General features: G+C 30.9%; 2 protein-coding genes across 2 annotated transcripts; both read left to right on the top strand.

The window, feature by feature from the left end:
- Positions 1-13,744: 13,744 nt before the first annotated feature.
- LOC125076123 (Krueppel-like factor luna) lies at positions 13,745-82,728 on the top strand. Its single transcript, XM_047688097.1, has 4 exons — positions 13,745-13,906; positions 77,758-77,947; positions 80,109-80,273; positions 81,328-82,728. Exons 1-4 carry the CDS (start codon positions 13,805-13,807, stop codon positions 81,501-81,503), a joined length of 633 nt encoding a protein of 210 aa, XP_047544053.1. The 5' UTR covers positions 13,745-13,804; the 3' UTR covers positions 81,504-82,728.
- LOC125076122 lies at positions 43,532-44,875 on the top strand. The gene is made up of 2 exons (XM_047688096.1): positions 43,532-43,586; positions 43,657-44,875. Exons 1-2 carry the CDS (start codon positions 43,559-43,561, stop codon positions 44,733-44,735), a joined length of 1,107 nt encoding a protein of 368 aa, XP_047544052.1. The 5' UTR covers positions 43,532-43,558; the 3' UTR covers positions 44,736-44,875.
- Positions 82,729-144,179: the final 61,451 nt, after the last annotated feature.

Raw genomic sequence — 144,179 nt, forward strand, 5'->3', positions numbered from 1 at the left:
CTAAATATAGATGGTTTTTGTTTGCGACGGTCATTAGTGAAACCAGAGTTAGGTTTATCTACGTGGCTCAGGCAGGAAAACCTATTGTGACCTGATTCTGCACCTCTTCATAAAATAGAGGTATGGGATTGTTTGCTTTACATATGACATGCTATTGACTGGAGTTTGAGATGCGTATTTAATATTGAAAGTTTTAAAGACACACTCATGTACAATCACAAATTAATAGAATCCATGTTAATATAGCAATAATGCACTCTTTGCTGAATGGTTAAATTATTATTTTAGCTTAAGAAAAAATAACAGCAAAAAAAACACATTAATTATCTAAAGATAAAGACAAAGACAACAATAAAAGTACAAACTAAACAGGAATAATACAATAATTATATTTAAAATCAGATCAAACTTCTTCAGATTTTTTTACAAAGTTGTGACTGTCTAGCCGATCTATTATAATTTATATACTTCCTTCGAGGTCCTTAGAGCAATTGTGTATTATTAAAACTGCTCCTTCGCGTTTGATGTCAACGTAACGAGGTTTTCATTGTGGAATCGTGAGATCGATAGCACCATTTCTCTAAAAATGCAAGTTAAAAGAAACTAATGCCAAACGTACGTAGATCTAAATACTCCCACAGAAATCTCTCTAAAACGACAAAACTGAATGTTGAGCACTTGTTAACCCAAACAAAGATTGTTTATAAGTGCAATTAAATTGTTGTAATTTATTTTTATTTTATATTAAATATAATGCTAATTCGGACTTATAATTTCACATATATTAAAGTAATTAAATACAGTAAATATTTTTAGACTCAAGCTAATGCAATATATTATTATTATTATAATGCAATAAATTAATATATTCAATTTTTTTATGCAATTCAAGTCATATTGTTTATCGCGCACATTTCTAGGTCTAGCTCAATTATATAATTTCAAATAGATAGTCTGTAAATTTGTCTAAGTTATATGTTTATCGCTTTAATTAATCAAATAGTTTTTATACTATTAACTTCTAATATACATAAATGCCTACAAATTACCACTGTGCAAATCAGTCTTCCGTATAAATATTTCTACTCAAATGAATACTTAGATCCGTTTACCACTAGAGCCATGTTTTTTAAAGAAACTGCATTAAAAAAAGGAATTGAATTTTCTCATAATGCCTACACAAAATAGCAGTTTTTTTTTTAGTGTCACGTAAAATCGTATCATAGTTTAAAACTGGCTGACCCTGCGGCTTTATCCGCGCGATTTTTTTAGAACTTTACCTATCGCACACAAACCATTTTATTATTTATTTTACACCTTGAGGGGTCGATTAAAATAAGTCGTAGCCTATGTCCTTCCTAGGGAATCAAACTATCTCTACTCCAAATTTCCTCGGTTCAGTGGTTTCTGAGGGAAGTGGAAGCAAAAGACTAGGAATGCAGACCCCACCATCAGATGGGCATAATAAATGCACAGGAGAAAGAGAAAGAGTAAACACATTATGAGTATAGATAGTATACATAATTATGTTCACCCAAAGGCTTTATACAATTTATTTACTCATCGCAAGCTCACAGAACTACAAAATTGAAATTTACGAGGAACGAGTCTTATGTTACATTCACTAAGAACGTATTTTGTGTCAATCAACTCCCGAGGGGTTGATTGAGGGGAGGGAAAGACGACCCCTCAGTGAATTGTGTGGGTGCCATTCTCTCTCAAACTTAAAATCAATGCTTTAAAATTGTAACATTGTAAGTATGATATTAAAATCATGGAAAGAATTATTATGTTTATAAGAATTATAATTAAATGTTATTTGGTATCGAATAAAGCTTATAGTCCAATTTTATTAACACTGAATCGTATTGATTTGAAAATTGGGACTGATCTATACGATCGAACTACGTATACTAATACAAAAGAAACATAAAAAGATATAAGTACAAGTAAAGATATAAGTATTCCAAGAACATGAGAATCGACATCAAATGAATCGCATTTTTACATTCTACTCGTAGACGCTGAGTATGATAACGTTAAGTGATGATATTATTAAAAACTTACCATATAAGTGATTGACTATTAATAATATCACACAGTTAACTTTTTTGAAAAAGCATTATTTTTTCAATTAACGTTTTTATTGTGGTACTTCTATTAGGACGGCTTTCGGGCGATGCCAACTTTCAACGGCCAAAAATCTTATTATAAAGCCGAATTCATTTAACGCAAGAATTCAGCAAAAATTTGAAAATATTTATTCATTGGAAATCCAAATTTATAAGACAAGGCCCTCATTGGGCGTCCGACTAATCGGCGGAGAACTGCCTTATCATCAAAGGAATCTCTACGGATAGGCAAAGCGATAATACAGTGCTGCTTGTCATTAGATTCACACAATCGTAGTAATGCATTTCAAGCTTCGATAACACAATATTGACATGACTTTTACTAAACACTAATAATTAAATAATACGCCATAACCAAATGTTTAGAGTGTAGTGTGAAATAGGAATCTGTGTTCATAGCTATAATCACAATAAACTTATATAAAATGTTGTTGTTATAAACCATTAATATTATATGTGGGTATGAATTATTTAGTTACTTTATCTTGCTCAGTGTACTGCAAAAAATCGAACTGTTCGTTTCATTTAATTTCTTCATCCTTACGTTTTAAGAAGTTTGGTTGGAGTCAAGACTTAGTGCTGCAAATTGTATTCCTCTATTTTCTGTTTACACGTCTGATTTAGTGTATATAATATCTCTCAACGTCGTATTTATTGGTTTATATATTACTCAAACAAGTACGTAACCTAATTTTTAAAAAAAAATCGTCAATAATTAATTTTATTATTCATATTAATAAAAAAATTTTGTTGTGTAATTTAATGTCATTCATTTACGTGAAAAAGTGTTCACGTAAAAATAGTCCAATGATGAAGCGGAGAATAGAGACAAATCATTTTCTAAGTTACCTTTCAATAATATTATTTTGATTTAATGCTATCCTATCATATACGTACCCTTATATATATTATTAAATAATATTCTATTGTAATAACGTATTAATGACAAGTTCTATCTCACTACATTATTTGTTTTATTTATTAAACATCTAGTTTTATGCCTTAAAAAATAATTCGTTGTAAATACTACTTAAGCAAAAGAAGTGCATTCCGGCATCAATTGCCGAGAGACACTGAGAGACAATAAACCGAATTGCAGATTATGAAAAAAGTATTCATCTCGAGTGATCGATAAGTTGAATTATGTTTTAATATTCTTTGTCTTCAGTCTAAGCTGGAAACGAAATCGAGCCCAATAATTTTAATATTACTGTGTACAGTTTTAAAAACTATCTAACTTAACTTGGTTGCGTTTTGTCAAATACTAGCGACCCATCCCGGCTTCGCACGGGTGCAATGCTAATACTAAATATACTACAGAATGTCTTACAACGTTCACAGTTTTTTAGTCATTAGACAATACAAACTGCTATGTTTTGTACCCTGCATTTTAAATCTGTAATATCTTCGAAATTATTAATTTAAATTACATGCCATATTGATGTATATTAAATGCACAATGTATTTAAGGTACTTAATTGGATAAGGATTAATGGTGTATTGCTTAAAATAGCTTCGAAAAGAAAATATTTTTTTTCATAAAAAGTAAAAGATAAAAATGCTTGTTCTGTGCGATCTAAGAGATATACATATACCAGCGCGGACTTTTTTGATAACCTCTTTAAGGTATACAATACTGTAGTATGTACATTATTTTGTTTTATACAACAATACCGTATATATTTTAAATACATCAACAGTCGCTAAATTTATAATAATACTTTTAAAACTCTTCCCTGTTCAAATATAAATCGGATAAAAAATTTTATGTAAGTGAAATAGACAAAAATATCCACATATTTTTAATTTCGCTAACGGAATCAGATTTTAGCGTAAATTGCATAGGACTTCACTGAATTTTCTTCTGTAACGTTATTTACGGTTGAATGTTTTCATATTTTAGTTGACTACAACAGTGTTTTTAATAGAACTTGGAAGGTAGACCAGCAAATGAGCAACCTGATGGTAAATGATCATTACCGTCCATAGACAATAGCACTGTAATAAATTCTAACTTTCCCCGCAACGCTAACCATGAGAACTAAGATGTTAAGACGCTTGGGCCTGTAATTACAATGGCTCACTCAACGTTCTAACCGAAACACACAATTACAGACACATGTATATTATATACGAGTAGGTAAAGGTTTTTATAATTGAACTAGAACTAAATTAATTAGTTTTACCTGAAATATTTTTATTTCCGAAAATACTTAATTGCTTTCAGGATTGGTGTTATTAAGAAATAAATTACTGTTGCTGAAATTGATGAGATGGAGAGGGTCAAATATGGTGCAGCGAAAATGAAATAATATTGCTTGTTAAACAGAGTTGACCTGAATCGGTATACGCGGCTCGGTGCTATTTTAATTAGGTTATTATATGTGCTTTAGCCTGATACTAGTTCAACGTTCGACGATAAGAGAAGTCAGGACTTAATCTCATCATAAATCGAACGTTGCATTGAACATTGTTATTATTACATATATGATGAAATTTCGTTAAAATACGTACGTGAAATTTTGGGTCTAAGCCGAAATTTCAATCTAATTCCCCTAATTGACTGGGAGTGCGTGAGTATTATTTGTAGATGTAGGCGCGGTGTATTTGTATGTGTTAAATGATAATATCACACTTGCTCATACATAAATATTAAGATTCATAATAGTTCCGTGACAGTTATCGGTTTGAAAAAAAAAAAAAAAACTTTTCACCCCATATCATGTCCGTTTTCATTGCGTTGTAAAATAATAAATTCATAACACTACTGAGAAGATTTATAAAAATAATAAAGACACTGTATTTTTTAATGATATTTCGTACGACTTTTGGCGTTTTATTTAATTGCGATATTACTAGTAAATATTTTCATAACATAAATGCTCGCTTTCGAATTTCAAATATGTATGATTGAATGTTCTGTTATGTCATTGTTCTATATATTTAATATGAAATCGCTCTTGTATTATGAAATATTCACTTTACCTAAAACCAAATATTTGAATGCATTTGCAATCCTTAACCACGATTTATCTAAAATTCACAGCTGGTTTAGATAATTCGGTACACAGAGTATACCCAATAAACGTCAGGTCATAATTATTGAATTATAAGTTAAATTATTAAATATCAATAATTACTTGTTGCTGCAAATAACGTTTAATGAACCTTGATATATTTTACCGAACTAGTAGTTAAAAGTTTAAAACTATGTAAAGATTATGCGAGGATAAAATCAAATCATATTAAAATTTTCTTAAAGATTCAGACAGACTGTTAATGTCTCGGAGTGCTGGGGAAATGCATTTCTCTGCTAAAGAGAAGGATTTAAAGATTAGTCGATCACATTGCATCACTTCGAGCTAGTTAATATCTATAATTCAAGGAATTTCTTCCGACGCAAGCTGTCTCCTCACTATATTTTCATACACCTCTAATACTGATATTTTTTTACCAAAATATAATCCGCAATCTATATTTAAGCAACGTGTTCTACTACAGCTATATTGATTGCTCTTTCTATAAGAACGAAAATTTTTAACATAACGACTGGTCTTCAAAATGCTGTACAATAAAAGAGCGCGAATATTCAGTAAAAGTGGCACAGGCAAAACTAAGTGTCAGAAACGTTTTATTTCAAAAAGTTCTACTTTATAATTTTATATATTAATAGTGTAAGCCGATTTTTGTCCCAGTGATTATGAGTCGATAGTTGCTCATAAACATGTTATGGTCTCATTTTGAGGAGCTCCATCCATAGATGTGCAGAAGAATAAAGAGGATTCTTTATTGCAATTTACTACATTGATTTGACGAATAATTAATTTTAGAGAGCGGGAATAAGTTACTGGTCGATAACACAGAGGGAGTACGGCTGTATAAGAAAAAAAAAAATTAACAACGTAAACAAAATTAAAGCAAATTTGTATCGACAAACTCCAATTCTAACTGAACTAATGTACTATTAGATATTAAAATTTTAATTTAATAAAGTTTTTATCATTTTGCGTCAAATTTAGATAAGTGACTTGCCGTTTACAATAAAATTAAATCAAAACAAAACCTGTCATAGGTTTCAAAATTTCTAAAAAATATATTGAATAAACGCGAAGTTTCGCGGGAGACACACTAATATTACTTTTATTACACCAAAGACGTCACGATTAGAATTATAGTTACCTAGTTATAACAGATGATAGATAATTATTTATTTATTTATTAAATAAAAAAAAACATGAAAAAAATACATGAGTCGGTTTGACTAGTCGGCTGGTAGGAGTAATACTCCTTAACTACTTATCTACTAATGTAGATAGTAGTCGGTAGGTCGAGCTGAATATACTATCTGAGCCGTACATGAGACATTCCAACATGTCTTTGTTAAAACAATAAATAAAACATAGATCAAATTTTATCTAAATATTTCTCGACAATTTTACTTTTTTATTTTTAATATTAAAGCTTTGATCAGAGATTATAAGTTAATTAAAACGTTCAATAATATTTCCAGTTAACAATCACAGTGTTCACTAATATGAGGGATTTATTATTTTTTAGTGTTATGAATTATTAGTAAAATATAATTGATTAAAATTTTCGAATATGACAAAGAGGTGTGAAAGAGGAGAGGTTATTAAAAAAAAAACCATAAAATTGTATAAATACTTTAACCAGCAATCCACAAAAATTTTCACGAGAGCGATAAAATAAAATGTAAATATATTTATTTACAAATTCTTCGAATGCAACGCCTTTTAAATATACGCGCAAATTTAAAATGTTTACTACCTGCCTGAAATTATGTTTAAACACAAAAATAAAACGACATTCAACTAAGTTTTTATTATTAAGAAGATTTTAATATAAATAACAGATATAATTAATTGTAGTATAATTAATAGTAACAATAAATAAAATTAGAAATTTGAAAAAATCACGAAACCACTGGTTATTTGATTTTTGTTTTAAAAAAAATTAGTTAGTGTCAGTCGGGAATGATTCTAAAGACACTTGATACATCTATCTAAATCTGTTACTGATATTGATATATCTAAATCTGTTCAGGCATTTAAAGTTATGATGGAAGAGGCAAGGACTTGGTGGTAGGACTTTGTGCAAGTCCGTCTGGGTAGGTACCATCCACTCAATATGTATTCTAAAACCAAACAGCAATAAGTATTATTGTGTTCTAGTTTGAAGGGTGGGTAAGTCAGTGTAACTAAAGGCATAATAACTTATCTCCCAAGGTCGATGGCGCATTGGAGGAGCAAGGAATTAAAACGTCTAACGGCGTTTCTATCTATGGTGGTAACCATTTACCATCCTGGCCAATTTGCCCGTGCTCCTACCTATTTCATTAAAAAAAAAACGAATGTACAACACATGAACCTTGAAAACAATAGTCTTCTTTTTTGGGCAATCGTGTAAAAATATCTTATCTTCTCTCAGAATATATTCATTGGCTCCTTTATATGCACGAAAAACGGTTCGTTGTGTATTTAGAGTCTAGACTTACAAGGTGGGTACGAAGAATAATGAATCGTTTCTTGCAATAAGTCGATGTCATCTATTAGCAAACTCTACTTTAATTCTATTTCCAAAAGATTAAGTATACACATAAAATTAATGAACATGAAACTGACCTCCAGTTACTTAAACTCTAACCAAATTAAATAATTTGGCTTTAAGCTGAATGGTCAGTGGTAGCCGGCGACTATATATGCGACCAATGAAAGTTCACATAAAAGTGATACTATTTAATCTGACTTTGATCAGTGTTTCAAAAACATGATCACGATGGGAGGCAGGTTAGAGCATAAAATACCAATTTGCCAACTTGGGTTATGTATTGGGTCTCAAATTAAATTAAAAAAAATATATATTTATTAATTCCAAGCCAAGCTATGATTTGACATATCATTTTGCTAGTATTGCCAGTAAGAATATGTTATATGAATAATTTCTGTTATTATTGTATTAAAATTGTTCTCATTTTGTATCCACTACTTCAAGTTACTTTAATAAAATTAAAGTAATTATAAAATAATGAGTTATAATTTGCGTCATGTCACACTGAACTTCTATACAAGTATAATATTCTGCGGTCTTCGAAACTTTGCTGACACAAGATTATTGAAAACCACGTCGTTCGTAGTAATGAAGCCACAGAAAAATTGTGGGTGATAGGAAGTTTTTTACAGACAAGTGGTTTTATTTTTGACAACAGAATGTAAAAATCACCTATATACAGTTATTTTATTAGTGAGTAGTAATAGTTATTTTTTCATTTGAATACGCTTAAGGTTATGTTCTCAATTAGTCTTGTCTTTATAATATTGAGAAATGATGGAAGCGTCTTAATTTAATGTATCATACGCTGGTATGGGAACGCTTGTAAGCTGGTTAAATGTGAATTAAGCAGTCTTCATTAATTAAGCAAGCGTAATTAAACGATGCTATTTCTAGTGAGTAGTTTGTCGAGCCATATAATAAGCATATTAAATTGCTCTTTTATATAAAGAAAATCAAACATTTTCTTTAACGAAGAGTACTTATGTATTTAATAAATCGAAGTGCTAATTAAGAAAGTATTGGCAATTATCGTCGATGCACTTTTCCCCTTTTTATTAGAAGTTCATTGATGCCTCTCTTTTAGACAACTTGGGAACGAAAATAAATGAACTTTTCAAAGGCGTTTTTTATAGCCTCATCGGATCTGAAATTTTTCCGTTCCTGATATGTATAGGTAACGAACTATAGTAATATAAAATAGTAAACACGTACGTAATACTTTACACTAAATTTAAATTGATTTTTAATTATAAAATATTACTTACCACTGAAACAAGATGAAATTATAAGCAATATTATTCTTTCCATATCTCGGTTATTTGTTCGATGAATATGTTTTAATTACTAGAAATCTAATGGGTGTAGATGTTTCACGTTATGATTGTCCATAGTAGATGGATGAAAATAAAATACGTATAATATAATTACGAGTGTGACAAATATTTGTACCAATAAAATAACTTTAACATCGTTAAAGAGAAAATTCTCGGTATTTTTTCCGGATAAAGCTATATTTTTTAGAAAAGCTTCGATTTCAGCGAAGCAATGGCAAAGGCTTAGTTAGTTTGTATGCTACAATTTCGCTATATTTTGAGTTGTTAAAACTGTCCAAAAAGTCTTAACTTACAATAAAAAACACGAAATAAGGCGTTCACCATTCAAATGTTTAAGAAGTTTTACGTTGGGCACAGGTTGAATCGCGGGCCTTTTTTTTACATAATTATTTAAAATGCCTAAAATATAAAAATCTATTAATTTTATATAAAATTATAACCATCAAAATATAGCCATTTAAACCGGCGAAGAATTAACTTTAATCAGTGTTGCCACGAGCAAAAAAGTTCTATTTTTTTTTTATTTGACGTTGAAACTGTGATAAACGTTATCCAAATCTTACATCGCGAAGCGACATCAACTTTGGGTACTAAAATATGATGTCGCTTGTGCCTGTAGCTAAACTAGCTCACACATCTTGCACAAGGCCTTACCGAGTGACTTGATGAAATTTACTTTTCGTCTATTTCAAAGTGGCGGATCCGCTATTTTGGCGATCACGTCTTATCGATGCCAACTACGTCCCATCGCAAGCCATTCGTAACTGACCAATTAAAAACCTACACAAAATTATTTTCGTTAGTGGATGTACATTGTACATACGTTACCGACGCGCAGCAAGCTAAACGAATTCAATTACAGTCTATCCGTGTCAATGTTTTTAAGCTACGTCAGCTTAAAATAGGACAAACTTCCATTTTTTATATTTTATATTTTTTATAGGTGCCCACTGAAAAGATTATTCGGTGCTGTATATACTAGATTCAAGCAATAATGCTTCATATGAAACTTTTATACTCGGAGTAATTTTGTAATTCCGTGTATTTGTTACCTCTTCACGACAAAACCACTGATCTGATGAAATTTGACATTAATAGCCTAGACCCTGGATAAGGTTACAGGTATATAAATAACGACATTAAAGGTAATATTCGCGATCAACGGGAAAAATATTTTTTACGTAGAAGGTGTTGTGAATAAGCTAATATGAAAATGTATTGAGGTTTTATAATGCATTATTTTTAAACAATCAGAGGGAAAATGCTAAATTCCGGCGCTTTTCAATCGAACGGTAACTATAACAGAAGCAAGAAAACTTTTTATGTAAGATTTGCACTTCGGAAGATATTTTGGAAGTCTGCAAATCTTTTCCTTGCGCACTTTATATATCTATTTATTAAAGATAAGTTTCAGTAAAGCAAAACTGTTAATATCGTTATCAAAGTGATTAATAAACTGTCTTGAAGCGTTTCTGTATATATTGAACCATATATTGAGTTTTCTTTAATATGATACTTTATTGAATGATTTACAGATGTACAGATCGATTGGGTTACTACTGATTGATTTAAAAGATTTGTTTAGATTATATTATATAAAAAACGTTATAAAACCTTAATTTAATGTCGAGGGATTCATTATGACGAGTAATGTGCATTCCTCTTCCACACGTGTGACGAGATATCTTTTTGTCCCGTGTACGTCCATATACCCCACTCATTCGGATGAATTAAAACCTTTAATTTGACTCGACAAGGCATACGACTCGCACTGTGGGCCAATTCTACTAATTCATACCGCTTATGGGTCGTACCCACTTTGACACTTCGATGAATTAACAATTTGGTAGCAGAATTGGTCCTCTTGTTCATAAAAGAAATGTTAAAGCATCACAACAGAGTATTTAGCAAGTCATTAATAAGTACAAAGTATATTCGATTCTTGATAAGATAATTTATCAAACTTTTGATCGTAAGTTATTTTATTAATCACATCATCGATTAATAACCGTATTACTAAGGGAAATATAACACAAGTTGACATTTAAATTATCTATAACAGTAAATGTATGCATTGTAAAAATGTCATTCGCTACATTAATTAAACCATTATTATAGTTTTTGGTGATATTTTTGGGTCATTCATATTGCACTTAACTTAATACAACTTTTATTTTTGTCCTCGGACTTCGCATCAGAATTCCAAGTTCCATTCATATCACTAAGATGTCGGAAAATCCACAACAATGCGATTTTAAGGCAATTTCTGATTCGCACAACCACTCTGTGGAACCAGCTTTCACCGGCGTTTTTTTCGAACCGATACGACGTGGGAACCTTAAAAAAATAGCCTACACATTCCTTAACGGCCGGCAAAGCACTTGCAAGTCCCCTGGTGTTGCAGCAGTCCATGGGTGGTGGTAGTCACTTTACATCATTTGAGCCTAATGTTCGTTGCCACATATGGCATAAAAAAACTAAATTTGTTAATACGTCGCGAAAAATTAAATTAATTTATTCTTAAAGTGGGCTATTAAATTTATTAAAAGGAACGCACAAATTTAAAAAGGTCAAGAAATTAAGACAACTTAGAAAAAGTGTCCTAAATGTGTCTCCTACGCCTTATTTTTGAGCCTTTCATTCTTTTAATTTTACAAATCAACGAAAATAGTTCAGAACTAAGAACTAAGAATTAAGAATAGTTTAACAAAAAATAAGAATTTTGATTAGTCACTTCAATTCTAAAGGTGCGATGTGTAACAATGCATACAGAGGGCCAAGTAGCTGTAACAGATAATTGCGACGCCGCTAAGTATGGTGATGTGATAATCCTCGCATTCAGAATGATTATCGCCCGTCAATCAAATGTGAGTAATTATGAAGTACCCTTCATTCATTCGGGGAAGCTAGCTGGCGATACGAGCCAATCGAATCAGTCCACAAAATGGATCGTGTAGACAGTTACCGCACTAATATCATCATTTCTTATAATCTCAGTCTAACGATCACCGCTTCTAATTTAATATAAATCTACTTACTAAGATTAAAAATGATATGAACCCTTATTAGGCGAAAATTTATAAGGTTTCAATGGAGGATGACATCCGCCTTTAAATCAGTAGGAGTACATTCTTATATTAATAAATATATACCTATACCATACTTGAGAATAGTCCCAAAAATTGTTTTAAAATTTAATAAATCATATGAAAATATATTTTGGAATTGGAATCTGTTTTTTAATGGAGTCCAACATCAATGAGTTGTAAGAAATGCGCACACATCATGTTCTGAATTTATAGTTCATTTAAAAAAACATTAAAAATTTCTGCTCTAGTGATCCTGGTAAAATGTTATTGTGTTTGTATAGTATATAGCGTGATGATACGCGAGTATGAATGGAGTTATCATGGGTGGTTGCGCACGCGCGTAACGGTCGGACCGTCCGTGTCTGCATACCAGCGTTGCGCGGGATTTGTAGTTTGCAGATTAATTTAAGTATAGAGGTGTCGATATATTATATTTTAAGCATATTGCTACAATATATTATTTTATATATAAAAAAATACTAAGTCACTGAAGTCGTTACTTCGACATAAGTGTATTAAGTATTTTTTTTATTGTTTAATTTTTATTATACATAATAATGCGACGGTCTCAAGTGTTATGTCAATTTCAATGTTTTACTTAGGTTTTACTTTGACAAAGTATCGTGAAATTCAAAAACAACATTATTTATGTGACGTAAAAAGTTTATCTGTTTGATTATTGTCGTACCATAATATGCTACTTATCTATCTACATTTTGGTACTTTAAACGTCATCAACAGTTTAATACCAAGGTTATTTATTCTACCACAATCCATATTTTTCGCGGCAATTCCTACAGAGAAATAAAAAAATATTTAAATCTATTAACAAAACTATATTGAGTAAATCTGCACTTCGCAGGTTATATCCATAACTATTTGTCGATATTTTTTTGTAAAAAATATTCACTCGCAATATAATGTATCCGAACATTTTTGTAAAAAGTACCTTATTAAAAATTGTATGGAGTTCTCTAATAAAAGTGATAAATGCCAAGATTAATATAGCTTTAGTAAAACTTTTTGTTTATAATGCACAAAACCAAGACCCATTCTCAATATATCAAAATTAATGATTACAGGTGCTATTTAAAATTTTAGATAGGTTATTTTTTAGTTACACATTTTATTTTGTTCAAATTTTTACTGACTATAATTTAAATAAATTTATGTAAACTTCTAAATATAATGTACATTTGATTAATATTATATATTTATTAAAATTATTAGTACAATCACATGTGTTTTTGAGCAGAAATTTAGGTACAAAAATTAAAATTGTAAAAATAATATTATATATATATATATGTATTTGCAATATAAAACGTGAAAATAATTAAGTCGGTATATCGGGTATATAAATAGAAAAAAAATTTAGTTTTAAGCGCTTACTTGTTTAATTAACCTTTAAATTATTTTCTAAATTTACATTGAAGTTTATACGACAATATTATCCTCCAAGAATCTTTGCTAAGACAAACTCCTTTAAGGATTAAAAAGAGAAAGCTATACTTCGTTTTCTCTATTCGTTACTAGTCTACGCTGGAGGATACTCGCGGGGAATGTGGTGGGAGGGGAACACGGCGCGGGACGCGGACAAATCAGTCGTGCGCGTTCTGCCGCGATTGGATTACGTGTGTTGTGTTAAAAAATTCGATCGCCGTCACATGTAAGCGCGATGGATGTTCTTCCTAGCGGTAACCTATTCCGCGAGCTGCAGGATGTCACCGACACCGGTTATTTCGAATGGAAGCTGTCACTCGAAGATTATTGGCAACAGGTAAGTGGTGCTGCGCGATCAGTATAACCCCTATGGCATGCTATGCAAGCGAGCGAGCTGGCGCATTATTGTTTAACAATTTCGAGTCTTCAATGTAGGGTGGCGTCGCGCTTGCGTGAGCCCTCGCGGTCGATTTTCAACGGATCTTCAACCTAAACCGACGAATTTCTTTTGGAAACGTAATGGAGTTAGGAGAGGAGAAGTTATTTTTTAAATTTCTAATTCAATTGCGCCGAAGGTTGTCGCTGTGCGCTGTACATCAACGCGCGTTTCACTAGTTCTGATCGTGCTTACGCCATAACTAAAAATATCCTAGCGATGTTTTAGGAGTTTTGGATTTAGATTTTTATAGTCGTAACAAATTAAAAAATGTACATTTTGAATGTTTACATACGTTAGACAACTATTTTGAAAAGTTTTAAAACTTTTATCACAGATTAACACGAGTTTGATAATAAGACTTTCAAGTTTACGAGATTATGAAAAAGTTTAAAGAACTTTAGTGACACTTATAATTGACTCCTTCAGTATTCCTAAGGTATATTTTGAACTAAAACCGATTATTTATGAAGTTTGAAAATCAATTGATCAATTTATAATCCGTGAAATTACGTCTCGTCGTCGACCTTATGTTACTAAACCATTATTATTTAAAATACCTTACTTTTCAATCTCAATATAAACTTTAAATATTTTAGTGTCAATGAACTCCTGTATTATTTTAATATTTCAGATAACATGAAAAAATATAATTTTAAAAATAATACAATAATTTAGAAAAATATATATCGTATTGCTTAGCTGATACAGTGATTTAAAATTAGATGATAATATTTTTCTTTTGTCGTTGGTGATGCCTGTAATAATAACGGATTGAATGGGCTTGCTCTCATAAAGGAGTAATTCTAGACCTACGTAATAATATTCGTGATATTTTCTCGTTTAATTACAATACTAAATAAATAATGGCTACTGAAATATTTACGATAACAGGATTAAAATACCATAATATTTAACCATTAATTGATGAAAATTTGTTTCCTTGACCTAGTGAAGAGACAGCATTAAAGATCAGCGTTAAGATGGAAATACTCTACGTATTTAGTGATTGAAGATATATAGGATTGTTATGGGAATCTTATAAGATATAATTTGAATATAATATTATATCTATATGCAAAATTTACAAATAATGTCAATTTAAATCAGTTATTATGAAATCGAAATCATATGCTTTAAATTGTTTCAAAGTCATGTATCTGTTAACGTAAATAAAGACCGGTATTTTTTTTTTAATTTGTAAAGATCAGGTACAGATAATTCTGCCTAGATATCACTATCAATTATTATGAAGATAACGTAACGGTGAACCTGTTTACTTGTGATTAAATACGGTCACGTTTATTTTACTAATTGTTGATGATTAAAACTGCAATAAACGTTAGGTAAGTTGCTATTTATTTAAATAACTTTTTAGAGAAGCGAAATTATCAAACTGATATAAAAATATTTACTTTAAAATGTAATGTTCTACCATTAAGATTATTGCTTTTATCTTATTAGCTACCTAGAGCTAAAAACAACATATTCTTGATAACATAAAAATGATTGTTTGTTGTACAGTATAATGATACATATTTTTTCATAATAAATATATTTTTTACTCCATCTTGTGGCAATAATAATAAAATATACATCCAATAAATCTTCTTAATGAAGGAAATATATGTATATTTAATTGCAGGGTAAGCTTTAAATAACGTATAAATTCTATAATCAAATTCGCTTTTCACTTGAACCGAGAGTTTCGTGAATTGAAAATGTTATGAATTCCGTCTTCACAACTATAACGAAGCTTGACCTAGGTACAGAAAACTAAAATTGAATGGATGAATGAAGTCTTTCATTCTGCAGAAGAATGAGTAAATTTAATAACCAAACATTTTTAACGAACGGTTGTACAACCTAGTATTGTTCTGATAATTAAGTGTATACGTTCGACATGTTAGGAATCTATTAGTAGCTTATAAAATTTTATTTTGTATCCCGTATAAAACACTGACTGCTTCGTGTATTTGTAAGAAAGTCTTAAATAAAATGAAAAGAAGAATACGAGTATGCATCAGGAGCATCCGCTCTATCCCAGTGGATTAGTGACATGCATTTTTACTTCTAGCAACATAGTAATGATAACATGTACACAATGCTCTGACAAATTAACAATCAACGTCCAATTTAAACTCGAATTAACTTAGTACAATCATTATTTTAGCAAATACATTGAATGCAAATATTTATAATTTCTCTGCTTGTGAACGAAGCCATAATACGTAAAGTCCATTATGAAAACATCGAAATCCGAAGTAAAAAGACGACTTATGAAAATATTGTTTAAGGTGGAACTTAAGGACCAACGAATCAAGGAGACCAGAAGAATTTTAACAGAAATTGCTACGAAGGTGATTTATGTTTTTCTTTGATTTTCCAAATATATGGTAATTAGGTTTGGGTTTCACATCAAAATACTTTTGTAGTTTTACATATCAATGTGAATGATTTTTTTTTAGTTTCACGCATGTAATTATAATTCGATTGACTTCGGATTTTCATGCTATGATACTTAATAATTTAATACGTATAAAAAGTAGCAGCTAAAAAGTTGTTATGTTTATTTTTTGTTTTATGGGAAGGTAATGAGAATGTTATCAGCGAAATCTCAGAATATATTCTGTGCTTTAAAAGTTTTTAACTAAGTCACACTTTGAGGGTTTCTTGAATTTAAAATTGCCGATAGAATTACAAAAATACATATTTATTATATGCAATTATTAATCCTAAAATGCAAACTTGTACTGTAATCTCTTATAAAATTAATTAAATACATAATACACTTCTTCTAAGCAATGGCTCAACGTGATTTTCATGTATCTTTTATATTTGTTTAGAACATTAAAAAAAAATAGAATAATGCTTTATCTGTAACTAAAATAGTTGCAAATAGTTAATAGAATATAAAAAAAAAAAAACAAATACAATAACTGAGATGATATTTCACGTAAATATACTAGACATAAAGCATTTTGAACCGTCTCTGTGACTAAGAAAAAATATTTCATAAGAAGACAACTCGTACAACTCGTGTATCGTATAATACAATAATTAACATTAATTCGAAACAATTAGCGACTTGATGCATGAGTCAAATCCAAGAAGGAAGGGTGATCCTTAACTATGTTCAAAAAGTAATATCTTAAGCAGGTCTTAAGGACGAATAATATTCAGAGCGAAAAGAGCCAATTATAAGAACCCAATGTTGTATAATGATTGAACCCAATGAAATAATGTTATAGATATGATGGCCAATATCAATGTACCCACTTCTTAATTATAATGAAATAAATTGTAATCTTTGATGAAGTATTAGATAAACGTAAAAAATTGTGTAGTTACTAATGAGGCAACCGGACAGACGATAGTTTCGTCATGTAATTTGATGACATTCGTTTCGTTTCTAAGGAACGCTTAAAACATGAAGATTGCCTCCGCGTCTTCGGGTTGTGACAGAAAGTGGGAGTACGTTTATTTATCTGACAGACTTTACTCGAGGCTAGCTGCGGAACGGAATAAAATTATCTCTGGGTTTTTCTGTAATGTTTTTCAGGTGATTTAAAAAATAACCGATGTCAGTTGAACTAGAAGGACTTCGACTGTATTTGTTCTAATTTTTTATAAACCTATTATTTTTGAAACGTAAAAATAAATTCATTTTCATATATATTTTCTATATAAGGTTTATGTAGCTGTTTCACTGTGTCCCAAAAAACTATTTGTGAGTAAATAGCAGGATAATATCGAGGCGAATTCATAAACCTTTGAGGTACCGGAGGCATCTGCTTATTACTTTGATTGGATCCTAGACCCAGAGTACGTAGTAAATTCACAAAATCATGCTTGTTAACTTTGGTCAAGATTGTCCAATTTGCTTATAGCCGGTGCACTGACTTTGAATCAGATTGTGGTCACAAAGTGTACACTTCTAACCGCTATTAAAAATATTCTAAATTCTAGAATATTAAAGATTATAATTAATTAATACTAAGTTGCAATACATAGCACACACACACACACTTATATACAATACATATTGTGCTCCGCCAGTTTTAACTGTGTATATTAGTCCGTAACGACTTCATATGATTTTTGTTTAAATAAAAGCCTGGAACCACAAGCGACGAGTTTAATCTAACCTATCAAGGGAATTACGTAATCTTACACAAAAAAAAACATCAGAATCGTTCCAGCCGTATATTAGGACTTCAGTGATATATATAAACGTACACAATAGTATGTCATATAAATATTGTGTAACATAAACTTCTCTTTGTATTTATAAGACTTACATTGAATAATATGGGTAGCAAGTTTTTAAACAGCGTAGGCGTTCTTAACTTTTAAGAAACTCGTGTATAGTTTCAACTTTATCATTATACACTAGGATAACAATATAATACCAGTGTTACTTACTGATTATTATGATTAATTTGAACAATTTTTGAGGTTGTTATGTAAGAGTCGACTCATTATCGTAAGTCTTAAACAAAAATCACAAGTTTAAATCAGGTCAAACACTCACTGAAGTTGAGTTTGTGTTGCAAAAATAATAATAATCCGAGGACTCTGTCACGTATATATCGGAGAGGAGAGGGAGATTATTTTCCCAACTGTGGAATATTTCCAGATTATTATTCAATATCAAGTAATTATTATTCCATATGATATAATGTTTTAAAACAGCATAAAATCAGCTGATTGTTGGACAATTCACACATGTAAGTATTCGGCTTATCGATGTGTAGAATGTTTGATAAAATGATAAGAATGTGTATTCATTTTTTGTTCGATGTAAAGTTGATAAACGATTGCATTATTCATTATTTTTATCATATAAGTACTTAATTGTAATGTTTCTTCTTCCTGCATATACAACACTATTATACTCGAATCCCTTTTTGAATATGTGGAAATTTATGAATATATATAATATACTAGGTATATATAACGTTCGATGACTCTGAAACGGGTTTTAAATTTTTTGTTTAAATTTTTCAATAAGTTATTTAATCTATTTACATAAAACTGTCTTGTTCAAATTATCATATTTGAAATATTATAATAAACGCATAAAATATTTGTATTTCAGTTGTTATTATTTTAAAATGTCGCAAAGCAAGTTTGTTTTATTTTATATTTTATACATTGGTTTTATAAAATTGAACGTTAACATAGAAGCATTTTTATTCTAACTTTTACTTTTTTAAATATTCGATGAAGTTGACTTCTAAAACAAAAAATTAACACGTTGTCTGCGTCTAATTACTTGTTCCGTTTGATTACTATTGATTTTTAATATTTATTTCGCGGAAACCAGCACGAGTCACATGTGTATTATATTAATTTACAAATTACGAGGAAAATATATATAATTCTAATGCTCATCGATTCACAACGATGGGTTCAATAATCTGTTAAATAATAATAACTACGTAATAACTATTATGATAAATAAACAGGATATTTATAGGGTATTGTAAAAACCAAATCGTAAATAATATTGATTAGTGTTAAAATCAACACTCGAGTCGGTCAAATATATTCCGAATTCATGTTAACAAAGACCTACGAGGAACTATATACACACGGTAATTAAGTTGAATCAAAATATTGACACACATGTTAAACGAAAATACTTAAAACGGTGAGCTGCAAAGCGACTACCGTATCGCAAAAAGAATACATTCTTGCTATTTTGAATAATCCTAACGGATAAATAACCTTATATATTAACATTTCGAAATAGTCATCTTCAGTTTTATCTTCTGAGTTTCCCGTTTAGCCTATTTCTTCTTTTATATATTTTACTTTTGATATTTAAGAGTTTTTTAATTGATATCCGAATACTAATTAACGAATAAATATAATGTAGAAATATAATTTCATAATTAAGAGCGATGGTTTTCCCTGTTGTATTTAAAGTTGTTTTGTTTGACAATTAAAATGTGACCGATATTTCGTTTTGTTCGCTATAAAATATGAATACATTTGTGTAATATTACTTTTCTGTACACACGTAATATGTAGAATACATGACACTCCTGAAACTGTATTTTAAAATTCTATGGATTAAACCAACGATAGAAAAATAAAATATGAATGTTCTTTAACTTTCCGTCAATAGTCACTTTCTTTGCAATATTACTGATTACAAATATAATTTATTGAATATATTAACATTAATATATTATAATAGTAATAACGTCAAATGTCCGGTCTGATCCTATTAAATCATTCGCTGAATGAATCACTGGCTTAGATTATGAAGCGTCAATGATTCGCTTTAAATTCTAATATTTCTTTTACAAAACGCGAATGTTACGAATGTCTGTCACGTAAAGTAACAAGTTGCTTCCTAATTGCAATTTTACTGAACGAAAATCGAAGACGAGCTGTCTATGTTCTCATTTATAATTTCTCGATCTCGATATAAAGTGTATGTTAAGATATATTATTTCTTAGAACATATTTTTAATTACTTTTCTTTCATAGATTCATATACGAATAGGAAGTCGAGTACTTGTGTAGATGTTTGCAAGAAAAGACAGTTTGTTAAATTTAAAAATTACTGATATATTTTTTCGTAAGGAAGCGAATATTTTGTCATATCAATTGGTTTTATTATATCTGCAAACAATATAGTTTAAACTTCTGTTGTATTGATACTTAAGTTTTAAATTGATCAATTATAACTTAAAAAATTTAGTCATTTATAATTATTTTGGACCTTTCATTTTTAATTTATTATTAAAATTATTTTGGCCTGTCTGTATCTCCGCTTACTTATAAAACATACGGCGGATTTTGGGAAGGTTTTTCATGAATTGAAGAAGATGATTTGTAAATCTTTTCAATACTTCGTGTATTTTATATAGATTTAAATCTATATTTTAATCTATTACTGGAGGATGAATACTTCTATAAATATCACAATTTCTAAATTATGTGCAACGAAAAGTATTTAGCTGCAAAATAGTCTTATAATAACAAGTTGACCTTGGCTGTAACAATTATCCAAATTTGAATCGATGTACCAGTTAAGCCACATACTTCGATCCATTTTTCATGACTAAACTATGATTCATGTATCTCATTTACGACATACTTATATTTAAACCGATGAATAAATTAATACTATACAATAAATACACCTGCGTAATGTTATCTTGCTAGGGGCATTTCTCTTTTTTTTCTATATTAATATATTTCACCCGTACGAAGACTGGGCGGGTCCAGATCCAAATATTTTTGGAAGCAACTTAATATCTACGAATGTTCTTATAAAATCAATTCTAATCATTGTGCTTTGACAGTTTTAATTCATGAAATTGACATAAATTTGTTTTGAAACAAAATTGTCATCATTTGTAAGTTATATTGTATATTAAATTCAATTTTTCGTTTGAAATCAAACAAACCGTCGTCTTTGATACATTAGTATAACTAAATGATGCTCGAGATTTCGTATTTGAGCGCAATTTTCATCCTCGTATGTTCAAAGTGCTTACTTTTGTATTTTTCTTCGCATTTCAACTGCAGTCATCGTTTCCGTATAAAATATTTCTAGTTTTATTTTAAGAGGGCTCTATGTTTTAGCATTGGAAAGCTCTTCATAGCAGTTTAGTTTTTAAATTATTTTTTAAACTTCAATTAAATTAATAAGTAAGTATTTATTTCTACGTTTTAAATGTCGCTAAATAAAGGCAGAGAAATTAGTAATTTCGTTGCAACTTAAAAGATACAAGGTCTAATCAATGTTTGCGTTTTGCAAGAATATGACTAATCGCAATATTGCTGCTTAAGAAATCATTATTTGTTGAATAAGAAAACCTACCTTCTGATTTTTTTTTGCATTATTATATTTTGGGTTCTACTAATTAATTATGCCGTGATGGTCCAGTGGCTAGAACGCGTGCATCTTAACCGATGATTTCGAGATCAAACCCAGGTAGGCACCACTGAAATTTCATGTGCTTAATTTGTGTTTATAATTCATCTCGTGCTCGGCGGTGAAGGAAAACATCGTGAGGAAACCTACATGTGTCTAATTTCAACGAAATTCTGCCACATGTGTATTCCGCCAACCCGCATTGGAGCAGCGTGGTGGAATATGCTCCAACCCTTCTCCTCAAAGGGAGAGGAGGCCTTTATCCCAGCAGTGGGACATTTACGGGCTGCTAATACTAATTAATTATGGGTTCTCAGATTATAAAAATAAAACGGATGGAACAGAACATTATAGTATAAAAAAAAAACAAAAGCGGTTGCGAATTCCCAGTTAACAATTTGTTAATAATTAATCATTAAAGTGACAAAACTTTTTATGTATTTACAAAAACACGCGTCGTTTCGCAGTACAGGGAATTCGCATTCACTTTTGACTTTGTATTCGCTTTTATCGCTTTACTTTAATGTTGATAGTAATTGTTGATGTTAAGACAAAATATGAAATACATTTTGATAATAATAATTATCAATCGAAATTATGCGACCAGAATTCTGTTTGAGTATATGTTTAAAGTTTGAAATAGATGCTGAACTCAATTACTATGCAGGACGTGTTAACTTAGCCCATACGAAATACATACGAAATGACCACACGACTGACAATGTTTCGTGTAATTTTGTATGATTAACCGCCTGATTTGAAACTATTCGTGTAGAGTTATGAAATGATGGTGTAACATCAACTTATTTTCTATTTGTTTGGTTCATTTGTATGTTTATTTTAATGATTTCAGCCTGTCAATGGATCTGGATCATTTTTGTTTAAGTTCTAATATTTCGGTAATTTCTCATACAAGAAAGTTCCGAATTGATAGTCGATGTCTGATTTTATTACAAATATCTAAAACAGATAAGTCTTCTTTAAGTAAAAGTCTCCATCCACCATGAATAACAGTTGTAAGTTCTTCTGCAGTTCTGATACCTTTTATTTGATGTAGAAATACAAACGAAATCAGAGTACCTATTTTTATTGAAACGTTCCCGATTGTTAAAAGGTCCTTGTAACAAGTTTCTCTGTTTAAAGATAAGACCTTTTAATTTAAAGAAGAATTCAAGAACCTAACATCAAAATGGAAAAAGAAAGTAAATATCTGTTTTAACTTAGTACGTAGTTTAACGATCAACAGACTGGTATTTCTTATGGCTGCTCTTGTGAAATAATCTTCTTATGTTCAAGTTGTTGCACTAAGTTATTTTTCTCGCAGTTGAACGCCTTAGTATGTTAGTGTTAAATTCTTATACAATCCTTGAAGAAGCTTGTAATATTTCATTTACACGCATACCTTATTAATGAAATTGACGGAGGTGTTTGTAATTTGACACAGTTACATATTATATTGAGGAGATATACAACGCATAAGAGATTAATTAAAATATATATGACATACTACCGTGTTTTCGACACACACATACATATATAAAATGAAATATTATTAGTTCACGTTCATATTTCAAAAAATAATTAATGACTTTTTTATCATTTGTGTCTTTTTTAATTTGTAACAATGACAAGGTATCGTCCAGTTAAGTCTCATTTTTCCACTTTAGCAATGAATGACGGTCTAATTTCGACCAATGAACTATCACCAGTATTTATAGAAATGTATGATGATAAAATTATCTTGTAATAATTTTCATTAATAAGAATAACGCATAATTACGAGTTAATACTCAAATGTAATTCAAAAGTTTTTTTACTCCGATTTTATACACTGAGTCATATACAGATGTTTGATAAAATATTTACTATAAACACCCGTTAAGTTAAGACTAGAGGAGGAACTTGTACAACTGTATCCAAAGCATTAATTTAAAGAAAGTAATGTCGTTAAATGTTAAGAACTTTACGGAACAACGTTTTTTAATGAAATGTACTATTTTTATATCCAGCAGAGGAAGCACAGTTAACAATTACAATTAGTGAAGCCCTTAACACCCGAGCTAGGCATACACCTTCGATACAGAAGGCAGAACTCCGTACCGATTCGTTGTGCCAATGTGACAGTCAAACCTTATTTATCTTTATTCAGAGCAATAAAAAACGCAAGCAATAAAAAATATATTAACAGAACAAATATTTGAAAATAAATGATAGCAAAACTGTAATTATTTTTTGTGTGCTTGGTGTATCTTTATAAAAATAACATGCAGACATATGCGTACATATGTATGTGTTTATAAATACTTATAATATTTACGTTATATACCAAATTGCGAGTTTCACAAAATATAATAATGTTCTATAATCATTGTCAATATAACATTGAACAGTTTTCAAATATTTTCGAAAATGAAGGTAAAACTAAGATAGGTCGGTAGATGCAAATAGGTCTCGAGACCCACCTTTGTGTACAAGAGTTGTTAATGAATGTTTGAAAACCTTCAGAAAAACTCCTTGAGTTAAATAAAGTTTTATAAGCTCGGTAAGAGGTAGGATTATTATTTTTAGACGTCTTTAGAAGGTTTTGTCTACCCTCTCAAGCAACACAATTTTCTTTAAGATTAATTTTATTAATGATTTAAAATAATATATTTTGTTTACTATCACATGTAGTAAAGATTTTAATTTCATATCATTAATAACGGCGCGCGATAATAAATAAATAATATAATTTTATACGAACGATAAATAATCTTTTTTATATGTTATAATACCGTTAAATAACGCTACGTCGATTTCAGAGATAAGCCAATATAGAATTATGTACGGTTAACAGGATAACAATCAGATGATCCAGTTGGCTAGTGACCTCAACCTTTAGACACTGCGGTTAAGATCAAAGCTTTGTCTTGGCACCTAAGGTCTGTTTATTGTGTAATTACAACCGTTCAGTCAGCCGTAACATTGATACCCGACATAATAATATTCGATAATAATCTATCAAGTGAGTAAAATTTCAATTCTTACAATAAATTTATTAAATTATATATCTTGTGGCAACACTTTTCGTATAATTATTAAAATAATATATAAAGAACTTTGAAAAAATATATAATATGTTATTGTTCAAGTAAACTTTATTGTTGTTTACGTAAGTTATGCATTTAAGATATATTACATTTAAATACAATATTTGACACCGAATGAGATTGCATTGACCTTTCAAACAATTCAAGGGCGTAATTGTTATTATTTTAGGTTAAATCAATTATATATTTAGTGTTGATGATTACGTTATCACTTTATAAAGCAATATCAGTATCAGGCTGTCCGATATAATTCGATACGATTATGGTAAAGTTGAATAAACGTCACTGAATGAACAATACTTGCAAAATTCGCAATTCAAAGAAACAGTTTATATACAAATGCATCGTATCGGTATATTTATCCATTTTAGGAAAATGATAAATACTATCAACACTCCGTGACCATGAGAGTGTTATAAACACATCGGGGTGAATCACAATTAGGTACGTTTGAACACAATGATATTTGTTTTTAAAAACGACATTTCGTTAGTAACTTTGTTATCAGAGAAACATAGTAGTCAATTTTTTTAAATCATTTTAACTACTACTGTACTACTAGTAATTTTATTGGGTCGTTTTTGTGATGTCATTTCGATTAATGTCATCTGATATTAGCAAGACTTTGCTAGAACAATAAACACAATCACATAAGCTATTGTGTATGTTGCATAGCCGTAGTTTATCCACAGCCCTTTTACTTAACGCTGACGATTTCTACTGTCGTATATGTGTGATATAGTATCGGGGCAGCTATAATGATATAAATGTTACATTCACAGCACCCACAAGGATAATATGTATATATATTTTCTTGCAATATTAAAAAATTGAATCTTTAATAATGTTTCAAACCGATAAATTCAAAGACAATTTTTGTTTACTGAATAAATAAAATCGCCCATGTAATATTTATTATATGGGCTTGGAAAGAAATTAATTAAGAGTCGATGTCATCATTTGTCTTCAATGTGTTTTATAAAAGTTAAAAGAAACCTTCACGAACATTTTAATTACGTACATTAATGAGATTCACTATGTACTCTTGACCTATTATAGGCACGACCATTTTCAGTACAGAATAGTCAAATTCACAGGATATACAGTGTGTGCACTCTTGCTTCTTTTCTCTTATATAATCCGATGGGACGGCAATCCGATACGACATGTAAGGTCAGACACAGGACCGCAAGACGTAGTGCTTTCTGTGGCACAAGAGAATACGATAACGATTTTTTTGTAAAATTAGACTTAATAATACGCTGCATATATTTAAGGCTGTTAAATTTCAAGACAACGTTTTTACGACGACGACCTAACACAGGATGAGCAAACATTTAATGGTGAATTTGAAATTGAAGTTTGTGTATTAACTTGTACTCTTTGTCTCCTGAATAAAATAAAGTAACTCGCGACCAGACGAGACAAAGAAAAACTGAAATAAAAGTAAATATTATTTTTCCAGTCAAACTTTATATGTTAATAGCGTAACTAAATTCGAAAAAGATCTAAAATTTCATTGACTACACATATCACACAAAAATAATTAGATCAGTGAACTCAGCTATGGACCGTTCAAATGCTATAATTGGTACCTGATAACTGCTTGTGACCTACAACGTTGAGACCTAATGACTTTTATTGGTTCGATCCAGGATGTAAACTAAGGACTTTGGGATCTAAAACCTTAGAATTTCACAATAGAAGCGACGTAGTCAATGATGTATCGTGATCATGAAATTTATGCAGAAAAGTGACAATTTTTCGCAAAAAAAAAACAACAACAAAGGTATCTACAATACAGTACAATTTTCCTAAAATAAATCTTGGAATTCAAAAGTGCTATAAAAAGGTATACTTCCAAAAAGCAAAATATAATTATACTACTTATTATTTTAATTATATATCTAATTTATATAATTAGTCTCATTAAGATTCGATTATGATGAAAGTGCAAGGTTAATTGAAGTTATATTTATGCAAAATATGGTTTAATATGTAAAACGAAATTGGCTTGGTAGTTCACTTAGCGCCTGACAGCGTTCTCGTGAGTGATTCATCGTGATTGTTATTATATTATGAATACCTACGGTAATGAGTCATTTACAACTGTTATATAAAGAGGCCGCAGCTCATTACTATATCGACGAGATAACCTCTTTAAATAGCGTTCTTTAACGTATTATTGTCTGACAAATCAATAAAAAATATATATTAAACGCTAAGTAGAAGTCTTTATTTGACGGTTGTTATAATATTTAGTATGTTGTGGTAAGGTCTCCCACTTAAAAGATTTTAATAGAAAATTGAGACGCTTGCATCGCAAACGTATTACGTTTATTGATATTCTTCGTATTCACGAGTGTATACGAATGAAGAGTTCGAAACGAATATTACTTTATAGATATGGCTAGAATTTGCACTATTTGACTTCTTTACAAATATTTCTTTTGAAAATATCTTGTGATATTCCAATTCAAAAGGTTATTCTTACCTCATGATACATACGAAAATCTTTGTGTATTGAATATACTACAACAGTAACAATCTGAACCCTGGTGATTCAGAATAAGGAAAACGCAACGTGGTTTAATACTTATCTCGTTTATAGCAATGATTCAGAATTAACAATTACCGGATTTATATATTATAACATCAAAACGATTTGAAATAACGAGTACAAAAATCATTTTAAAATTTTTTATATATATTCTGCGACTATTTTTCTGCAAAATGTTATATTCTGCAGCTTATCCAAAATTGCATTAACGGTTTTGACGTATATTTTTTACAAACATTGACAGATAGTAAACAATCCACTCACACACGTGTAACTATCTCAATACATTGTCAATGCAACCAGGGACGGACGCATGTCGATAAATAAAACGATGATTTATCTCTAAATAAAGCATATAAATTATTTTATTACTTTGTCTCTATTAATACTCGTACAGATCCAAATATAAAGGGAAATAAGAAATCTTGTTTACAATGTATGTTACGTATTCTATGCTTTCGTGGAAACTATGTCGGTACGGTTGTTGTTGGCACTTGCATGAATAATTCTGACTTATTATTATAAGCGGTGGCTGGTGGCGCGCAAATCGTATCAAATAATTGTTTACAAAAAGGAGAAGCGTTGCAATGTTTCCCGGTCAATGCCTAGGATTTAAAAAAAACGTGATAAAATTATGTATATATTACATTTAATCTTAAGAAAATTTTGCAATTGCAACAATAAATAATAAATTTGTGTTCACAGTGAATCCGTTCCCATCGTCTCTAGTCTAGGTATATGGTGTACTAGTTACGTGGTGTTCCATGCAGTAGAAAATAGTCGTTTATGGGATTATTTGGTGTATAGCGCGTCCATTATATGTTGAAAATTCAGAGAAGACAAACGACTTAATGTTTACTAAAAAACCGAATAATTGCGTGTCGCCAAAAATAAACCAAGTCTATATTCTTTAATCCGCAATATATCAGATTGGTCGCTCTATGCTGTAGAAGATTACGCTACTTACTACTGCTATTTGACATCTCACTACTACACTACAATTATAGTTTAGTTAGAATGTGTACGGTATCTTCGTTACAAGTTATCAGGAATTGCTGTTGTAGTTTAAAGATAAAAATACTAGTTTATGTACTAAGTTTGATAAATTATTTCGTAATCGGTATTATCTTTAAGTATTTTAGTATGGTATATATATTAAAAAAAAATAGAATTATGTGTCGCTCATATACATATGTAGGTATGTGTGTACTATTTCGTTGTAATTGCAACAAAACGTATTGTCCATGCACTTATCCCCACCACATTATTCATTGAATTGCTCGCAATCGAGTTCCGAGCAGCGATGTTTGACCCCACTTATTAAGTTAACTATCCCCCGGCATTTAAACTGAATAAGCCCGTATTGAAAATCATTTAGGTATTCCGTAGCCTGTTAGAGTAAAGCTATTTACGACTTTCCATACCGGAAATTGTTTTAGTTTTCTCATATTAGAAACATTGTTTATCGGAAAATAACTAGAATATTTAATCATTATTTTTAATATTTAATATACATGTATGTATTTCGAACACTAAACAATTTATTTAACATAACACACAATTAATCTGTATTAAGAATATTCCAAAACACTGTAATGTCCAGCATCACAATAACCGGAGAATAACAAATGCTTTACCGTTCTTCCGTGTCCGTAATCGATAGTCTTGGAACAGCCGTCCCTGTGGACTATAAAAGTGACGTCAGGATACAGCTCACTAATGCAGTGTAACTCCACATGGCCCGCATATTCGCCGTCTCTAGTCATTAAATTACGATAATCCCATGCATCTCGCATTGAGAGGCCGTACGATATGTCACCGATTATGAAATCTTTATAACGATTCCAGTTATTTACCACGCGGTCCACAACTCTCAATCTTATTTCTCTGTGTCTCTCCTGTGTTCGGAATAAGCAGTATGACACAGATCTAAAGAGACAGTTTCCGTCACCTTTGATCGAAATAAGACGTCGAGACATTTTCTCTTTGCCGGTTCGAGCCTTATTCAGTCCGCTCGTTTTTTTGCAATCGATTTCTCTATCGCGATTCATCGATAAAAAATGTATTCCCTATCTCCGTCAAATTTGCGTCATGGTCGTGTCGCTCGATGGATTTCCTTTTTGTTCGTAATAAACTTGATTTATATTAAATTATTAAATTTACTGAGTGACTGATTCGATTCATTTTGTTTTAGAAACAATAAAAAAAAAAACAAATTATTTTAACGTAAGTTTCTTTCGTTTACTACATTGATTTAGGAAATTTAAAACAAATTGTTGATAGACGTCATTTTTACTTTTTGATTTATTTAGACTAAATTGTATTAAACTTGACAACCTCATTACAGTACAATCAATAAGATCTACAATTGCGCGATTTTATTGAGAACAATTCAATGACCGTGATTATTATCGATGTATTGAATCATACGTGTTAAATGATTCATACTTTAACCTCTCATATAGAATGCGCTTCGCACAAGTAGTACCAATTACACGGTGTATTTAAGCGCCTAGTTATTAGCAAATAATTATTTATAAAATATGTTGACGTTACAATAATGTTTTAGTAGCAATTTGATTTAAGAATAACTATAATAATATCATTTGAATCTCTGGTTTTAAGTGGTTACCTAAAATATTAATATAGATAATTTTGATCTAATTGCGTTGATTTCATAACGGATAAACAAATAAGAATCATTGTTCCTCTTACACGACTACGCAAGCTTAATATTTATTTTGTGTGATAATTTGTAAGCTTTTACAACGAGATCACAGAGAAACTGTTAATAAATTGCGTTGAATATGATGACGACTTTTTGGATGATAACACACACACAAATTGAGTTTCTTTCGCCAATCTATGAACAAATACGATGCTTGTATACTGAATAAAGATTTTTACTTTGACTTTGATAGATGGGCGACGTTGCTAGTTCGACGGGCAGGTGTTACCAATTTACATGTTAATCTACCACGGAGCAGCAATATTTGACAAAGTGTAGGTACCGGTATACTACGAGTGCATGATGCGTAATTTTCTTTGTTCAATATTCTACGAGTTGCCTCAACGCGAGTTTAGCCTGTATAATAATATTATGTACTTGAGTATATAACTGAATTGATGAATTCTTAGCGTGAAATTCCAAAATAAGATTTTATTGGCCCGACCTTATGGATCTGGATCTCATGAAATGCAGCCCTACAAGCAAGACAAGTTTAATATTAAATATAGAACAAATTAATAAATCATAATTGAATACAACGTAACTAAGGATAATATAATATTGCACTCATACGTACATACAATTCTTATTCTATACTATCTGAGCCCGCGACTTCGTGCGCGTTGTTTGAATTTAAGTTATTTGGATATTGTACCGTGATTTTATTTTTATTCTATATATAATTCTAAAATAAAAGTAGCCTTAGTTACTCCTTATTACATCCGCTATCTGCCAGTGAAATTCCCGTCGAAATCAGTTCAGCCGTTCCAGAGATTAGCCGGAACAAACAGACAGACAGATAAAAATTGTAAAAAATGTTATTTTGGTAACATTGTACCGCGTATACACACATGCATTTAGTAAAAATGGGTTATTTTAATATTACCAACAGACACTCCAATTTTATTTTATGTATAGATTAACTACTTTCTTTCACGGTTTCAAGTTAACGCTGCTAATAAACGAAATGCACAACATCGCGTCGAAAAATTAATTGCTCTTTTGTATTTATAATATTACCTAGCTGACCGTCCCGATATTGTACAGGTGAAATTCGCCTTAGTTATCATGCGATAAACTAAAATATTACCAAACGGATTTTTATAAGGCTATATTTTATACACTAATGAAAGCAGTGATTTAAGAAAAAGAGTTTGAAGTAATACACAAACGAAGTCGAAGTCTGGTAGCTAGCTATATATATATAAACCGAGTAGGATTTCATTAATGCAAAATACGAAAAATCTGTATCTTGTGAAAAACGTAATGGCATTTTAAATATTTAATTACTTCAGAGTATCGGATTTCAGGTTCCTTTTAAATCTATCTCTATTGATCAACTGTTTCTGTACCGCTTATATTTTATATAAATCATAATAATATTCTCGACTGATTGAAATAAATATTTTAATAAGTACGTCTGAGATAATTATTTTCTAATATCTTTGAAACCGTGGGTACATTATGTTATTTGTATTGTAGGTAATTGTTATTTTTATTAGTACGATTGCGGGTCCTACCTAGATTATATTAAATAGGTATATTCTAATTATATTTTTAATGTTGTTAAAACATATTATATCAGATCGAGTTGATATTTTGCATAATTTCCTTCGACAAGTTAAGACTTTTGACATATTGGTTATTGAAAAATAAAAAAAATAATAATTCGTAGCCGCGTTTATTCATAGTATTGTCTTAATATTATTATATGTGAAAATATAAGGAACAAAAATTGTTTAAAATATGGTACAACAAACAAACTAGATTTTTAACCGTAGACAATTTTATGTTCCTACAATTTTTATTAAAGTTTTAATAATGTGTGCAAAGTTTGCAGTGCAAGCATCACATGGATGATGGATTATTATTTATTATAACAGGTAAACCACATATTTGCATTGTGAACAGGGTGCAATATATAAATATATGATTTTTCTAAATTTGTGCAGGATTTTCGAGTACACCTCACCTCACCTTAGTTGCACCTCATGAAGGCCTTGGCTCACGCAATTATATTTCTATTAAAACTACGCAAACGCATTCCGCAAAGAATTTATTACAAGTATACGACTCGCAAGTAATCTGTACTAATATTTTAAATATGAAAGTAACTCAGTCTTGTACCTCTTCACGCTTACACCGCCGAACCGATTTAGATATAATTTGGTATGGACATAGTTTAAGCTCAGGGGAGGGACATAGGTAACTTTTTTTAGGTCACCCCTCGAGGGGGTAAAATTGGCGGTTACGATTTGTGTGCTATAGGTAAAATTTTATAACTTTCGCGCGTGTAAAGCCACAGGTTCAGCATCACATTATTTTTAAATATGAAAGCAACTGAAATTGTAATTACGAATTTCGATAGAAATATTCGGGGTTGCATTAATCAAACCAATCAAGAGTTAAAAATAAAAATAATTACTTGAAATATTTTCCGTTACCACTTTTATAAAATACCTTGCAACAGTCCTCACAAAAGCTCAAAACCGTCCACTTACCGTGTCAGTATAGACTAATAACTGCCGTGTATAACGACACACAATCCTAAAACTTCGAATCGTTCCTGCTGTGTTCGTTTGATTTTCGAACACTATAAATTTAGCTTTTCGCCGGCACCATAAGAACAACGGAATTAAATTAAATAATGTTACTATGGGTAAAATTCACAAATTATTTCTTATCATTTTTATAAGAGCTATATTAAAATGTCGGGCATGTTTGGTATACTTTGATATTATTAAAGACGCTATATATAGACCAAATCCTGTAATACATTTTGCGTGATATTGCAAAGGGTAGGGATTCGAAAAACATAACGCGTTTTTATGTTCTCATACGTGAATAAATACCCACGGAACGATATATTTGTATCAGATATACCCGAAGGCGAGCGATTTCGAATTTATTGGGAAACATTTTAAAATGAAAACGTTTTTATCGTGTACACTATACAGTTCTTCGATCGACATTATATGATTACGTCAGCGATCGTCTTTTATAATTTAATAAAAATAACTTACTTCGACCCGTATTAAATATTAAAAATAAAATTAAATAAAAACCAGATGGAATACGTTTTCATTGGAAACGTGAATATTTTTTCATAATAGTAAAATTCGCAAATTTGTACTATTAATTTTTGTAAGAGTTATAATGAACGCATGTTTGTTTAATTATGTTTGACATTATATAATGTGCTTAAATTACATATATAAAATAATTACTGTTGTTAATTTTGCATATAAAAATGTAATTTGAGATTTGTAAATACAATCGAAACGTTTTCCATTGATTTCCATTTTCACAAATATCATTTGCCCAACAATCCTAAGTATATAAATACATTAATTTGTATGTAAGCACATTTATACATAGTTGTAATTTATATTAAATACGAATTATATTTTAAAATAAAACCTCGACTCTTGAATATCAAACAATTTTACTTATAAGTTTTGAACGTTCTTACTAAGTTTCATTACCCTATATAATTATATTGAAGGAAATTGTTATTTATTTTTACTAACATTTAAGATAAGATACTTATTGTCTCTTTTGCATATCATGGTTACTTATAAGTATATAGAATTCCCCTTAGACTTCATTTGTATGTTGTAAATTTCTAATTATTACTGCGTGTCATGTTCAATTATTATTGTTATTAATATTATTAATGCGAAAGTTTGAATGAACGGATGTTTGTTACTCAGTCTCACCAAAATGTAAATTATATTATTATTATTATTTAATTTAAATTATATTGATATTAGCTAAGTTATTTTTTATTAAAACGCCGATAATTTAACATGGAGCCTTGGATCTAAAATTTTTGTTTCTTTTTTATTTTGCACAACCAAAATCCACGTTACTTGGTCAATAGTTTATATATATCTTCACAATTCGTGACTGTAATAATTACTAGGTCGTCTGTCCCACCTACAATAATGACATCATAGCTTTTATTGATCTGTACAATAAGAACTTATATTTTAGATAGATATTAATAATAATATTATATAAAAGTCGAAAGTAATCTATTAAAAATATTTACAATTGATTAAAAACAGTTTTTTTCATATATAATCTGTACAGTTTCTGTAATTAATACATTTTAAAATATATAATAAAAACTTTACAAACGAAAGAATTGCGAAACAAGAGAAATTAAATATACTTTATAATTAATAGGTCGTCTTTGAGTATTTGACTATTATTCCATGTTCAAAAAACTAAAAATATAACTTAAATATACCTAAACCATATATTTGAGAACAGATTATATATTTATAAGATGATGATGGATTAAAAAGAAGTTTTTTTTTTTTAAATAATATCAGCAATGTTTCCAGAGAATTACTTATTTTACATGGTCGTTACTGCGACTTTCACATCCCATATCGGCCCGTATACCGTTGAACTATTGACGTATGTTCACATTTCAAACCGATCACTCACGTATTCGTGATAACTAATTGTTTCCGATAAGAATGGAACACAACGAAAAAACTTGAAATTTAAAAGATGTTATAGAATAAAACTAAGAACAACCAGTAAAAATAAATTACAAAATACGAAGCAACAGTAACATCGATGGTTGAATTTCATCAATGTGGATTTCATTTAACCGCACATGATTTAGCGTATCTTTTACATTTTACATATATATTCAAAACATTTGTGGAATGCCAACAAAGACGAAGTTTCCTTTATCTAAAGTAGTAGTTGGTTAAGTGCGCACCTAACACATTCCTAGTTTAAGCTGTTTAACAATTAGCCTGAACGTTTTGAACGCCAAACATGTCTCATTTACTTTGATGTCTGCAACCGGTATGAAACCAAAAGAGATAATGTTAATCGCTACTGTCGCCGCTCCGATGGGATTGTTGTCGGATTATTTTAATTGCTCTACTAGTTGGTAGTTTCATAACGAAGTCAAAAATGAATTTTCGCGTTTCGCTTTTGATTTTTATCTTCATAATTGTGCCACATTTTATCGGTCAAATTTTATGGAATTTATTTTATACTTAATAAATAGCTTGTTATGTTTTAAAATCTACTTTAATGTTTTTGTCCTCGTAATCGGCCTAGTAATTCGTATCGATATTTAAAAAAGAAAAAACAAAACCTTTTTCATCTCTTGGCAGTTTTAGAAATGCTTTGTTGGTATCAATAAAAAAATGCTTAGGCAAACTCATAACATTTTTTTTTTAATTTTGGAATATTTTTAGTCGGATTTCGACTACAAGACGAATTCTAGTAATGGTATCCACTCAAATAGTATAGCGCTGTAACTAAGACTAACACTGTTGCCACTTCGAATGGTGAAACTTCTCTGAGCTAAGTGTGAACACTTGGGTCACTAGAAGTGTGGACCAGTTTAGTATGGACATTTAGTCTTATATAAACAGTCATGTTAATCGTACGAAAAATAATAAATTACGTACGTTTTTTATATACAAATGTATTGCAAGAAATTAAATAAAATATCCCAATAAATCAATTGGAAATGGATTTAAATCAACAAGTATAAGTTATTAAAAAATCCCTAAGTTTCCAACAGCTTTTAGGGATCGTTATCGCAATATAGATAAACAAATATTTGTGCTTTAAAAAATCACATTCATTAAAATGATTTCTACATCAGAGGATTAAAATCAGTCTTCACTGTTATAGTTTACTTTGCTAGTTCATGCTAAACATTTTATTTAATCCTCGGAAGCGGACATCAATTATTTGTATTATCGACGTTAGAAAGCAAATAACTCAATTGAAGCTCGGATCCCCCAGTTCGATCAATTACAGTCTTAAAACTAAAACTGAATCTAACGGTTTAATGAAAATCGTAGTTCACTATAAAGTGAATTCGATGCAGTTACTAGTTTCGTATCAAGTTTTCTAACAATTGAATAGCTTCTGCTGAATGTAAGCAATATGCTGTATAAATTCCAGAGTTACCGTTTTTGTAATCCATTCTCATCAAGAACATTAGAGTTCTAGATATGGTTTCAAAGGAAAACTAAGTGCAAATGACAACTCAGTAAATAAGTTCAGTGTGAACTCAGAAAATCGATCCTTGACCCCTTTACCGACCTCACCCCAACCCTGACTTGGTGTACGTTTATACCCTGCGGTATAGAGATCCCTTAACGAAAGGCAATATCAACCTACTGACTAGGAGGAAATTGAATCTTATTGTGATAGCAAAAACATCAATATCGTTTGTCTTGTATCGACTAGTCCAGTATATGGTGATATAGGCGAAAAGTTTTTGGAACGGTTTGGCAAATAGTAAACCTACTAGTTGATGTCGCATCTTGAATTACCTTCTCCTTGTTGGTATCTATTTTACTAGAGCTTTATTATTTTACTTAATCAATTTTATTTTAAGCCGATTAATCAATATTATCATATTATGAATTACAGTTTACCGCAAGATTCATATTGATTTAAACTAGTGTTTTTTTTATACAGATGTGTTTTCGCCTTATTTAATGTTCCATTTTCAATTAAACAATCATAAAAAATCTCGTGTTGATTTTTTTCTACTTATCTGTCATTACTTAAACGTGCATCAAAAGTGTCCCGTAGCACCAATTAGAAGGAATATGATACTCAAGAAATCCACTCGAGTCACACCTAAGTGATGAGCGCATGACCTTTTAAGAGTTCGACACAATTGTCGGGCATAATGTTGGTTACTATTCTTTCTGTATTTCTTCCAACTCTAACGGTTAATTGTTAAAATTAGTGTTAGTTTTTTAATTTATGCAACACATCGATATCGATGGATTAATCGTATTTAATTCTCTAATTATTTCTATTATTAAAAAATATATGACCGTATAGAAATACTATTCTACATTCAAAATTAAATACATGACAAATGGAATTAAAATATTATACGACTTGATAATTAAGAATGATTGCAAGCTGTGTTCAATATGTTACAATTCACAAAAAGAGAGACTGGTTCATTTTTCGCTCAGGGACTCGGAATTGCGATTCAACGGGAAAAGCTGCTGCATTCTTGCCACTGTACCGAGCGGTCATGATTTGTACAGTAATTATTTTTTAATTTTTATTCTTATACAGCTTTATATGAAGCCATATTTTCAATCTGTATTTATAATAACATATTTCATAATAACTTTGAAGCCGTAAGAAATATCTAATAGCTTTACATTTTGTATTTAAAATATATCGATAAAAAGGATTTAAAATTCTTTCTCTTCTTGGTATTACAAATAATGTTACCAATTTTTTTTCGTTTGATTTTTGTTCTGGATTCATTTTATAACAAATATTAATATATTTTTTTTCATCTATAGTGATAGGCAGACGGACGGGCGAATGGGCCACCTAATGATAAATGCATCGTATATATTAACCTTTCCTTAATACCAATTCGCCACCAACCTTGAGATCAAAGATTTATTGTCGCTTATGGCTGTAGTCACACACACACACACATATATATATATATATATATATATATATATATATATATATATATATATATATAAGAAAACTGTAAAGATTAGGATATTTCCATAACATCCACAGAAAGGCACCTACAATTTATATTCATATCTAATCGATAAGTTACAATATCTATTTTATGTTTAAAATGCCAATTGTTTGCCGTTAAAATTTTTGTAACACACTTTTAACGAAAAATAAACGAAATGGACGAAGTGTTTGGTGTTAATAAATATTTTGCGGATATTTTACTCGGACGACATATTAAAAATATAATATAAATAAAATAAACGCATGGAAAAGAGCGTAGGATGCGCGGTATGCCGTATTTACAGTACGCACAGACATAAACTGATATTATTTGATTACATTTTGACGTTTAAAATCATGACTAGCCTAAAAGCTCATTTTATAAATCCGTGCGGAGATGGGACCAACACCTAAAAGGATATATTTTACTCATCGTTCCTTTTAAATATTTATTGGGAAATTTCACAAAAAAAAAACCGTCATATCAATATGTTCTTTATCCGATTTACACCATTTTCATCGGATCATATACCACATTTTTCTATCGCTCGCAAAATTTGATTCGTTTTAATATTTAGATGATTCACAGCGCGCGGCTACTTAAATTAGGGAATTAGTAAAAAGTCACCACCCGATCTTATTAAGATCAATTGTCAAGGAGAAGTCAACCTCCTGACCTCAGCTGACCGCTACTCCGACGACGGTGAATCATTAAAAAATTAAATATCGCGTTAAGGCAATGTTCGCATACCCACAACATATCTAATTATGAATTGTAATAAATATTTGAATTGAAAATAATATTTTTCAGAAAAAATAATCAACTAATAACAGTTTTTTTTTTTTCATAACAATGCACATATTTTATATTTCATTCAATTATCATTATAAATATACAAATATCAAGGGAAAAATATAACAAATGTTGATATTGATATAAAATGAATATTTAACTTATCCAGTAGAAAGACCTAACATTTAAATTTGAAATTTCCAATTCTATTTCAGTAAATACTTTTTAGTTGTATTTGTGTAAATATGTTTATATATATTGCATAAATAAAACTCAAAAGTGCAATAGGTCATACATTATCATAAAAACAAATTCTTCTGTATGTTTGCAACTATAATGAAATATTACAATGAATGATTTCGACGTCTTAGAAAAGTCCACGTGTTCACTTTGTATTGAAGAAAGGAACCGTTAAATAACCCTAAGTCTGTATTCATAGAAAGTTTGAGAAAAATTTACACGAACAATGCATATACCTACGTCTGTGGTGATTCATATAGTTATAGCTAATCTCCGTCAGCCCTACATCACAGAAAAGATTGTACTGTGTGATAAGACGAGAGCACTTTACGTATAACATATACTCTGAATTTGTTTTGAATATTATAATAGATGCATGCATAAGATCTGATGAAGTTTATTGATAATTTCAAAAAGAGAACCATTCCTTATTTTATTATTACTTTTGTAACTGCGTCTCCAAAATAGTTTGTGAATTTTCTCTTAAATACGTTGTGACAGAAAGCAGCTGAAATAAGATAGCGATGTCAGCCCAATGTTCTTTACAAATTAATCGAGCTGAAACTGGGGAAACGAGGAGGACTGCGCCGATTCATGTTGGAGTTGTTTCCGATGGATGAATGAATGCGTCTCGTTGGCAAATTTAGGCAATGTCTGTAATACTATAGTTACTGTCGACTACTGACTCGTAAGTATTTTACATTTAAATTTCAGAAAACTTCAAACTCACTTCACTGAATAAGACTTTCGTAATAATTAATTTTGTGTACGTGTATTTATAAATAACTTTGATCTATGTACTTTGTACATGTAACTATTTCAGCAGTTTACAAGAAAGACAAAAAAGAATGGAAAACGTGAACTTTGTTATTTAAAATAAAAATGCATAACGATTATTATCGCGTGGACTAAACATCCACGTTTACGTTACGTTAACTTACGTTTAAATTTAGAAGTAACAAATTTTATTATGTTTCCTGATACGATAACTATAATCATCAGGATAACCAGTACTAGTGTATACTTGTTTTCGATCTTTCATTCACTCCCAAGTCATTTGTTTACAGTAACTACGAGCTATGACCGAGTTTGTATACGATTTAAACCCATCAGGTATTGCTGAGATATCTAAATATATATTTTAAACGAGCTGTACCCGCGACTTCGTGCGCGTTTGAGTTTAACAAAAAAGTTATTGTTGTATCCTTAGTACTTCTTATTACATCGGCTATCTGCCAGTGAAAATACCGTCAAAATTGATGCAGCTTGACCGTGCTTTTCATATATATGCATCTAGTAAAAATAAGTTATTTTAATATTACAAAAAGACACTCCAATTTTATTATATGTATAGATAATAGCAAATCTAAGAACAGAATGCTATATTAATGTTTCATATTATCTGAATACAAAATAAAAATAAATATTTCTTATTCAGTAGTCAAGCGAATGAGACAGCTCTGTATAAGTTTGACCTAATAATTATTCCTAGTTTTCCTTTGTTATGCTTCAATCTACTAAACAGCAGCCTTAATTACGTCTGCTGTCAAATACTTTAAACACCGATAAGTTTCTTGATTGTACTATCAGTTGATAACATTAATCTCAGCTTGTGATGTCTTTCTTTTAGTTACGTTTTTAGAATATTATCTTTAGTTTTTTTTTTGTACCGAGTAAAAAGGTTATTGTTGTTCTAATGTTTACACATGTACTTATCGGTATCATTCATATTTTTTTTTTCGTATGTTTTGTTGATAGTATTGAAATTGTTCTTTCCACAATATTTAATTCGCGTCTGAAGAAAATATTTAAGTAACAATATTCTTCATACATGTTTATTGCAATTTCAATAAACGTGATCGATTCCAGTAATTGAAAATATAAATAAAGTAATTTTATTACGAAAGGCAAATGAGACATTTAATAAAAATCCAATCAATTACCGAAAGGCTTAAAACAGAAGTTTTCGTTCATATAAACATCTGTGTCATTTAAAGCAAATTGTATTTATTTATGGATATTTATAAAAACTGTTATAAAGCATATAGCATAAAAAAAAGACAAATCAGCCGGCTCAACATCAAAGCTTCATAAAAGTATCAACTACATATTAATTTAACATACATAGATACTGTATAATAGTTAGTGAGCATTTCTTCTATTAATATCAGTTAATTTAAAAACAGTTCCAATTAAAAAAAATAAACAAACAAGAGGAGTTTCAGTGATATTTTTTATCATTAAATAAAAAATAAAATTGCACCATGTACACTTACGCTACTCATTGCTAGAATCAGCACTTGTGCGCTCTGAAATTAATACGGTAATGCGACAAGAGAAGGGCTGAATTACGAAAATGATGGCGATTCTTCGTATATAAGCCTACAATAATAAATCAGCAATTTTTAAACGAGAAATTAAATAAATTATGGTTTGAGTTCAGTTGTATTTGCCCTTTACGAACTTGAACCTTACAATATTCTCGTCGAAGCAATATTTGGTATTAAAACGTTGCTTCCTGATAACAACAATCTAATTACATAAACGTGACATGATTTGAATATTTATCATTAATACCAACATAAATATATATATCGAAGGATGGACCTGTGTTTCATTGGTATGGTCTATAGTTACTTATTCTCAAGCAGTGGGCGTCGATAGGTAATGTGGAGCAACGAAACACAGTAGATTAATGAACTCGTTTATAATTTAAGCTCTTAGATTTAACTATGGTATAGGTATATATCGGTTTCAATATTCGACCGCACTGGCCAGCTGCTGCTCGAGAAGTGTCGAGTGCGCCGGTCAGTCGGTGAATCATTGACTAGAAAGAGCGACTACTGAGGGCGCTAGTGTTGCGACATATTAAATAATAATTGGATATATTGATCAAATATAAAATTTATAATATTCTTTTACTCGGACAACACGTATAGAAAACCTCTTGTACAGAATTATATAGCTTGTATAAAGTTCAATGTAAATATGAGGTGCATTTCATGTGTTCCAGCAATATGTAGGAAATCAAATTTCCTGAAACGACAATGAAGATTTGCCGGCAGACTTTATTAAATATTGAAAAGAATATCTATATTGTGAATATCTAAGATTGGTAGTTGTAGCAAGAATGACAATATTGTCTCGAGAAAATGAACGACTCAGGAAGATTTTCTCGTAATGACCAATTAATTTAGTTATGCTTTATTTCTTTATAGTTAGTGCTTTTTATTATATTTTATGTCATTCACTACTTTCTCCGATTAGAATTATATAAAACCTTCTTTTTAACATGACAACATTTGTTTTTTTTTTTATAGATCTAGATAAGGTGTTCAACTTATTCGTTTAGTCAAATAAATCAAAATAAATTACGTCATTGCAAGTTGAAACGATTAAATTATTGAATCAATCAGAATCAGATAACTTAAATCGAACAAAATTATATGTATATTAATATTTATTTTAATTTCTGGTTTATGGCCAAGTATAATGAATTGAATACAAATCTAGACGATCATGTGCGTCTCGCTCTTGGCTAGTTTTTACAATGGTACAACTTTAATAAGATAAACGCATACGGTATATTGTTGAATGAATTAGCTTTTCAAATGACGATTATGATACAATGAAGTCCGATGTAAAAATTGAAAGATGACCAGTCGGACAGTCGAAACGAATCACAACTATGTCTTACTATAACAAATATGCAAACATTTTTGAGTGAAAAGTTCGCCATATTAGTAAAGCATGCGACCCAATACGAATGCCGCCTTGGACACTGGCGTTGTGAGCTGTATAGATCACTTCTTAAAACATCGATACCGCTAAACAATCTAAAGTATTAAGTTGCGTCTGTAATCACACTAAACTCCAAAGTAAAAAATACAAGTAATACAAATTATCACTGAATAGTTCGATGGAAACCATCCAAATGATTATCTGATCAATACTCAACAGGATTCCCTTATAAGCTGGTTGGTAAGTTACAAACAACGATGCTGTAAGTAATAGACGCTAAAAATAGAAACAATTAGAGCGTGGTCCTATCTTTGAAATAACAGAAAACGAAATCTGTATAATAGTTTAATTTTATCAACAAAATATCATGAAATCAAATCAAACCATTAGATAAAGTTAGCGGGAGTGCATTGGGTTGTAAAATAAACATGCGAACATTTCATCAAACCAGTTAAAGGGCAATGTATAAAGGACAAAGTAAAAAATATCGGTTATTGGATGTGAACAGAGACGGAAGCGAGGTCGGAAAGCGTGGAATAAGTTTCCGTTGCGATTGTACCGCATTTCCAACTCATCCGTATTGTCGCCTCGTTTGCTTCCATTAAGCTTAAGTCGTAGATTGTTCTGGAGTTAAAAATATACACAAATATTTAAAAAAAAACTTTTAACAATGCGTTGATTCACATCGTTCACTTTCAGTTATTAATTAATGATTTAAGATCCACAGCAGTATCGCAGAGTTATTGTTTTTAGGAATTTCACTATGAGAACAATCTACGGTTTTACTATAATTTTAAAATTCCTTATTTAAATTATGTTCTTTGTTTCAATTTTATAGGCTGTATTATATATATAAATTTATCTGTAGTGATTTAAATTTTTATCGATGAAAATGCATAAAATAAAATGAAGCTATTATATTTTATATTTTATTGTAGGCGAGCGCTAGTTTTATGATGAAGTCATAACTACAGCAAAAATAGAGCAACAATGCCGACACACTTTGCAATTTCATTGTGTGAGTAGTTTTTTTATTTATCTATGACAATAGTCACTTTTAATCTACAAATATTTAATATACATTTCAGTTGCAATATCCAATGCCTACGCTATAAGAAATAAATTAAATTTTTATGATATTGAAATAAATGGAACGACAAATGATTCGTTTTATACAAATGACACAATCGAAGATCGTAGTAATTTCCATACGTTAAATTACAACAATATGAGTAGTATAGAATTGTACACAAACTTTGTACCCTTTCTATTAAATATATCAATGAAACTCCTTAAAAATGTTCACGAAAACATTAAAAATTATTACGAATTGAACACTGAAGATATAAAAATAATCGAAGCCGCATCTGGATCAAGTAACTTAGAATATCAATCAATGTTGAGAGAAAATTTAAACAAAATGAATAGAATGAAATATACCTCCCCCGAGATTTTATTGTTAGATGTAACAGATTTCTCCAACTATTTATTACAAACACTCATAGAGAGTCGACTCCACAAAGCGAGTGATAATTTATTACAACCAAGTAAATGGTATAAGAATATACTCAAGTACAGTATTTTGCGACAGCAAATGAAAATAATTATCAATGAAATAGAAGTCAACATATGTTATAAATTTTCTTTATGTGTTCAAAAGTCTGATTATACCGAATATTTAATTGAATGGTTACGTCACCTTTTCAACGCGGATAACGTTAAATTAAAGTCATTTTTTCATGCAATATCAAATTTACTGTACAAGAATATGTTCGGAATTAAAACAAATGCAAAGTTTCGTCAGAAAATAGGAAACATTTTAAAATCTGATTCATATTATCAACGAAGCTTTGTCGATATTCTGGACGAAACTTTGTCGGAGCATGACATAATAAAAATTGTAAATGAGGAACTACGTAAATTCGTCATTCTTTTAAAAGAACTGTTCAAAGTTATCGACGAAAATTACCAATTGAACGATTTGAATGACAGTAAATTAGAACATTTTTCTAAGCAATTTTGGCTGTGGATTGACAATAAAAATATAGACATAAGACCAGTACTAAAAGATGTTGCCGACAATATGTTGCAAAATGTACGAATTTGGCCAATTGATGCTCAGAACAAATTGGATAACATCTGGACAAAAATATTAACTTTAGAATAATCATTTAACTAAAATTGTATAACCACAAAATATAGTTAGATCTTATTTGTATTAATGCGATTGGATTATTTCAAGAAAATAACCGCATAGAATAACAGAAGAACAGATGAGACCCACTTTTATACAACAATCATAAAAGTTTTAAAACGCCAGTATTTTATTTTAAACTAATAATAAATTCCCATGAAGCTGTCGAAGCATATTTTTTTTTCTATTAACCTTCCTCTAGTCCTGAGGCTTGTATTTATAAAGGTAGTTTATCGCAATAAAGCTACTAGGACGGCCTATTTACGCTTTTATTGGCTTAATGGATAGTCCTTTGCCCTACTGTTAAAACTTTGCTTTTTTTTCTTTCTATTTTTTATCTGTTACTATAAATGTAATAGGGCTGATCTGATATTTGTTTTATAATTAATCCTTGACGAATTAAAGAAAAACAAATTCAAGATATATTTGGTTAATATTGAACTACGTTTACTAAGACCAAATGAAATATATTTAAATTATAACGTTATATTTTTAAAGTTTCAATAATAGTAATATTATTTTGCCAAAAAGAGTTATACGAATGTAACGAATTCATGTATGTAATCCAGATAATAAATAAATCAATAAACACTCATGTCCAACAGAGATAAAATGTTAGTAGTAGACGATAAGAGGTAAAGATGAAACGAAAAGCGTTTATCGGAATTATAAAATTTTAGGTTAAATAACATTTCCGCTGTTATTAATATTAAAACAAGCAAATTAAGCAATATTTATTTCATTCAATTTATCCTACGAGTTATATGTGAACAATAACAGTCAATTCGGCATAAAAACAAAAAAAAAATTAAATATAAATGTGTATCGGAATCCCTTTTACCCTTTCAATATTACTGACAAATTTTTTTTTCATTATGCATGTAGGTAATGATTCGATTAGTATGGGTAGCGCTGTCTTTATAATAAAAAATTGCAACAAGTTTGTTGTACGCCCGAACAATCCGGTCGTGTCGGATTGCATTTGCATACGATTCTGAATTTGAGGGAGTTGACGGTACACCTGTAGTTTCAGTGTAATTAAATATTGTGATTGACAATAGCCGCCATGTTTGAAACCCTATAGGAGGATATCACTCGAACCGTTTTTAATATGTTGATATATCCATGAATGCCTGTCAGCAAAATAGGTATCGTATATTCGATGGTTACGATGCGTAAACTATGAGAAATTCCCAGCGTCCGATTTATTAAAGGGATCTGATACAATGAAACAGAATATCGAGTTCGTTTTTGAAATCATCAGCTAAAAAAATATGAAGTATTCTTATCATGAAATAGCAAATTGTTACGCAGATTAAACGTTTGAAACAATATTAAAGTCCATGCTAAATTATCGACGTTTTAAATAAACTTAACAAATATAATCTAGTTTATTTACTCTTAATCGCCTAATGCACACTATAGAGTAGACATCTCGTATGCACGAGCGTCCCTTACTCATGTTAATGCACGCTGATCATAATTAATATAGTGTTTAGAATTAAACTGATCCATATATTAAATACTAATACATAATAGTCTTTTAAATCGGTATCATTTAAAACTTGTGACTTGTAGAACAACTCTTGAACAACGTAACAATTGCAATTGAATTAAAGGCCATCTTATTGGCTATAATCGGTTGAACAGACTTAGCCGTAGTACATATACATATAGGAATAATCGAAATACTTCTTCACTGTGATTAGCTAAAAATAACACAACTACAAGCTAAGCCCGATCACGCGTGAATCATCTACACAGAGCCTCGATAGAGCATCCATGTTTGCTCTTTGTTAGAGCAATCAGCAAACTTCACTAATCTGTACTAATATTATAAATGCGGAAGTAATTATGACTGTCTGTTACGCTTTCGTGGCTAAACAACTAAACCGATTTTGATGAATATAGGAACGATAGACTACATTTTTTAATTTACTCTTCAAGAGTTTTTGTAAAAAGTTACGAAAGACTCCATGTCATAACGGAATGTAACCGAGAAGAAGTAACTAAATATTTATTATTTTGTGACGTTAGCCATTAAATTTAGTATGTTGCTCCTTTATACTATAATATAGGAATCTTAGGTGTTGTCTCCCTTATGCATGCAGTTACACTGATTCACACTTACTTCAAATCGGGACGTAATGTCCAATGGTTAATATTGATCCATATTAAAGGCACAATGTATTTAAGGTATGTAATTGGATAAGGATTAATGCTGTATTGCTTAAAATTGATTCCAAAATTAGCCATTATTTCGGGTACATATACCAGCGCAGACTTTTTTGAATACCTCTTTAATGTGTACAATACTGTAGTATATTACTTTGTTCTATCTCATAGGGTTCAGCCAGTGTTTGCATTGTAAGCGAAAAAAATGTGTTTATTTAAGACATCACTTCAGAAACCTCTAAAATTATCAGTGTTTCCCTACTATATTTTGCATGTCTTATACATATAAACCTTCCTCTTGAATCAATATATCTATTAAAAAAAAACGCATCAAAATCTGTTGTGTCATTTTAAAGATCTAAGCATACACAGGGACAGCATCGGTAAGCGGCTTTGTTTTATACTATGTAATAAAATAATTATTATTTACACGTTAAATAAATGTCACTACTAGTATAAAAATGACATACTATGCGTTGTTACCGAGTAAATTAAACCGATTAAACCTTATGATTTCACGTATAAAAACTTTTATACGCGATAAATATTGACTTTGCTAAATCGACTGTAACTAGTTAAATATATATAACACTGAATTGCGAAGCCGTTATTACGAAACGATATACAATATTGTCAATGGCGTCCCATCAAGTATTTCATATACAATGGTGTCCCAGTAGTGAATATTTCAATAGGTCCCCACAGACAGTGAATAGGTCGCTGTAAGGCTAAACTATATAACAAACGTAAATAATATAAAGTAGATAGATATCCTTGACTATGTCGACTGTCGCCGAGTTTGTGCCACATATCTAATTTATGTAAATTATTTTGTTAAAATTACATAAATATCTCGTACATGGCCATCTGCAATTGAACTATTACTTATTTTTGTATCACCATCACTGTTGTTTTGTAATCCATTAGCTTACACCGCTTAACAAAAAACAAACATTTCAAATTTATTCATTTAATTCAAACAAACGTGACCAAACGGAAAGTATAAACTTACAAACGAAAAAGTACTTTTCCTAATCAGTTCATAATAAAGGAGATCTGAGGTAACCAAGTTTTAAAAAAAGATTACTACCGATTTTATGAACCTCACGGCTGTTTTTATTTTTAACCTTTTTAATACGGTTAACAATAAATCAACTTAATCGTAGTTCGATATTAGTTAGGTTTTTAAAGCCAATATTTTGAATATCTAATAAATAATAAAATTGGTTTTATTAGGTGGCATAAATTCGATGGCGATTCAAAATACTTCTTAATATTTAAACAAACACCAACCATTTTTATCAATAATATATATCTGAAACAATCAACTCAATCTACAGATAGTATCAACTTATCAATTAAATAAATATTACTTGTAATATAAGAATGTCTATGGTTAAGTAATCATTTGCCTACTAATTGTAATTTTAAACTTCAATCGTTCTTTGATATTCGGAATGATAATAAGTATTTGATTCTCAAAATTTGTCGCGTAAAATACGATCATGACTTATAATGAGTTATTCAAATTATTCATTCACGACGCTTCTTTCACACCTACGCTTAGTCTGCTAATACGAAGCCGTATACCTAGCTATCTCGCTGTATTGAGTCATTGTCTTGACACAATGGATTGAAATGAATCGGAGTGACGCCAAAACATTCCATCCAAGTATCCACAATCAATGGTATTGTATGTTTACGTGACTTGACTGCAAAAATTATATGAAACGATATTGACCCTTAAAATTATCAACGATAAATCTACAATCCTATGCAGTGACAGAATGATGTAGAGACATTTTGATCTGTGCGTTGCGTACGTATTTTGCGATAATATTATTTTGGAATTCAATTACGTCTGCAAACGTAAAGAAATATGCATATTGCTCGTTAGAGGTCGAGCCTTACTTGTGTTAGTATTTTTAGAATACCGAAAAAACAAAGAATATTTATCTTGCCAGAAAGGTCTTCGGTGCAAGATATTAAATATAATTATTATTAGTCTATGATGTTATAAAGCAGTTTATGAAACGAAATTGATAATCGACTCAAGTATAATATGTTGAACATGAGTGGCTATAAGATATTTTGATGCATTTATCCTTTATAAAACTTATTATCACTTCCTGATATTTCAAAGTTAGACGTTAAGTTTCGAGTTTGTTGTTGCAGAGTAACTAATATTATGCAAAATCTCTGACTTAAAGTATATTATTTGGTATCAATAATTTATAGTAGAAGCACTAAACTTTGAAGACCTCCGTGGTCGAGTAGAGCGTACGCTAGTTTTCATGGGTACGCCACTCCGAGATCCTGGATTTGATTCCCGGCAGAGTCGATGTAGAAATATAGTTTTCTATGTTGTTTTGGGTCTGGTCTGGTGGGGTCTGGGTGTTTTTTTTTACGGTCGTTACTTCTGATTTTCCATAACACAAGTGCTTAAGCTACTTACATTGGGATCAGAGTAATGTATGTGATGTTGCCCAATATTTAAATTTAAACAAATCAAAACATGGATTAAAACTAATTAAATGAAACTTAGATGGTATGATTTACTTGGTGGTAGGTCTTTGTGCAAGCCCGTCTGACAAACCCACTCATCAGATATTCTACCGCCAAATAACAGTACACTGTATTGTTGTGTTCCGGTTAGAAGGGTGAGTGAGCCAGTGTAATCACAGGCACAAGGGACATAACATCTTAGTTCCCAAGGTTGGTGGCGCATAGGTATTGTAAGGAATGGTTAATATTTCTTACAGAGCCTTTGTCTATGTGTGGTGGTGACCACTTACCATCAGGTGGCCTCTGCCTGGCATCATTCCTCGGAAATATAAAGTCAGAATTAGACATAATATGTACTACATTAATTACGAGAGTAAAATTTTATTAAAGTTATTAATGTTGATGAGCCGTGACTTCAAATTAAAAGATTAAATGAAAAAAAAAACAGATAAAAAATCTTTTGAGACGTGTCTTAAAGGAAATGACCACCAATATAAAAGTGGATAAAAATACTTTCATATCTAGAATTAATTCAAACTAAAGCATAATACGTGTTATAGTTTTACCTTTAATTTAATAATTATTAGTTATTTGTATCTGTTCATGGTTTCTGAATGCAAACTCGTATTGCGGCATTCCAACCAAATATAATTACGTCATGTAACGGTCGCGATATTTGAGTTTATAATAGCTTAGCAAAATTACTCGAGGTATTCAAACTATAAAATGTAAAAAAAAATATATACACGACGCCGTTTATATTATTACCTACGTTGAAATTGTATTCCATGATAACCTTGTAGAGATAATAATGATACATATTTATATTTAGAGATCAATTTTCTTTATTTTTTACTACATTTGAGATATTGAGTAATTATTTTTATAACTCTCGTCAATATACTTTCTATACTGACGTACATATATGTGACGTAAAGATTAATTTGTTTTAAAATCAAAATCGAAAACCTTTCGCTTTGTGGACATAAGAAACAGAAAGAATGTCTCGAGTTGTAAGCCTTTAAGTAGGATAAGCTAAAACTGACACTTTAATGGTTTTAAGGCTTGTTCCCAGCAGTGGGTCATATACGGACTGCATTTACTTAAGCAATTACGTCCCATTGGTGTACATTTATTTAAGTATATAAATAGGTTAATATTCCAAAGGGATTCAAATATAGCCTAATAATTTATATGCAAAATATGTATATTAGATATATATTAGTAATTAATATTCTAAGCATCAAGTGAGTATTGACTGCATAATCTATTGGAAAAATCCGTAATCGAAGCATAAATGGGTCTTATAAGACATGGTAGACGTATACAGTAAGCTATTATTAATTTATAGATATCAAATATTAATAAATTAGAAATAATCTATATTTACAAGTCATTATGGGAATTTATAAATTATCAAAGCCGATATGTAACATTTTTTTCCGTCGTAACGTTTAATCTTTATTTCATCAAAATCTGTTGCGTCTATCAAAAGTTATAACATTTTTAACGTACATATTTGTATATCGCTTATTCTAGCTGATAGTATTTTATTTATATTACCGCATATTAGGAGGAAGTAATTATAAACACTAAAACTATTTTCAGGGTTTTTCGAAACTCATCCGGGATACGATAAAGAGCGATGTTTTGTTTCCGTTAATAATATTAGGTTTTCTGATTTCCTATTACTCCATGTATAATACAGATTAAAGGCGGGGAGAACTGCAGAGCACAGGTAATTTGTAATATGGATGAAATAACAATTTAGGATCTGAAACACTTTTAGAACAGGTTAGATCCCGCATTTTTATTAGATAGTATGAAAACCGAGCGTGTCACCTTTTTATACCTACAATGACGTCATCCTATCCATACTTAAACATCATAATAAATTATTAATTATCTAGAACTGTTTGCGCAACGAAATTACTTATCAATGGTAGATAATACCACCATATAATACCTCCATTGACTCGATATACTACTCTATAGTCTGTTCCAACCATAGGAGAATAGCTAAACAGCATTCGATAGGAAATTGAAGCGACATCATTGGTCGAATGCTTGATTAATCTATGATAATCACTATGGATTTGCGAAAAAATTACGTTTTTGAACGTCGACAAAAGTGTTATCGGAATTTTGGAAGGAATATTTCCATTTTAATTTTAAAATGGAAATATGTAGTTAAATGTGATAGTGTTGTATTGTAAATAAAGATATATTAATCATAAATTCCTCGTAGTGTACAATATAGCTGAATTATTATTAGTAAATCGCATGAAATACGTATATTTAAGGTTTGTTTGTCTTTATTCCAACTTCCATTGGCATAGGCTATAGATGAGTTTTTTGTGTTTGACGGCACAATTACACAAAACGGTACGGTAAAAACAAACTTAGGGCACGCTTAAGCGGACGGCTTGTGATCTAGCCTACACGAAATTCTTAGTAAAACAACCAAAACATTTTTGATAAATTTCTATTACGTGGGTACAGTTTGATATTTAAAATACTAATGAAAACTGCTTTCAAGGACCTCCATTGTACTAACTTTACTAAAAACAAACTTTTTAGTACATAACTCTCCTCGTTTTGTCCCGTTCAAAGCTCTTGACTATGAAAATGGTATAATTAGTTACGACGATATAAAAGATTTTTTATATCCTCGTATCAAAGACGAAATAAAATGTTCTTTCGATTTTGTACAAACGATGTTAGTATAATATGTGACATTTAAATGACTATCACGAGGTCACGATAGTATATAGTCAGGTCAAAATGGGCATGTCAATTAACAATAACTCGTATAGAGCTGAAAATTAGTACAGATCGTTATTAAACTATTAAAAATACTATAACAAAACTCAACACTGAAACGTTGTATAAATCTCGAGGTCAATCGGTTAAAAGTTTTCTCGTAAACGGTGAGTGTTATCATTTAAATAATTGAGCCAAAAATTTGTAATGTCATGCAATTATCTACACCGATTGTTTTTATATTTTTTTTCTACGAATCATCATTACAAATATCGATTATATTATCAGGATGACATCATTCTCTACGGAATGCCCATGGAACGAGTGATCATTTCTACAATGCTTTTTGTTTACGCGAATAATGCATTAGTCAGGACTTAAATAACAAAAAAAAATATTTACTTATCGATATGGCATATCTTAATAAAATGTTTTAAAACGATTTAATGGGAACTGTATTAGGTGTTCGGACGATAAAATTATCCTGGAGTAATACAGCCCTATGTATTTATACATTTTATATTTCAAAATAAATAATTAAGATCTTATGGCCAACATTAAAACGTGTGTTGCTTTTCCATAAATATAAACTATTTTATTTTTTGGCATCCCTGGTGAAAAGGTGAATGTATTACAATTTTTCGAATCATCAATATTCCTAATTCTGTTATAAATTTTGAATACGAAATATCCCGGAAAATATTAATTAATAACGTTATCTTTTTTCTACATTTTGTTGAATTTATTTAAAAAAATATTTCTCATGAAAATTATGTTTAACCTTTTAAAATAAAAGTTAAATAGAAAATAATATTGAATCCTAACAAAAATAGGTGTAAAATTTGCCAAATCTAGTTTCAATCAAACGACATGAGCGTTGATTAAAAACGTAGTTATCTATCGCTGTTCGAGGTAAAAGATGTAATCTACAAAAGGGACCGGAGACAAGGCGGTAGTTTTTGTAACAAAACGATTCCTTTGTGTATTGAACGTGCGAAAAGCACCGCAAAACGTAAATGAAAACAGCTGTGCTAATTACCTCGACCGCTTTCCCTCGTACAAACTATGGTCGGACGATACATAATGCATGGCTTTATTATTACCAGTAATTCAGGAAAATGAGAGAAGTTGGAGCTGACCGTACATACATATCTACTCGCACGTTCGTACGATACCGTGCCGTATATAAGCCCCAGTCTGTAACATCATTTAAATATTTAAACTAGAATTGTTGTTTTAGTTTGTCTGTTTCAGTTTATCGTTATGTACTCATAAAGATTAATTTACTAGTCATTTTATTACATGTTATAAAATTAGGTTTGTGACGTATCTTTGTTGACTCGGAAATATCAATCTTTAGTTAGTTACTTGAATAATCCTTAAAATCAGTGTATCGGCCATTTTCTCTTTGCATTTCATCGGTCATTTTCCATTTTTTATGTTTTCCAAACATTTTATGTTTCCCTTTAAGGTTCCGTATGTTTATTTATATTCATCTATAACCTCAAAAACTCACATTTGATTTTTCGACATATCCATGCCATGCACTTTGTCAGAAAATGATTATTAGACGTATGTATTTTCCAACATCATGACGAACGATTTCAATTAATAAAACTGCGTAACGTTTGTAGAGATTAAGCAAAACTCGTATTTTTTTAACTGCAATCCATTGAGTGCCTTTTTAGTTATTACATAATAATGCAGCTTATATTAATGCTCAGTTAAACTAGCCTGATGACTTTAGTATAAATGATTTAATGGACAATAATAATCATTATCAAAATTAAGAGCATTCATTTAATACGTCTTCTCGGATGTTAACCATATAGCGACACCAACTTTTGTACACCTTTGAATTATTAAATTTCTTTAAATCCATGTATTTGATTTTAAAATTAATTTTATGTTTTTCACGGAATAAAAATAGCTTTTCAATACAACATTGAATTATTATTGGTGTTTTTACGCGAACTTCGTTGTGAAATTCGAAAATGTTTTTCAAACTCGTATTATGTTACGAAAAATGAATCATTTTCATTTAAAATTGACTCATTTTATGTTTCCATGTAACAATTAGTATTTAGATTTCAACGTGGCTCGAGTGACATTAGTTACTTACTTATCGAAAGCGCTGTCGACTGTGACTTGCGTTGCCATGTCCCCTATTCTCCCCTGTGCTTGTAATTACAATAGCTCACCCACCCAGCAGACCGGAATACCAGACCCAGCGAGTACCGAGAGAGCACAAAGCCAGCAACCAGTAACGAAATATGTATCTGAATTGTTTCTAGTTTGGATATTTTGATTCGAATATCATGTGTTACGCTCACTCGCTATTTACCTAACCCAGAACAGAGCATTGAAATTAGGTAGGTACTTGTAAATAGATGGAAAAAATTCGCCCATCGGTATTTTTAAAATATATAAATGGTACACTACTATCACTCATTTATAAAATATACAAAACATATACATTTTATTGTCTCTCGACAATTGTTAGTGTTATTTAATGTATTATATATAAATATGTACTACACAATATCGCTTTTGCTAATGTTTGCGTCGAAAGTTCGCAAACTGGTTCCTTTCTACATAGAATCCTTTGTAATAAAGTCCTCGTAATAACCACACCGAAAGTTTGATTAATAAACGTTCGTTGCAAATGATCTGAACTGTGTTTTCATAATTAAAACTACCGAACAAAGATTGGTTGTTATCGTCGAAACCTCGGATATCTATGATTAAAAAATTGAAAAGCTTCTCTAAATTAAAAATAATGGGTATCTCTTTTCTTTTTGCATCAATGTTTGATTTGATTAAAATAGTTGATTGCTTTCGATAAAACTTGTTCATTTGTTTAATGAAAATCTGCTAGAAAAGAAATCGACCTAACTTAAGTGGACGCCACGAATTACAAGTGTGAATGTTTTGTGAATAGCAGAGTTTAATGATACCATACGTCATAAAAACAAGTTAAGTAATCCCAAATCTTACTCAAACGCCTGTTTTCAATATATGACACATATTTAATAACTCGTGTGTAACGTCTAGTTGACATATTGTAGACGATACATAACGGTTCAACAGCTCGACGGAGATAGGTTTAACCATCGTGATATTAATCCAGCTTGACCTTGTTAAATTGCAGATGCCAGACGACAATCGCTGCTAACTACTGACCTGTCGAGTATAAGGTTAACTAGCGTGAAACATTACATGAACTTCTTCGAGATAATAATAAAAATACTTGAAAATAACATAGTAATTATTATTAAGTAAGAGGATTTATTACAAATATCATTGAAAACGGATATATTTGTGAACCTAAGAATATGTACTCTTTGATTTTGCAATACTGTTTGTAATATGGTTCGGCCAGTGAGATTTATGTCGATTTATTTATGTCGATCTACATCCCTTAATACTGTCAATGTTGATCATAACATATGAATACTAATTTTCAAAAGGAATACGTATGACAACAACCTATCTTTGTTTTAAGTTTTAATTATGAAAATTCATAATGAATTTTCTACAATAATAATAATTTTTTTTTAGTAGTAACAATTAAATTTATATCTCAGAACATTTATTCGTTTAAAATAAAAATAGTGACAGATATAATAGAAAGTCACATAAATTGTACAATGATTCCCATAATTGTTAAAACATATCGGCTGTAATGCGTGGAGTCTTATTTAAAAAAAAAAATGACTATCAAACACTTCGTGTGAATTTAGTAATACATAATACAGTGTATACTGTAAATATTTTGTATTTTCCATAAAAATATCAATGCGATATGTACGACAACGTGACAGTATCTCCATAAGTGTTGGTCAAAAAATTTGCCGTTACGAAAAGCATTGTCGATTCAGATATTGAACACACATATTTCTAAGTATTTAATATAACTTTTTTTCAATACACGATGCAAACACTGTATGTTTATAATAAGACCGAGTAGTTATAAGGCTTTTTTTTTGTTTTAAGATTTAAAAGAAGCTTGAAGTATAAGTATTAGTTTTTTTATTGTTATATAAATATACTAAAGTAAAAAACGTAAGTGGATTATACTAGGTTTTTTAAATGGTAAATAAGTTTATATTTCAACGGACTGAAGCCCGTTATTTTAAGCTATATATGACATTCAATATTTTTTTCTTATTAAATGTTTTAATTACTTCGAATTAAAAGTGCAACAGCTTGAAAAATAAATTTGTATATTTTTCAATTATTTTAACAAAAAGGTCAAGACAGGTCAAGTTAGTATAAATCGTGTAAAACTATATGTGGCAAAGAGCCATCGCCTCACGAAAGAAATCAATTCGTGAAATGACAGGAATTTTTCGTTAAAATTCAATTTCATTTGTTACGTATAGCGTGTCGGACGTTATTTAATATCATATATTGCAAAGATTTTAATCCAACATAATTGGTATCGACGTGCAATAACTAATAATTGGATTTTGTAAAAAATATCATTTATCAATATTCACTTTAAAATTGCTAACAGATTATTAATTAAGCGAACGGTTTTTCTATAAATTAGATAGGCAGACTGGGTGTTGCGTCTGCTGAGTGGTCATCACTGCACACTGGCTACACCACGCATTGGTGTGACCATGCAATGTGACACTAATTTTGGGAAATAATATGTCATGTCGATTGAGCCTGTTATACTAGCTCACTCACCATTCAAACCGAAACACAATACTTAGTAGTGCTGTTTCGCGATAGGGTAAGTGAGAAGTGGGTTGTACCCACCCAGACGGACTTGCACAAGCATTAGCTCTAAATATAAAATGTTATTTTAAATACACACACATATATATCCAATTGGAAACTTCTTGGACGTATTTTACTTATAAGCGTTAGCTTAAATAACGACTTCCATATTATTGTCTTTAAAAATGACGAACTTCCACGCTAACTGTCATTCCTTATTTAACCCCCATAGGATTTAAGTTATTAATGTGCAAAATTTCATCTCCTTGAGTCTATACCCAAGGTTTAAGCTATATGTTATAAGCCAGTCTGTCATTCGAAAATTTTATGAAGTAGATACAACATTTGGATTATATTATGTTAATGATACAACTCGGGAAGAAGATGAATTCTAGCACTGAACCGGTGCGGATTGGTGTATTGTATATCAAGTACGTAGCCGTCATATGCAGGTTCTGCAGAGCATGCTGTGAATTATTAAACCAGTGACTTTAGTTACACTACGTGTTCTGTACATTGCCATCGTGGTTCGCTTGCTATAAAATAATTAAAATATCATAAAAGTTTATATAACTATATAAAACGCGTTATGACTATTTTGCCTTTGTAGTTTCTAAATTCATATACGAACAATGTGTTTGAAAATTGACAAAGGCTGGTCTTCGCCTGACAGTGCTCTTTGCTCTTTTTGAAAGTAGTAGTTCTTGTCTACATTTAAAACCGCGATCTTTTGTTACTCTATCTACTCCAAGCACATTTTTATTTTCATGTTTTTGAATTTTTAAATTGGTATTTGGACTACCACCACTTTTTGGTTAATGTGGGATCATTGCTATGGCCATCAATGATGTCGAATTGAAGAGGCTGCAGGATCGAGTTGATGTAACGTAACCGCGGCCCTCCTGTGCCGTTCCCTGTTCGTCGCTTCGAGTCCTTCTTGGGGGACCATCTCGCAACTTCTCGCTAGCGAACATGGAAGCGCCGGACCATCATGACTGCCCTTTTCATGGCCGTTTAAAAAAAGACACACAAGACCCGCATCTTACGGACAATTACGGGCTCTGAGCGTCATTTCTGTAGGAAGGCCGTTCCCCGCCTTATTCTGGATTATAAGTGTTTTAAAGAAGGCTACGGCTGGCTTCATAGCTATAATATATATCTATTCCAACCACTTTGCCAACTGCGCGCCTACATTGATATAAAGTAATTAGAACGCTGCTTAAAATGATCTTAGTTGTGAAGTCACCTACAAAATTCGTTCATTGTAATTTTTAATCATGACATAACAACTCGTTATTGTAAACGACATCCTGACGGACACCAAATGTGAACTGTTGATGCATTTCTGTTCGTATTTTTTTTTATATATATTTGATCCTAATATCGTTTAATGCAAAAGAGATTTTACTTGATGACGACACACTTTGCGCTTGCATGAAATATATTTAAAACCGTGCAATACTTTTTAGGTCATGTGAATGTACTTTAAATCAACGCGGCACTAGAAATGTGTATCCCAGCAGACTCGTGAAGTTTAATCAACGTAATTTTGAATATTGATTTTAGTCACTGCATGCTATGCAATAAAATCTTTATTGCGTTGAAGATTTGAAACAGATACGAAAAGTAAACATTAAACCATTGTATCTACTATCTTAATGTTTAGCGGTCCCGCTGATTTTGTCGGCAATATTTTTTTCTAGAGATAGATTAAGATATTTTCTTATTGTATTTATTTAAATGTTGTTTCTCTAGAAATACATGTGTGTCTAATCGTATGAATAAACATAATTTAATTGATAGGTTATAGAATAAATTAAAAATAAGTTTAGGTTAGATAACGTTATAATTAAGTTATTATTTTAATAGGACGATTAATTTATTTTTAATTATTATCGGACGATTTGCCTCCTCTTATGAGAATTTTATTTATAATAATTTTAATAGAACTTTAAATGGTCCGATGGTTCGATACAAAATTTATTTTTTCTATTATGAAATTTAAATTATTTTTTAACAAGTATAGCGCGGCTTCTGGATGTTTACCTTAATACATTGGAGAGGTCGATGAATAACGCATGACTCATAAACTAGATAACGAACAAACATAGAACATACTCTGGCCACTGAATAACTACTAATAATGAACGCATGCGCGAAGTACCTCAGCTATTCAAAAAAGTTAATAAGGAGAAATAAGCAATTAGCAAATATTCTCACTTTGAGTCTGCTTCCTCTGGGATAATGAAAACAATGAAAAACGATAGCAGCACACACACATCCATGCATACATTGGTGAGTTTGTGTATATAAGATATCTGGACTATTATTGGGCCGAAAGTTTGTTTGTTAGTGTGTCTTAATAATACAAGTATCTGTCTCCATAACACAAGTAACAGAGCAACGGATCGATCGTACGAGTGACGAGACAACGACTAGAGCTAAAATGTATCCCGGAAAATGCAAGGTTCCTTGTCATGTACCAGTAACTTTATTTTGAAATAACTGCTGTAGGATAAAATGTCTCAGAGCTTTATTGAAATATTATCAATGACATAATACCGAATTTATTACTTCACAATGTTAATACATCCATCCGTGTGCAGTATTAAATTAAAATTCAACAGCATTTAAAATTTAAAATATATTAATAAATAAGTGCCTTTTCACATGCGAATCGTGCCTCTATAGTAATAATGAATGAACTCGGTCACGGCGCGGTCGCCGTGCCTTGTGAAGCTGGCATAATAGTTATTGGATTTGATTGAAATTTGGTAAATTGGTTGCAACACTCGCCCAATAAACTCTACCTACTCTTAGCTCACACTAAACTTGTACTAATATCCCTTATGATTCTAAATCATGAGCCAAGACGACCGAATTCCACAAAGGAACAGTTTATCTAAGCTCTAAGCCGCAGCTCAGTACAGGATATTACAGGACTTACAGACTGTTACTGTATTATTATTTCGTAATGTATAGCCTGAGTTTTATTTTCATATACCTTTAAACTTACTAGATGACCCGTCACACCCGACAGGGTAAAATATTTAATAATTAACATTAACTGACAATCATATCCTCAGTATCTTTAATATATAAATATTATGATTTTAATTCCGACAGTTCCTCGTGCACTTTATTTAAATTTTACGTTTAATATTTGAAATTCTTGCACGTACCCAAATAAAGGTGTTTTTTGAATGTAAATATAATTTTAGTAAATATATACAAATAATACGGAAAATGTTGACCACGTACGTACGATAAAGACAAGGAGTATTTTGATTATTAACATGCCTCTTATAATTCAAATCTTTGTTTAAAAATGATTCATTTGGAATTTCATACAAAAAAATATATTGCAATTGCTACATTTCAAACTCATTTTGTTAGAACAGAGCGTATAAAGCCTTTTTAAATATAAAAAGTAATGTAAAGTAACAGTCAGTGAGTGTCAAAGCTGGACAAAGATTACATATTCTCTTGAAACGGCTTGGCGCTCAGGAGCATGACACAATGTGACGTGCTAGGCGCGCGGTTTTAGTGACGCGGGTCAACCGTCCGATTTTTACGATGTTCGATACACGCCGGTTCTGCGTTAAATGATGTTTATTTCCAAACAAACGTTGCATTTGATCTATGTACGGATAGTTCGTTTTTATTAAAAAAATATCCATAATACAGAACTAATTCAGGCCGCCATTGTGATTTTATGAATTTAACGTTTGTATAACTATATATCACTATTTGGAATCGAAATAGATAAACGGTTCATTTAAGACGACTTATGGAAAGGTTTTGGAAAATATTAAAATACTCTAGAGAGAACCGCATCCTTTGTGTAGCCATTACTTAATTAAAAGCAAATTTTTGACTTTAATTTATTTTTGGATTACACTAAGTTAAACTAAGTTAAATAAATCTGTCCACATCGAGATACATCGTAGATATGCTCTTACTAAAAAAAACCCGCGTGGTAAAGCACGCGCGGCGCGGTAGTGATTGTTTATGATGCGTGCTGCTTTGGAGCGCGGAGAGTCGTTTTTAGTGTGTGGTACTTTGCGTATTTTGTATACAAACAAAGGTACTTACCGGTCAACGTTAAAAACGCAGCCCCGCGATCTGTCGCGTGGCGCGTCGCTGTGTATTATGCGCCTTATTCAGCCTCGTCGCTCTAATGCGGGTTGGCGGTAAGTACACGTGTATTTACTTATTTTCCTTTTCTGTTGTATTTTTTGTTTATTTTTTCTTATTAGTCCGGTATATTAAGGATTGTTTTTAATTTATTGTTTTTTATCATTTCACACTTGTAATATGTGCTTGCACCATTTAGGCTGATACTGAGAAAGATTAAGAATCGTCATCAATCAGTTCAACCAAATTATATACGAAAATGTCAAATTGTTTAGTTTCGTTAAATAATTAAATTATATAATTTTAAAGACGTTCTAAGTTAAAAAATATTCCTTTTTAATATCTTAGTTGTTTAATCTTTCGAGAAAATTCCATATGATAATTAAGTTTGAGAAGTACCAGTGGTTATTCAAATTAATGATTCGTTCAAAATGTCCGTTTAAAGTTTAAATTGAAACCGGATGATGAAATTAAAAATGCAATCGCATATAGGTTTGACTGAACGATTTCGTCTGTAGTTTGCTTAATCGTTTGTTTGAAACAGAATCCCGTACTCCTATTCCCGTTGTTTAAACAGGGAAATTCCGGGGAGTAGCGGAATGAATACGATCGCCCACAAAAGGCTGTCAACGCCAAATGCAATCTGGGAATGGTATGTGTTGGGATAGTATAATTGTTCACACAAACACTTTGAAATTAACTGTAAACAGGTCAATTATTGCAAATATCCATTCGCAATTACATTCCACGAATTAGCTACCCATCAATAAAATCATTAGTACACCTATGAAAAACCAATTACACTTACTGGTTTAGTTCATAGTGTTTTGGACATTTAAATGAACGTAAAAACACACAAACGGTATACAAATTTCATATATTTAGTTGGTATGTAATTTTAGTATTAAAGCTTAATATTGTAATAATATTGATTCGTCATATTGACAGAAATTAGTTTATTACAACTCATTAAATAAAAGAATTGAACTTGCAATGATTACGTTTAAAAATACTCTTTCAAACAATTAACGATCTTTTTTGTGATAATATAAATCGTGTTCCTATTTTAGACTGAAATACTTTGTAATAATCAAATGGAAATAACATAGAAAATGAACCATTGTGTAAGATTCTACGAGTCGTAGATCTGGTTCGGTAACAATACTTCTCGAATATTTCATACTAATGGAAAACATCGAGTGCTATTGTGTGGATTCCTTTGGAGCGGATTTGCAAATAACTGAAAATATAGGATTTAAGGGTTCATTTATAATCTTGTGTGTATTCGATGCTTTCGAAGAGGCAGGAAGGGTTTATACAAACTGATCGAGTTGAAGGGAGGTTGGTCTGAACCCACAAATCATAGGTTAAGATACACGTTTCTAACCACTGCGCCACGGAAAAAAATACGGCTCATTTATCAATGACTAACTTTATGTTTAAGGATTATTGCGTTACAAGAATGAGCAAATTTCTTAAAACTTTGCAATTACATCATCAAACAAATAAAATATCTGCGACAATTAACAGTATATTTTACTTATTAAATATAAAAAAGAATAAACCTTAGACTTTCGCTATGTTCGTCACGACACACATAGTTCGTATATGTAAATCAACTACTTCGTAAGTAGAGTAGTCCTCTATCAAGATACTCTACTCCGATGAGACAAATCTTCCCGACAATCTTATTAATATAGAGTGCATCTTACAATTTTTTATATGGATTATAATGAAAGATCGGGTGGCTAACTGGTTCAAGAGTAAATTTGTTTACAAAAAATATATCGAATCCTTCGATTGAAATACTTTTAATCAACTAGATAATCTTTTCCACATATCGTCAGTTCCTTAGTGATGTAAGGCAAACACAAGACGTGTTCTTATGTATAATACATCTAGTTGTATAGAGAACATAATATGCAAAATCAACACTTCTTGCCAGTCCGTCGGATCTCCATCGAATTATTTTTAGATCAACGAGCAACGATGCCGGAAAATTGAACGAAGTCTGAACAGACGTGGGTTGTTATGCCTCAGTGGAGAATACTGTGGTCCGTATCAGATAGAGCTAATTATTTATTGATAACGTTTATAGTTTTACGACTAGTGTTTCTAGTATATTTCAAACGTATTTCAACAATAAGCAAATTAAATATAATAAAATAACCGTATACTCAATTTCATAATAACTGGTCACCATCAGGCGACGTCACATCAGAAATGTTAAGCGTTCGTTAATATGCTATTGCTTCGCAAATCATGGAAATTAAGATGATACGGCTCTTATGCCTGTTACACTAACTAACACACTTAATTAAACTGACACTTTAAATCGGAATTCATCAATACAAAGTAACCATTGCTTTTTGATGATAGAATAATTGTTTTTTGAGTAGAACAGAGCCAGACTTGTACACAGTGCAATGTAAATATTAGATTAAATCCAATAAAATAAACATTTAACAAGTATAGTAACAATGACCTTATTAATTAATGCGTGTATTCTATCAATCTTAGGATATGCAATCTGACATATTAAAACTAGAGCAAACAAAATATTGTAAAATATTTATATAAAACATGGTTTACAAAATTTTTAAGTAAGAATAAATTATTTAATTGCACTTAATCGATCGATCAAATATTGGGTGTTACTGAACTTACTAAATAATAATAATAATTACTTGTTTACAAAAAATCAATCATTTAGTGCCTAAGGCTCGTAGAGCGGTAACAAAATTATGTTCTATCAGGATTTCTAGGGCAAGGTTAAAACGGAAAGTCAATTTCGAACCTTTTAAAAAACGACATCAAAAAGTTTCTTTTTATATTCTTTACGCCGCGCCGATGAGGTTGTGAGTTTAAGGATTATCAAATTACGTTGTTTACAAAACTTCGTCCTTATAGTCTTAAAAAAAAAATAGTTCTAAATTTAAATGAGGTCACTTATCATTCTAATTTTTTTATCTTCTTAAATGACAGCGGATTTGAAAAACAAACTAGCTCGTAACTCGTGTTTTGGCACGATGCCTGTTTATAAATCAAAAGGTTGCGTGTTTCCTGATTACGAAATGTGATATTTTTTGAGTAATGGATTTAATATCTGATCTGCGTGAGCTTACTTCCGTAATTACTTGCAGATATTTATTTACCAATATCTTTTTAAAGATTCTTAATTCGGTGACGTGATGCTAAAAGGGCCAATATCATAACTTTTTGTCAAACCGAATTGAAACGATGAACAATTGCTGGTGGTTTTATATAAAATATGGATTTTGGGTACTAGAGTTGGTTTGGTTAAGCTTAATGTGCGGTTTCATTTTTAGTTCGGAACATGTGGTTGACATTAGGTATACCAAAAATCTTTTGTGTGGCCCGTTTAGCAGCAGGCCACAGAATTTTAGTAACTCTGACTCAAAAAAAGGTTTCTTAACATTTAAAAAACACGTTTTTTTATCTTACTGCCATCATCATATTATCCGTATTTTTACAATGTTCACTACATATAATACATATATACATAGGATATACAGCTGTGACTAACATATTTACATGCACACTGTGAACGTATCAACATTGTCAGTCTTAAAATATACATGTATTTTGCAATCAAGTTCGTGTATGACTAATCCGAATATGCATTTATGTACGTGAAATCGTTAAATGTATAAGGCCGTGCTAGCTGTGGTTTTTATCACACGAAATGCACCGGCCTTGTCTGTCTGAGAACGTAAGTGTGTGACGAAGGAATACACTATTAAGGCGACGACGGATAAACAGAGCGTACCTGTGTAAAATCTGTTAGTGTTCGACTTGTTTCTTTCAAGTTTAAGTTATGATCTCGAAACCAATCTGTTTTAAAAAGTCTCATACAAAACAGACCAACTTAGACCAATTTATATTCAACTTGTGATACATCTTGATCATAAGCTATAAAATTGTGCTATATTTTAGCACAATAATTGGTTATATCTATCTTTCTCAAGTGGCAAGTATCCAATATTTCGATAAAATAATAACTTTTTAAAACATTAAAACATGAATTTGAGTAGGTACAAGCGTCGTGTGTAAACGTGTGAGGGGTCCTCATTTCAAAATGTTGCGTGTATTATCACTCAACCGCTGTGGCTGTGACCGTTGTGCCGAACTTTAGGGTTATCAACTGCCAATTGTAAATTAACAAAAATTTTAATATTTACAGACACGCTACCTAGATTTGAATGCAACAATAAATATTTTTGAAAACATTAACAGGAAAATTCTTCCTGATATTTTTAAAATGACACTTTATTCATTATTCATCATAAAATTATATTCAAATTACAACCAAAAACACATTATTATAACTACAAGTATTTAAAACGGAATATTTACCATGTTTTACACGAGAGAGTTCAGTCTCGTGAACAAGACATTCGTAGATAATATCGAAATATCGAGCTTCACCATATAAAAATAAAAAACAATGTAAATATATCGTTTTAAATACTTGTAGTAATAAAAATAACCATGTTAATCTAAAATCTCACATTATAAAATTAATAATGTCTTGCCTCAATTTGAGGTGAAATCATGATATTTGGTTATTTATATATTTTATTTATAAGAAATGCTTAAACTTCGCGGTGAAAACCCTACGAGAGAGACCACGAACCGGCATCGTTGATGACTCACCGACAGAAATACCATAATAGAATGAAGTTGGCCCGTCGGTGTGACGTAACACATTTTTTTAATATTACCCTTTACAATACTATAGCAACAAAACGTCGCTATTCGATATCAACATACATTATACATTTTTTTGGCTTTATCGTATATTTAAGTATAATTATGATCGCGATGGAATCTTACCAAACTTCATATATTTGAATCTTTTCATGATGACAGCTTATACTATTATAAAACCATTATTTACATAATAATGATTTACATAAAAAAATAATTATTTATTAATTATAAATAAAGTATTCAAGAGTCGTTTTTACTAAAATATGAAATCGAAATATAAAAAGGAACGAATTATATTTCATCACAAATGACGATATTTTTACGTAAAAGATTTACTATACAAACAATGTCCTAAAACTAAAATAATTGATATAGAAATTTAATTTTGGAATATCTAACCTTGATGTTATATTAATTTTTTATTATTCAATATAGCCAAATAAATATTAGTTATTTTTTTTTTTAAATATTCTATAAACAAATATAATAAAAAAATAAAAAACAAACAGAACTAGTTAAACGAATTCCAGATTAATAATTATAATACAATTAATTAATTTCTGACTTAACGATGTAACTCGAGTTTCTTACTTTTAAACTTTAAAAATTGCAACCTATTGTATTAAAAATAACCACTGAAGTATCTCGATTGAAAGTCCATATGCTATTTGGATCTAAGATTAAATAATGACTTACTTACGTTTCATTTAAAAGTACACAAAGAGAATTAATAGCCCGTAAATATATGTGCGAAGGTGGGCTATGGAGAACTCGAAGAAATGTGTGAAGCTTATTTTACCCTTTTCGGATTTTTAAAAAGGTCGAATTAATAATATTCCTTATATCATAAATTTAAGACCAGTTTATCAATAACATAAAAAGTTATCGTATCCAAACACGTACTAGATAATATAAAACAAAAAAGTACAGTTTCTTGTTAAGTAGGTAAATGTTTAAAAGCAATTGTTTTATCTAAACAATACGAATCTAAAAAAAGCTTGCAATAGCTAGTGATTTCGAAGTGGCTTTATAGTCGTGACATGAATTCTTTTAAAACTGTTAAAGTAATAAAAACGATGACGCTTAACAGCGGTGAAATCTCTGAAAAGATTTTTTGTGAAGATCTATTGCCCATTGTTTGTTCTATGAATAACGAAATGAGGGTCATGAACAAGCATATCACGCAGCCACCGAACGAATTAACGCTAATTGTAAACTTACAAGTGCTATAGAATAGAAGAAAACTATATGTAACTGACAATTTGAATTCCTATATTTAATAAAGTCCTTCATATATATATTTTAAAAAATAATACAAATGGGACAATGCATTTTCCTTTAGCGTAGAAAAGTGCGAGAAACTTCGAAAGGCGTTGTGAAAGTCACTCACGCGCAGCGCAAGACACTATGTAGGGTGACCATGTGTGACCCGTGTATCTGGGAATTGCGGTTTTACGATAAATACGCAGCTATAATCGTTCATGGGAATAAAAAAAGTGTTGCCACTTGCAAGTTAATATTTTACGACTGGGAGTCGTAAACTATTAACTTGCAAGAGGGAGTCTGGATTCAGTATTCATATATAAATTAAGTTAAGACCAATGCTTATATTAAAAATGAATTAAATTATTGACCCATGTTTTTCTGCCGTTTTCGTCTTATTTTTTATATATTTTGCATTATTCCTTTGCCAGCTAACAAATACAGAACCCAAATTGCAGTGCGAACTCCTTTCGAACGTTATTTATTTTTACGCTCAATATATTGCTATGCGATTTTGTAACTGGCAACATTGGCAAGAATCGGCGACTGTGTATGCATTTGAAATGTACCTGCTTTTTTATCGTGTTATTTTTTTTTGTTGCCTATATGCTATGCGAATGACATAAACAAATTACCGCTTGCGGGGCGAATGTTTAAATGCTTGATAAATAAATTGACTAAATATTATACAAAGTGATAACTTGAGTGCGTATACTCACAAATATCCTGACAATATGACAAACCGGTCGTATATAAAATGGAGAACTTAATATATATGGTTTATCAATTCCTATAATAATAGTGTCCTATACTTATAAGCTAAAATAATATTATATTTTATAAAGCTTCATAATATAAAAATGTACGAACAAGGGTAATAAATTTGAGCACGTAATTCCTTTCTTATATCATTAATTAAGGAAAATGTATAATTATGTTCTTCATTTGATCATGACACTTGACACCGAAACGGCACGATATAAACATACGGGTAAGAGCGAAACGGCAATAGTAGTAACTAGAACTATCACTTTCCGTGTGAATCAACTTCACTTGTATCATCGACGATTTTAAAATGAATACAAAATGTTAGAGCTCTTAGCTTATTTATTAATGTAAATATAGTTCAAACCAGTTTTTTTTATTAGTCTTTTGATAGCGGATACACAACGAAGCATCATTTAAAATAAATAGTTGCTAATAACGAAACATTTTCAATTGAATGTAAACTTTAAAGATATCGTAATATCTGGCGAAGAAAATATTAATAGGGAACAAACGCTCTTTTTACACTCGCTGTTGAAATGGCTTTAATTGTAAATTTACAAGTAGGTAATAAATTAATAATAATTAGTATTGATAATAACTAAATTGGATTCCTGCACGCGTTTGTGAATTGAATGTAAGTAGGTATTAAAGTGGATAAGGTTTAATAAAATCGCCATGACACAATGGATGAAATATTTGGATACATCCCACGCAATAACGAGCGCTCTTGTTTGTCATTGTACTAACATTTTAAATTATCGTAAATGACGTCATGTGATTTTGTTTCATCTGCAAAACTATATAAATATGTATAGCGCAAAGGTCTGGTTGCAACCTGTCTACACCGTCAAAGAGAGTTTCCGTTATTCTCGAATGCAGTCCTTATTGGAAATACTATATTTTCGAATTGAAAACCGGCTACGATTAGATGTGCTACTAATCTGATGAAATTGAATTGGAATCAGTATCATAATTTGTTCTCAAATCTCAACGAATGCAATAGAAGACTATTCACAACCATACCTACACATGTACACATTTACACACACATATACATCCTAACTAATAAGAAAACGTGGCGTTTAATCAATATGGTCTTCCAAAACGAGGACTCATTTCAATTTTATATAAATTCGTTATTTAAAAAAGTATATAAACATATTTATATAAAAATGTCTCATTTATTCAATAATATTGGAAACAACAATTTAGTGTTCTAGAACAAAATAATAAATAATATCTCGTGCACGACGGCGAGCTATTCACCCTGTTACGTTCAAACGATTATAAATCTTATTTTTTTCGAGATAAAGATGAAGGGTTGATTAAAGATAAACTCGAATTTGTTCTTAACTGCCCAATGCACCGTTAAGTTTAGAGAGGCATTGTGCCCTGTACCTTCGTTCTAGCCTTGACAGCGAGCGTTGACCTTTATAGTAAAACGTGGGTTCCACTGAGTTATAGTGACTGCTATTCTACATTCAAATATTATACACGATTATATTCTGAGTTGAATAGAAAAAAAAACTCTTCCTTAAGCGCGATACATTGATCATTATAGTACCACTTGGTTTTTAAAACAACTTGTATGACTATGTACTAACTTGTGCCTACCCGATATAATGGAAAATATATGATTGTTTTTAATTTCTAATAATATATTCTAAGAGATTTATATAATTATCATAATATTTCAATTTATTGGCAAATTTTAAAGGTCGTTGAAATTCACGTAAAAATTAATGATTACGACTTTATTCTGGTTACATTTTGATTATTTTATTACTTTTAACTATATATATATACTACACCTATTGATATTTTTGAAAAATATTTGTAACGTATTGAAATTTGTTATATTGATAATAAATGTCCTCGTTAGTTTAGTAGCAATTTATTAGGCTGATAGATAGAAAGATTCGTGGTTCGCCAGTATAATAACTTTTTTGGTTTTGCTTTGAAAGTATTCTCGTCCGGAATTGGAAGATTGTAATTATACAACTAGTATAATGCCGTGTTTCGGAAGCACTATTTCTGTTCGTGTCGAATTGCACTCCCAATAGACTATGAAAGTGAGGCAAAGGCACCTTTGTTTGCGAACTCTTGTACACTAATTTTATGCGCTTTATTTGTTTCTTTAGTTATCAATAAATAAATGTGATGATAATTAATATTGTTTTTATGACATAAAATAATTTATTAACAATATCTAAACAAATATGAAATAATAAATTGAATAAAAATATTCTAATAAGACTTTATTTTTAATATTTTAAAATTTGAAATATATAAAGGTATTTCAAAAAAACCACTATGCGAGAGAATTTCTGATATAAGCACCTTATGACTTTTGCGCGGAAACTTCCAGGCCCTCGTTTTGTAGTGGAACATTCCCAGGTTGTTTTATTTAACATTCAAATACTTGAAACACACAAATATAAATTTCTTCTTGAATTACACTTGTTTCTTAAATAAAAAAAGAATACTTGCTTTTATTCCAATTGTCTCGAATCGTTTCGATCCGATTAAGTTGAAACTTTGTACAGTTGCTGGAAACTTTCGTGAAATTTTCGAGAACTTTTCGTGAACGACATAGTACCTCAAGTTACAATAGGCGGCGCAGAGAAGTAACCGATAATTAATTACGAACAATTTAAAGAAACAGCATTGAATGCTAGGTATCATCAATTGAACATATAATACACACACATGTACATTCTGTTCATAATATTTATGATTCTTGTTAGTCTGTAATGTCAATGACCTTTTCGTCTTCCAATATTAAAATGATTTCATTTGCTTTAATGAAATGATTTCATTTTATATCGATAAAAACTGATTGAGATTATATTTTTCCTTTTGTGCCTGCATTCAACATTGTTGTTGCATGTATTAAGTAACAGTCTACATAACACAATGACAGTGAAGGACAAACATACAAAGAAAATAGTTTCACCGCATTGCTCATCAAACTCGCGAATGAACACATTCTGTGACAGTTAAATTTTAAACTTATGGTTGTGTCCACACATACAAAGTAACTCAACGTGCTATATATAAATAAAACAAAATAAATCAAACAATAATAAAAATATATCATTGTTTTTAAGAGCCTCAATACTTTTAACTTTAATTTTATGTTTGTTTATCTGCGATTGTACAACTCGACGTGATATTAAATTGTCTTATACGAAACATTTTCATTTAACAAGATATTGAAACGAAATTCATAGAATCTTATTAAATAAAATGAAAATAATTTTGTTTACACAAGGCCAATTTTATTCCGAAATGATAGGTGCATGTCTTGAATTATGGAACTGTTTCATAATAGAAAAAACATTCGATGAGTGACTAGCTACAATATATGTTATTTTATAAATTTTCGTTACGCGATGCATCTTATATCTAATACATATATAATATGAACTCAAGATTAACAAATGTATGAAATCATGTAGGATTTCAGCAGACTTGGGATTAAATTAAATTTTTAGATATCGGTCCGCTATCAATTTCTGATATGATAACGTCACTGTATCATGAAGTACGCTGTAAAGCAAGGATACTTTTATGGGTATAGCTACAGGAAATTGGTCTTGACGTTATTCTCGTTTAATATATAATATTTTATACGTTATTATTCAACTTCGACGGTCCAGTGGTCAGCATACTTGATTTTTAATGAAAATTGCGGGTTCAATTCTGACCAGCACTAGCGATTATGATTATATTATGTATATATTTTTATATTGTGGATAAAAATATCGTGACGTTTCGTGGAATAGGCTCGAAACCTTATCTTAAAGAGGCGCGCAGGTCTTAGCATAGCAGTGGAACATTTCCATTTATAAACATTGAAGCTATTTCACTAATGGTCAATTCCATAATATCGTTTTGTTGTAGCTGTAAACGGCTATTATGACTTGCTTATATACCTGCTGCCCAGCCTCAAATATGCGTACACAAACTTGGCTTCATGCTTTAAAAATAAAAAAAAAAAGATATTCGATCCTTTGGTGATGGCCTCGGAAGACTACACGGAGTTTTTATTTCAGCTCGAAAGAAACGACACCCATTTATCGACTTGAAAACTGACTACTCCTATATGTGCGATACTCTCTCATGACTTCTAAGTATAGGTGAATATATGGCGTCCTTTGCTTGAAGTCTTTATTCGAATACTCTGTGAGTGTAGTTCAGAATAAACAGCTTTTTTATTTGTTTTAAGGCACGAGTATTATGTCATGTCACACAAATGCGTTTAGACGCTTGTTACGGAATGTGTTTTTGAACGTTAAAATATTAATCATAAGAGATAACTTTACAGTCAGTGTAACATTAAATACTACTAATTAATTTTTCATTGAATATACATACAGTTTATTACTTGGTCTTCCCGACTGAGCAAGTTGGTCTCAGTGCGGATCACTCACTTATAACACCTCAAGACAACAATTGTTGTAGTCCAGTATAAATTTATAGTATAATTAGTAAACCAAGATCGGTGGCGCATTTGTGGTATAAGAGATAGTTAATATTTCTTAAAATAGTTGTAAATATTTCTCAATAGTTCTTGTCCATAGATGTAGGTGAACACTTGTCATCAGGTCAGTCAGTACCAGTCTGCCTATCTATTTTTAATTAACTAATTATTTATATTACATATTATAACTGCATATGTAAATAAATGAATGTTTTTTGTACCGTAAATATTCCTGTACCATTCATTTGATTGACTTGAAACTTTGTACAGTTGTTGTTCACACTTGCGTGAAGGTTCCTGGCAATCATCATCAACGTACAATAGGTGACGCGCGAGTCGTATCGACAAATTGTTTACAATAAAATTGCAGAGAAAACGTATGTCGGGCATAACTTACTAGCTATAAAACTACTAACTATAGTACACATTCTTCCGTGTATTTTCTTCCGAACGATCTCTTTTATATTTTTTCATAATAAAATAGTTACTATCTTCAAATTCGGTTTTTATAAAAAACCTAAAGGTTTCAGTGATTAGCAGACGTGAATCTTCAACTGTCACTGAAACTTCATGTCCTTTATATTTATAACTAGCCGTGCCCGCGACTTCGTGAGCGTTTGGATTTAACAAAAAGGTTGTTGTTGTAGCCTAAGTGACTCCTTATTACATCAGCTATCTGCCAGTAAAAGTCCCGTCAAAATCGGTCTTGCCGTACCAGAGATTACCCGGAACAAACAGACGGACATACAGACGGACAAAAAATAAAAAAAATGGTCTTTTGGTATATGTACCATGTCTATATATGCATTTAGTAAAACGCACTTATTTTTATATTACAAACACACAGACACTTCAATTTAATTATATGAATAGATTTTATTTTATACTCCATGGTAGGGGACATTTTTATTTTGATTGAGTAGGTAAGTAATTAATCCTTTAATTATTCATTGAATCAACTATCATAGATATTCGGCTAATCGTTGATTTTATTTAGTTCTGATTTGACTCATCGCGCACAAATTTATAAAAATACTATGTACATACTGTATACGCTTTTATCTGTAATTATACTCCCGTACATCAGTTCGGGAAAACAATCATGTAGGTAACTGATAATTATCAGTTTATTTTACCTTATTAGGTTATGTGAAACACAACTCACGTTAGCGCTCTAATTACCTACAATTTTACATTTACTTAACGAAAATCATAACCATCAAATAGGTATTCAAATGGACTTGTTAATCCATTAATGTATGTATTCCAACAATTTATAGAATTGTATATACCCGATTAATATTGAATAATGAGTGTGGCTAAAATATTCGATCCGAATCTGAATTCATTGTGTTAATCGTCATGATAGGAATTTTTCAATAAGCCTTTATATTTGATTTGTTAATATCCATAATATCAAATTAATATTATTTATTTAATAAGTGAATAATACCCGAATACGCACATCATTACATAGTATAAAACAAAGTCGCTTACCGCTGTCTGTCTGTCCCTGTTTATGCTTAGATCTTTGAAATTACACAACGGATTTTGATGCGGTTTTTTTTTATAGATAGAGTGATTCAAGAGGAAGGTTTATATGTATAATACATAAATAATATAGTAGAGAAATGCTGATAATTTTAGAGGTCTCTGAAGTGATGTCTGGTTGAACCCTACGAGATAGATCAAAATAATGTACTACAGTATTGTACACCTTAAAAAGGTCTTTAAAAATGTTCGCGATGGTATATATCTATCTCTTAGGGATACACAATAATCATTATTTATCCTTTACTTATTACGAGAAATAATGGCTTAAATTTAAGGCGATTTTAAGCAAAACAGCATCAATCCTTATATAATTAAGTACCTTAACTACATTGTAATTGATTGTTTTGTTTTGATTCAAAAAGCTAAGAACATTGTATACTTACTATGACATTCGGTTATTAATAATAATCATAATTAATATAATACAAATATAATTTTTGTAAAAATATATTTGATATATTTTTTATGGTCAAACTCCATTTTTAAGACGCCGTACTTCCCTACATCGTACAGCTCTAATGAACTGTAACGGATAGGCAGATGAACTTTCTACAAGGATGGCGCAGAAACCTTCGAAAATTAACTTGCTAGTCGATACAATTTTATTTAGGAAGTCCGACTCTAGATATCTTTCCGCACTGGGATCCCAATAAATTGAATTTGTATTTATAATGACTAGTCAACTCATGCGTTTGCTTGTTTGTATGCATAGGATACATTCTTTGTTCCATTAGTGACGCCTATTCTTATAATGAGGAGTTTGACTCCCAAATCAAACGAATTTAATACGTTATTACAATTCTATATAATTAAGAATTAAAAATATATCGTAAAATAAATTTTCTAGAGATTATATATCTCTAAATAATAAGATTATAAGACGTCTAAGGGCAGACATAATGTGTATCCAATTTATGTTTATTAGAATAATAGATACAAATTCGGAAACAATCAATTTCAAATATTAGTATTGAGTTATTTTCAACTATTAAGACAAAGCTAACTTAAGGCTCTCCTCGAATACGTTTTTCATCTTCATTTTTTATGATTTATATTGATTTGCTAATTTATACAAGTGCTTTAATAATTTCTTATAATGCCTCATTTATCTCGTTTCAATTGTTCCCAAAAAAATGGATGCGTTGTTGTCTCAATATATTTTTACAATTATGACGTTATATGCCATAATTTCCTCACACATACAAATCAAATTTCCTAACGATGTTTTCCTGCACAAAGCACGATAAGTTATTAAAACAGATTTAATACGTGAGAATTCAGTAGCGCTAGAGCATCTGTGATTAAACCCCTGTGTGGGTTTAAATCTTTAAGCCCACTCAGGGTAAATATAGACTGCTTCTAATCAGTGCCCTATATCGTCCGTTAATTTTATAACATTGCTATTTATACACTAAATATTTATGTAGAAATATAATAAAAGTACATTTGTGCCGCTCAATTGTAGTTTGGTTGGATTTATTTACTGATAGGGCAGTTATACTTTATATTTTTCGGTTTGTATCGTAACCACCTTTAATAGCACAAATACCTAATCTCTTTGTTGTGGATGACAGTACTGTGATGGTGAAAAGAGTAGTTTTTTGATCATCTATCTTTCAAAAATTTAAAAATAACGCAAACCTCAATTTTTTATGTAATTATATTTGTCAAAGGCTGTTATTATATTTTCAATAATAGCTTAGGTGTGGATGTGCCATGTAGATATTATTAAATTTTCCATACTATATTGAAAAGATAGGATAAATAAACATAAATAGCATTACTGGTATCATGTATATAGATAAGTAACTGGCATTTGCCCGCGGTTTAGCTCGCGTCGAAGTTGATTATATTTACAGATTAACTTAAAATATTACTTTAATTTAAGACCTCTTTGTTTACCACATTGGTGTCTATTTTACTCCTTTTTTCAGTCATTAGAATATCCAGAAATGCTTAAATACATCTCATTTTTAATGAGAAGATACGAGATCTGTATTCCAAAAATAAAGTTCATGTTTCTAACTTAAATATGACGGACTTCCATACAAAATTTCAACCCCTATAGGGGTAATCCCTTTAAAGGTAGAATTTCCAAAACCTCTTTCTTAACGGGTGTCTACTCAATAAAACGACCTTACTTAGTCGGGACATGTTATTTTATAAGTATAGACAATATAAGCAATATATATAGTATAGTTTAATCGTAAATTATACCAGTAAAGTTATTAAGATGAATTTTATGTTACTCGAAAATAAGTCCATTCAATGATAATATAAATGTGTAAAGTAATAGAAAGAAGAGAATAATAAAATTAATTTAGAATTTGATAAAATAGTTTTAGACACAGGTGACCGAAGCTCAGTCTACAGAGAGCGCTCCGAAATCTTTTGTGTGAAAGATATATTCTTTGCTGGGCCGTGTTTGTTACTTCGGGTACTTAATCCTTTGATCCCGGTTGTTATATCAAATACCACTTTCTATCTTATTCCTGTGCCAGAAAAATTAATGCTTGGTAATTTAAAACGTGTTTATGATGTTTTCATATAGGGCAACGCGGAAAGATCCATTCGCTGGGCCTACTTAAGATAGAAGATAAAAATTTTGTTCAACGCAATTCTTGTCGCACATGTAACATAAATTCGTCTAAAATGCATTCAAAACACAAATCAACAGCATTTTCCGTTTAATGTTACCATCTCTTTATATTATATTAAATCATCGCAGCTCTTGTTTTACTATCCTAACTAATATTAAAAAAAGCTAAACCGAGTTTGTTTTTTACGATTTAACGTCTTAACTACTCGACTTATCGTCGATATTTTGCAAATATTGTCGAGGGTACAGAAAAGGGTAACTAATGCCTGAATCCTCGATTTCCTCTCACGAAATCGAAGCCGCCGACGGAACCTTGTATGGAATTTATCGGATACGAGTTTACTTCACTCGGATTGCACTTTAACGAACGGCTTTGAAAGTTTTATTGCGTATATCATCTAACACTATATAGAGTATATATATATATATATATACTCTTATTTGTAACTTATTTTACGATAAATCTGCTAAAAGATACGAGGCTTTTATTATTATTAATATTTTATAATTATAGAATTAGTTTCTCGGAAACAAATGTTAGGTTGATCAGTGATTAGCTGATTGCTCACTTAATCGCCAAACCATTAAAAAGAGCGCAAGTTACGTTTTATTATTAACTATAAATCGTTTGATTAAAGGAAAAATATACTTCCCGTTTATTAATAGTTTACCGAGCTGCACAGGTCAGATAGTTATTGCAGTTGCAAGTTGAATAATAGTTTATTATCAAAACGTCGGTTTTCAATGAGAAACTTTTACGCCCTAATAATTTAAATAGAGTATTAAAACATGACAATGAATGTGGCTTAGGTATTTAAAAACTGGAATTTAAAAATGTATCTGAATTTCTTTGTAGATATGTTGGTGTATCGAGGGAATGTCAGCGTACACTCCACTTGAATGATAGATTTGTAAAAGTCAGTGCACGTTAAACATTTTAAAAATTCTCATATCTTTCTAAGGATATTTATGAACTACAGAAATCTTTTATTACCCGGATTAGATCCGGAGCTTCGACGATAGAAAATTTCTGTAGCTTTAAAATTTGTTCCCTTAGGATCCAGTGGTTCACTTCAGGTCGAATTTTCAGAAAAATTCTCTAGCAAAATGCGAATAACTCGATATAAAAATAAAGTTTAAAATTTCATTGATTTGATAAATTGAATGTAACATTGTCTAAGTAAGACATAGTAAAGTTTTTCTCAGGGCTGGTTGATTTTTCGCATAATCGGCTGTGATGACAATAAAAAAATATTTTTATGTGGCTTATGTTTTTACAGACATGTTACGAAATGGAGCGGTACCTCCGAGAGGAGCCCCGAGGGAAGCGCAGAGAGCCGGCGCAAGAAGAGGAATGGGCGAGGTCAGCCACATCTCCACCTCCAACGCCGCCATCTCCACAGTCACCGAGAATCTTCACAGTCACAGCAGTGAAGAGCGAACCGCCTAGCGATTCTGATGAACCAAGAGGTACAATAATTAGTTTTTGATAAATTAACACAACACAAAGTTTTGAAATTTAATAATGACATTTCGTTTTATTATTTTTTTTTTTTGATACTTGATTTTTAAAATATACGTCTCTTCAGTTCCAAATTTGAAAGATACGGAATATTTTATTTTTAAATTGTGTGCAGGATGACAGTGGAATACACATTTGTCTCGTTTGAAATATTCCTGACACAAACAATGTCAATGCTCTACCAACTTTGAGAACTAAGACGTTACGTCATGTCGAGCGTGTAATTACACTGGCTCACTGACTCAATTTGGAACAAAACAATAATAAGTATTGCTGTTTTCCTCATGCTATATATAAAATAATAAAATAATATTAGTATGATTATTTGGTTTTCAATTTACATTTTTGTAATATGAAGATAATTCTTTATTACAAATCGCAAAACTGTCGATGAGTCAAGCTTAAGTAATTAACCCTACTTATAAACAAAAACGTATACAATGTGTATCGTCGTGACTTAAACTGTGGTAATAATAAATACCGAAAAAACGAACTATTGCACTGGAATACATAAATCAAAACTAGAGTTAAGAATACACAGACATGCATAATTATAGCAATAACTATATCAACGACATTTCAAAAACATTCGATTTGACGTAAAAATAAAATAACAGAATTAATAGTAAAAAGCATTTTTAAAAACTAGTTCTCATATTTAAAATATTCGCGTCGATGCTGTCGACAGTTGAAAAGTTCTAAAGCCAATCCTGGGTTACGAATCAGGTCATGCTAACCATAAAAATGCATTGTCATCGAAAATGAACTGACGTATAAAAATTCAACTTTATAGTATAAATGAAAGTGTTCAAATTCTAATGGCAAGACTTGACCCATACAAACTTTTCAAGTTAAATAATAGCTGATAGGGAAGGAAATAATTAATACAAAGAATCAAAGGCTAATGTTTCCCTTAAAAACGATCCCCAAAGTGTTAGCCTTATTATGATGTTATTTTTGTCGAGTTCGTTTATAATACTAGAATTAGTTAAGTAAATTTAAACGAAGGTACTTTGTATACTTTAATTGAACAACATTGAAACTATTACATTTGGTCGGATGTTTGGTAAATAATCAAAAACGCTAGGCTATTCTTACTTTGTCTAAATTTATTTTTATATACAAAGCATGATTGATATGCAATTTATTTTTATGAATAAAGCAATTTCAAATCGATGTCATTGTTTTCAGAGAACGCGATTAAACGGTAGTATGTATGTCGATTATTTAAAAACGAATATTTTATAACCGATTCTATCGATTTAATAGATTAATAGAATAGATATATTATATATATAATAGAATAGATTTATATACATAATATATATTATATATAAAATGACTAACTAGTCATTTTGTATATAATATATAATATAACATATATATATCGCTGGTGAAAAGTTTCTCCGCGCGTTTTCACCTGCGTTATGCGGTATTCCTATGTACGTCTCAATAAAATGGCTATCTGTTTTTTTTTTTAATATTTAGTTTTTTAATAATTATATACCTATATGATATATAATAATTACAAAACTAAATATTAAAAAAAACACAGATCAATCAAAAACAATCATATCATATATAACGTGTTCAATCATTAGTTAATATACGGTACTATATTTAAAATAAATAATTAGAAGATCTATTCCCATCCAACAAATACAATTACATAATACAAAGAAAATATAAAATAAGAGACGTCATGATGCAAATATTAATTCCGGTGTTGTACTTGTATAGTAAATAGAAAAATAATTATCTTTTGTTACAAATGAAATCCCCTAAAACCGTTTTCTTCCCCCCGTACTTCTATAATCTTCTTAGTTCCTAAGCTACAGAGTGGATTATCCGTCCTCATCAACAGAGTGCTCGAAGCATGAGTAAGGTATTAATTAATATTTCTAGATTAAATAAATAAAAAACTACACCATACTTTATGATATTATACGTGAATGAGATGCGTATATGAATTTTTCGCAATTCCGTCTCTCTCTAACAATCATAGCACAAGTACTACTATTCACTTTTTTTATAACTAAGATGATTTAATTATAATTATCCTACAATGTAAACGCCATGCTTATAATAAAATTGTATGATGATGACCAGATGAGCCGCCGAGTCCGGCGCCTGTTCGACGTCATGTGCCACGTCATCATCCGCACCCACACGCCACCGATCCCAGGCGTCGCGTGCACAGATGCGAATTCCCAGCCTGTGATAAGGTTTACACCAAGAGTTCGCATCTCAAAGCGCACAAACGAACACATACAGGTATGTAAACCTTCATTAACTTAAAGACAATTAAGATAAAAATTTGTATTTAATTGAAATAATGTTTAATTAAGTCGATTTTGTTTTTTATTTACATAAAATCACTTAAGCTTTATTGAATGGCGACAAATTTTATTTTTTATATTTCTAGTTCTAGAACCTCTATGGTCGTATTACGATATTCTACATTGATGGCATCCTTGTAATATTTTCTTCGAGGTCTGCTAAAGAACGATCTTCAGACATCGTCGTCTGGCTCCTATTTTGTCCCCCTCCCCCCCTAATTTTCAACTCGAAGCAAATCGTAAATAAAAATGAGTATAATGTTGCCCGTGTAAATCCGAACATTATTTTGGAGAAATATTTTCTCTTGTTACTTGTACGTTGTAAACATTTTACTAAACAATTATTATCCTGATTTCCTTTGAGTAATTAATGCCATCAGTTCGATAGCAGGTTTCACGAATTTATCCTTATTTTGGAACCTAACGAGTTCCTGATTCAACTGACATACTGTTATTTACGTTTGGACACATTTGCCATCAGTAGATTAAAATTATGTATAAAATTCATCGTAACCTTCTAAAAACGATCTAATAATCGTTGTGTCATGTGTCAATCAATCGTGATCAGATGCGGTCCCGACAAAAAAACGTATTGGCGAATATTATGTTATATTATCGGAATTATTTACTCTAAATGTGTTTTCTCCTTTCTTTGGAAACGCCTAGCGCATGCTATTTCGCCAGTCGGCAGCGTATAGAAGAAATCTTACACTTTGTGATTAGTGTTTATATCGGGCGCTTTTATGACCTCTTTTAAACTCTTCACCCAGTTTTAGTGTTACATAACATGGATGGTAGACCTCAGTGATTCGCATTAATTGAATAGTTTAAGTATCCACTTAAATAGAAAAATAATAATTCAAGACTTGTCAAGTTTATCATTATAATCGAACAATCATAAATCTGGCAAACTGACTTATCAAGCCTCTTTTAAGCTGATTAAAAAGTATAAACCATCAAATTATATGATTTGTTTTCTTTAATTTCAGGAGAGAAGCCATACAAATGTTCTTGGGAAGGGTGTGAATGGCGGTTCGCGCGGTCCGACGAGCTGACTAGACATTATCGTAAACACACAGGAGCGAAACCATTCCGCTGCCGCCACTGCGAGCGCTGCTTTTCACGCTCCGATCATTTAGCGCTTCATGCAAAACGTCATGCGTAGCCCGAGAATCAAACACCCACTCCCAGGAAAAGAGGCAGTAATCGGAACAAACGAGCTGAAAAACTGCCTAAAGATGGGAATGTACACTAGAATGTGATCGTGTACACACAGGTGCGCGCCTCTTATTTAAATATGTGTGATTCCGTTTGTAGAATTTGTGCGTTGTGATCTTACGGAATTGAACGTTAAGATTGCGCGTGACGTTCGTTTCCGCTTTGTGTCGTTATGTTTGTTGCGAGGCGCGCGCTTGGGGAGTGGGTGTTCGCAAAGCGTTGCAAGCCAAAGAAAATGTCGCTACGAATGTAGCCGAGTCAACACTCATTGCACCTAATGCTTTAACGTTATTTTTATTTCATTATTTTAATCGACGATAAATTTTTAAAATCTCTTTAATGTTTCGGCCTCTATCGTTGCGGTTCTTTGTTGCAATAAGAGAACGATTTATATTTGCCGTTGTTTATTATGTAAAAGATTTTTTCTAAGCTTTGTGTACAGAGAGGTTTTTTTATGTCGGCCGGTCGCAAAGCGGCCGCTTGTCGATAGTTGTGCCATCGTTCGCGGAGCAAGCGGGCGCGGCGTCCGTGCGCACGCGGCGCTCCCGCGCGTCTTTCCGTCAACCTGCATTTGATCACATGTGACATAATTATTATTTATTGATTCGCGGGATGTTCGGCAGATATTCCCACCGACGCCTAGCACAACCTTTTGTTAGTTGTAAGCTTAGTAGGATGTGCGTCGCGCGTTACCTGATGTTACGTCAATTTCTCGAGACACTTACTGTGGACAATGTTATGCAACTAATCAAATGCAACGATTGTTAATGAAGCGATCAACAGTTAAAATTTACATAACATCGCTGTTGTTTTAGTTGAACCCGATCGTGCTGATTTATTATGTCCAAAGGCGATTGTTTCTAGAAATTGACTTATTTTAATTTTATATGATGTTTATTTTTAAGATGTTCATACATTGCGATATATTTACTTTAAGCTTTCTCCTTTACTCTCTCATTCCGTTCGTTTAAGCTATTTTGTGCTGCGTCTTGGCATCGTCGGTGCCACGAGGAAACGTTCTCTGCGTAAATGTTTTATAAAATCTCCGACGCAACGCCCTTACACACGTAGTATTAGTTATAAAATGATTTAAAAGATTATTTTCGGAAGTTTCGCTAAGTGTGTAGAGGTGTCATTGATGTTTGAAATAAACAAGTTGATTCTAAAACACAGTCGTGATGTAAATTATTTGTTTTTAGTGATGTAAGTTATTTGTCGGCGGCATGGTAATCCCGGTCAAGTTCTTGATACTTTGAATGTTGTGTGTTGACTCGAAGTTTTCATTTTATCAGTCGATAATCACTGACGTTATTGACAATTCATTGCCCGCTTCTGATTCGTTTGATTGGTTGAAGCGTTCAAGTTATATGATTTAGACGATCGTTAAATTTTTTGAGAATTTTCGAAATTTTTAATATTAAGCGATTATTGTATGAGCTTACATAATTTTGACGTTAAGATTTCGGATCTCTTAAGTTATTACATATCATTTAAAAGCTATGAAAATTAAATTTAAAATAAAAAAAAACTATTAAAATTAATGCTTTTGTCGTTAGTAAATTATTTGTTATTATAAGACTTTCGTTGTGATTCGTAAGTAAATCATTTTGGTTAGTAAATTCTAAAAAAAAGTTTTTGTTGCAAATATACATATATATATATACATTCGTTAGACAATCGTATAATACCGGCAGTTTGTTTTTAAATAATTATTTATATATACCGTATATATTATTGCAATTGTAGATGATAAATACCATTATTATAAAGAAAGGACTAGGTATCGAAAGCTTATAAAACCTTATTGCTGTCAAGAATAAATATGTAATGACGAGGCGATCATGAAATCGTGGTTAGTAAAGATATTATTAAATGAAATTCGATAAAACAAGTGAAGTTTCACTTCGGATTGGTTAACTAAGAAATTTGAGATTAATGACACAGGCATGTATTCGGTGCATCAAACGCCATCTATCGGCGGGTAGCGAAATCATTCCGTACAGTTAGTACTGAAGCGCTTATTAACATGAAAAATTATATAATTCTATAAAGTAAACTTACAGAATAATAATTTCACAAAAATGTATTATAAGCAATAACAAAACCAAAGGTTACATTAAAAACAAAATAAAACGATGCAATATTGATCGAAAAAACTTTTTCAAAACTGAAAATTACAGGAATATTTTCTTTTTATTGCATATTACTTATAAATAATTTTATCAGATATATAAAATAACATTTTTATATATTTACTACAGCGTAAAATGTAATCGTTTTGTTCGTGAAAAAATATTACCAGAAGAAATACATTTCTTCAAGTTTAGTTTTCTCAACATTTCATTTTGGATAAAATAAAAAAAAAACAAACAAATAATCTTTAAACCTATTGAATTATTAAAAACTATTATGTTAGTAATTTATTAAATAAAGTCAAATAAATCATCAACTACCATTACGTTTAGACTAAGTACTTAGACATTCGAAATATTTTTGTCAGAATTAATTGTGACCATTTCTCTAGCTCTTAATTACCGACTTTTGGAGATGAAGTATATAATTTTTTTTTAAATATAACGATCACCGCATTATAATAACGTAAAATAAATATAATCGGGCTGTGGTAATTTATCTAGAACATCATGATAGTATTATAAAAAAATATATATATTTAATTTCGATAATTTTCTTTTCCACCGGGCATCCTTTTTGGGATGCGCTTAAGTAATTTGTAAAACTGTAAGTACAACGACTGCAGAAAACTACTGCCATAATTATAATATCCGATAAGTAACCATTTGTGAGCAGGTTAAATTGTAACTTTTGTAACATTCGCTGACTCGTTATTTGTGTACTGAAACTGGTTCTACGAGGAAAAAATCCCGGGGGCCAAACATGTAGTCTTCCCGAATTGAGATATGTGATTTTTTACATCGGCGCGATCTCAGGGATTGTGTATATTATAGAACAATTTTCGATTGAATGTTTTACACATTGTAACGGAAAACTGCTCTATTTCAACTAGCTGCCAAAAGCACAATTTAGAAGAATTTATACGATATAAAATATTACGATAAATTAGCTTCTTTAAAATAATAATATTAACTGAGAGCTATTGTCGTCTAATTAAAAAACACTAAGGTATAGCAATATAATATTTGCAAGGAGCAATCGACGTAGAAAAGGCTGTAGGAAATTAATCGCGTATATTTCAAACGTGTAGCCTGAATTTCTAACGTTTACTCACTTTCCGAACATTGTTTTACTATGACATTCAAGTACTATCACAACACGTGCAACTAGGCTTGTAATGAGTGCGATTATGGCAACATTAAACATAAAATCGTATGAATGTTGCCAAAATTAAAAACTTCACGACACATTGTCTACGAAAAATATTTGAACCTTAACATTCTCTTATGAACCTCTCATTATCTTTAAAAATCATATTAAGCTATATTATACATAAATGTAAAAACTAAATCGATTTCAGAAATGGTAAATTATTGTAGAGTATCGCGAATCGAATTTAAAAAGTATATTACATTGTAATATCTCCTTAGCGCTTTAAGTTACTATCAAGTTTATTTTATTCTAACATTTTCTTTCGAAATAAATCATAGTCTTTTTGGATATTTTTAATATTATATATTAAATTATAAATCAATGTGTGGATGTTTTAAATAAAACTATAAAATAATAATTTTATTATAAGAAATATATTAAAAAATGTGATTCATAAGTTTATTCAATCCTAGTGACATACCTATTATAATGTAACGTGTCATAGTATTGTGTATCTGAATGTTTGTGGTAAAGTTATACCTGGTAATGATAGTGCTATATGGCAAGTTCTAGATGTGATTAGATGTAAAATATATATTAATTAATACTATGCACTATGGCTGGATATTGCATATGTTTAGATGTGTAGAAAAATATATATTACGTATTGAAATGTGGACTTTATGTGGTTCAAGTACCACCAACTAAAGTAAATATACAACTAATTATAGCAAATTTTTAAATGAAAAGTTGCGGCTGTGTATTTCTGAATCAACCTGTAGTTAGGTCTTTCGTAATAATCAAAGTATCAACCTACTGATAAATAGAAGCACGTTATTAATATTATTTTTTTTTAAAACCAAACAGACACAGGTAGATAACTTGTGATCCGCCTTTTGGAGAAATATATCTTCCAATCGTTTATTTCCAAACCATTTTTTGGTTACTTAGATAAAAATTTAGTTTCTTTCAGATAAATATGTATTTTTCTATAAGCATACTGTCTATTGATGTCTATTTATAATTCTTTCAAATAAATATAATGTTCGTGTTAGGACTGTCATTGCAATTCAGTTGATTTGAAACAGCCAATCACGAAAAGCCTAGCGACCTATAACCGTTGACAGTCGATTTGTTTATTGGCTGTTGCTCATCAAACTTCTGCTGTCTATTGTATTAATATAAGGTTAGGAATATTACCACAGAACATAAGTTTGCATAGTAATGGTACATAAAACAGATCTTTACTAATTGTATTTTATTCCAAAGACAAATATGAATACGTCATTATTGAGGTATTATTAGATATAATCATATTTTCATTGTTTTTGGTAAATATACATAATGTAAACTGTTAAGACGTTAAATTAAGATGTGTGTGGATTCGAATGTTAAATTTATTCCGTAAATGTGTTAGTAAATCTAAATATTTCTCAATATCAATACTTATCAATAATAATATTACTATAACAAATAAGCTATTCTTAAATGTTGTCAGACAACTGTTGATTATATGTGTTAAGTGTACCCAAAAATAAATCCTTTACACTTGTCTCACTTAGCCTATGCATGCATAGAACGTTCGTTGCATATTTAAATCCATAAATTTATATAATCTGGTGTTTAGCTAATAAAATTAATAGTTTTAAAATATATAGTCAGTGTGTTATTCTATTTTTACGCGTAATCATTTCTCATGCGTTATTTTCGACTTTAATGTATGGATTTCATCTTAAGAATTCCACTAGCGATTTTTCTGGGTAATTTCTTTACCGTTACATTCCAGTGCTTCTTAAATCGGTAGGTTTATGCTAAAATTTGTTTAAATGAAGAAAATCAACTATTAAAATTGCTACAGGTTTTAGACAATGTATTAAATCGACAGAACTGTCAATGAAATTTCACGAGAAAAAGATCTTAAAATTATTGTTAGATGTTTTCTAGAGATAGCATTCGTAAGTTTAGGTATTGACATGCATTTTGAATGTTTTTAAGCTTTTCTAATACTCTGTTCAGTATTAATAGAAAAAAAAACAATTACAATCATTAATTTTGTATACATTTAAAAAAATAATTGAAGTTTATTGTTACTTGCATTTAGATTTCGAAATTTTATTATTAAAAATTATGATAGATATATATGTAAAGTTGATGGTTTTGTCTGTTTAAAACTGTCTTCGTGACCAGCTGAAGCTAAATATTTAAAATCCAGTACGAATAATTTCTAGTTAACGTCAACTGCTTGTGCAGTGTAAATTTATTTAAATATGGCCGTGAAATCATCACAATTAACATAATATATAATATTTATTTTTTGTTTTAAAGGTCGCTGTAATGTGCAATACATTTCAAATATGCGTTGCGAAAATTATGTGAAATTATGTTTTAGGAGTTCTATTAATATTACCAGTTTTCTGTAAGAAATCAACTAAGCTTTACAGTAATAAAATACCTCAATGAAATGTTGATTTTAAGCAGACAAACTGTTAATACGCATCGAACGGCCAATGTTGGTATTTCTTGTAGTTTTTAACAGCAGGCTTTCATTACTCATTAGCCGTGCTCATGTACATACCTAAATACATTTAATATAGTTATGACTAATCATATACCTATTTACAACTATGAAATAATAATACATAATTATAATGTGGGTATTATTATTTACGTTTTCTTTTTCTGATATGAGTTTACTGAATGTGTACTGTGACCCCGTCGCGGGGAGACGAGTTATGTAGTATATTGCATTTTATATTAATAAATTTTCTTATATGTGGTTGTGGATGTTTCTTTTCTTAGTATAACATTTTATACGATAAAGCACATCTAGTTGAATTTTAATGATTCCATTATTACAATCCTGTAATTCAAACATTGAAAGCGAAATAAATCAATAAAGCTTAATATAGACACAACATCAATGAGATTCATGGTAATCTCTGTTACCTTAAATGTGAGAAGTAGAAAAATAAACCGCTTCACGAATGACCACTTCACGATAGTTCGTTTCAGTCCCACGATTAATATATATCAACGATGGGATTCATTCACTTCGTTGAGGCGACTAAACAGACGCTAGCCCGGCATATCTCATCGATCCACACAGGGTTTGTATTTGTTTATACCAACTATAAATAATGCATTCAATCAAGACCTGCAGTTTTATTATCTGTTTCAAAATCAAAGGTTTGATAACAACTGCAATGGAGGTTATAATGACATTGACATACGCGAAGATAAAATGAAATTCGAACAATATATATATCTTACGAGTAGAATGATAATTTGCTAGTGTTTTGTTTAATAATTTTCTTTTAGATGTTAAATTGGAACTGACCATGTAAAGGCTTCGACGCCTTTATCACGGAGGTATTTGTTTACACGTCAAGTTACAAGGTTGTAAGCTTAATTTTGTCTATGGAGTCTGTTTAGGGTTGCGTGACATGGTGTGACATCGAATTTGATGACTATATAGTCTAATTATATGATGATATATGGATCCAGGTGTTTCGGGATTGCTTAGTGAAATATAATTTTCACATAACGAAGTTGATAATGGATTGTTTTGTACGATACATTTTGTAGAGAATCTCATCTCTTCAAATATTATAAAATTAATATGAAAAAACTATTTAAGTAAGTATAATATCTCTTTATAATTTATAACTTAACAAATAAGAAACAAAGCTGGCAAATATGCCTTTGAATATATATCTCTAAAAATTCACAATCATAATGGCAACCCAGAATAAAAGGTATTTAATGTGTAGGAACTGGCATAACAGCTTTACATCCAGGGCCGGATTAACGATGTCGGGGTCCCAGAAAATGCAAGACTTCATTCTTACTAAAATATACTTTTTCTACCACGACGCAATATTATTCATAGTTATTGCTTAACTAACGAAGTCTTTTACTATGTTATTATTTACTTAGAAGGACTGTGTTTAGTGTGTTTTAGGAACCCTCCACTTATCAGATATTCCGCCAAACTGTAATACTAAATAGTACCTATTGTTTGTTTCGGTTGGAAGGGTGGGTGAGCCAGTTTAACCATAGGTACAAGGGACATAATATCTTTCCTTCCAAGGTTGGCGGTGCATTACCGATTTAAGGAATGGGTAACATACGAAGATGCCTTTGCATTTGAATAGCAAATAAGAGTAATTTACAAAAAAAATATTTGGCTTCAACCATTTAAATCAATGAATATATTATCTACGTCTTAATTTCGACATTTGGCCTACATCGCCTGATGGACAATCCGACCCTGTTTGTACTTAAAGTACATTGACCCCACCTGTGACGTCATCTATGGATATTCAGAGGAAATACATTTCAGATGCTTTCCACTTTTAGTTCACCTGAATTTTCAGTAGATGCCGTTTCCTCTATAGAATAGAGTCAAACCCTTCGTTTGTCTCCCTTCCAGGGCACAGAGGGCACTAGTTGTTTCAAATATGCAAAATGAGTAATACTATAAATAGTTTTATTCAAAATGAGAAAAAGAGCGAACATACTCTTATTGCTTCTTAAATTCTATTGCACGGTATTAAATAAACAATCTTAATTTATAATTTGAAACAGTTTATACAATCAGCATAATATTATGAAATAATTAAAACGATAATACTACAAATATACACTTGCAGTTTTCTTGCCTGCCTGTCTGTCCGAACGCGATATACTTAAACACAAATGAATGGATGGACTGATTCACGAGGAAGGCGTTAAGTAAATTACCTGAAATATGAGGATAATTGTTGAAATATTAAGAAAAACAGCTGACTGCGAGCTTTATGCCGCGTAAATCAACAGAGATATACCTATGTATTATAATAAAACTTTGTTTTAATTTTTTTTTATCTTTAAAATAACATTACTTAAAAGCCGACAACGCACCTCCTAGCCTCTGGGGTTGCAACGTCCATGGATGGTGGTAGTCACTTTCCATTAAGTGAGCCTCCTGCTCGTTTGTTACCAATTTAATAATAAAAAAATGTTATATGATTAATTTGTTAACACTTGAATAAGCTTAGATAAACTGAGTCAAGTGTTAACAAGTCTGAAACGTAGAGTGATGTTTGTGCGCTGAATACAAAAACGATAATAGCACTGTACTCCAGTAGTAATGGTCCTTGAAAATCATAAATTCATTGCAAAGTTGGAGCTTTATTAGAAGCTATTCTAATGTTTGTTGCTTAACTTTTTTATGAGATGCAGGCAAAGGGAAAAGTTTTTTGTTTACCATATTTGTATTGAGCGTTTGATTTTTGTAACGTACCTGTTTTATGTAACATTATAGTAAGTTTCGCTCGATGTAAATTAAATTAAAGTAATTATTTTTAATAGCTGAGAGGAACTTCTCTATTGGTCGAGTTAGCCAGAATTTAGACGACGGCAAAACTTGGTAAGATTTCTTTTTAAAAAAGAGATCGCGAATAGTTCTCTTTTTATCACATGGCAACATTTATAAACCTCAATGAAGCGTCTGTGACACTTTGCAAAAAAAATTACCCGTATGGAAATTCCGATTATTAAAAGTTTCATGCAGTAGTGGCTGGCAATCTTCCATAAGCCTAAGCCAGCCACGATATTATCTTCTCCTGTTTATTAATAATTGGAGTAATTATCTACCCTATATGCTATTTCGCCTCATATACATCTATAAAAAAATACTTGAATCTTTCTAGCCTTTAATTTTTGAATCTTAGCCTTTTCAGAGTATAATTGAGTAGCTAACACCTTAACACTCATACGTAGGTACGTATACTTCACATTTATAAGATTAAGGCCTTCTCTCCTTGAAAGTGTCTGTTGCTTATTCCATCTTATTCCATGCTTTTCCAATGAGACTTTGTTGGTGAGTAATTAATCCGAATTTAAATTTCTTCACTTTGTTTCACGAGACGAATTATCGCTCCTGTTTTCAACCTCTTTGACTGAATTCAGCACATCAAATTGTAATATTTTAAAAATTTATATTTAAAATTAGTAGTTGATCCCGAGAGGTTTGATTGATTACATTCTAAAAAGCTATACTGGTGTAAGCATTTATTTTTCAATAACGAATGATCATATGCCATAATACCTTACTAAGAACACTATGAATTATTGAGGCAAGTGCATAATAAAGCTGAATACTTATTATTTTTTCTGTAATAATAAGGATTCTCTGTTATTTTGAAATGTATGACACCTCTATAAATTCCATGAATATTCGATCAGCCATACAATAACAGAACTATATCTACAGATTTATATCATAAGAACTGGGCAAAAAATAACTTAGAGAGACTGAGAAAAATAACTAAGAGACTAGTTAGACACCTAGAGACTAGTAGAGAGACCTTATTAAATAATAAAAAATCTATCGAATTAATGTAACAGTCTCTCAATGACCCAGTGCCGGGCGAAGCGCCCTCTCCCTTTAGATGAGATGAGAAGATGACTTAGAGTTTATTCCACAATAATGGTATTAGGTGATACATATATGACAGATTTTCATCCGACGCATGCCTAAGTTTACCGTCAGTGAGCATGAAATAAATTATTATACACTTTAGAAAATGTAGAGGTATTTAAACTCGATTTAATCCGTAATCTCCTGTTAAAAATCGCCGGTTTTAACCTGTTAGCCCATGGACCATCTTTACTCTATTATTGGTTATAATTTCAATATACATATATCATTCTCATCATTTCTTACCGCTGATCCACGTCAATGTTATTTAATAACATTCACAGTAGAGTGAAATGTAAAAAATCGTCACGTAAAAAGCCCTCGAGGCTTTCCCTCTATTTCTATTTTATTTATATTTTCTATTAAATATTGTTTTATATAAAACTATGTAAACTATTTTTTTGTTACTGCTTTATTTCACACGGGAGTTTATAATTTTGATTACAATTTTATTTGATTATTCTCATACCTTTTTAATTTATTTCTTTATTCCTGTAATTTAATACATAAAATATAAAGAAAATAAATTCATACCAACCGGATGTCACACGATACCTTCCTTCTTTGTATATACCTATATTATTTTAGACCTCAATGTATATATTCTCATTTAAAATAAATACAATAAAGTCAGTAATGTATTTCACATTAATGATTGTAGAATTTTATTAGTTCTATTTTTATTACGATAAGAAAAATATCTAAAAAAAATATCAACAAAGCAGTCCCTTTGAAGCCTTTAAATATTAAAATGGGAAACAATACAACACACTGGAAAGGGACGCGTTCGGTTAACGTTAAATGTTTTGAAAATTTAATGAGAATTAGGTCCGAAAGAGCGCGTGTCGTCGTTCGAGTTAGCAAAGTGCCTAAATCAGGACAAATGCGACGGGCGAGCTAGTTAATGTGGATTTACAGGCGCTATTTGCGTTTCCAAGCCGTAGTTACGTGGATCTGACACTCGAAAATTGTCCATCACATTTTCCTGAGGCATATTACCGTTCCAAGCACTGTAGGAACACACATTGTGAGTAACAATAATTACGTAATACGCTCTATATACGCCTGTATTGTACAGCTAAATAATTTATTTGTTTTTTGGAACGATATAATTTAGATGTATCATTCTGACTTGAAAAAAAAGAGACCGTTACGGACAGGCAGACGTGAAACATTAGTACAATTACTAAGGTAAGTTGTCGGGCAAATGGGTCACGTGATAAAGTGGTCAGCACCGCCCATAGATGTTGTTAGAAATATTGACCACTGCTTAAATCACCAACCCAGGGAGCTAAGATATTATACTCATTGTTACATAGATTTGATCAGTTTTAAAATAATAGTAACTACGTATTACTGTTTATCGGTAGAATATCTGATGAGTATGTGTTAACGAGACCATAGAGTTTTGTCAATGTTTTTTCAATAATATATAGAACGAATATACTATATAATATAATAATTACGTAAATCAAAGGAGTAGAGAACGCGGCGTTTCCCCGGTCGGCCGAGTCGGTCATAAACCCCAAGGCGCATCAAAGTGTTGACATAAAAAATGATTTTATTAGATTTGCTGACAGTTAATTAATAATCTCCAAAATAAAAAATATTTTCAATAATTAAACAATAAGGAAGAACAATAATGCTTAGCATAACCCGTCACGTATCTATATCTATATACGAAAATCTTAAAAACATAAATAATAAGAAAGTTATCTAAACTAAGACCATAAAGTCGGAGATCGTGTGGCAGAGAGCCAAACAGTACTGCATGTAACCAAGAACATAAATTCAATTTCTTATGCTAACGGATATCTTCTTAATCCACTCAACCTATACTTTCTGCTTTACAGACAAGGCCCTTCGTAAATCGACTGGATTATATTTTATTTCAAATATTATTGTAAAGAAACTTTATTCGAGATGATAGTTATACGAAGAATATATACCTATGTTTTAGTTGAACAATTTTGACTTAAAAAGATTTTTATTTTTGTTATCTTTACTAAATTGCAAGAGCTTTCCTTTTTTTATTTAGATAAAACGAACACAAGACACTGTTTCTGAGTAATACCAAATTATCATGACCTTATTAATAATACCTTTGAGATTCATTATCTTATTTAGACCGTGACAACGACTATGATTATATTTTACAAGGAATTTGCGTTGTTACAGTAATACAGTTAAATATTCTATACAAAATTTTGTATCATATGACTGATTATATAAAATATATATACATAAATAAAAACATATATATGTAGGACGTAACATCGTTCTAGCTATTCAAGCTATTCAAGCTTTAATAACACAAAAGACATGTGGTTTTGTTAAGACGCTAATTTAAATGACAACCAAAAATTATATGAACTCAAATACAATATTTTTATTAATCGCTTCAATTTATTATATAATTTTAACTTTTATTAGAACAAAACGTGTATGTATAATATATTTATTAAAACACCAAGTAGCAAAATAAACTAAAGGAACAGTAAGTAATCATTTAAAAGAACCGGTATAAACAGGATAGTCAGGGAGACATCAAGACGTACAGTTCTGGGCTCGTTTAATGATAACGTAATAAATCTGCGAAGCTTACCTCATTTACTGAGGAGCCGCGTACAGGCCCTTCATTCGTCTCTATTTCGGAGATGTAGAAAAACAGTTCCGTCGAGTAAAAGAAACCTTAGCTACGGGTTAAATTGTTCGATGTAATAAAAGCATTCTATATAACGTATATATTTCAATTTGTCATTGCTAGTTCTTATACTTTATTAACCTTTAAAAGAATCAAAGAGACCGTCTTTGCGTTGGTTAAAAGACATGAATATTAAATGGAGTTTTCTGATTCGATACTGCATAAAAATAATTAGTTTTAATAATTGATATCGTTCTCGGCGGTGAAATAAACCACTGCAAAGTAACCTGCACGGATCAGACGAATTTCTGCCACATTTTTATCTAACAAAGAAGCGTGGTAGAACTAAAATGAACTTTTCAAGAGGAGAGGTGGCTGTAGTCCAACCGTGTGATATTTATCAACTACAACTGCTTGCTATGCTTACGCTTAAAAATGACAAACGAAGATAGAGAAGACAGTATATATATATATAGCTACTAGATGAGACCCGCGTCTTCCTATCATCCTTCCTATGGGTCACTTTATACCAAATTACATCAAATTTGAGTAAATCGTTTGGCCGTAAAAGACTAAAAGACAGACTTATACATAAACAGACAGAGTTACTTTCGGTTTTAAAATATAAGTATAGATTAAAGTAGTATTCCAAAGACCGATGCTGCTGCTTTAGAAAATTCTAATTTGTCGCTACAAACACGTTTTTAATGGAATTTACTTACACTCGAAGTCCATGAATCGTCTATCGCAAGTCGACGTATTTACATTACTCTTCCATTAAGTCGTGCTTTAACACACATCCAAGTTTAAAGCGTTCGGAATATTAATCACAGTATCGTAGACCGCACATTTACTTGATGCCAACTTTGGATAATTAATCTCTCGTCCCAGGTCGAGCCGTCTGTCAGCTTCCTGCTCCAAACCGGTCACTTTGAAAGATAAATTCACTAAACTAACTGATTATTTCAATAGGATAGTTACACGAGGTTTTTATGTAATTAATTTGTGTTCACATGTTATATTTTTGCTTGGGCTTAAGGAAAACATTACGAAAATTCCGCCACATATGTTTCCACCAACCCGTTGTGGAACAGGATGTTCAAACCTCCAGACCTTCTCATTGAGAGGTAATAAAAAGGTTTTTCCAAGCATTTAAGGTATATTAATTTCCTTTCTTTTTAGAATAAAGAAATCGTTATGTTTTAGTTATTTTCTTATATTCTTTATATGGACGAAATAGATCATCATATATTATTATGAAGTGTATCGCATATCTCAACTATAATTGTACATTAGGTATATGTTACTAGCTACCGGTACCAACTTCGCATGTGTTGAACAAGATTCTTTATATAAGGAGTTTATATTACAGTACATCTCTATTAGTCGGCATATTATTTTCTTTTTTTTATGGCCTTAGTTCGCGGACGAGGATATGGGCCATCTGATGGTAAGTGGTCACCACGGATCATAGACAAAGGCTCTGTAAGAAATATTGACCATTCCTGACATCACCTATGCGCCACCAACCTTCGCACCACCAACTCATCAGATATCTACCGCTAAACAGCAGTACGAAGGGTGAGTGAGCCAGTGTAACTACAGACACAAGGGACATAACATCTTAGTTCCCAAGGTTGGTGGCCCATTGGTGTAAGGAATGGTTAATATTTCTTACAGCGCCATTGTTTATGGGCGGTGGTGACCACTTAACATCAGGTGGTCCAAATTGTCGTCCGCCAACTTATACCATAAAAAAATACACTTCGTATAATCTCACCACTTCCACGAGGTCACAATTTGTCCAGTAACTACATTTTTTTTTAATTGTCCGTGATTAAGACCTTAATATAAATAATTCTTCTGTATATAATTTGTATAAGATAAATAAATATTGTCACTCACATTGTAGTTTATATCGGAATTTCTGGTAACAATTTAGATAAGCTTAACTCAGGAACTACCAAACTACAGGATTAATGTAATGTGCTCCTGATAATAACATAATGAGAATACTCTAAAACAGAACCTGTCAGCTTAAACATGTACCCAACTAAATAATTTTACTAAATAGAGTACCTATTCAGTAGACCTAATCTCAGTGGGATCGCAAGCTAGAGATTTATTAGGGCCTCAAAATGATAATTTTAATTACGATCGCCGCATCCTCCGCCATCTTTGTCACTTGACAAACTTTACATGTATAGAAAAGAACACAGAATTAAATCATTTTAGTTAAAAACAGTTTAGTATTTTCTTTATTAACTTTAAAAGCAAATTATATTTTTCTTGGCTTAGTGCAAGCCCGTCTGAGTAGATAAGTACCACCCACTTCAGATATTCTACCGGCAAACAGCAGTACTAAGTATTGTTGTGTTCTGATTTAATGGGTGAGAGAACCATTGTAACTATAGGCACAAGGGACGTAACATCTCAGTTATCAAGATTGGTGGCGCATTGGCGATGTAAGGAATGGTGAATATTTCTTAAAGCACCGTTGTTTATTGGCAGTGGTAATCACTTACCATCAGTTGGCTCGTCCGACTACCTATATCATAAAAATAATATACTAAAATGTAAGGTATTATTAAATAAATTATAATATATCAGTAAATCCTTCAACGATAAAAAGTACATTAGGTATATAATATTTTAAATTAAACAAAAAGAAATTTTCAAATAAAACAGTGTAAAAGTCTAAGACCCAATATCAAAATGACGCCGTAAAAAGTTATGAGGATCCGGACACTTGTGTTGCTCCAGATATTTTAGGCAATTTGGACATTTTGTATACTTTTACACAGCGAACATTTCAAGACATTCACATTGAAAACTTTTCCTTTTTGAGGTTTGAAGAAAATAATGAAATTCTGAAATATCACAGATAATTTAAATTCGAATAAAGGTTTCTTTGCGTCGGATTATTTTGAATTTATTTTATTAAATAAGAATTTGGAACATGATATTAGATAAGCTCCTAATACAATTTTGGAAACCGCCGATGCATAATATTTAGGCGTCGTTAAATAGCCGTTACTTTTGATTTCTGTTAAGGTACCCTTCATTAGGTATAATACTCTTTTTTCGACTACTGCACGACATAATCGACTTCCTTGCTAATTTTTATTAGAAGTCGTCGTTATTGCGGTAGTCAAGAAACAAACATAAAAATATTAAAATTTTGGCATTTCAAGTAATTTATATGATAACTGTACGAAGAATATGAAATGCATAAAATATAATTTTACTCGAATTTTTTAACACGTCGCTCTACATTTACTATCAAATTATTTATTCGCGTGAAAAGAGTTTTGTTCAGTAATGCTATTCTGGAAAAAGCGTGTATTTTTAGAGTAAAGCCGATTTACGGTAATATGCAGTTTTAATTCGTGTAAAATGTTTTTCAATTATAGTCAATATCACTTTCGGACATTTAACTATCGTATTCCAGTTTGTTATTATTGAATAGGTCTACAGTTTAAAATCAATGGCCGCAGTATAATCCAACATTTGTCAGGTCGCCTGTCTAAATTAATCGAAATAACTGCTTCGTCTCTATTAATCACTTGTGTGTTCTATCTGTCCGTCCTCTCATTTATCAGTGTCGAGGACAATGAGACTAGCTTGTATATTTTAGAATTATACAATGTTGGTACATATTCGAGGAACTGATTATTTTCATATAATTTTATTATATTGTGTTGCTTATCAAATGTTGGCGATTTAATTTTAGGATTCACGAGAAACGAGTCTTGAGAAATGCATTTAAATTACATTTTATTTATTTATCTTCTCTAAGAAAATTTGTCGCAGACATTGGTATAATGGTATTAGTGTCTGTGACTTATGTTTGTTAGTTAACCTGGAAAAAGAGTCACTCACAAAGCAAATGTACCTACTGAAAGAATATCTTTAAAACAAATAGTAATTTATTGGATAATAAAGAAATTTTAAATTTTATAACATTTATTTTTTTATAACTATGTATGTCATGAATGGGGAATATGAATTATGAAAAGATTCGTAATTTTATTTTGAAACGTATACCAATTTTTTTTATATATTCAAACGCTTAAGACCTACGATTTACTAGTACATTGTTTTATATACCTCCTAAGGTTTAGCCAGCGTCAGTCATGTAAGCTTACGAAAACAATTTTGACCATTTTGTACATATTTTTATAAATTGAATGGACAAACTTTCTTCGTTTATCCCTCTTTCTATTACTGAAAATGTCTCAAAATTTGTTGCGTGGTTTTCAGCAGGTAAGCGGAGATACTGACAGACAGACAGCGACTTTGTTTTATGATATTTATAGATTTCATTATTTTGATTATATATATTATATTATTTTTTCATTAAAACACTAAAGCTAATCTAATGGGTATGAAACCAAAAAAAATTATTTTTATTATAGTATTTTCTTCTGATTAATTTTTTAATAAATACTTCTCGTTCAGAGTATAGAGTAACTTAGAAGCCACACATTTTTGCCTCAGTATTTAACGTGTCTTATCCTCTGAACTAAGTGGCCAAGCTCTTCGTTAGAAGTGTGGACTGCGGACGAAATTAGCTGAGAGGTTTTTAATGCAGAAATGTGTTTCGCCATAAAGCTGAGATGTCTTTTTGTAAGTCTAGTACTAGTGATATTTATTATATTTATATTTTTGTAAAATATTTCAGTAATATTGTTAGTTGAAATTATGGTCATTTTTTTTTGTTTTATATGAAATTAAAAACTGATAATTTTAACAGGTGCAAAAGATTTACGAAAATTTGAATAGGATCGTTAAACTTGAAAAAAATGAGAAATATTTAATATTTGTTATTCAACATGTTGTAAATGCAATTTATATTGCGTTTGTAGAATTTACAAATACTCATGTTCGTTTTAAAACAAAACTAATTTAAACAGATTGCAAACACATTTCGGACGTCCGACCACCTAAACATTTTAATGTATACAATTCGTAATATTGTATTTTATTCTGCTAGTAGAATAATTAGTTTATAAAAAATGTTTAATATTTTGTTGAAATATAACATTTTGCTAATAAACATTTTTTTATCCATAAACACAACAGATATTTTTATTTTTTTTTGTGCTCACCATCCAGATCCATTAACCCGCATCGGACCAGTATAGTGAGTAAGCACCTTCTCATCAAAGGGAGAGGCCAACAGTGCGCTGGTACTTTAAATAAGATTAAATAAAGTCAACATTTGTCATACTCGCCTCTGCAATAATGACTTTGTTTGAAATTGCGCTCGTTAATATTCGAAAGCTACGAAATCCTGTCACCTATCGGTGAGATTAATACGATTCTTAATTCACTGCGCTGTTACGAAGCAGTTTGGCGGATAACGAGATGATTTGTAAACACTAATTTATCGTTCCGATTTGAATTAGTGACTTAAAGTTAAGATCCATCTCTTCTATCAAGTATTCGTTTGCCTATATTTACTCGTATATATTATTTTAGTCTTGGTTAGACTGGTTTTGATAAAATATCATATTAAAAAAAAGAACATGTTTCAATTAAGGGATTGTGGATGAGTATGGAAAAACAAATACTTTTTTACTAATTTGGTCTCGTTAAACAATTTGAGACGAGGTAGCTGGAATGTTCTGTGCTACCATAACGAGGAGTACGGGTGGGTGAGATCACCTTCGCTCCCCGAAGAAGAGCTCCGCCGAGCCACGAACCGAGCACGACACGCCTCACCGATCTATTCCAAAGAAGGTAATCTTAGTGGTTAAGAATCAAACATAATCCGGTTCTACTTTCGGTGCCCGGGTATCTTTCTGATGGTTTCCACTGTATGAAAAAAGAAACAGTTTTGTCAGGTAACCTAATTTGAAATGAAATCATTAAACCTATTTTGGTACCAACCAAAACAACCAAATTTGATAAACACCAACATACGGTAGAGTAACAATAATGGATTATAACCGCCGAGTATTAACTGAATGCCAACGAATACGGTACCGATTGCAAAAAAAGATAAATTATGCGAATATTATTAATATTAATTTATAGATGGTTATGAAATTTTTCAAATTTTAATAATTACTTAAGAATACATAAATATTTATTTTACATTGATAAACCATATGGTTATAAACCGTTATTGTAAAGTATCATATTAGAGGGTATTGTGGACTACATTTATTAATATAAAAATTTATAACATTAAGTGTTTAAATATATACAAATATTAATTAAAAATAGTAACCGTATAAATCTTGACCGCGTGGAATGGTAGCAAGAATGCTAGCAGCATTTTCCCGTTGAATCGCAATTCCGATACTCTGGGCTAAAAACGAACCAGCCCTCCTGTGGTAATAGTTATTTATCAATTTTTAATTTTGTTAATTTTCTTATATTTGGAATTGAGTTTCTATTACTTTTTTTTTATTATCAATAATGTGATGGATTATACTATATTTTACTTGGTTGTTGGGACTCCAACTATTCAGTGGACCAAATTATGAGGACTATTACAAAGTATTGATTGTTTTTAAGAGACCAAAATTTTTAATTTGTTTGCCCCTAAATCATTGGAGCCGGATATTGTTACTAGGTGTCAGTATCAATGTCTATGGGCGATAATGAACATTTAGGAGGCCCATAAATTTATCCACCTACCAATTAAAAAATAAAATAAAAAAGACAGGTAATTATGAAAGTTAGAGGATCAAAGAAACGATGGATGGATTGTGTGTAGATGTGTGTGAGATGACGTCAGACAGAGAAGTATGGAAGAAGAAGATATGCTGCGCCGACCCCAAATAAAATTGGGATAAGGGCAGGAGGATGATGATTTACGATAGTTTTCTATTCCTAGCAAATTACGTATAATTTATAACACAAAACGACAACTCATTTGTTTATTAGTTAGTTGGAATATAAACAATATTTTGCATAAATAATTTTCATTCTAACCGTACCCCCTTTCTAAGTTAAGATGGAGAAAACTCTATATCTCGTTGTAACTCAAGTATAACTCTAACAAGTAACAAAGATTGTATCTTACGTTGATCGAGTTGGCAACTCAGTAAATTAATTGGAAACCTAATTATGATTAAAAAATAAACTGTAGTTTAATCGTATTGATAACATTGGTCGGTGAAATTGCACGATAACACAAATCGTTATTAATATAAAAAAATATATATTAATAGTATGCCATTTACAAATTGAAATATTATGTCAAGATACAAGATCCAACCGTCTTTGCAATTAATCGTTATCGAATTATCACGCCGTCAACCATGACTGTACTTAGTAGCTTGTTATCGTAGCCTACAATATATTATATTATGCAAGCGAAATACCACAGATTATATTAAGATCATCACGAGAATACCGAAATTAAAGATTCGTTTGACTTGAAATTTAGCAGTTTCGTGACGAACCTCACTAAGAAATGATTTTTGGTCATTATTACTTCAGAAGGGGGAGACAATGGTTACTTTAAGATGAGATGGCCCAGTAGTCAGAACGCGTGGCTCTTAACCGAAATGATTTCGGGTTCAAACCCAGGCAAGCACCACTGAATTTTCATGTGCTTAATTTGTGTTTACAATCATCTTGTGCTCGGCGGTGAAGGAAACTTTTTCCTTAAAGGGAGAGGAGGCCTTAACCCAGCAGTGGGAATGGGAATTTACAGACTGTTAATGTAATGTATATGAAGTCGGGATGAAGAGTTAGTTAAATAATATCAGTAATAATATGTGTAAAGGTTAACTGTGAATGTTTATTCTATTCATGGCCGGTGTCTGAGGAACTTTTGTCGGCGACTTATCTATCTGTAAGCGTTATCGGTTCGATAGGTTACTTTTGAAAGCGCATTTCCGAGCAACGCAAAGTAAGATAATCTCCATTAAAACTTAGGTTAACTTAACTGACTTATGTGTGTCGACTATCAGTAGAACTATTTGGTAAAAACTAAAACGAAAGTCACTGTAGAATACGATAATGAAATATGATAAGTTGGTCCTATGCGATGTACAATTTGATAATGATTATAACATTGAACTGCTTTGTTTTATGCTTTGGAAACCCGAAAGACTTTCTAGTAGATATATTTAAAACTCCTGTTCCGACTATCAAATAAATCTCAATAGCAGCCACACTTGAGCACACACTCATTGCTATTCTCTATTAAGAATGGCTGACATAACAGCAGAAGAACATTTAACATTTGTTAGATTAGGGTCATAGTTGTACGGCTCTGTGCAATCCTGTTTTGTCACATTATGTCACATATTCACTTTGTGTTGCTGTGTTCCGTCTAAAAGGGTGAGTGAGTCAGTGAAACTACATTCACAAGTAACATCTTAGTTCTTAAGGTTGCTGGTGCATTGGAAATGTAAAAAATGGTTATTCTTACGAAAAAAGTTAGGTCTTTTGATGTAACATTATTTAATGTTCCGTTTAAAGAAAAAATGCATAAACTTTTAGTGTATATTCAATACTACCTACCAGATCCAGTTTTGCATAGAATAAGGGTCGACAAAAAAGGTTATATAATAATACACATCTCTATTGATCGGTATATTTTTTTCCCGATAACTTTAACAGTCACAATCATATCTCTGCCAATTAACATAAAACCTTAATTAATTATACATCTAACCTTTCCTTATGAATCATCACTATCCATTAGTGAAAGCCGTATAAAAATCCGTACGGTAGGTTTTGAGTTTATCGCGTAAAGACTCGAGATGACGTTATTTTTTAATATGCAATCAAGCTGATTAATAGTAAAAAGTAGAATACTGAGGATATGAATCTTATCTCATCAGAGTCTGATTCGAATATACGGGACCTTAATTCTAATTATAGCCGTACTCGGAAACTTAAAATATGAAATCCCTTCGAAATCTTTACGTGTGAAATTAAACGGAGATTTTTTTGATACTAGCCAATTTTAATTCCATATATCATTTTTGTTCAAAAAATGAATGTTCCTTTCCAGTATACAAACATACTTAAGGATATGATACTACACTGTTAGGTTAAAGAATCAAACTATAGGTTTCAATTTAAATTTGTATAAAAAGTTTGAATATTTGGACAATTGTTTTAAAAGACTTATTGAACATTGATGCAGCTTATCGGTCCGATAGTGTTTTATTGTATCATAAGAAACAATCAATTTGACTTTTCTTTTTCATATTTTATAACTTAAAGAATAGTTTAAAAAAACTGTAGTATTGTCAAATGAAAATAACAAAATATACACATATATTGACGTAACGAGTTAGCGAGATATCATGAAAACTGTAGGTTTCATTGACGCAGAGGGGTGTAATTTGAAATCGCTTATTCAGAAACGAAGTTTAGTAACCGACGGTTACGTTTCGCACATCTACATAAATTGATGTCCTCTCTCTATATTTAACGAACCGTTATTATAAATTAGTAACCGATATACAATAACAGTCAAATTTGTAAACAGAACATTTAATACCGTAGAACAATTGTAATAATTGAATTATAAATAAGCTACTCTCAACTGGCAGGTCATGACAACGATCGATCGTTTTTTTAACTATCATTCCAAATTATATCCCGGTCGACATCAATGATTTTGTGAGTAATTTTTGTTTATAATTCATCTGGTACTCGGCGATAAAGGAACCATATTTTCGTCGTTTGATTTTTCGATACATTTTTTAGCTTATTCAAGTGTTCTGACACTAAACCATTCCACTTAAAATAAGTTCCTTAAGGCTTAGCTGTTTTATTATCTTTAGGCAATCAAAAATACCATAAATAAAAATAATTTCAATTGCTACATTAAAAAAAATATATTAAAATAGTACATGATTTCATGAAGTTTAAATATTGAATTCAATTCCACATTTTGTTATATTCTTTTGGCACGAAACGCACATATTTCCTTCGTATAAGTAATACATTTCGCAACTCTTTTCGCAACTAGGTTCTTATTTTACGTTCCAAATTCAAATATATATATATTTTTTTTATTTATTTAGCCTATAGCTGTATATTAAGATAAAACTTTTATAACTCGTTTTAATCATAGCGCGAGCTAAGACATAATTAAAGTTATATATAGAGAAGAAGTGCAGAAAGTTAAAATAAAAAATCCATTGCTTACATTCAACGTTAATCAATTAATCGAGTTCATTGCTAATATCAAACACGTTATAGCCTGCGGTCAAACTTCCTGCCAATTTCTTATGCTGACCGGCTGTTGCCATTTTATTTTGGGGCTTGGTTACCAAATACTAGCTCATAAAAAAAAATAACACAGTAGCAGTATTTACTGAAATATATGTCTGTCTTTTTTAAATCTATATATTTGTCTCTTCGCGTTTCGTGTCTTTATGTATCTTATCAATAATTTGTTTCTATGTTACTTTAAAGATGTGCATGCTATGCACGCTACCTGTATGTTTTTATATCACAATTTAAGTTTTAGTTTTGTTAGTTAACATATTATTTATCTTAGTGGTAGGGCTTTGAGCAAGCCCCTGGGTTGGTAATAGGTACCACCCATTCATCAGATATTCTACCGACAAACAGCAGTACTCAATATTGTTGTGTTCCCGTTTGAAGGGTGAGTGAGCCAGTGTAACTACAGATACATGGGACATATTAGTTCCCAAGGTTGGTGACGCATTGGTGATGTATGGAATGGTTAATATTTCTTACAGCGGCATTGTCTATGGGCGGTAATGATCACTCACCATCAGATGACCTATTTTCTCGTCCGCCTAGCGATATCATTAAAAAAAATAACATAGGTTCAGACGATAATCATCATTGAATTATGTGAACAATTTGAATGGTATTCGGTTAGTCTGCCCATAAAATTGGATAATTTCTACTATGGATCGACATTTTTAAGTTGTATTCCAGTAATCTCTTTGATAATCGGTATTTATGCTGTCAGCCAATTCAATCTATCTATTCACGAAATAATAATTAATTAGTTTAAATTTAATGTCCATTCTAGTCACCCATTGATTTCCACTTCGACAATGTGTGTATTGTATAGTATTCACTATATACACAAGGTGCACTTCATACCTTATTATGTATTAAATGCTATATAGAAATATCAATTTTTTTCATCGATTTGATTAGTAGGTCGACTTATTTATCAATCTAACCAACAAACACAAACCTCCTGTATTTTATTAATATAATTATTGTAGGACTACTAGTCCATCTCGAATTTGTACCGGTATTAATAAGATAATATAAGATCAAAGGGGGCTTTGACTTTGAATTTTTTTTAAATCCTTTCTTAGTGAGCGTCTACGTCACAAAAGGACTATTTTTGTTAATTTATTATATTTGAATATAATGAATTTACGTTGCTATTATATTTTCCCATAGTAAATTATAGATTTATGTTTAGGTTTCATATTTGTGGAGTTTATCTCAGCTAATATTATCGTCGCTAGCCTAAGTGTAATAATATATCAAGCAGTCGTGACGTAAATAGTCGTAGGCTTGCCTCGGTACTCTGATTTAGAGTAGAAAGCGATATAATATTATATTGTATTAGCTCTACAATACGAATACAGCATTATATCATAAAATGATTTTATGAAGCAACTTATCCGAAACGTAGTCAATGTATCGTACAATATTAAAGCCATCGCATACATTCATACAAGACGCATATTATTCTCTCGAGATATGCCCACAACATAAATATGTGATGGGTTGGAGATAGAATACTATAGCAAGATAACCTAATGAGATATGAGGCAGTAAAAGATGCGAGCTCATCCGGGAATTGGGATCATTTCCAAGGAGCCGTGCCAAATCTCTCGCCAAATTATTCATACGATGGCGTCTATACGATCTAATGTCGAATGTCTGAACTCGGCCTTGCGTAGGCCTAAAACTAAACTCGTGTGTGTACTACACTCTATAAATAGATGTGATGTTTATTAAAAAAAAAATTACACATACTTTAAGTTATTACCAGTATATTAGTAGTAGTAGTCCGCCTGGATTAATACCACCCACTAATCACAATTTACCGGAAACCACCAATACTTAGAGTACAGCAATACTTCAGGCACAAGGGAGATGTTAGTTTCTAATGTTAGTATCGTATGTAATGAAAATTTATTATTTCTTACGTCCCCCTTTGATCCGACGGTGACCAATAACAATCATTTGCCAGTCCTACCTATTTTATAAAAAAAGTATCGATGTATGTTATAGGAATATTTAAGATGACTATTGAAAAACCGTCCAATTTCTAAGGAGCTATGGTAGGATGACCTATGTTAATGTAACCCTATACACATGCTAATTAAGAACCATACATTGGCACGGTGTCCTGCTTTTTTAATAATAGTCGAAATAAAACCAGCTTAAACTAGTTGTAAAGATATTTCTATTCCCATTTTTTATTTATTTACATAAAAATACCTCATATCTTTAACCCACTACTGTATGTATGTATGTATGTACGGAAAAATATTAATGATTTTATGAGAAAATGTGATTCTCATAGCATTGGTACAAGGAACAAACACAAACTTGTTACTCCTGTTACTCGACGGCATAGAGTCAGTAACTCTTTTGCGGGGCAATGTATGGTTTTACAACAGGATCCCAGAAAGCGTTCAAAATGCTTCTGTTGCAAAATTTAAAAAAAAATTGTTAAGGAACGCTTGTGTGCAAAAGGATACTATACTATACAAATAGTGAGTTTATGATTGATAGCACACCTTGAGAATGAAACGATCGCCTCCTGGCTATTTCTATGCATATTCAATATATGTATGTACTTAATAAGATTGACAAAAAAAAAACCCGCTGAGTTTCTTTCGCCGGTTCTTCTCAGGTCAGGGTGTTTCCTATCCGAACCGGTGGTAGTGCTTAATTTGACTATCAATAAGTAAGTATAATGCTTCTATATTGAATAAAGGAATTTGAGTTTGAGTTTGAGTTTGCCGTTTTAATTATATATAATTATTATATAATAATTCAATAAAAATGTTTTATTTAATTATTTAAAACTAACGCCCCGCCCTGTCTTCGCAAGGGTGTCATTTATTAATAAAAATATATATATTATATAAATATAACTTATAGTCGGAACTTTTCTATGCGTGAAAAAAAAATGTTCCGGAGATTATACCCACCTATGAATCTACAAATTTTATCCTTTTATAATATTAGTATAGACTTTTTTCAAACAAAATTAAACTTGTTGATAATATTAAATTAAAACACAATTATTACAATTTGGATCCTTTGTTTTGTTGGTACACATTTGTTAACAAAGGACTTGTAATGAAAATTCCGCTTTGTATCTTTAGCCGGGGTATAACCATAACATTTGTGTTTCAACAAAGATCTTATAATATATTTTTTTTACAATTTTCTTGACTGGTTTTGATATTATGTTTGAAATGCTCAATAATTATTTTCGTAAATATTCATCTCACACAATTCTTTTCGAGAGAGTTCTTTTCTATAACGATCTCCTTGCCGCCCTTAATGATAACGTTGTAGCTTGTTTTAAGTTTAGAACTTTATAATAATATATAGAACATATAAATAAATCATGAAAAAAAGTTGCGTAAGTATAATATTATATTTCATATTTCAAAATTAATACCTATATTGAATTATAATCTATGAAAATGTGTATAAACTATGAATATATCTATGATAATAATAGCTATTCATATAGTGTTATATGCATATTGAAACCTTTAGTAATCGTGAATTTCGTATCACGTGGTGTATATGCAGAACATATATATTTTATTTTTTATAATATACAATTTACATTTAAGAAAACGAATAACCACTAAGCATCTTGTTCATTTATCTCATTCCGAACCAGGTAGCTATAAATTCAATTGAATCCCGAACGTCATACTGAGAACCAACTTAAACAGAGAATATATATATTTTTTTAATAGTTTAGATATCGAAGACTGATCCATGGAAGTCAAAATCCAAATCGTCACCGATTCTTAATCTTGGTACATTTTATTTTATTTATTTTATTTTAAATTACATAGGTACTTAATATATAATTTACACTCATGATAATTGTATTTCTTTTTATAGGTAATCACAGCATGCATCAAATATTCATTAATTAAAATTAGATATTAAATTTATTAATCATTATTAAAAATAAATTTAATTAATTGATATTATTATTAGAAAATTAGCAAATATAAAACGAAAAGAAAAAAATGATAATATTGAAAAACAAATTTGAAGCATTCATATAACATAATAATTATTATTAAAGAATTTTAATAATTTAGATTTTAAAACAGTTAGACTATCACAAGCTATATCAAGGCCAGAAATCTTCGAGGACAGATCATTGTATACATTGAGAGCCAGACTAGCTCGCACTTACAATGCACAATGCACAATGGGGAATACTTTCCTAAGTTTGACTTATGTAATGGTATGTGGAATAAGCCGACTGGTTTTTTGGTCACTTTTACTGGAATGTTAAAATTAAATAATTGGACTATTGCAGAACAATCAATATTGTTGTTTAAAATTTTGTGCAAGATTATATATTTCATCATCATCAACATTATATATATCTGCGATGGTTCTACGTGACTGAAGTGTTGTGATGTTTTTGTTTTACATATACATAAATAAATAATTACAGTTAAGTTATAGGCCATACATTGATTACAATGATAACGTCATATACTAGAACTAATTTAATGTTTCTGTACTAAGTTAAGATATGTACATACTCACAATAATGTCGTTTTAGAAGATAATTTCTAAAATTCACAATTTACGGCATTTATTCAAATCATTAAGAAAAACTACAATAAAATAGGTACTTAAAGACATTTGGTATTTGTTTACTGTATTATATACCCTCATAAATATTAGGAATAGACTTCGAGATTTTAATCCTTGCTCACTACGGTAAGGTGGTTTAATTCCAAGCTCATGAGACTAGAGGGTTGTGCGGTTACAGACCCTAACTTGATCTCCAACCAAGAAAGCTTGCAGAGCGAAGTGATCAAAGTAACACGAGATCACTTAAATAAAAATGTCGTTTAAATCACGTTTTATACAGAAAAATAAATTGTGCCATAAAAATAATTATGCACAGGTTTGCAATGTAATTAAAACCAAACCAAACCCAATACAAGTGTGTCAGACACGTCTACAAGGGGATATTTTTTAAAACTCTTTATTTAAAATATAAGAAAGTACAGAGGTTCAACCTAACTTATTATAGCCCAATATTGGGAAATTTACAAGTTGTTACTTTAATATTAATTACGATTAATTAATCTGGGAATGGAGCAGTTTAATTAATCGTATTTTGATTAGAGATCGTCAACAAAATTCAAGGATTCATCAGATATTTATCTATTAAACACTATTTGAAATATAGATGCGTCACGTTTACGAATTTGTCGGTGAAATGTTTACCATTAATTAACGCTAACATTAATCTTATGAATAGACAGTTAATCGCCCAATTAAACTTAAGGCTTATAAAAAAAAATATTAAATTAAAAAAAAAACGAATAATATGCATTCAATAATGTTACAGATTCGGATATCATATTATTAACTTTTATAAGGATTTTCACATCACATACATCAATTCTGTAGAAATTTTCACATATGAATGTTATTAGCATTAGCAGCCTGTAAATTTTCCCACTGCTGGGCTAAAGGCCTCCTATTCCTTTGAGGAGAAGGTTTGGAGCATCCACCAACCCGGGTTGGCGGAATACACATGTGGCAGAATTTCGTTGAAATTAGACACATGCAGGTTTCCTCACGATGTTTTCCTTCACCGCCGAGCACGAGATGAATTATAAACACAAATTAAGCACATGAAAATTCAGTGGTGCCTGCCTGGGTTTGAACCCGAAATCATCGGTTAAGATGCACGCGTTCTAACTAAATGTACAGACCTGTATATATGTATAGACCTGTTCTATATGTCATAGATATAGAGTTCGATTTAGACTGAAACATGACACCGTGACGTGGCTATAATTGTTATGTGCGTACATAGTACATAGTATAAAGTCATGAAATGGCAACAGCCGAATCGCGACATCTAAAATAAAAAAAAAAAAAAAATGCTATGTCTACGGCGGCTTTTGTTTACGTGTTCTAATTTAGATTTACTAGGGCTAGTACTACACTTAATTTGTTTAAAGACAGTACTTCTTTGTAAGAAAAACTGTTCTCCTAACTGTTTTTGGCTACGGGATTCATTGTCAACAGTCACCAACCAACAACGCACAAAGCGTGCTCAACGGGACGGCAAGGAATGAAAATCCGAAACGACTGGAGAGAGATTACGTACAGGACTTAAGGTACTCAAAGCATATAAGTGTAACACTAGATGTTCCAAATAGCTAATGAAAATTTGTTTAGTGTTTCAATCCATGTTCGTAACCAGGACTTCGTAATCTTGCAGCCTTATAAGTCAATAGACCAAAGAGCAGTCGAAATATTATAACCAGACTAAATTTAGGTGTACTTAATTCTTTTAACCGATGTAAAATAGACGTAGTCTTGAACAATCATGAAATTAAAAACGGATATGTCACGATTCTCAGATCATAAAACTGCTCCCTGTCATTTGCAGCTACTATGTCTGTGTACTTCGACTTTATCTGTGTCTAAGTCCGGTTAAGATTAGTTCTAGACTGTTTAAAGTTCGAACAAACTTCGCAAAAGCATTTAAACTTCGAAACAAACCTCAGGGAAATTTACGGCTCGTATGATAATGGGGAGACTTATGGATGACATACTCACTTAACTTCTGTTAACGTATGTTTAACTCTGACATGTTATTTCAAATGAACGGATACTAGAAAATATTAATAGACGCATTATTCTCGCATATTTGTTGACTTCCAGGCAGGATATATTACATACATGTATAATTATATTTAACTAACATGACTGTATTTTCAAATGTTGAAAAAGAGTAACTACTGAGTTTCTTGCCGGTTCTTCTCGGTAGAATCTACATACCGAACCGGTGGTAGCTTCACTTCATATAGTTTGTTAAATGATTGGTTGGATTGGATTGATGTCACTTATTTGGTGCTATCAAAGAAATACCGATACTTAAATTCGTAGAAGCATAAAAAATGTGTCATTTAAATAAAATCTTAAAAAAACCCATCAATATATCGTTGTTTTTAGAGATCGTAATTAAATTATACAACGGTAGGATCTATACTAAATATGGTGTTTTTAGCGTAATTACAGTTAACAACACTGACGGGAAGCGATGTAGGGTCGATTTACTTGTTGGTAGGGCATTGTGCAAGCCCGTCTGTGTAGGTACCACCCACTCGTCAGATATTCTACCACCAAATAACAGTACTCAGTATTGTTGTGGTTCGGTTTCAAAGGTGAATGAGCAAGTGTAACTTCAGGCACAAGGGACATAACATCTTAGTTCCTAAGGTTGGTGGCGCATTGGCGATGTAAGGAATGGGTAATATTTCTTACAGCGCCGTTGTCAATGGGCGGTGGTGACCACTTACCGTCAGGTGTATGTTGGCGGACGAGCATATGGGCGCTCGTCCGCCAACATACACCATATAAAAAGTGAAAGAGTCAGAGATAGGGAGAAAGTAAAAGGGTGAGAGAGACGTTGAGTTGGTACATGTTTCGCTCCAGCTGCAAGCACTTAACTTTTTACTTCGCCTTGTAAAAATCGGTAGATAATATTATTTCCGTTACCCCCTGCATTGCTTTCTTCGATATAATAAACAAAAACTCCTTTACGTTACGCTCTTGCTCGCTCTACGATTGCAATGTGCACTGTTCAGCTAGTAATAAACCTAACCTTAATCGGATCCGCTTAAGAATTTCTGTCGACCGATTTTTTTTACTATTCTAATGGGCTTCTCTACGCACAATCTTATATAAAGAACTTATATATGGTGGGCTACTCTTCATGATGCAAGCCCCCTTATGTTAATCTGCCACGTCCGAGTAAATCCCAAAAGCCCTCTTGGGTTCCCCTACTACTAGTTTAAATATTTCAGAATTCGTGTATCCTAAATTAAATAAAGCTTATATCGCGGCTGTCATAATTAAATTCTGCCTAAGCAACTACGTAAAATAAAATGAAATATTTGAATATTTTTTATTATATATTAATTGTAAGTATTTATACATAACTTTGAAGACAGGCAAGTTCTTTAAGTGATCACAATGGTAAAACTTCAAATCAGGTACGCTCACTTGAGTTGCTTTCTTATATTTTTTTCAATAGCAACCCCGTTGTGTGTCTAATTCGACTAGGATTGTTCTACAAAAATCATCAACACAGAAGATATTTCCCAAATGTTTATGAAATAATTTATTTATTAGAACAGTTCCAGTCGAGTGTAAATGCTTCTCCTTGGACGAAACCAATCTCTAAATAACACGATAACGTTCAACATATTTAATCGAGTCCATTCGTTTAGAGTCTGTTATTGGCTATCCACAGAATTTCATTTCGACGTCCAGATTGGATGTTATTGAATGTTGAGCCGTGGTCGGTTACGATCATTCCTCTTGAAATATTTTATGTCATCTAAATTCAGATAGCTTTGAGAGCGTTATCGTACGAAAATCGCTTCTTATTACGAAACAAATTTCAGTAGAACGATAAACGTCCATTGATGTCTATTGAGAATATTTTAACGGTTGAATATAAATCGGATGTCTTTTATATTTTTTTAAATGTCTTATTATTATTCAATTAGAATGTCACTTATCATTAACAATTACACCTTTAGCTTGATTTAACCCTAATTGTTTTTTTTTTTACTGTTAAAATGACTAAGCTACTATGCTGAGCGAATAGAGATTGGCATAAAAAGGTTTTACGAAAATCTATATCTTAAGGGTTGCGATAAAAAAAGCGTTTTAAAGCAAAACCACAAAATTTGGTCATAACTTTGAAGGAACATCACTTGTTTTCGATAGACATCTACTAAAAATTTGTTGCCAAATTGGAAAAATGTTTTAGTTTTGATAGGTACAGGAACAAGCTCAAATTTGGTAACAATAAATATGTATATTTAAAAAAAATAAAATTCTAAGGAGTTGGTTTTGAACTGATATATTTCAAATACTTCTTAGATACCTAAAAAGTAAGCTGTTTAAGAATACATATATATATCTTTCAATTATAATACGTGCAGGCTTGTAATTTAAATGTTTTAATGTGTTATTAATGTAATTCTCTTTCAAATTGGCGAACATATATATATATATATATATAGAATTTATATCATTCCTTCCTTTTTTATTTAATTTCACGATTACACATGTGAGTTTATTCGGTACAGTACAAACGTATCGTAGCCGAAGGTGCTTCAGACATACCCTGAACGTAGCACTTAAACCGTTTTCAATAGTTGTTTATTGCTTTTATTAAATTTAACAATCTATCATATGCAGAGATGATAAACTTATACATAATGTTTATGTATAAGTTTATGTATATGTATATAGGTACGAGAATAGGTTGGCGAATGGACTTAAAGACGGAAAAATTAAAAGGATGAGGATTAGAAAATGTGTGTTAAATGAGCAATACCCATGCCATTATGGGGCTTGGAATTATTATTTTAGTGCCACAATGAAACTATATCTACTCTTAAGGTGTAGTATTTAATTAAAAAAATAATATCGTTATCCTAGTTCTTTGGATTGCTCTGAAATTATCATGTAAGAGAGATCAATTCAAATAGTATTAAATATAACTTTATTGCGTTTCGTTTGAAAAAAAAATAACTAAATATATTAATATATTATTAATATATTTAGTTATTTTAATTCATAAATAACAATTAATCTAAGAAGTATCATAATATAAGTATTATAATGTAAGTAATAAAAGTATGTGATAACGATCAAGCAATAACAGAAATACCATTTTAATCATGATCATTTACTATTTATACAATGATAAAATATATATAATTTTTAACACTGTTTTCAAATCTTTAAACACGTAAATTTCAAGACAGTTATTACGAAGAGTACGAGTACAGCAATAACCAGACATAGTATAAAAAGGTTTTGCTACATAAATGTATTGATGTTATACATTCCTTATAAAATATTTAACTCAGTCAAATAGTCTCGAAACGTCTTTAGTTTGATAATTAATAATATTTAATACTATAAGTACACACAGTCTGATAAGATCTCCGTCATATACAGATAAGACTTTCCCTTTGTACTGTGTTAGCCAAATGTTTCAATGGTGTCAGACTGTCTCTGACTCACGTGATTGTCGTTATATCACAGCTTAAACTATTCGTATAGTTCTTCCGTAAAAAAAAACTGTTTGTTCCATGTTAGCAAAATAATTATTCACTAGTGCACTAGTAATTTTGTAACCTTCGATAGGTTTTGCTTTGATTTCATTTTATTGTAAATTAAAAATCACTCGTTTACATTTGGCGCCAAAATGATGAAACTTTTAATGTCAAATAATATACATTAGTTCAGTTACAATTGGAGTTTATTGATAACAATTTAAATTTGTTTACGTTTTTCCTTTTTTTATTTCTCTCTAACCTCAACTCTCTCTCAAATCTCTGACCGGCCAGTACCTGTATTCCTCTCTCCAAAATTAATTATTTGTTAAATTGTAACAATTCAGTAAATGGCAATCAAGAATCTTTTTTAATTTTCTGCACATCTACGGCTGGAGCACTTCAAAATGAGACCATGGCTGATTTTTTATGTGCAACTGTCGTCCCATAATCAGTGGGACAAAAGTCGGCTTACGCTATTAATATATAAGATTTTGGCACTATCTTGCCAAAAGCTAAAATTCTACTAGCTACGCGACAATTGATAATGAATAAATGAAAATTGTAAATTGAAGAACATCCTATCCTAAAATTTGTCACCAAATTCTTACTAACTCTGTAGAAAAAATCTTGAGTTTGTGATTGTACTGCAGCTGTTATCCAACAGGCTCGGCGAACTCTATCATGTCAATTAACCTTGTATAAACATCACATTACCTTAAACTATTATCGAAGTTTCAAATATTATTAAACATAATAATATTATATTCTAAAATGAATTATTAATAGTAGATATATACGTATTTTGTTAATATTGTAATGAATAGCAACATAAGCTCAGATTCTAAAACAAAAGGTAAATGGAGCGTGCGTTGCATTGTAGTGAATCAACAAAAGCGACTACAGAATCAAAAGTGAATGCTAATTCCCGCTAGTGTGTGTAATAAACAATTTGTTAATACATCAATAATTAATAATTAAGAACCAGTGGTTAGAACGCGTGCATCTTAACCGATGATTTCGGGTTCAAACCCAGGCAAGCACCACTGAATTTTCATGTGCTTAATTTGTGTTTATAATTCGTCACGTGCTCGGCGGTGAAGGAAAACATCGTGAGGAAACCTGCATGTGTGTAATTTCAACGAAATTCTGCCACATGTGTATTCCACCAACCCGCATTGGAGCAGCGTGGTGGAATATGCTCCAAACCTTCACCTCAAGGGAGAGGAGGTCTTTAGCCCAGCAGTGGGAAATTTACAGGCTGCTGATGCTATTAATTAAAATGACAATAGTTTTGAAGTAATAACAAAAAGACGCCTTTTTTCGCACTATCAAGAATTAGTATTTCATTTTGTTGCTGCACTATAATGTGCTGCGTACTCTTTCTGCCTTTGTTTTATATAATTTGAGAACATAAATGTAATATGAACATAAAAACAAGTAAAGATTCATACATATCAAATGAAGAAAGATCCACCTCAATGTATCCAGAGCGAGAGATTTAGTTTGAAGACACGTTACACCACAACCAAAGCGTACGCATTTTTATTCAAATCGTATCCATCGCTGTTATTCTTTGCAATATTGTATAATACTCCGAAGTGAATCTGTCTGTGGTCCCTTTCATCTGTAACAAATAACGATCACTGAAAACCGCGGCCATAAATCATTTTTAAAAATAATCATACAAATTCCTAAAAATATAAAGAAATAAGATAGTTTAGTAACCCTCATAAACTGACAAAGTCAAATTCCTGTGTTCTTATTTCAAATGAACCGTTAAATAATTAAAACTAATAAGTTGTTACGCATGCATATAAAATAATATGTTATAATGTGCATTGTTACTATTAATAATAAGATGGTAGGAAGGTGAGATATTTTTTACAGTTATGCATACATATATAATGAAGGCATATTACTAAAACACGATACTGAAATGTAATCAATAAAGCTGTGAGCATTTTTTTTCCATATCTTGTGCATTATCTGTCTGATTAATTTTATATTCAAATACAGTAAAATAAAATTCAAATATAAAATATTAAGGCTATAAAATTAATTACTTTGACGACAGTCGTTTTGGGCTCTTTGTTTCTACCAACCAGACAATGTACGTGCTATTTATTGTAGCATATCTGTAGTTACCCTAGCGCCAATTCTTACATTACTTGGAAGTAAAAAGTCGTTTGTGTCGACCCTTAGTGCCAGTTAACATGACCTGTCTAGTTAAAATTAAAATCAAATCAATAGTTCTCAAAACATCACAAACAGATCGACAAGTAAATCTTTTCACAGCTTTGGTATTCCCCAATACTGAACATATGATGTTTTCAAATAGTCATGAAACACTTTCAAATGTACAACACGAAGTTGATCGATCACAAAGGCAAGCCAAGATTATCTAAATATACACAAACAGTGGATGATACGTGATTTGAATGAAAATATGCTTAAGCTTGTACAAGCTATCCTAAAATACGCTGTTTTGTGCTATGGTAATATTATAACAGCTTTTACGCTAGTCGCCCAAGTGAAGTTGTTTTGTATATTTAAAGCTTTGGAAATAGTATATAGTAATTATGGCCCTATAATCATTCTTGGTGGTAGGTCTTTGTGCAAGCCCGTCTGGGTAGGTACCACCCAGACGGTAACTACAGTAGTTCCCGAGGTTGGTGGCGCATTGGTGGTGTAAGGAATGGTTAATAGTTCTTACAGCGCCATTATCTATAGGCGGTGGTGACCACTTACTATCAAAAAATATATCTAGAATGTACTTTATCTTACACAGTTAAGATGAAACATAATTTATTATATTCAAAGTCTTCTATATACGATTTATAATATATTATAACTTGAAACTATCCTCGAAAACCTAAATTAAAGATATGATGTTATAACTAGTCTAACTGATAGTCTAACTGAGCTGTATATATTTCCATAGATTGCTATAGAAGTATCGACTAAGAGCGATGTAACGACAGTCCAACGGGTCGCGATTTATATTTGTAGAGTAAGTTTACTATTCACATAAAATTATGTTTATACTTATGTAGGATATTTTGTTAGAAATTTATTACAATATACGTCTTCCGACGACATAGTTGGCCGTACGTTTGTTATCGTTTAAAATTAAACAGAGATTCGACGTGAAAATTAATAAAAAATCACAATAAGGTACAAAACAAAGAGCGTTAAAACGCTGAGCAATTTCTAAGCGGGTAGTGTCGCAGCCAACGTTCACTTAACTACTGAACTGAAAGCACGTCGACTGCTCGCCACCGATTGGCGCTTGTGTCTCGCTTCCGGCGATAAAATATAGAGAACGCCTTACAATGTGACAATACGACACACATTTTCTTTGACGTAATTTTTTTGATACATTATATTTATTACGTAATAGCTTTAATAATTAATCAAGGTTTGCAAATTATCTTTCAGACCAAAAATGGTGACTTAGCTACCTAAAAGTTATGGAAGGTGAGGTTACCGACCTATCTACCTGATAAGTAGATAGGTAGGCAATCTAACCTTGTCCACAGGATGGCTAGGTTAAGGTTAAGTTTTAGGTAATCCCTTTGACCTTCCTTAGGTAATCCCATGACCCTTTTTAGAACAATAAGTTAGATATCTTAGGTATTATTCCTGTGCGCATTTTTAACCGCGTTGAACGTGACTGTTTAGCAATCGTAGGCCAAATTCTAACGTTATATAGCCTCATCTTTGTAACTCAAGTCTAACTTATACAGGCTGAATTTCTTAATCTTTGTATAATGGTATAGACAACAGCAAGGCAATGATAATTAATTATTTTTAGTCCCCTTTAATATGACTATGGTAATCTCCTATGTGCATAATATTACGCTTAGTCTATTAAATTATATTAATACGCTTCAAATAAAAACTTTGCTATACAAAGCATACCTATAGTCAATAAATAATAGTAATATTAGAAGGTTTTAAATTACTATTTTTATTTTATAAATGATTTTTGTTTTATCTTTTAACAATATCATATAAGGAAAAAATGAATTTAATCCCTCGCAAACTTCATACAATTTGTTTTTCAGAGCCAACGAACAAAACGTTAGGTACTAGACTCGATCACTCACAAATTCTATTCGATGAGTTCACGTGACACTGACGACAATACAACGAATTATTTTGTATCCGTTCGAAAAACTAAAGAATAAAAATGAAATTGCAGTGTATTGTTATGCTTAAAGCTACCGTATGTGTTTTCTATACAAACTTTAAACACTTTTAAAAGGCCAACTTTCCTTTATTTACTAGATTGCGCTAAACAATGTACTAATAAATATTAATGGCGATACACTTACCTCACCATTCAAGCGGAATTTTCAGTTAGACATAACAACAACAAAAAAAAATACATTTAATTTCTTAAGATATTTTTTAGCTTTTATGTTTTAGACGTTTACAATTAAAGCTATTAAAAAAATAACAGTCACGATGTGTGTTGTCAAAAAATTATAATTTATTAAAGCAATCGAACTGTTCATTAACCAAAAAGCAACCGTAACACAATAACGTACCTATAAGTCCGGTGCGGCACCGTGAAATACCTCATATATGACACAAAATGTTGTTATGAAAATTGATCTATCTAAGAATTTTATATGGATTCATCATTCATCATAAGCAAATTACACTGAAAACAGCTGCTGATAATGGCTTCGCGTCGCTTTCGAAGTCGTTAGGGAATACATTTACCTTAGAAAAATGTTATAGTTGGATTGAACCAACTTAGAAGGACAGGTCGAAAACAGTTGGGCCGGGTGTGATGGCTCAAATGAAACAATCAGTGTAACCAAGCATCGGATATAAAATTACAGGTAGCATAAATATTTAAAGATGATTTTAGAGTTCGGAAATATTTCTTTTTTTCTTTTCGATCTAGTCCTAACTAAATTCAGTTAATTTTACACTGTCAGTAAGTAAGTATAATGCTTCTTTATTGAATAAAGATTTCTGACTTTTTACTTTTGACTTATGAGGAATCTTGAAAATCAGTTAAATTATTCATACGTGTTAGAAGGCTGGATATATAAATGGAAATCTAATAACAACTGAAATAGACATTTTATTAAGAGGAGAACATTAAAAAAATGTGTAGTTGTTTGACTAGAAACATTTGAACGCAGATGCTGTTAGAATCAACAATGAAGCAAGTGTCCAAAACTTTTGAAGGATGTCAATGACCGTGATTGACTTGATTTTTAACTAAATCTTAATAACCAGCGCGGTCATTTGGTAACTTTTGCTGCGAAAATTAATATATATAGAAGCGAATAACTGTGTATACAACCCATATAGTATAATCGCAGTGTCGGCTAAAATTTAAGTAAATTTACGTTTGTATAAGATAATTAAGTTTACTATTGTAGGTATATTAATATTATTTTCTTTAATATTCTAACTAGGTATAATTATTGCGATTATATTTCGAATTTAAGCAATGTAATGAACAAACTTATTATTTTCTTTGTTTTTTTGACTTATAATAAATTTAACATTATTTAGAAAACTATTTTTATATGCCCCACATTTTTAAGCTCTTGCAAATGCTTGTAAAATAAATACATGTATTTTATTGGCCTTAAAACGTAGAATTTATTTGTCCACTCTAATCGGTCGTAAATAAAACCTTTGAAGCATGACATCGAGTGACAAGATTGTCAAGTGCAACCGGGCGTAGTAACGAACCATTTGAGTTACGAGAACACGTGATCCGCTAAATAACTCTTCCGAAGAAATGAATGAACGAATGAATATATATTTATACTGGTAAATAATTTTTACAATAAATATCAGCTTATTAAAAGTGCTTCTAGATGTAACCATACATAAAAATACTAAACAATTGGATATTAATAAAAGGTTACGACACGACTGGTAGATGTGAAACATCGATATTTATAATTAAAATAAAGTAAAAAATGTAATATTATTATCGTATAATAATAATAATATACATTACCGCACCATTCAAATATACCTAAAGTAGAACTGACTGCCTCTAATTAAAAATATAAATGAATTAGGAAAGGTTAGATTTATCAAGGTTACTGTGGTTTCTAACTAACCTTAATACCACCTTAATATTAATTTTAATTAACCTTGTGATTAATATTTCATAGTTCGTAGCGGTAACGAATATTCGTAAAATCAAATTATTTAAATATGTTATAAATATTTGTCTAAAAGTTTAAAATTTGAAAAGTTATGAATCATGGTCGAAAAGTTAGCAAAATACAATGCAATTGCTTTGGTTTTTCAACTCAGTTCAATTTTAAAGTTAAATTAGAAAGAGTAGAGTCGAGATGACTGAGACGATAGAATATTATGTAAATCTAATCGAAGTGTGTGATTATATTATGTACTATATATTATTATGGTTATTTCATTAGTCATTATTATGCCCTGTTCAGGTTAGCTCGATCTTTTTGACAGACAGCCAGTGATGAGAAACAGAAAATATAACATATATAACAGTCGATGGAACGATGGAATGCGTAATTCAAATTAGAATTCAATTTTTTTTAATGTAATTTTTCTAAAAAGAGTTATACCAGCTAAATAGACCCCAACCACAACTAAAAGGATTCCGTTCGTAACAATAACTTAACAATGATCTTTAATAAGGATTTTTGGAATCGATATTTGTAGCAGTTACTGCCTGTTATTCGCGTCCCTAACGACCGACCGATGTAACATTGTACAAGCGTCTATTATTTTCAGTGTTTTTTTTTTAAATGTTATTTTGAAGAAATAATATATTAAATAGAAAAAGTCTTAAAATTTTCGGATAACGCTCGAATCTTTAGGAACTTTTGTATTTCCTAATATTTTTTAAATTTTTAAAATAATTTAAAAAAATTAAAATTCAATTTTTATAATAATTAAAATCGTTGTTTTTTTTTTTTAATATATATACAAATAGTATTCCTTTGCAAGCTTTACATTTTAATAAATTGAAGGTGAAATACAATAGATGGAAGAAAATATTTTTTATAAATAAATAGTAAATTATAAAGATTTATATTATAATTATAGTAGAATTACAGCAATTGAATGAATTGAGTAGGAGGCTCCGTATAAATGCTAATCACATATTATATTACATTCATCCTACATACATTCCTCCATAGAATATATGATGCCAATCGTTCAAAGTATTTCCACGCCAAAACTTTCTTCCGTGTCGCTCGTTTTCAACGCTAACACAATTGTATTATCTCGCGCGAATGAATCTGAATACTAGACATAAAACAAACTATTTACTTGAAGCTTTCGTCTTCGTAGATTGACAATTATTTTTAGGTGTATTTCGAAATTTAACTGCTAAGTTAAGTATAACTAATCACAATAAATAAATCCTTTTAATTTAAAGATTTAATCTGTATGAGTAAATATATATATTTATATAAAAGGCAAAGATAAAATGATTCAGTGCATTTTTCAAATAAACATTTTCCAAAAATTGTCAATAATGATTATGGAATTCGACCACTGGAAACACAACGATATCTAACAAAGACAAATTGAGTTAACCATTGTCGTATTCTCCTTAATAGTATCTGACTGGAGCAGCGCATTTCAAAGACTCTATCTAGGGGATATTTTGTGCGCAAAGTCAGGTTCATCGTAAATTCTGTTACTCTCGTAGTATGACTGAAGATAATCCGACAGGACTGACGAGAGATCAGTAAGGCCAAAGGTCTTACTAGTGAAGACATTGATCCACTAAACAATTTAATGAATCCGAGATGCTAATGGGAATTTCATGATTCAAAAATTCATTAGGATTTTTAAAGGCATGACTCGGGATTTGGATCAAGAACGACGAACGAAATTCTTAATTGATCATTATTCACACGATTTAGTTTTTTATGAAATAAATAGTTATCTATACATATAATAAAATTGGAGTGTCTGTTTGTAATATTAAAATAACCCATTTTTGCTAAATGCATATGTATGAAAAGCACGGTACATATACCAAAATAACATTTTTTACAATTTTTGTCTGTCTGTTTGTTCCGGCTAATCTCTGGAACGGCTGAACTGATTTCGACGGGACTTTCACTGGCAGATAGCGGATGTAATAAGGAGTAATTTAGGCTACTTTTATTTTAGAATTATATATAGAATTAAAATAAAATCACGCTACAATATCCAAATAACTTAAATTCAAACAGCGCGCACGAAGTCGCGGGCACAGCTAGTCTAATATAAAAAAACCGTGCAACCAATTCGTGTTTGTAATGTTGATGTTCAATTTCAGTATCAATGCGATTCGATATTTTTTATAAATAACATTAAAATTTTCTGTTGTACAATGTATTTTACTTTTTATTCCGAACTAGAAGTGACCACAGATAATACAAAAACCTTACAAAAGTGTTGACAGATTACAAAAAGATTCACTTATTTTGATATGTTAAATAAAATTATACATTTCACAGATGAAATCGAATTTTAAATCAGATAAAAGAAATTCAAATTATAATTCAAACTCAACCAGTTATTCCGGCACGACGTATGGACAGAAAAACAAACAATATTTAGTTATCGTTTAGGTTTTCATCCACACGAAGATTATAAATATGAAAATAGCTCAGTCTGTCTGTCTGTTATACTATCAAGACCAGGTAACCAATTTTGATGACAATTGGTGCGCAGTAGGCTTAAGCCCCAACTCTTTCTATTCCAATTCACCCCTGAAGGAGTTCAATGATGACGGCTTTGAAACCGGGACGGTTCAGCTGTAGACTATATGTATAAGCAGATAAATATGTGGAACTGTCAAGTTTCTTACATAAATGATTTCTAGATTGAAAACAGTTTTCGGAATTCTTAAAGTTCTCTAATAAATCTATTGTAGAATACTGAAAAGTTGTATCCTTAAGAATCAAAGAGGTTCATCAGCACTTTCGTATGTTTTTTGTTTGTATATGATGTTGAAGCATTTCAAAACTTATCAATTTTGAGTTAATCAAAACTTGCATTTTGTAATAACCCTGTGATACGGTTTACATTATATATTTCTTGCTAGTATTTTTTTCATTATACTACAAATTATATATTGTCTAAAATAATATATCATTGTAAAACGAAAACTGAGTGACGTGATCAAGGAAGTGACGTTACCTTTCAGACTTAGTAAAAGAAAAGGGCATCCATCTTGGGTTGTGATGATGGTAGCAAGTTTGTAACTGTCAGTTGCATTCTTGATGATGATTTCATAATATTTTGTTGATATATAACTGAAACTTAGTTAATCAGTGTTCGGCGATATTTATTTTAAATGTTTTAGAGAATGATCGATTGTAATATTTAATTTTTATACAAACCTTTCAATTTACTTTCATCACTTAAACCATCGCTTTATCTTACTACATCCATAGATGTAGTATAATATAAAGGAAATATAAATAAAAATTGTGTCAGCAATATTAAATAACTAATTATTATAAAACATTAAAATAAAATATTATATTATGAAATGTAGCAGTCACTAGTAAGCCAAAAAAAATCAATATATAATAAATAAATACCAGTCAAGTGCGTTACTTCTTACGTGATTCGCAAATGTTTGCGTAGATTAGTAGAGCATTACTTGAAGAATTCGTATTTTGTATTTAAAGCAAAAAAAAATGCAATGTAATGAAACACGTCATGTTTTCCCATACGCGTAGTCCCGTCATTATGCTTCTGGAACAGTTTCTCATTAAAATATAATATGAATTCATTTATATAATACAAATACTTTTAATTTTAATTATTTAAAATAAATTGTACATGACTATATCATAATTTAACTAATCTTGAAAAAAATATTTTTTTCTTTTTATATTATTTAACGGGGCATTTCTTTTTTGCAGATACTAAAATTATGTGTAAATAGAATGAAAATATTCAATTGTAGGAATACCTTTGAATCAGTAGGTTTATGCGTAAGTAATATTGATTGATGAACCTAACCAGAGCGTATATTTTGCTACAGAGGAAAGGCCCCCTATCGTCTTTGTTCAAGTATTTGCATAAAGTATTTTGTGTATGAGGCGACGACTCGTTTATAAGGCTGTGACAACTTTCGCTCGACAAAACTTCACATTAAATAATATTACAATGGTAGAAACATTAAATAATATATTTTTGAAAGTATTTTCAAAATATATTGATATTATCCTGACCAGTTTCAGCCGCGCTAACTATTTTCAATAGAGACTAGATTAATTGGCTCAAGATAATATAGAACACAAGTATGTGCGAAGCCACAGGTGCAGTCTTCATTCTCACACTCGCATTGTTCGTGAGTACAGATTTGTGCAAGCACGAATCGTCCGAAGAAAGGTCAGGCACAGGTTGAGCGGCTTTACGTGTTTTCCGAGGCAATCAATCAACGCAACGATATTTTTATTCAAATGATATTCTTTTTATCAGTACTTTTGAATAATTGAGTGCTAACGCCGGTTCTGAATACGGATTCTACGAAGAAAAATTGGTATTTTTTACACGAAATCCAACAATCATTCAAATATAACATAATATATTCTGAAACACAATTATTACTCCATTTTAGAATATATTATATTTAAAAAGGCTTACCTAGTAATGGAAAAGCAAAGAGTAAAGTAGGCTGTAAAATGACCCATTGCTGAGCTAAGGCCTCCTCCTCCATGGAAGAGATAGTTTGCAGCTTATTCCAACGTTGCTGCTTCAATACAGTGTCCAAGCTGGTGGATGTGCTACACATGTGGCAAAGTTGCAATTAGACACATGCAGGTTTCCTCACGATGTTTTCATCAGCCACCGAGTACGATATAGACTAATAAATTGTCTGGGTTTGAACCCGTAATCATTAGTTACAATGGACGCGTTCTAACGACTGGGCCATATCGTCTCTCGACTTGTAATAATATTATTTTTAATCACTAATTAAAGTCTGTTTAGCGGTAGCTCATAGGTATAGACTGTACAATTTCATTGAAAGCATATAGCTTCCTCTAAAAACTTTATTATTAATTTTATTACGGCAAAACCTTTGGGTGATTATTTTAATTTTATTTATTTTATTTTATGCATCTACGTCATTTTTTTGTATGTTGATTACTATTATTACATATATTATATTTATATTTTTTAGTAAATATATCTACTGTGATACAACTGTCATATTACGAATTATCTTCAATAGTTATGGCACCTAAATTATAAATCGACTCGACTCGACCATGCGATCTCTTTGAAGAAGAAAAATCATTTCAATATAAAGAGCTTAACCCAAAAAAAGAATGCCTTAAACATAATACGACGAAAATAGCTGAAATAAACGATTCGGCAGATTTGATATCAGTCAATTGAATACAAAATTGTGGAACTAATACTGTACTTTGTCAATAGCACGTCTGTCAATCTTAAACAAATTAAATTTAAATAAAACTTTCATAATAACGGGAACTTAATTAAAATGTTACTGACAGGGAAATAGTTTACTGCAATAATTTCACAGTGTAATTTAATTGTTGACAGCACTAGCAGCTTGTTACTTGTCTTGATGCATTTTGTATAATTAACTTATTGCAACTTCGAAACATTGCTGTATTTGGTATATAATTTATAATATCGCCTTGTACTTTTGTAATTCAAATTGAGATTTATAACGTTTTGAAGTTGTGATTTCTTTGTCTCTACATAGTGTACAAAAAAAATCACTTTGCGTTTATTATTGTTTTTTTTTTTTTTTAATTTTTATAAAGTCAGGACCCTAATAATGAGATCTGAGTTAGAAATGTAGTATTCCTTCCACAACAAGATCTTATCAGCAACAGCAGCGCTAGCCGTCGAGTCGTTCCCTCTGAATGAACGAACGAGGATGCAAAGTAATTGCACATACCGTCCCAGTCAGCCGACTTATAGTGCCAAAGGCGACGTTTACCTACCGTTGATTGCAGCCGCTTGGTCTGTGGCACCAAGAGGAGCCTGAACCTCAACCTGATACTTTACCGGTTGAGAAGTTAGCAGAAGGTCCAGTATAGAAGGCGCTTGCCCGTCTATATCTGAGATCCTGTTGGGCTGATCAACCAATTGGATTAAGTTCTGCATATGAGTGAAAGCATGAGCAGTTCTTCCAGCATTGTTTTTCAACATCAACATGTACCACCAAAATGAAGAACTGAAGGGAACGGATAATGAGGCCCTACCACCAGATGAGCAGATGTTACTCAGTCGAATGTTACGATACCCACGGAAGAGAGGGTTAGTAGATTGTATTCCTTCTTTGTCACTGCACGTATAAAAGCTACAATACATTATCTTCTTTATCGTTCAACCAGGAATTACATTGTGTACTATGTAATACCACGCAGACTATTTTATATTACTCTTTCTCCTGTTTATTAGAAAATGACATTCCATTATTCTTTTAAATAAATTATCATGAGACGCCCTAAGTATTGCAAATTTGAGTTAGTACTGGAAATTATGTCATATTTCAAGTCTAACGAAGCGTGTGGATTCGATTTTTGAATTCATTATACCAATTTTAATCTTATTATTTTATGACGAACAATATTTTCAAATGGATTATTGAAAATATTAATATAAAATCAAAATCACGTGGAATGGATTATTTTTAAGTTAAATCTCATTAATTATTATTTGAGATAAAATTGGAAAGTATTTTGGCAAGTATAATTATAGCCGAGTTCCTTTTCCGATTCAGAAAATCACGAATTAAGCCCATTACGTTCACTATATATAGTTTCATAATATTATAATTTAATCAAGAAATTATTAGTTTTAACTTTAAGCGAGAGATTATTATTTATATAATTTCGTATCCGGTATTGTGTAATAAAATACGCGATGATATAAGTTTTAATAAACAAGAATTATTACTGTCATAAGTTTTTTACTAGCGTAATAGTTGCTGGCATCATTTGTTTTTATATCATTGTTATTATATATGTATCATGTATGTTTTGATTAACATAAAGTTGGGAGATAAATAGCGGATATAGAGATAAATTTTAATAGACTTTGATGAAACTAAGGTGAATGTATGTTTTGGTTTTTTTATAACACCAATAAATGTATAAAGGCTTAATAATATTTAAGTGTAACTCAACCAATTTGAAACAATTGTATGAAATATAAATCCTTGTTGCATGATTATACTTATATAAAAAATTACTGTAATATTAAACAGCCATAATTGTTTTGTTATAACGATTATTTCTTTTTTTGAAACATCATTGGCATATTCACAAAAACAATGCAATCAAAAGTACACAGACTGATGCATTATACACCACTACAGGTATTTACAACACTATTGATTAGCAATAAAAAAGTAATACAATCTTAAATTAATAATAAAACTTAAAACTAGCACAAACCTAAAGATACGGCTTAAGGCTTAACACAAACATATCATTTGTAAACTATATAATATTTTTATTGCCTAAAATTATAAGGATCTTTTCAGCTCTATATTTAAATAAATTTTGAATAGACATGTGTACAATGATCCTAATAAACTCGGAAGATAATATCTTGTAGTATTAAATCTCTCTAAGCAATTCCCCAGGTATTTATTTTTGCATATTCTATGCGTTCCTGCATCGTTCATTCAATTAACTTCAAACTTTGTACAGTTGACGTCGTACAATTAAGTTATTGTTTGTGACATAGTACTATTCAAGTATGCGCTGGAATCGGACATCGTTCGCTCATACAACGTATAATAGTTGGGTAAGAAAAATTGCCAAAAAATGGTTATTTTATTTATTTATTCATAGAAATAGTTACACAATTAACTTATAACTAAAAACTAAAAATTAACAACTGATATAGGTATAATTCGAAGTGATACGTCTTTAAAGGTATAAACGACATTGAATTTCAAAAATACAAACCAAACTATATAAATTTTGAAATTATTGATATAAATAAATAATATAAATACATAATATTTTCATTATTTTATAAGCCTTTTATTATATATAAAAGATCATCTGGTGGAATCTGCTATTTGTTTGTATGCCTAGCGCGTTTATTGAATGACGACATTTAATTGAATCAAGGCAAACGCAATCGTTTATCATAGTCTCATTATTGTCACTTATACAATAAAAATATTTTCGTAGAGGAGACGTGAAGTGGAGGATGCATAACGGATTCTGTGCAAGCAAATGCTTTTGGACTAGCTTGAACCTTATTACAATGTATAAATTACACACCCACTTCCTGCATACACATATGTTTATTAACACGAAATTCAATGTATGTCACTTGACCTTTGGTTGTTTTTATTAAAGAGACACCCGACGATATTTACAGAACTAATTTTATAATAGTAACTGTGAAACCACGAGGCACGCTTCGCACACACAATATTCTGCACACTCAACTTAAAATCTTTATCCGCATCATATTCGTAAGTATTCCCTCGCAAGTAATTTCGATTTTATATTACTTAAAGTATTGTTGAGCTATTTTATATTGAGTCTGAAAGGATGACGTACTAGTTTATAGTTTGCATGAATTACAAACTTTATAGGTTTGAGGCTCGTAGACATGAATAGTAATAAGCTGGGGAAGTCTATTCAATATATATGTACCTAACCAAAGAAGTTATATGATGAGGATCACTGACCTATCGTTGTTTTTAAATATGCTAGTGAAACTGAAGTGAAGCGGACAAATTTACTTAATGTTAAATTTAATGTGCCAAGTAGCACAAGGCATATTTACGTATGCCGAAGCCGTATAAATTTTATATTTTTAAATCAATTAATAAAATATATATATATATAATGCACCTAGATTAAAGTGTTAAAATATACTTTATCTTCGCACTCCAACATCCTGAGAGAGTAACAAATTTTGGTTTAAGACTTAATTAAAGTGGGGTATATGTTGCAAGAACACATTAGTTTAAATCTTTTTGGTTACGCCCTAGTGCAACTACGAAGTTCCGTGTTAGCTTTTAGAATTTTACATACATTCATTTTGTCTTTGTTGGTTAAAGTAATACACAAAAGTAAAGCTGACGATGACTAAATATTTTCGTCTCTCACTTTTATTAACCGTTGCCTTGTTCTAATTTTCTTTTCTTACATTTTTCCCGCCGTTTTACGGGCAACCCAGATCTGATAGCTTGGTTGACACCATTTTAGAGAAATTGCCACGATCCCAGCAATCTTGTAAAGAGGCACTTCACAAATATTATGTAAGAATAGAATAGTACTTTATTAGAACATGAACATTGCAAATAGATATATATTTTTGTATTTATTTAACTATTCGTTTAATGAACGGAAGAGAGTTCCTAAACGGCATGCTTATTCCTTTGAGAGATTACTTCTAAAACAATCCTGTAGGGAAAAATAATTAGACAGATGAATGAAAGGTCGACAGGCAAAATGTTATCTACGGTTATTAGAAATTAAGAGTTATGTTATTGAATTCCCTAATTGTTAAACTTCCAAACCAATATATGTATATGAAACTTATACCTGATGCAGCACGTTTGAAGAAAGTATTAGTAGGTACCTATATGATATAGCAGACAACGCCTGGCGTTGGGTTTTCTGTAAAGACACCATTAAACTTTTTTGTGGTAGCGCTTAGTGGAAGTCCGTCTGAGTAAGTACAACATACAATCTACCCAATTCTCCGCCTCATGTTGTATTTGAGTTTGTAGAGTAAGTGACTTAGTGTAACTTCAGACATCAGAGACATAACATCTTAGTTCACAAGGTTGGTGGCGACCACTTACCATCAGATGGGCCGTTTACAAACCTGTCTACCGATTTGAAATGAAACAAAAAGCAATATACAGTAAGAAACTCGGATATAGCCTCATTAACATATTTTTATAATATATTATAGACCTAAGTTAGTACCATAGACGAATTAGGATAATGTCATAAATCGATCCTTATAAAGTTATAAGTTATATATACATTATTACCAACGTTACGCGTTAACAAAGTTACAACAATAGGTTAGTACATTGGCGGTATACACAATTACAGGTAACTAGAACAATACCGATTGATAATAAAAATACACTGCACTTACGTTAATTAAGGTTGACTGTCTTGTCGACTTCTAAGGTCCTGGGTTCGAACAAGGATCGGGACTATGAAAAAGTTTTTGACTTTTTATAGAGAAAATCACAGTCTGATTTTTTACTTTGAGTTAATTCCTTAAAGGACGCTCTGTAACGCTCCTGTGAACAGATGTTGCAGGTGTCCATGGGCGGTGGTAGTTACTTTCCACTAGGTGAGCCACCTGCTTGTTTTCCATCTGTGCCATAAAAAGAAGATGCTTACACTCCCGTGTCAGAAAGTACGTGAAAATTCATCTTCACGGAATTGCCGTCCCATCAGATTAAAATATAGAATTTGTGCTTGCGCACACGCTATAATATGTGTCCCACAAATTGACCTTGACAACGGAAACCGTGTCTGTTATCGATTGGGAATAAGGTAATCTATAATAAAACTACAAATCCGAAAGTAACTCTGACTGTCTCTTTCAGGACCGTCACTGAACGGAAATTGATAAAATTTGGTACAAAAAAAAATCTTCATAAAGCAAACTTGAAAATCCAAGAAAGGATATAGGCTATTTAGGTTTTTATACCTATAACCTGACGATCATGCCTAAGAAGCGAGCGGAACCGCGGGCGGCTACCAGTATAACATAAATACAATATAGTAAATAAAGCATAAAACTCTAATATTGCGGCTAATTCAGTTCCTTTAGCAAAAAAATGTTAAAGTCATTGACTGAAAATGTCGGTATTGTATTATAGTGGCTCAGAAAATATTTGACAAAATTCATTACATTGAGGTAAAGCTGTTGCTGATACTTCCGTAAAGTTGTCAGCATAACATTACATCAAGCTATGATAGTATATTTATCTGACAAATGAATTAAAAAATAATTATATGTCGTGCATTAAAGACTCAGCTTTAAAAAAAAGGTTCCTTTTTTGAATCTTTACAGTATATATTTTTTTTTTGTCATAGGTGGCAAGCGGACAGGAGGCTCACCTGATGGAAAGTGACTACCGCCGCCCATGGACATCTGCAACACCAGGGGGCAAAAACCGCCGGTGAAAGCTGGTTCCACAGAGAGGTTATGCGAGGCAGCAAAATCGCGCTGAAACTTAGAATTTTGACGAGATGTCCGAAGGTGAAATTTAGCAGCTGGGATTAATCCAAATAATTCCTCGGAACATTCCCCGTAGAAAATTGTAGAAGATGCAGTGAGATCCAACATCTCTACGCAAAGCCAAAGGATCAAGCAGATCAGAACGGGCTTGATTGTCGATAATTTGAGCTGCTCTACGTTGGATACGATCAAATGCCGCCTGGAGGTGACAGCAGTACTCCATGTGAGGCGGAATTTGCACCATGTATAGTCTTAGGCGATGGGTCGACGTAAAATACTCGTCTTGCCTTGCTGGGTATACCGAGCTTTTTGATGTCAATTTGGCTTTGCCTTCCAATTGACCGCGGAACTGAACGAAGCTCGAAATATCAACTCCAATTATTCCAATACTAGCTGTGGCGGCTATCGGAATGTTCTCAAATCGTGAATATACGACGAATGGTGTTTTATTAGCTGTTAATGCGCAAACTTGCGTCTTTTTGGGGTTGAAATGGACCAGGTTTAGCCGGCCCCAGTTCGAGACTTTGTTTAAAGAAGACTCGATTGCAGGCACAAGATTGTTCCGGTTTTCATCGACGTTTTCCCGAGAAATATTAGCACAGCCGGTGCATAAGGTGTCTACGGTACGGTGTTGAAATAATTATGATATAATTTGTGAGTTCATACATACCATATCATGGGAATGAAACGATCGCCTTCTGGCTATTTCTTTTTCGTATTAAAAGTTGCAAGCGAGTACAGAAATTTCCAAAAATGAGGAACATGTTGTTGATCTTAAGTTTTGCAAACCGTATTAAGTATCACAGCTCAGCTTGTTTTCAATCAAAGCTAGCAGAACTGTATTCGCGCTAAACTCCTACGTAATTTGATTATAATAAAACCGCAAATAAACACTACACGAATCCTGGGGCACGGCTTACAATGGATATAATGGCTTTTATTTATTTCGTCTATTGCTATTTTGTAAATTGTGTTTATGAAAATATTATTCTTTAAATTAGTTTAGACTTCAGTACAATTATTATAACTGAAATCTCCATAATGATTATTATAAATGTTTATATTAAATTGGTCTTTTAAACTTTTAATGCGATTGTGTAGAAACTGAAGAGTTCGGCGTAGCATAGAGAAGGACCTGCCAAAAAAATCTGCAGTTTTTGCCTTCAATTAAGTTTTTCATTTTAGCTTAGATTATTTTTTCGCCTAAAAATTTCAATTCAACAGGTTAATTGTACATGAATTCTTGCTAACATTTTACACGCTATTGATGACCCAAGTAATTTAAAATCAACGTTCTTCAAAATGTAATGATACTAAACATAATCATATTGATGTCATATCGTAGTCGTAGTCGTATATTTATGTGAACATTATATTTATGTTATATGTAGAAAACAAACAATTAAAGAAATACAAATGTATTAAAGTCAAGTAATTAGATATACTTGACTTTAATACATTTTTAAGCAATAATTTAAGTAATAAGCAATTATCGTTCGAAATTCGTAGGTTTACAAATCGCGCTAATCTAAGTATTATCGCTGCTCTTTATATCAGCTATTAAAATGGATCTGTGCTAATTAATTGAACTATTTCGAATGCCTTTATTCTGGAATGGAAATCGATACCAGTTATTATGAAAGCTGACGTCGATAATACGACTCGCTAACGAAAGCACATATCCGCTTATCTCTAAGAGAAAAAATGTCCTATATAATTTATTGACATGGTCTATCGTACTCGTATAAAGTACAACTTACGATAAGTCGTAAATATCGCTTAATTAGACACTAGCCTTTTTACCTTTTTAAATAAAAAATGCCTAAATTATAATATTAAAAATATATATTTACAATAATCATTTATAAATATTAATAATCAAATTTCTGAAATCATCGTTTAATAAGTTTTATATTTAATTTGAATTAAAACAATGATATACTTTGAAATATAAAATAATGTTATCATAAGTTTTATACGTTAAGCGAAATATTATTTGCGGTTGGCGTGAATAAAACTAGTTTAAACTAGATTGCGGAGGAGGTTGCGAGCAAACGTAATGAGGTTGGGAACATCTGCGTTTCTCCCGTAGCTGGCAACTTAGCCGGTAAGGGCACCGTCTCCCAGATGCTCGCCTATAAATTTCGTTATGCTTATTCTATATATTAATACGCGAAGCAAAAACTTTGTACCCCTTTTTACGAAAATTACGCGGATGGAGGAATATGAAATTTCGCACACTAAAATTTTGTATTGAGGAGTGCAGACAGCTAATATTATATGATATATTATGCGTTAAATTATTGAGACACATACACACAAACACACATAAATAAATACATATTTAGTACGAAACATTCATATTTTGTGTTCATACTGACAAAGACAACACGCGTCAGGTCCAAGGGAGAAATCAGTGACACCGGCAATGAAAGGAAAACATCGTGAGGAAACTTGCATCTATCGTGTAAAAATCTTGTATATTTGTATCCACATTATCATATTTGTATTATCTTACAATTTTTAAAGTATTGGTTAAAAAATGGTAAAAAACAAAAGAAGAACCTAAGCCATTTATTACATTAGTACGATCTGAACATACACTGCAATATTACCTATACGAGCAAAACATTGTACTTTTAAAAGGAAAATAAATTGTCTTACCTCTCTAAACACGGTGAGTTCGTTCGCAGCGGGCGGTTCGTTAGCAGAATCGGCCCTCAGTAACTACAATACAAATAAATGACATGAAATAGAATCTAAAATTAAGTCCCTTTCAGTTTTCATGCATGAATTAAAATGTTCATGACGAGCTTTATACGTGATCGTTATAATTTTACGTTTTTAATTTTTATTTAACATTTTCCTCGGAGATTGTATTGTGATTTCTAAACGCCTTTAAATTCTTTTAAGGGATAATTGGGTAAGACAACACTGCGCCGTTTAAATACAGTATTTCAAATATAAAATCCATATCAGAAAGAAATTAATCATTGTTTAACTAAATAAACGCTTAAAAATGTTTTACGTAAGGCCTTTATTCGTTAGAATACTTCAAGTTAACGCTTACCCAATCATCCTCTGATGATCGACCCTCTGGTCGATGTAAACAATCGACTGAATTAGTATAGAAACATCAAATAAGGGGATCGGATTGTTAAGAGAGGAATTGATTAGCGGTTTAATGGTAAGTGGATATACGAAAGGCAGAATTGCAGTGCTATTGCGTAAGAACTCATTTTGTATCTCACCCGTAATGCGAAAAGAGACAATGACACACGATTTTATTGTGAAAATTATTATCGCATATAACATTTTACTTTTTTATGTTTAGCTATCGTGTCCTGTGGTGAACAACGAATTCGTTTTAACAGCATAACTCTGCAGAGAACAAAGGTCGAACAAAGTGCATTTGCAACCATTCCGACATCATCTCATCTCATAAGTAGTAATTGAACAAGTACATTATTTGCAAACCTAAAACTTTTTTATCATTTCATTTGTTTAAAGTATCTGAAAAAATAGAACTGATTCACAAGGAATTGGTCTGCACAGTTCTTTAATTTTATATATACAAATTCGAAGACTCATTGTTAAAGTTAACGCTACTACAAAACTTGGGCGTCCTGAATAAGTTTAACGGTACTTCACACCTGGATGGAATTATAATTTATAACAAGCTTATGTCCGGTTGAATATGGAGTACTGCAGTCACTTGCAAGGTATTAGCTTACAGCGTTGGAGCAGTGGTTTGTCGCAGTAGGAGACTCATCTGTGATGCATAGCTGGTTGGGTTCAACTACCATACTTATGAATATCGAAGAATATTTATCGTCATCGATATTTTTTAAAATATGTTTTTATTTGCAACATATTTCCTACAAACTGTTAAAGGGATTTCGTGAAAAGGAACGGAAGTAAAGCAGGGGATCGCGGGCTATTTGACCAATAACCTCGAGCGGTGCTAGAGTCGGCCGTCAAAATTTTCCACCCTATATTCCGTCAGAAGATATGTCATATACAACTACTGTAAGTCTCGTTCGTTTGTTATTAATAATATTTTAAAAATACACTTTTATCTTTAATTTAAATTTAAGCTAGCCATTAGTTTTGTAATAAAAAATAATTATGAAAATATTTGTATGTATATTTTATTTATGACTCTCAGATTAAAAAACAAAACCCAGATGGAACACGTGGAATATTATAGTGAAACAACAAAAGCGAATATAAAAAACCAAAATCGATTACAATGTCCTGGTATCCTAGTATAAAATGACGCGACTATTTGTAAATACGTCAATAATTAATAATAAAAGTGCAACAGTACTTTTAATTACTTAACAAAACGAGAAACGATAATGGCACAGTATTAATATCTAAACCACAATATCATACACCGATGGAATAGTGATCTTTTAGTCAAAGTCAAATAAAGACAAACATCTTTATTCGACAAAGAAGCATTACTCTTACGTATTGTCAAGAAAAAAAATCTATCACCGGTTCGCAAAAAAATACCTCAGACCTGAGAAGAATTGACGAAAGAAACTCATCGGGACTATCCTTCTTTTTATATGTTTGTTTTAACCGTATATCCGGATAGCCGTGTAAGCTAATAGAGATAAGTTAGCCAAATCCAAACCCATCATTCAAATTGTCAATGAAATATTTAAAGTAAGTCTGAATTACAAGCGTGAAGATAAATGTATGACATAAAATCGGAGAAACAGTAATGATACCCTAGAATACCAAACATTTACAATTTCTTACTCAGTAGCGAGAGAAATGTTTGTAACGTGTATCGTGATAAAATCTGAAACATGCCTGTCCTACCTATAGAGCAATACAACGATGCAACTATTTCATTAAACAATATAATATATGCCTTTTAATATATATGTCGCAGGTGCCATCTATTGCTTTATCTGACATTTAAAAGAATGACACTATCGTCTTTCGTACGCTTGAGTGAAGTAGATGGAGCGGCGGCGACTGGATGGGCGTCGATCACGGGTTCACAGCCGTCATTTAAAAATAAAGAAATTATCAAATTAACGTTTTTAAAAGAGTTATTTGAGTTTGATACGATGTCTCATCCATCTAATTACGAATCTGATAACGAGGTCCTCATTTACTTTCGTTATATATATTTATTAGCAATTATCTATACATATAATAAAATTGGAGTGTCTGTTTGTAATATTAAAATAACCCATTTTGACTATTTAGTAAATATGCATTTGCATATGTATGTTTACACGGTACATATATCAAATTAACATTTTTTACAATTTTTGTTGGTCTGTCTGTGTCTGTTTGTTCCGGCTAATCTCTGGAACGGCTGTACATATTTCGACGGGACTTGCACTGGCAGATTGCGGATGTAATATCCTTATTACAATAAATTACTCCTGTAATTTAGGCTACTTTTATTTTAGAATTATATATAGAATAAAAATAAAATCACGCTACAATATCCAAATAACTTAAATTCAAACAGCGCGCACGAAGTCGCGGGCACAGCTAGTATTAAATAAATTACTAATATTTATAATATAAGTAATATAATTAATTATATTTCTATTGGGGACTACAATAGCCCAAGGGGCTCGGATCAAACCTGTTACGTTTTACATCGCTAGGTATCCCGTAAACCATTATACAATTGACGATTCGAATATGAGATAACCAGAAAACAATTTACATTGCACATAACGAGTTTTATTCCATAAATATGATAAGAGGTTTTTGTAATAATCTTTATATAAATAATTTAATTTGATTCCGATATTAGAAATATACTGTAAATATGTTACAGATACTAAGAATACTTCAATCAGCAACTTAATTCCCCGTGAATTTTACCGTAGCGTAAGAGAGTAATCGAATTTCTGTTCAAGATAACGAAGGAACGATAAAGTGTAAATTCCGTTACAAAATACAGAACAGCTCATAATGTCAGCTTAGGTTTTAACACATTTCTAATTACACTTTTAAAATAGGGTATAAACTCGATTTTATCGTAACATTTTGTATATTTTTACCACCATATATTATATGTATATTTTTACTACGTCTACTTGTTACAAAGTTCTTTTGATGAATTGATAAATTTGAATCAAAGTAGCTTATACAATTTGTATGTGTAGTAATAAAGCCAAAACAGATATAAAATGCTTCTGCCAGGTTCCGTGAAACCAGAGACTAAAATTCAAATCGCTTAATGTATTTATGACGATACAAAGCAATGGGTACACTGTTATGAGGAAAATCTAATTCCGATGCAAAATACATTCCTATATTTTGAATACACCAATAGTTTTGGATACCGGATTCAAATCTTGCAACTAAAATTATCTAAATGATATTCTACCCTATTTTAAAGTTTGCATTTTGCTTTATAAATTGTATCGTCAATATTTTAAATATTGTAACAATACAAGATGGAATAAAGGTCTCTGGTTCACTTTAAGTGGTTGAGTTGAATTGAATGTATGATTTTTTTAAATGTTAAATGTCAATGCCTAAACGCGTTGGATTGAAAAATCGATGTCAGCGTTGTCGGTAGCTGCCAAGTGTCGCTCGTTTTACGCAATATTTCATTCGAACAGGTACTTCGTTTTATTGTAAGGTAACAGAGTTACGTGCTTTGATGTCGGGACAAATTCCACTAAAAATCGTACTTTTTGCCAGAAAAATGATTTGCCTATAACATTTTTGACGAAAAATATACGAAGAAGATTTGCTGTGAACAAGGAATTATTTTATCACTAATATGGACGACGGTTACTAGTCGCTTATTTAATGAGAAACAAAATGGCCCGCCGTATCTTGTTGAAACATGTATTGTTCTTTTCATATAGACAGTTAATTATATCTAGCTTTTTATATTATTATTTTTGATAGAATAATGATATCTAAATAATTATTGAAAAGTAAAGCAATGAAAACGCATTTTGTGGGCAGTTCAAACCTCAAAGCATCCGAGCGTCTTTTAAAAGACTCACTCTTCGCCACTGAAATGTGCTTTGATCATTTTTTAGCTTTGACTTAACTGGGTCACGTTTGAGCTCTTATTAATTCTAATTCGGGTTTAAAAATTCCACAATCTCTGGCAATCATGTTTGGTTAGGAAGAGCATGTATTTTTAATATTCTTTGTGGTTTTTCAAATTAAAAACTTGAATTAATCATCAATATTCGCATTTTTTTTAATTTAAACTGTTTTTATATAATAACGGTTTAAATTAAGTAAATTATGACATAAGTGATGACAAAAATTGTTTGCTATGACTTTTCATCGAATTATTAAATACGTGACCATTAGACCGTGTGATAATTAGAAGTGAAATTAACTTTATTTTTTTATTGTTTTCGTGTTTTACTTATTGTTACTTCTGTTGGGTGTTCTAATTAAATAAATGCATATCCTTATTCTATTTTTATGGGTCAGTATAATAATATATTTTTTATTGTAGTTGCTAATCTACAAAAAAAGAACTACTGATTAACTTATCGGACCATTTTCTGAACCACTAGAATTGCCTCCAAATAGAATCGATATGACAAAGTTTTTAAATAATCATTCCAAACGGTTTGCAAAAGCCAACTGGAATAAAGTTGGTTTTGAATCGGAACTGTCTAAAGCCTTTTAAATTTTACTTAAATCCCTACTTGGTAGTTAGAGGGAAAAACAGATAAACGTTTCCAAACTTGCATTTCAAGTTAACAAATTTGAAACATTTTTGTCTATATAAATCTTTTTACCGATTATTTGGAATAAATAGCACTATAAATCGGTAAACAATTCTATTTTTGGTCACATAATGGACTAAAGCCTACGTATTCTGACGAAATAGTGTGGGCGTAAATGGGTTTCGTGCAAACTGAAGGATCATTTCAACATAATAACAGCATTTTCAAATATTCACAAAGGTCACTAAGAATTATAAATCACAATAAGTAACTTAACAGTTAGCGGTAAAACAATGAGCAGTTCCTAGGAGGATCGCTGAACTTAAAATTTTTTGACCATTCTGCCAGCCATACTTTGTACCGTGCCACCTCAAAATGTCCCTCTGCCCAGAGGATCGAAATTGCGATTCAAGAGGATAATATTACTAGCCTTCTTTCTCAACGCCATTACACACGGTCATGATTTGAACAGTGAATATTTTTAATTTTTATTTGTACATAGTTAACGTTTTAATGTTAATAGTTCTTATGTAAATAAATGATTTCTTGGGATGCTTAAATATAATACATAAGCTTAGTGGTTTTTTTTCCATTGAAATCCTTTAAATGTTGGTAAAATTACTTTGTACAAATATATGTATATATAAATAAATATAATACATATATATGTAATAAACGTGAGCATATTAGATAATTTATTTAGTAAATGAAGTAAATTTAATTAAGCTGTTAACGCTGAAGCTATCAGTCTATGACCTAGGTAACAATAATTAATTTACATTATACAATCATATGCAAGCATAACTAAGTTCATGATGAATAAGCTATGATTATTGGACTGCTGTTTGTGAACTCAATAATTAATTAAAGCTTATTTAATAACAAAATAATTACTGTAATATGTACCTTATCAATTATAAATTAAATTTAAAAAGACCATTGAATAACTCTTAAATTATGATATACAAAATAACATAAGCCTAAAGGTTCAACGCATCAAATATATATTTTTTAAAACCCGTGTATGTTCTACTCATTCTATTATCGTGTCTTCCAAAGTACTCCATTGGTTTTTGTTCCATAATAAAATATATAGGCTATATAAATTGTTAAATAAATCTTTTATAATTCTAATCGTTTCTATCTTTTCTGGGAATTGATAACAAGATTGTTTTTGTAAATATATCCCTCAATTTTTTAGTATTGATCACGTAAGTCACTAATTGAATATAACATCTATCACTATACATTTCATTTTTCATCCGAAAAATCGGAATTGGGATCACGAAATATTACTGGCATTTTTGCCACCGTTCCGTACGGTCATGATTTGTATTGTATTTTTGTTGTTTCGATGTTGGCTGGCTTTATTTGTTTATACATTCTAATATTCTGTAAAAAATATATTTAAAAGTGTTAAGTTACAATTTGTAAAATATTCACAAACTCGTAACAATATTTTTAACTCGTTACTTTAATTGATTATCCAATCGGGCAAATAATTAAGTTAAATTCAAAATTTAAGTTAAATTTAAATTCCACTATATTAATCTTAGGATAAATAAAAACAACAAAAATGCAATTTGGTTTTAAGAGAAAGATTTTGAAGATGTAATTCCACTACTAATTACACTGTAAAATTCTTTAATATTACTTCCACGTGTAGGCAAGATATTAATCTATGAGTACATTTTTATATACATATATTTTTTGTGTTTTAATAAAAGCTTTTGTGAATAAATGAAACCTCTTTACATTTTTATGCACTCGATATTGCAATTTTGAATAACTACAATTGAGCCCGTTGTTTTATTTTTCTACTTTGAATTAATGCAGCAGCTCATCGATATTCGTCCTACAGAAAAGCAATTCGCTATCTGGGTCTAATCAAAGAGTTTTTAACAGTAATAACGAGGTTTATTTAAAAAATTTAAAAATTTAAACTATTCAGTATTTGTTAGCTTTTATTTCACTTGTAAAATATTTTTTAAATTCCTTCTGTTCTAAATTAAACAAATCATTTATAACGTCATTAGTTCTTTATTTTTTTAGAATAATGTGATCGTCATTTTTTTCTCTACTCGAAAGTAAACCCTCAAACTCTTTTGTTTGTTTTTATTATTATTTTATCGCTGAAACGAAACCACGTAGACATTTGACAGCGGCAACTAATCAAATATATAACTACAATAAATAATAAAGGGGTTCAGTTTGACCTTCATATGGAGACAAATGATTACCCAAAAATATGATAATACAAAATATATTTGATGTGACAACACACAAAAAATGCCGATCTTTTATTTACGCTATATTCGACAATGTATTGAATATCTTTGCCAGTCAACCGTGTAATGATTATAACAGAGGAGACTACATAAAGCTCGAACCCTCCGACGAATGTTTATGTAACATTTCTCAAGAAGCTGATATATTTTCAATAATATTTTACAAAATATCTTAAGTTCTTTCAAAATGTACAGTGTTAATAAATGTATTTAATCTTTAAACAAATATAATATAGTATTAAATATTTACTTTGATGTAGTATTTTTATTATTTATTTTAACATTTAAATATATTTCATTCGAGTTTTTTTTTAAGTTTATTTAATTTTATTTGGTGGTAGGATCTTGAACAAGTTCGTCTGGGTATGTACCAATCACTAATCATATATTCTCAAGCTAAGCATCAATTCGTGGGATTGTTATATTATAGTTTGAAGAATGATTAAGCCAATGTTACTACAAACAGACTTATTTATGTTATAGGTGGCAGTGGAGGAAAGTGACTACCACCGCCCATTGACATCTGCAAGCTCCCTGTCTTGCAGGTGAATTGGCGGCCTTTAAGAAATGAGTACGCTCTTTTCTTGAAGATTCCCAAGTCGTATTGGTTCGGAAAGATCTTAACAAATTAGTTCCCAAGGTTAGTGGCGCTACTGAATTTTCACGTAACTTGTGTTGCTCGGTGTTGATTGATAATAATTTATGGAATAAGCTTCGGCTTGTTAACCAAACATCTCTTATTATGCTACGCATATATGCGCGGTGAAATAAAAAAGACGCCTCTACCGAACTGTAGACTTATTAAGGACACACAGGATTCTTGCATCTTGACTATAGATTGCAGGTTCGATTGCGGGCAACCTTCATTGAGTTTTTATGTTCTTTTGTGTTTGAAAGGAACATTGCAAGAAAATAAGGTCATGGCCAGGTGTGGCATGTTTACGTAATGTTACTGTAATTTACTTAGAATTGTATGTATACGTTTAACAAATAAGAAAATACGATGAGAGCGGAAATAAACTAAAGCAAATACGCACGAAACTTTAATTACCAGACAGTGTATGTGCTTCGTGTGGTTATCACATTCTCGCGTGTCAACATTAGATTACTTACTGCCGTTGTTTGCTGAAGAAATGAGATTTAATTGAATTAAAAGAGAAATGGAAGTAAATAAATTTAAACAAAAACATTTTTAAAATAAATACATATAAAAGTTTTCATGCTTATGCTGTTGTTTGTTGAGGAGCTCCTTAGTCTGGAGCTTATTCCGAGAGCAGAAACAGATCATGTTATCCATAAAAATTAAAACGTAACTGAATGAAATTGAAATTCAGGTTGCAAGATTCATTTATTGAAACAGAATAAACTTTATTTTGTTAAATATGTCATGATTGTTTAAATACTGATTGATTTTCTAACTGACTACAATTTTTAAAAATTACAAAAGAGAGGCGATTGTTACGTTCGTACCACAATATTTGTACAGCAATCAAATGATTATTCCACCGCTAAACATCACTAACTGGTATTGTTGTGTTCCGGTTTGAAGGCTGATTGACTGTAACTACAGGCACAAAGAACCTTACATCCTTGTTTCCAAAGTTGGTGGCACAATAGCGATGTTAGCGATGGTTATTTTTTACAGTATTAATACATATGTATAGTATATGTTTATGTATGTATATGAATATATGATTTTGAATATTTACTTCATCTCGCATTGTGCATGATCAATAAACATCGTCCAAGTCAAACGTCCGACGCGTAATAGCGTTATTAACGTCTGATTAGGTCATTAAACGCAATCAAACAGTTCCGTTTTATTATTCTATCTATATTCAATGTGTGTCAATAGAAGCGTTAATAGAATCGTCAAACGCATTATTGAAGCGTCGATGGCTTAAGTGCGGCAAGGGATGAGAAGGTCGCAGGATCAATCCTGAGCCATTGAGCTATTGTCGTCTACTCCTAACACAAGCTTTAAGCTTAATTGGAGGGGAAATAGGAGTATTAGTGTATATATTTTTATAGTGTTTTTAAAAATCGCATTTACAACGATAAATAATAAAAAAAAAACTATGAATTGAAATATCTAAATAAATTAATTAATTCCAGTTAATTCAAGGAAACTGATACTGATCGGTTATTAAAATTTATCAGGAGTAAAATGTGTAACATCAGCAAAATGATAATAATAACCATTCGATCAAGTAAAAGATTTAGACATATGTTACGATAGCCACCCTTAGTTCAATCCAAAAAAAAAAGAATTTTATGTTTTATTATTAGTTTTATTAATTATTATTTCTTATATAATAGTTAAAAAATTTCTTATGATTCTTATTTCTTTTTCTCAATCAATGATTATGTTTTATTTTTATATATATATATACATATTCTGCAATGTGATAGTGCATGGTGATACTACCTGTAAATAGTAGAACATTTGCCAAGATAATTTTTAAACGTATTCTTTTTATTTTGATGTCATATTGTATCTAATGTTGGTTGTCCTAATGAAAATAATGTAAAAATAAAATAACCAATATACGTTATAGTGAGGTGCTTTTGGTTGATTACTATGACATAGTTTCATTTAATTTGTTGGTTTTGTTAGTATTTTCCAAGAATTTACTAGCTTTGAACCCGTGTTCATTGGTGAATTCATACGTATATAGACTTACCGGCTCTTAAAAAGTGCC

The sequence above is a fragment of the Vanessa atalanta genome, chromosome Z (assembly GCF_905147765.1).
Source record: "Vanessa atalanta chromosome Z, ilVanAtal1.2, whole genome shotgun sequence".
Lineage (NCBI taxonomy): Eukaryota > Metazoa > Arthropoda > Insecta > Lepidoptera > Nymphalidae > Vanessa > Vanessa atalanta.

What these genes read in the sequence shown, in the direction of transcription:
- LOC125076123 (XM_047688097.1), top strand. Translation starts at nt 13,805, where the DNA reads ATGGATGTTCTTCCTAGCGGTAACCTATTCCGCGAGCTGCAGGATGTC. An exon ending in TCGAAGATTATTGGCAACAG is followed by an intron (nt 13,907 to 77,757) that starts GTAAGTGGTGCT and finishes ATGTTTTTACAG; the next exon opens with ACATGTTACGAAATGGAGCG. An exon ending in CGATTCTGATGAACCAAGAG is followed by an intron (nt 77,948 to 80,108) that starts GTACAATAATTA and finishes GATGATGACCAG; the next exon opens with ATGAGCCGCCGAGTCCGGCG.
- LOC125076122 (XM_047688096.1), top strand. Translation starts at nt 43,559, where the DNA reads ATGCCGACACACTTTGCAATTTCATTGT. An exon ending in ACACTTTGCAATTTCATTGT is followed by an intron (nt 43,587 to 43,656) that starts GTGAGTAGTTTT and finishes TATACATTTCAG; the next exon opens with TTGCAATATCCAATGCCTAC.